Genomic DNA, 144179 nt, shown 5'->3' with positions numbered 1-144179 from the left:
CTATCTTAGCGCCTTCTCATCCTATGAAACCACCAGACCTTATTCAGGTCACAAATGACAGAGCAATGTAGAAATAATAGGATACTGGAGGCAAATTGTGTTTTTCCACATCATGCCTATAAATAAGTTACCCGAGACAACTTTTCAGAAGCCAATTTCAGTATAATGGTTTAAACCAAAATCCGATGAAAGGAAGTAATTTTTTCACGTAATGCAGTCATGATTAAGAATGATTGCTTTCTCTTTACATTGATAACCCCTAATCCTTAATCCTCCTTATGAGATTTGCTTTAATATCTAAAAATAGTGGACATTTCTGAAAATGGAAATGGAACTTGCAATGGAGCTAGGAATTGCAGAGAATGTCCATGTGGGTATTTTTCATATGATATCTGGTGTGTCTCATGACATAACTTTGCATCATATCCTAGGGGAACATGACACATATCTGACAATATAGATGGAATAATTCATATATTAGTCCAAACTGGCACCATGAGCAGGCTGTCTGCCTTGGTGACTCTGAGTTTCATGTAAGTGCACTGTGGGGGCTGGAAAGAAACAGGCTAGTTCATCATTTAAACTTGTTTCCTACACTGAGAAACTGAGAATGCAAAAGAGAAGGAGCTGATCCAGACTCAATGATTGCAATCTCTCCCAGCATCTCTCTTGCAGTCTCAGATTTCATGTAAACTTGTTAGAGCAAGTTGGGCAACTCGGGACTCTGTAATCACTTGTTTATAACAGAGATTCATATTTTTAACCCCTGTAACTCCAGTTGTAGCATGAAATCATCACTTAGCCAAAACCTTTCAGTTAATCCCAAACCTCTCTTCAATATTTATATTCATTTCTGTAATGAATATCTACTAAGCACGTATTATGTGGCAGGCGTCATTCTGGATGCTGGGATACTGGTGAAAATGATGGCTGAAGTCCTAGTATCTCATTTATTTACTTGTTGATTTTTGGCTGTGCTGGGCCTTCTTTGCCGTGTATGGGCCTTCTCTGGTTGTGTTGAGCAGGGGCTACTTTTTAGTTGTAGTACAGGGGCTGCTCATTGCCGTGGCTTCTCTCGTTGTGGAGTACAGGCTCTAGAGTGCATGGGCTTCAGTAGTCACTGTGTCTCCTATTGCTGAGAGAGAGAGAGATGAGAACAGAGATGAGCGTTAGATTCGTCTCTTAAAGGTTCTGAGTGACCTTGACAAGAGTGAGGCCCTTGCCCAGGATGACAAAGAGGACGAGACTCAGTCTTTGTCTTTGAAGAAATGACAACGTAGCCATGGAGACAAGGCAACACTTCATTCTGTGGCTACACTTACCTTCTCAAAGAACCTGCGTTATTGTGGAAACCCAGAGTTGCTCTAGAAATAATATTCTCTCTAGATTTAAGGGCCCCCCGAGGTCCAGTAGTCTGAATTGTCACCTTATGCCTTCTTGACAGGGAGCCACATGTCAACATTTGCACAAACTTTTCCAGACACAAGTCCGTTTATAAGAGAGTCCCGTCCGTAGTTGCATGGCTTTGAATATGGTGATTTATTGTGCCAGGATTTTAAATGTGATTTATGTTTCAGGTGTGCAATGTTATAATTTGCCACCTGCATACATTACTGAGTGATCACTTTGTAGTTACAAGTCTGGTACCATCCATCACTGTGCAGGTGAGCCCCTTCGCCTGTCTCCCCTGTGTAAGGATGTGTTAATGTATGTCTGCACATGGTCTGTACTTACTATTCCTCCCTTTTCTTCTCCTGCTATTTGTGTGTGTGTGTGTGTGTGTGTGTGTGTGTGTGTGTGTAGGGGGAGTGGGGAGTGGGACGAGCATCTCCTGAGTTGCTAGCTTGGCTCTGGCACCTGCTAACTGTCCAATTCTAGGTGAGTTGTTTTTCCTTTTTGCTATCAGTCTCTTGATTAGTGAAGTGGGGGTAACACCGCATATTTCACGGGGCTATTGTGGGGTAGAGTGAGATGACCCATGTAGAACACTCACCAGGTGCCTGGTCAAAGGCAGATGTCAGCAGGTGTGTATCACTCTCCCTTCCTTTAGCTCCATGGTGAGACAGCCTTTGGCTGCGCTGGGGGCTTCCTCTACAAAACCTTCCTTGACTCTCCCCACCCCTCCCTACAACACTCAGTCAAGTTTTCTTCCTTTTTAAATTTGTGTGTATCTTTATCTTATCATTTATCACATAGTATTATGATGGGTTCCTTCATTTCTACCCAACTAGGTTGTAAGTCCCCCAGGTTCAGTAAGTGTTTTTATTTTTAGGGCGGTAACAGAGTGTAGTGATTAGGGATGTGGCTTGAAGCCATATTACTTGGGTCTGAATTTCAGCTCCATCCTTGTCGGCTAAATAGTCTCAGGTAATTTCTTTAATCTCTCTGGACCTTGCTTCCTCCTTTGAGAGGATGTACATCCTAGGACTGACATGCTTGGGTGAGGATTAAATGAAATGGTTCTGATGAAGTTCTTGAGACAGTACCTGGCACATTGTCAGTGCTCTGCGAATGTTTGCCTATTATGAGGACAGTTTGTGAAGCCCTTGCAATGCCTGGTCTGGGGACAGTTGACCTAAGGCTCTGGTGTGTGGAATGACTGAACAAAAGGGACCAGTTAGAGAAACTAGGCCACTATTTAGACAGGTAAGCAGATCACAGAAAACAATTTTAGACGATCCTTTAAAATATAAAATTTCAGAAGTTACACATAAAAACATTTTTATTTTTCAAATTCTTTACATTTTTGAAAAATGTAGAATTATATCAAGTAAGGAGGAAAAGTCCTCATTCATAGTCTTTCTCCTCCCCTGTTCCTCACCTTCTCAAGATTTTCTAAATTTACAGTTTATTCTTTATGGTTCAGGTGTGTGTCCTCAGGTTCTTCGGCTGAAAAACAAAATCTACTACCCATTCACCAAAAATGTCAGAGATGAATTAAGCAATTAGAATTAGAAATTAATTCTAAATTAGAAAGTTATTAGGAACCACTCATTTTAAAAATAATTGCTTTATGCCTGAATCCAACCTTTGTCTCTTCTTCAAGATGATAATGTGTGCAGAGTAAAGAGACTGCCCTTGAAGGAGTGTTTGGAGACAATGAGAAGAACGATTTTGTTAAAAAATTATCTCCTACAACTCTGTCCAATTCTATTTTCTTATTAGAGCTGAATTAGGGGCTGCCCCGGTGGCTCATTGGTAAAGAATCTGCCTGCAATGCAGGAGATGCAGGAAACGCAGGTTCGATCCCTGAGTTGGGAAGATCCCTTGGAAGAGGAAATGGCGACGCACTCCAGTATTCTTGCCGGGAAAAATCTCAGGGACAGAGGAGCCTGGCAGGCTGCAGTCCATAGGATGGCAAAGAGTCGGACATGACTGAGCATGTACGTACATTCTTGGAATTAAGGGAGTATTGCCAGAAAGCCCCTGTAAAGTTGCAGGTGAGCAGAGTTTCTCAACAAAGCAGCTTATGGGGAGGGAGGGCCCTGAGGAACCCAGGGAGCTCCATCCGTGTCAGAGTTTGGCCTCTGGCTTGTTCTGCTTGAGGAATCGGAGATGTAGCTCTGACTTAGAGGCTTGAATGCTCTTGCTTGCTGCTCGATTTTGTCATGCTCTGGTTCTTTAGTGAATATTCCTCTCTTCAGACTCCTTTCATATTTTGAAAAAAACAGTAGGAGGAGCTCTTTGGATGGGCTAAGGCTGTAGCCATCCTTTAGATAATAGATTTTTATTTCTAAGGTGCTATGCACGGACCTAGAGGCATTTTACTGTGGTCGGTTTTTTATCTTTTTTTTTAAATAGAAAGGGACACATGAATTTTTATCAAATCATTGATCTAAAAACAAAGCCCATGGTAACAGAATGCTATTCTATATTTTCTAGTAATGCTTTATTGCTAACATTTTCTTATTATCCTAAAAAGTACTTACTTCTCTTTTGATTTTATGATAACATAAAATCATTGGTTGGAACAGTATTATGGCTGTTTCACAGTTGATGATTTATTTTGGGACTGGAGTCACATCTTTTAGAAAAACATGAGTTTATATTCATAGATGTTGTTGATTTCTTAACTAAATCTTTTAATTTTTTAAAATAATATTTTAATTCTTTCATTTCCCTGAATGTTGGAATCATTGATAAGCCAATGCTTAGTGCTTAGATGTCATTGTATTTAGGACAAAAAATTTCATATTAATAATTCAGGGATCCCCATCTAGTTGGTCCTAATAAATTGTAAAGTCTCATTGATTGAAGTCTGGGTGGATGCTGTGTTATGATTCCTTCTCTCTCTGTGACCAGTATTTTATTTTTAATTTTTGGAAGTTGAAAGATTTCTTACAGATCCCAGAAACCAGGAACAGGGAAAGGGAGGCAGTGAGCCAGGGCAAGGGCAGCCCTCTGACCCAGTTCACATGTGAACAGGATGCATGCATGCATGCTAAGTGGCTTCAGTTGTGTCTGACTCTTTGTGACTCCATGGACTGTAGTCTGCTAGGCTCCTCTGTCCATGGGAATCTCCAGGCAAGAATACTAGAGAGGGCAGCCGTGCCCTTCTCCAGGGGATCTTCTGCACCGCGGGATTGACCCCGTGTCTCTTACATTGGCAGGCAGGTTCTTTACCACTAGTGCCACCTGGGAAGCCCGTGAACAGGGCAGTGAGAAACTACGATGTATAAGGCGGTTGGGGTGCAGGTCACTAACCTTATGTGGGTTTAACTCCAAGTGGTCATTTTAAAAGGTGCCTCAGGAAAAGCAAGTGGGAATTTAGCGCAGGAGTTCTAAACTCAGGTCCTTATCTAAATGTCCAGACTCTGGGTCATTAATACTGTAAAATGCCTAAGCAGCAACTCAAAATAGTTGTTTTCTCATTTAGCTCAGAAATTGAGGGCATGACATTTGGGTGAAGTTCAGTTCAGTTCAGTCACTCAGTCGTGTCTGACTCTTTGCGACCCTATGAGTCGCAGCACGCCAGGACTCCCTGTCCATCACCAACTCCCAGAGTTTACTCCAACTCATGTCCATTTAGTCAGTGATGCCATCCAGCCATCTCATCCTCTGTCCTCCCCTTCTCCTCCTGCCCCCAATCCCTCCCAGTATCAGAGTCTTTTCCAATGAGTCAACTCTTCACATGAGGTGGCCAAAGTATTGGAGTTTCAGCTTTAGCATCAGTCCTTCCAATGAACACCCAGGACTGATTTCCTTTAGAATGGACTGGTTGGATCTCCTTGCAGTCCAAGGGACTCTCAAGAGTCTTCTCCAACACCACAGTTCAAAGCATCAATTCTTCAGTGCTCAGCTTTCTTTATAGTCCAACTCTCACATCCATACATGATAACTGGGAAAACCATAGCTTTGATTAGACGGACCTTTGTTGGCAAAGTAATGTCTCTGCTTTTCAATATGCTGTCTAGGTTGGTCAAACTTTTCTTCCAAGGAGCAAGCATCTTTTAATTTCATGTCTATAGTCACCATCTGCAGTGACTTTGGAGCCCCCCAAAATAAAGTCTTTCACTGTTTCCATTGTTTACCCATCTATGTGCAATGTCCAATAAGTAGTAAGAATGTTGGGACTGGAATCTTTGCAAGATATTTGAGCTAGAATCATAGATTGAAAGTCACTGGCATATGGGTGGCACTGGCAAGAATGAGGTCCTTCAGATCACAGAGTATGAGAGAAGTAAGGAAGAAGAGCTTGATGGTGCCATAGGGCACACTAACATTTCAAAGGTAGAAAGAAGATAAGCCCATAGAGGAGAAAGTAAAGGAAGATGAGTTGATACAAAGAGCCCCAGGAGACAGTGATACCTTTAGCTAGGAAGGGGAGAGATTCAGGGTCTAGCGGAGTGGTATGAAACAGTATGGACTTCAGAGTCAGACAGCCCTCATTTCCAGTCCATGTTCTAATCATTGCTAATTGTGTGATCTTGAAACCAAGCAGGACCCTGTGGGGCTCTTGGGCATGAAAGCCTTTTTGTCTCCCATTTCTTGTAGGTAAGACTCCAGCCTCTATGACATATTCCCGAGTTCCAAAGGGCAGATTCAAACAATTACTAATCAAGGGAGAAACAGCCAAGAAACCATCTGAGGCAGGATTAAAGGAACTGGAGAAGCTCATCAAGATTAGGAGACCAAACTCCTCAGTCTCTCAGGAGATTGAGATTAGGGACTGAGGGCCCTGCAGAACCCTAATCCTTATCAGCAACCCCATCCTTGTTATAAAATCCTCATCAAATCCTCCTAGGTTAGAACACAATTTTGTGAGGCAATGAGCCTCCTGTGTCCCCCTTTGCCTGGCAAAGCAATAAAGCTATTCTTTTCTACTTCACCCAAAACTGTCTCTGAGATTCAACTGGGCACCAGTGCTGAGCTTTTGGCAATCTCAGTCAATTTATTTGGCCTTCCTATGTCTCACTTTATTTTCTCAAAGTGAGGAACATTTACCAGTCTGTTTCCTCCTTTTGAAAATGGAGACTACACTAGTACCTACCTCAACACTGTTTTGAAGATTAAATGATGTATAAAAGTGCTTGGCACAGACACATTTCTCAAGTGTGGTAGCTATCATATTAATATATATTAGAAGTATTTTCTCAGGAGTGTCTGGAGATTCAGATCAATCAGAAGGATGACATTGAAAAAGTTTGGAAAACATCTCCTGGACTGCAATTCAAGGAAGTCTTTGGGAACCTTGATGAGTTTCCATAGTGTGGTGCAGGCAGAAGCCAGAATGGGAAAAAAAAAAAAAAAAAAAAAGCTATAACGAGTGGGGAAGGGGACTGGAGAGGGAAAAATGGATTGTGAAGAGGTAGGTGATGATGGGCATACAGGAGTTCACTGTACTTTTCCTCTAGTTTTCTGGATATTTGAAGAGCTCATAATAAAGATTTTTAAAAAGACCATTTACAGTAAAAAGTATTTTACTTTTCCTCCAAAATATACGCTTGATAGAAATAGCAGAAATAGTAGAGGACTCAGCCTTTGCCTGAGGGAGAGAAGCTGTCTGTAGCCTAAGTAGAATGATTTCCAGAGGTAGGATGTTACCAAAGGGAGACTCAATTGTTTGTACCTATCAATCAAACTCAAGGTATGTATGTACCAATCTTCACACCAGCATGGGCTTTGGAGTTAGATTGCTCTGTTCAAATCCTGGCTCCACCAGTTGGCAAACCGTGAGATCTTGGTGACATACTTTACCACTCCATGCCTTGGTTTTAGAGATTTATAAAATAATGGTAAGAGCTCATACCTCACGTGGTTGTTATGAGCTAATGCATAGAAGGTGCTTAGAATAGTGTCAGAAACATAATAAGTGCTCAAATATGTTTTATTTCTTTCTATATGTAATTCTATCTTTAGCTGTGTAAGCTAACACTTTTCCACTTAAAAAAATCTTATATGAATTTTTTCCCTAAGGGAATTCAGAAGTGATGCAATCTTTCTCACCATTGCCCCTCTCAGGACAGTGGCAAGTATCACAGTGACGTTTCTCATGACACATACGCTTACGCCCACCACCACATACACACACATCACAAAAACACGTTTCCTCCACCCCAACCATTACTGAAGCTGTCAACCTTCAAAAGTTTCTATTCCACCTTCAAAACTGTCAGATAGCTTTGTGGTAGATGCCCAGGGATAGGTCCATTCAAGTGGGAAACAGATCTTTTTGGCCTAATCCAAGTCCCTTTTGGGGGGTAGGCATTCACACAAACCCTCGAAACCTGGCTGGATGGAGTCAAGTGTGGAAAGGAAGAAATTCTTTCTAATGAGTAATTCCATGGAGCACCTATGCTCGTGGTTTGTGACTATTCACATCCCAACCATCCCTCTGCCCCCAACTATGGAGGGAGGATTAAGCTGAAATTGAGTATCTTTTATTTTCATCGAAGAAATGTGCATATTGAGTTATACTATTTCCCATGATGGTCATCCTGTTTCTCTGGTGTGGCATGCTCACTTGCTGTCTTCACCTTACAAATCCTATCTATCCTTTAAACTCAAGGCTTAAGTGTGAGGAAATAAGTCAAGGAAACTTATTTCCCATTGATGTAGGAATCACACAAAGAAGTTCCCCTGAGACAGACGTCCCTTCATTGATAAAGTTCTCAAGTGTGGTAGCTATCGTATTAACAGCTAGGGAGGATTGAGCTGAAATTGAGCAACTTTTATTTTAACACCCTGCTAGTCAGGATAGGCCACGCTGTGCTGCAGTGACACATTAGCTCCCAATTCTCAGGGCCCAGCCCAGAAAGCCTTCTCTCTTGCTCAAGGAGCACATCCAGCATGAGTAGCCAGTGGTGGGGCACAGGTTGTAGGGGAGGGTGGTGGAGCTCTGCCTCGTACAGTGGTTCAGGGACCAGTCTGACAAGCTCGGCTTGGCCCCGCAGCACAGGAGAGAGAGCAGAGAGTGGCTGAAGGATTGCTGTCTTGTCACTCACTGCTTAAGCCTTCAAGTGACACAAGTCACTTCTTACATTTTATTGGCCAGGACTACTCGCACAGCCCCATCTAACTGCAAGAGGACTGGGAGGTATGATCTTCTGAATGTCCAGGAAGAACAACAAATTTGTATGTGGGTGAGAAAGGGCAGAGTCTATCAAAGCACATGCACATTCAGGCTGCTGGGTTTGCTGCTCAAAAGTGGAGAAGTGACGTGAAGGATTGTGGGTTTTGTTCTCAGAAACAACAGAGACACCATTGAGTCTTTTGGGGGGCTGGCAAAGTATACCCAGACATATCTGGCCTTTGGCTAACCTAGTCTTACAATCCATGGAAGCCTGAACCCTCAAATAGATGGCTGAGAATGGGCTGTGCTACCACACAGGTTTATTAGGGCTTGCAGCAGAGGAAGGCCAGGATCACCCAGTCCTCAGTCATGGGCCACAGGAAGAGTTCCAAGCTCCAAAACCAGGGTACAGAGGCATCACTTTTTTGGTTAGTAGTTTGTCCTTTACCATAACATTTGGCTTCCATTGGCAAACAGTGACTCTGAGCAATAATAAATCAATTGGAGTCAGCTGCCCAGTAGGTTAGATGATGAAATTTAAATGTAGGCAAATGCTAATTTATTCATTTATGCTTGTCTAACTGCTAAGACATGGAAATATACCCTTTCTTGAAAACAGAAAATAGCAACCAAAGTGCCCTTGGCAAAGAAGTAGCTCCTCCCTTCCCTAAGAAGTAACTTCCAAATAGGACTTGAATTGGCTTTGAATATTTACATTAAAAGTTTTTTTTTTTAAAAAAACCCAGAAGTTAAAAATATTATTAAAAGATGAACCAGGCATGAAGGAAGTCTGATTAGGGTAGGTGGTGTTAGTAAAAAGCATCTGGATAATTTCATTACCTAATTGAGCCAAGAATTCTAGTGGTGTAGAATCTTTAGAGGCAGTGTCCTTTCTGAGCAGAATTCTCTGTTCTTTAATGACATGAATACTTTCTTTTTTGCTATTAAAAAATGTTAGTGAGGAGCACATGCCCTGCCCAGTAGGAAACTTACCTGGAGTGATGTGTGGGCCCCCTCCAGTGTGTCAATAAATGATAACACATCCATCTGAGTTTTTTTCTTCTAAATTACCTAGAGCCTGGGACCCTAGGGGTCTCAAGAGAGTGTTAAGGGGGTCTATAGACCATTTACTGCTGAAATGACTAGGAATGTAATTTCTTTCTTTCTTCACTTTTAAACATGTGAATTTGAAGCAGTCTATTCTAGATGAGACTCTGAAGCTGATCCCATGCAAAAAATGAGCTGTAACCCCAGCTGACTGCATTTTATGTTTTCACCAGAGCTTTTCTTTTCCATGTAGCTGGCAGAAAGAATACATTTAACTGAGGCTTATTATTTGTGAATTATCCATGTCAGTATTCTTACAGACCTAAAAATAAAACCTCAGCAACTACTTGAGCTGCAGACATCTGAGCTGGAGGGGTTGACCTTGGGCCTAATTAGACGGAAACCTTGGCCAGTGGAGAGAGATCAAAGTTATGATCTGATGGGCAGGAATGGCCCCAATGGTGAGGAAAGTTTGAACTGGGGATGGATTTCACAGGTGACCAGTTCATTCATAGATTATTCCTAGTTCTAACTACTTTTGCTCCCTTTGTAACTGACGTCTAGAGTAAATTCTCTGAAAGCAAAGACTGTAGTAGTTCATGATACATCTGCTTATGTTCCATTCCAAGGCGAGTCACAGGGCTGTTTCCAAGGTACATTCCACAGTGGAGATGGTGGGGGAGGGAGAGAGGGGTTCTGAGCAACGGTCTAAACCAGCATAGAAAGCCGCAGGTGGGGTGCACAGAAACTGCCCCTCCACCCACTCTGCAGCTCATAATGTGAGTAGGGGCAAGTCCTGGGGTATTGGGGAGGGGTGGAGAAAGTTTTAGGGGTCCCGTGTGGACCAGCTGTTCTGTTGAGCTGGAACTCTACACTGGATATTGTAGACATGAACAGCACTTGGGGAACCAAACATTTTTAGTCTAAATAATAACTATTAATATGCCAAGTCTATATTTATATCAGTGAGTGTCATTTATTGAGCTCCTACTATTGTGCCCTGTGCTAAGTGAGTTTCATGCTCATTTTAGAGGTCAATCATCTTCTGTGGAGGGCCACACAGTGAACATTTCAGGCTCTGCAGGCCGTGAGGCCTCAGCTGCAAATATTTGGCTCTACTGTTGTGTGGACACAGCAGAGACAATACAAAATGAACAAGTAGTTCTGTGCTCCAATATCAGCTCATGTGTTGAACTCTGAAATTTAAATTTTCTACAATTTTTGCATCATGAAATACTGTTATTCTTTTGATAAAAACATTTAAAAATGCAAAAATTGAGCTGGGAGGGAGGCTCAACAAGGAGGGGATATATGTATACATATAGTTGATTCACTGTTGTACAGCAGAAACTAACAACATTGTAAAGTAATTGTACTCCAATTTAAAACAAATGTAAAAACCATTCTTATGTTGTGGGCTGTTAAAAAAAAAAAAAAGATGGTGGGCCAGATTGGACTCAGGGTCCTTACTGTGCTCATCAACCCCTGCTTTATCTCATTAAATCATCACAGTAAACCTCATGAGGTGGAGAAGGAAATGGCAACCCACTCCAGTATTCTTGTCTGGAAAATCCCCAAGGACAGAGGGGCCTGGAGGGCTATAGTCCATGGGGTCACAAAGTTGGATACGACTGAGTGACTAAGCACAAACCTCATGGGTAGTTATATTATCCCTGTTATAGATGAATATTTCAGAAGTTTAGTCCTCCAGTCTCTGGCAATCAGATACTCTCATACCAAGAAGTTAGTGGGATTTTTTTTGCTTTTGACTAACAACATGTTTGTAATGTGTTACAGAATAATACAAATTTCCAGTGTTTTCTGAGGATATTTTAAATGTCACCTAAACCACAGAAAGAAAATCCATTTATCTTTTTGGCCACACCATGTGGCATGTGGGATCTTAGTTCCCCCACCAGGGATTGAGCTGGCACCCCCTGCATTAGAAGCACAGACTCCTATCCACTGGACTGCCAGGAAAGTCCCAAGAAAATATGTTCATCTTATTTTTCATGTTGTGTTGTGTTGTGAAAGTTGCGTATTTGTGTCGGACTCTTTGCAACCCCATGGACTGTAACCTGCCAGGCTTCTCTGTCTGTGGAATTCTCTAGGCAAGAATAATGAGGTGGGTTGCTATTTCCTTCTCCAGGGGATCTTCCTGATCCAGGGATTGAACTCATGTCTCCTGCATATCTTGCATTGCAGGAAGATTCTTTACCGTCTGAGCTACCAGGGAAGCCCACTGAAGATGCTTAAATTATTTGACTATGGCAGATAGCAAATCACTTATTTTAGACTTCTCCTCCATTTAATTGTGTTTTGTTTAATGTTAAAATATACTGATTTCTCCTGAATACATTCCGAGGAGGAAGGAGGGTGGTTGTGAGGAAGGGCCAGTGATGTGCAGACAGATATGAATGCATGTGCATGCACACACACCATACACACACACACACTTTCTCCAGAGAATGAATTCCCTTCCTGAATTTGGTAAAGCCTGGAAAGCATACAAAAGGAGGTTTTCTGTCTTTCACATACTCAATATGGCACATTACTAACGCCTCAGTGAGTTTAAACAAAACAACTGGACTCATAAGAATTCATACGTATTTCTAGCATATTACATTTTATACTGTAATAAAATTCCTTTATAATATGGATTTTTTGGTTAAATGGGTTTAGTTAGACTATAAGCCAAATAATGTTCTCTGAAACACAGTCTCTGTATACAATAGAGATCTGACCCACCTCAGATATTAGTTTTAGCAGCTAGAATACTTCTATATTAAAAAATTTGAAACTTTATACTTAAATAATAGGCAATTAAAAAAATTTCAGAATGCATCCATTGCATATGACCATGGCATTTAGATCTTAAGGACTACAGATAAAGACTGAATAGCTACAATTTGCATATTTAAAAACAATGTAACTTGCCCAGCATGGCTGTGTCTAATTGCGTATCACAACATCAGTGGGTAATCGTGCTTTCTATGAGAAAAATTTGTTCCAAGGTCAAAATGTCATCTTGCTGTCAAATAATCCCACCGATTACTATAAACAGAGCTGGAGAAATTGTGCTGTGACTGAGAAGATGTGATACGAATCCTGTTCATTACAGAGACATGACTTCCATTGTAATTATGTACCTATCATAGTAGTTTCCTTCTGCCATCTCCTGCTCACCTGCTGCCACACACACAACCCATTAACATTCGGTCAATACGGGACCATCCATACAGTTACCCTCTGAGCAAAGTGAGGTCGTTACTTCAGTAAGATGGATTCTGTAATGACACAGCAACTTGCATCATGGATTAATATTTCCCTTTTCTTCGTTTATGGCTGAATAGTAATTAGCCTAACACCTGGGTTCCATTATATTCTCGTAGGTCAGATCTTGTGTTGAGAATTCAACTGGCTTAGAGGAAACTTCAGAAACCTTTTGCCAAGGAAGAGCTACATTCCTCTATGGCTATGTCTACTCTAAAAATGTAGAAAAAATATTTGGCATCGTGTCTGGTGATGAATATGAAAGTGGTGATGTGAAATGAACCAAAGGAACATATGGTCTGGAAAGTCCATTGTGGTCTTTGAAAATTGGGATTAGATTAAACTAGATGAAAGTTCTAACAGCTTTATTGCAATGAGAAACTTGAGTCTGAGTTCATCGTGGTGTTTCTACCCAAAGAGTACAGATCTCCAGTTGGGTTTTCATTTTCACAGTCCTTTAGAGCAGCATCTCATTCCATTTGTTAAACTGATGTCAACAGCTGCATTCTAAATAGAGAAGTGGTTAGTTTTCCTAAAAGAATAGTTTTCCTAAAAGAAGCTATTTGACTTTTTAAGTTGAGAATAGAATTACAGCAAGACAGTTAAGAAGACAGTGAATTTCACTTAAAAAATATATCTCATTATAAAGAATAACAAAATTCAGAGAGGCAGCAAGACAGCTAATGTTTCTGAGAATCTAATCTATTAACCTTTGGTGTCTCTGCCCATTAGTGTTTTTCCCCTCAACAACTCTGGAATATTGTTTAGAAATTCTGCAGTAATTAGTGGACCATTTTACAAAGCTTTATTTTATGCTTTGTGACTGTCTTTGGAATGAAACTTTGAATTAACTTGGCATGCTTACAGTGTTCACCACGGGCGGTTGAATAAAATTCCTAAAGATATGAGAGCAGCAAAAATCATAGATCCAGGCCATATTTCAAAGTAGGTGCTTTCTCTGGGGCAATTACTCTAGAAGATGGTCCTGATAGTTTTTTTTAAAACTCTGCAAGGTGGGTGTTATTGTACCAGTTAGAGATGAGGAAATGGAAGCTTCTAGAGATTAAATGTTCTGCGTAAAGCCACACACCCAGAAAATAATGGAGTCAGAATTTAAAATTGGGTCAGCCCCAAAGAGAACCAAAGCTCTTTCCATTATGATATATCTTACCAGGCTATTCATTCATAAAACATCCAAGCAGAAGAGGACAACAACAACTGCATGCTTATCTCAGAAAGAAGAAATAAAGGCAAATACTAAGAGGCAAGAATTTAAAGTGAATAAAATCAATTGAATGTATGATTATATACCACAGCGTGCATCAGACTTATATAGGGCATTATTTAACAGGGGTAACTTTTAGTGCTCTAAATAGATATTTAGGTAGGTATCTTCTAAGTGCCAAGTTTTCAGAAAAGATAGACTGTACTTTATTTTTCAGAACCTGGAGTTTCACACTTACATGGTTTCACATTTTTTTGGTTGAGGGGGTTCATTGCATTAGAAAGTTGCAACCCTTTGAAAAGTATAGTAGTGCAGTTCATCAACAGGTTATGCTGCGAATATTGCAGCCACATAAGAAGAGAGGGCGTGTCAGTTATCAGTTTATTGCTTTTCAGCTTCAAATCCATCCATTATTGCCTGCTCTATGAAAATGGAGTTTGTTGTTTAGTTGCTCAGTCATGTCCAACTCTTTGCGATTCAATGGACTGCAGCACGCCAGGCTCCCGTGTCGTTCACTATCTCCTGGAGTTTGCTTAAACTCATGTCCATGGTGTTAATGATGCCATCCAACCATTTCGTTCTCCATGGCCCCCTTCTCCTCCTGTCCTCAATCGTTCCTGGAATCAGGGTCTTTTCCAGTGAGTCAGTTCTTCATATCAGGTGGCCAAAGTATTGGAGCTTCAGCTTCAGCATCAGTCCTTCCAATGAATATTCGGGACTGATTTCCTTAAGATTGACTGGTCTGATCTCCTTGCAGTGCAAGGGACTCTCAAGAGTCTTCTCTAGCACCACAGTTCAAAAGCATCAATTCTTTGGCGTTCAGCCTTCTTTATGGTCCAACTCTCACATCTATACACGACTACTGGAAAAACCATGGAAATATTTGAAATATTTCATGGAAATACTTGAAATATTTGAAATATTTCATGGAAATACTTGAAATATTTCTCCCGTGCCAGCTGGCATGATGTTAATCTTGTCAGTAGAGGCACTAGAGGGATACTGGATGGGGAGAGGGGAGAAGGTTTGTCTACTATAGTTTCCTTCCTCACCTCTTTGCTCCCTTTCTTCCTTCTTTCTGTTTTGGTCCTGGTCCAGAGTGTTCTCTCAGCAGGGGTCTGCTCTTGTTGTGACTTCTGTCTTATAGGTTGGCAGCACAGGATGGAGCTTTCTTCAGTACTCAGTTTCTGCAGGTGGTTCAGCAGGTAAAGAATCTGCCTGCAACACAGGAGATGCAGGTTCAATCCCTAGGTTGGGAAGATCCCCTGAAGGAGGAAATGGCAACCCACTTCAGTATTCTTGCCTGGGAAATCCCATGGACAGAGGAGCCTGGTGGGCTACAGTCCATGGGGTCACAAAGGCTCAGACACGATAGAAGCGACTGAGTATGCACGCATGCAGTTTCTGCAGTGTGTGGCTGCTCCAGCATAGGCTCCGTTAGTGAATGGTTCCTCCAGTGCTTGGCTCCACAATGAGTGCATGACAACCAACAGCATCCAGCAGCTTTCTCTGGGAGCTCCCTATGCAGCTTTGCACCTCGCTGTGAATGGCTTCCTCTGGCACTTTGGAGGGTGGATTGCTAGCAAGTTCCAACAATAACAGCCCCTCAGAAACTCCTCTCAATCCATTGAGCGATGACTGTACTCTTTCTGACAAGATACACAGTTCAGCCCTAGGAGGAGGGGAGCTCTGCCTTGGAACCTATATTTTAGCCCTAAGCATGGTCACTGCTCCTTATACCTGCAATTCCTATATGCTTTTGAGTTTCCTTCACTCCTTACTGGTTATGCCTCATTACTCTAATTTTCTCTTACAGCTCTAATTTTCTCTTACAGTTAAACTTTCCTTGTTAAAATTACTGTGTGATTTCTGTCTCCCAGTTGGACACTGACAGATACAGTTGAGTAGCAGTGCTCGAGGAGTGAGACAGTGCCTGGATACTGCAGAGATTTTTAGTTCTGTAGGATGTGTATAGAGAGGCTTTGAGAACTAGGGGAGAAAGAATGTTTTGTTATTGGATGTATTTTGAAATGGAAAAATGATTTGAGGGAAGATGAATTCTTAGGTGGGAACATTGATTCTCTGCAGTGTGATTTTCCCATCTCACTTAGAGAAAAAGCCAGTCTTCACAGTGGCCTAGAAGGCCTGTCATGGCCCCATCACACTCTTAGTCTGACCTCACCTCCAACCCCTCTCCTAGGGCTCACTCCAGGGGCTCCAGCTGCACTGGTTTCTTTGTGGTCCTTGAACGCCCCCAGTGTACCCCTGCCTCAGTGTCTTATACCTGCTGCTCCTTCCTGGGGTACTTTCCTCAGATACCTGCTCACTTAATTCATCACTCCCTGCCAGTCTTTTCTCCATTGTCACCTCAGTGAAGCCTTTCTTTTTAAAAATGTATATTTATGGTTGTGCTGAATCTTGCTGGACGCAGGCTTTCTCTAGTTGTAGAAGCGGGGGCTGCTCTCCAGTTGCGGTATGCAGGCTTTTCATTTTGGTGGCTTGTCTTGTTGCACAGACCCTAGGTTTACAGAGTTAGTAGCTGCAGCCTGTGGGCACATTAGTTCCAGCCCACTGGGCTTAGTCGCTGTGCGGCATGTGGGATCTCCCTGGACCAGGGATCAAACTCATGTCCGCTTCATTGGCAGGTGGATTCTTATCTACTGTACCACCAGGGAAGTCCACGCCTTTCCTTAAAGGAAAAAAAAAAATTCTTTTGGCTACACTCTGAGGCACATGAAACCTTAGTTTACTGATCAGGGATAGAACCTGTGCCCCTGCATAGGAAGGTGGGATCTTAACCACTGGACTATCAGGGAAGTCCCAGTGGGGCCTTTCCTGTTCACTCTCTTTAAACTTGAAACTTGACCTGACGCTCCCTAACCTCTATCAATCTTTCCTTATTTATTCCTCACGTGTCAACTTCTAAGATGCTACAAAATTTACTTATTTATTTTGTTTATTGTTTCTCTCTTTCTCACAACAGTGAGGCTAGGATTACATTTTTTTCAGTCCTGTATCCTCAATACCTAGAATTGTGCCTAAATATTTGTGGATAAATGAATGGATGAACTCCTTATATAATTAGGTCAAATATAATAGAAACAACACACTTTATCTATAATTTTTACAGATATTTGTATGTGTGTATGTGTGTGTATGTTCAATTATATAAGCAGAATTAAAGAGATGATACACTTGGTATTATAGACAGCCTCTTTTTCTTGAATGAGGAACTATTGTGATTGACTTTATTTTAAGTTATATTTTAAAATGAATGATTTCACAAAACTGCAAGGTGTTGGCAAAAGCAGACATGTAGATCAGTGGGACAGAAGAGCGAGCCCAGAAATAAACTCGTACATCAACAATCAATTAATCTTCGACAAAGGAGGCAAGAATGTACAAGAGAGCCTCTTCCTAGCAAATGGTGTGGGGAAAGCTAGACAGCTGCATGTAAATCGATGAAGTTAGAATACACCCTCCCACCATACACAAAAATGAACTCAAAATGGCTTCCAGACTTAAACATAAGACAGGACACAAGACAGGACATCATCAAAGTCCTACAAGTGATTGTAGGTAAAACATTCTCTGACAAATCATACCAATGTTTCCTTAGGTCAGCCTCCAAGGCAATAGAAATAAAAACAAAAATAAACAAATGGGATCTAATCAAACTTACCAAGCTTTTGCACAGCGAAGGAAACCATAAACACAATGAAAACAATCCACAGAATGGAAGAAAACATTGGCAAAGGATATAACGCACAAGGGCGTAATTTCCAAAATGTGCAAACAATTCAAACAGCTCAACAACAAATAATCCAATTGAAAAATGGGCAGAAAATCTAAATAAACATTTCTCCAAAGAAGACATACAAATGGTTAATAGGCACAAGAAAAGAAGTTTAATGCTGCTAATTATTAGAGAAATGAAAATCAAAACTACAATGAGGTACCACCTCAGACCAGTCAGAATGACCATCATTAAAAACTCTACAAATAAATCCTGGAGTGGGTGTGGAGAAAAGGGAACTCTCCTATGCTGTTGGTTGGAATGTAAGTTGATACAGCTGTTATGAAAAACATTATGGAGGTTCCTCAGAAAACTAAAAATAGAATTACCATATAACCCAGAAATTCCACTCCTGGGCATCAGTTCAGTTCAGTTCAGTCGCTCAGTCGTGTCCAACTCTTTGCAACCCCATGAATCGCAGCACACCAGGCCTCCCTGTCCATCACCAACTTCCGGAGTTCACTCAGACTCACATCCATCGAGTCGGTGATGCCATCCAGACATCTCATCCTCTGTCGTCCCCTCATCCTCCTGCCACCAATTCCTCCCAGCATCAGAGTCTTTTCCAATGAGTCAACTCTTCGCATGAGGTGGCCAAAGAGTTGGAGTTTCAGCTTTAGCATCATTCCTTCCAAAGAAATCCCAGGGCTGATCTCCTTAGAATGGACTGGTTGGATCTCCTTGCAGTCCAAGGGACTCACAAGGGTCTTCTCCAACACCACAGTTCAAAAGCATCAATTCTTTGGCCCTCAGCCTTCTTCACAGTCCAACTCTCACATCCATACACGACCACTGGAAAAACCATAGCCTTGACTAGACAGACCTTTGTTGGCAAAGTAATGTCTCTGCTTTTGAATATGCTATCTAGGTTGGTCATAACTTTCCTTCTAAGGAGTAAGCATTTTAATTTCATGGCTGCAATCACCATCTGTAGTGATTTTGGAGCCCCCCCAAAATAAAGTCTGACACTGTTTCCACTGTTTCCCCATCTATTTCCCATGAAGTGATGGGACAAGATGCCATGATCTTTGTTTTCTGAATGTTGAGCTTTAAGCCAAGTTTTTCACTCTCCTCTTTCACTTTCATCAAGAGACTTTTTAGTTCCTTTTCACTTTCTGCCATAAGGGTGGTGTCATCTGCATATCTGAGGTTATTGATATTTCTCCTGGCAATCTTGATTCCAGCTTGTGCTTCTTCCAGCCCAGCGTTTCTCATGATGTACTCTGCACAGAAGTTAAATAAGCAGGGTGACAATATACAGCCTTGACCTACTCCTTTTCCTATTTAGAACCAGTCTGTTGTTCCAATGTCCACTCCTGGGCATATATCCAGATAAAACTTTAATTGTAAAAAACACATGTGAAAAAAAAAGATAATGCATCCTTATGTTCATAGCAGCACTATTCACAATTACCAAGACATGGAAACAAACTAAATGTCCATCAACAGATGAATGGATAAAGCAGATGTGGTACATGTATGAAATGAAATACTACTCAGCCATAAAAAAGAATGAAACACAGAAAGTCCCCTATATAAGAACAATTCCATTCCAAGAGCATGTTTGTAAGTCCGACAAAGTTAGTCTAGGTACCCAGCTAACACAATTTGCTATATAATACTGCTTCCCTGGGACTTCCGTGGTGGCTCAGATGGTAAAGCGTGTGTCTACAATGCAGGAGACCTGGGTTCAATCCCTGGGTTGCGAAGATTTGCTGGAGAAGGAAATGGCAACCCACTCCAGTACTCTTGCCTAGAAAATCCCATGGACGGAGGAGCCTGGTGTCCATGGGGTCACAAAGAGTTGGACACGACTGAGGGACTTCACTTTGGAGCCAGTGGTAAAGAAACTGCCTGCCAAATGCAGGTTAGACGTAAGACATGCAGGTTCAATCCCTGGGTCTGGAAGATCCCCTGGAGAGGAGAATGCAATCTACTGCAGTATTCTTGCCTGGAGAATCCCATGGACAGAGGAGCCTGTTCATAGCCTGTTCAGAGGCTACAGTTCATACGGTCCACAGAGCAGGACACAACTGAAGTGACTTAGCAAAGCACAGTAGGTTTATAATACCTTTCACACAAATAATATATAAAACACAAACACAAAAAATAAAGAAAACATTTTTAATCTTACAGAACAGTACCTTGAAAAGCACAGTGGTATAGTACGACAGCTGGCATATAGGGGCTGGCCTCGAGTGAACAGGCAAGAAGAGTTACTGACTAGAGGAGGGAGAGGAGGTGGGAGATGGTAGAGCTGAAGGATCATCAGCAACAGGAGATGGAGGGCAAGTTGCAATTTTACTCACACCTGACATTGATGGAACACACGTTCGCATCTTTGAAAGTTCACAACGTGAAGATTTGTATGTAGGGGACTTATTTCAATGTCATCTGCAGCAGCATGGATGCAACTAGAGACTATCATGCTAAGTGAAGTAAGTCAGAAAGAGAAAGACAAATACCATATGATATCACTTATATATGGAATCTAGACTACGACACAGATGAACCTATCTGTGCAACAGAAACAGACTCATGGACACAGAAAACAGACATAGTGGTTGTCAAGGGGGAGAAGGAAGATGGAAGGAATTGAGTGGGAGGTTGGGGTTAGCAGAAGTAAGCTATTATAATGTAGAATGGGTAAACACCAAGGTCCTAAGGTATAGCACAGAGAACTAGGTTCACTCTCCTGTGATAAATCATAATGGAAAGTAATATTAAGAATGTACATATGTGTATAACCGAATCCCTTTGTACAGCAGAAATTAACAAAACATTGAAAATCAACTATGCTTCAATTAAAAAAAAGAAAAACAAATAAATTTCATGATTTCAGTAGATGTTTGTCATTTTTGCCCCCATCTGCTATTTCCCTTCTTAACAGCACCCCAGCTTTGCTTTGATGGACTATTGATTAGTGACATGATGACTCCTGACATAAGCCAGATGGCTGGAGGCATTTACATTCTTGAAAAGAGTGATATAAAGACCCCAAATGGCCAACACTATTACCTCTGCAGCATTTCTCAAAGTGACCGTCATCAGGTCTGGCTAGCTCCTGTTTTCTCTGAGGTTGTGCTAGTTCCTGCCCTTTCTGAGTCTGTTTATTCCACATTTTGTTTCATTTTGTGAGTTACCCTCTCTTCTCCCCATACAGTCTTTTTCTGTTTAAGTTCCCCAGGCAGTTTCTATTTCTTAACTGATAAAATTATTTCTATTTCTTTACAGATCATCTTAACTGATAAAATAATTCATTTTCTCATTAGAGGAGAATCTGTATCTTATTATACACGTTGAAAATAATATACCCAGATCACTTATTCTGTAGAAAATATGCCTTTAAAGATACTGAATACTGAACATAAAATGACAACTTTTGATAGTATATTTCAATCCTGATAGACTAGAGGCATTTAGGCACATGAGATCAAGAAGTAGGAATGATGTAATCTCTGCTCAAGTTATATTAGATTCAACATATTATATTTTGGATGCCTCCTCTAGATTTCTTGTCACCACCAGTAGTTTTAGAACACGTGATTGATAGACTTAGATGCAATTATAGGAGAGTTTAGTTGTAGAGGAACGAGAGTCTGCAGTGAATTTATGCAACAAAACGGCATGTTACAGACTGTCTTGCCACACAGAGAGCATCTTTGCTGTATAATAGCTAGAATAAATTTTAAAGGATAGTGGAGACATGCTCCACATACCTCATCTCCAAAACAACAGCAAACTATTTGCTGGCTTAATGAGAAGTTTAAAAAATCTGCTGGTGGTAAGGTTAAGAAAGTTGGCACATTTTTCAACTCAAATTAACTCAAGACATCATCATAATAAATAATGTGAATCATCGTTGAAATGTCACAAAATCTGGAAAATAAAATCTGATACTTATAAAAAACCGAGTATTAGGAAAAAAAAATGTTCCTTCTTTTTTTTAACTGAGGAATAATTGACAGATAACATTATATTAGTTTCAGGTGTACAATGTAATGATTTGATATTTGTATATATTGCAAAATAATACATTCTTGATAATAGAGGTGTTTTCAGATCAAAGAACTGATAAGTTGATAAAGATGTTCAGCTGATAGTACATATAAAATAAACTTTTGGTGTGTGTGTGTGTGTGTACTCAGTCGCGTCTGACTGTGACTCCATGGACTGTAAACTGCCAGGCTCCTCTGTCCATGGAATTTTCCAGGCAAGAATGCTGGAGTGGGTTGCCGTCTCCTTCTCCAGGGGATCTTCCCGACTCAGGGATTGAACTCACATCTCTTGCATCTCCTGCATTGACTGGCGGTTTCTTCCATAACTTTTAGTGGGTTAGCTCCTATTTTAATAATAATGCTTTTCAAAAAAGCCCAGGACTATACAAAAATGTGTGTGTGTGCTAGCCGTGTGTTGTGAGTTAAGTAATAAATCTAAGAAGCATTTCAAGAGAGGTTGCGTACAGTTGTTACTACAGGTTCGGTGTGATGGCGCCTGTCCTTCCTCCCGGAAGGTCTCAACCAAGATTTCTGCACCTTCGACTTTCACTTGAATCCTGCTTATCAGGGTGTCCTGTCCTACTTCCCCCCATTTTCCAAGAAGCTGATTCCCTGACTACTCCCAGAGGCAGTTTTGGTCTGATACTGCATCCTTACCTTTAGTATTGAATCTCCACTCACCTCTTCCGATCTGAAGTTGTGGTCTTTCCTGGGCTGTGCCTTAGGTGTCCACGGTGGGGAGAGCAAGGGCCCAAGAGGCCAGGGAGGTGGGCCTCTGCGGTAGGCTCTGAGCGGGCACATGAGCTACTTCCAGCAGCTTGACACCCTTCTCAATGCTACTGACAGAAATGTGGCTGGGATTAAGCAGCGGTTAGTGCGCATTAGCGGAGAAGGCAATGGCACCCCACTCCAGTACTCTTGCCTGGAGAATCCCATGGCAGAGGAGCCTGGTGGGCTGCAGTCCATGGGGTTGCTAAGAGTCGGACAGGACTGAGCGACTTCACTTTCACTTTTCACTTTCACGCATTGGAGAAGGAAATGGCAACCCACTCCAGTGTTCTTGCCTGGAGAATCCCAGGGACGGGGGAGCCTGGTGGGCTGCCGTCTATGGGGTCACACAAAGTCGGACACGACTGAAGTGACTCAGCAGCAGCAGCAGCAGTGTGCATTAGAATCAGCTGGAGGGCTTGTTAAACCAGATTGCTGGGATCTACTCCCAGAGTTTCTGATTCAGTAAGTCTCAAGTGGGGCCTGAAATTTGCATTTCTAACAAACTTGCAGGTGATGCTGCTGCTGCTGGTCTGGGGACCACACTTTGAGAACCACTGGTATAACCTACCCGTCCTCAGCTTGTGATCAGCACAAGACTAACCTTGTTTCATTTATATCACTCACTCACATTCCCCTCCTCTTCAATCATATTCTTTCATCCAGAAGCTCTTGTGAATGCGTCTGTAAAACAGAGTTTGACAAAATCCATGCAGTTGTCTATTTTTGTAAAGAACATAGCTGCAGCCATTTATTATGTGTTGTTTTGTTGGCTACTTTCAGGCTGCAAAGACAGAGTTGAGGAGTTGCAACAGACTAAAACACTATCTGGCCCTTTATTGGAAAGATTGCTGACCTAAAAATGTAACATATGTGTCCTAATATCATCAAATATCTAGCAATATTCAGATTTCCTTGTAAAATTTTTTTAAACTATTGGTTCATTCAAATCAGGGTTCAAATCAGGTCTATGTATTTGCATTGATTAAGTCTTTTTATGACTTTTAATCTATCAATTCCCTCGTCTACTCTCAATCTACTCTCTTTCTCTTTTTCTTCCCCCCCCCCTAGATTTCACATGTAAGTGATATCATACAGTATTTGTCTTTATTTAACTTATTTCACTTCACATAATGCCCTCAAGACTTATCCATGTTGTTATAAATGGTGGGGTTTCCTTCTTTTTAATAGCTGAATAATATTCCATTGTATCTGTATGCTGTTTTTCTCCCTTCCCTCAGCTCTACTCAGGTATAATTGACAAAATCACAAGGTATTTAAAGTATAGCAAGTGAGATCTGATATATGTACATGTAATAAAATGATTTCTCCCATTGAGTTTATTAACATATCAATTCACATATTAACTCTTATTTTTTGGTGAGAACATTTACATTCTACTCTTAGAAAATTACAGTTATATTCATTATACAACACAGTGTTATCAGCTGTAGTCACCATGTTATACATTAGATTCCCAGACTTTGTTAATCTTATAACTGAAACTTTCCACCCTTTTGCCAACCTCTCCATATATCCCCCACCCTTCAGCACCTGGCGACCACTTTTCTACTCTCTCTTTCTACAGACCTGTCAGGCTGATCTGCTCTGGGAGGTTTCTTCCTGCAGCCAGGGTTCTGATCTCCATCCAGCCTCTGTTTATAGACTTTCTCCATAATCTAAGTCAGTGATTCTCAAACCTGGCTGTGCAGTCTCAATTCTGACTGTGTATCAGAATCCCTGGTGGAGGCTTTTTTTTTAAACAGTAAAATCTCTGGGGATGGGTCCCAGGCATATAGATTTAAAAATCTCCCCAGGTGATTCTAATGTGCAGCCTGAGCTGCGAATCAATGTTTCAAAAGCCAAAGTTTGCATTTCAGTATTGCTAAGGGGATCTACTCCCTCAAAAGCAGTTCTGCAAAAGGCCTGCTCTTAATCTTTTGAACTTGGGAATTCCTACTGTTTGTGTAGCTCCGAGTTCTGTCTTTTCCTAGTGCTCAGATCTTGGAGGGTTCCTTGCTGACCAAATGGAAGGACTGTTTCATTTCACCATCTTTCACAAGATAAATAATCTCCCTATTGCAGTACAAGCGGAAAATAGGTTTTTCCCACTAGGCAGAAACTTGGCTACCAGAATACACCCCGTGCTATTGGGTGGCTGGTTTTTTTATGTTCAGATGGTTTGTGCTGGGTGTTGTTCCTGGTTATAAGCAGTGGATGGAGTTTTTAGGCCCATCAGGACAGAGGCAGCAAAGTCTGTGCAGACGTCAGCCAGAAGGAGGAAAAGAGGAATGGAAAGGCCAGTTGCTGTTGAGGATTTTAAAGGCTTAAAATATTGCCAACTGAGAAATGAGTTGTGCTGCTGCCCAATTATCCTTCTACCTTCTTTGGTCCACTGGCTCCGTGGGATCCGTGCACAGAGAGAAACAAATGATTCTCGGGCAGAGATTTGGAAATCAACCTTTAGAACTGTTGGCCAAATTCTAACATTAAATATGCGGAGATCCATCCCTCTTCAGTTTCTGGAGGCGTCTCTTTGTGTATTGAGCACCTTGTTTAAATGCTTTTATAAAAAGGTGACATAAACACATTCCAGATTCCCTTCTGTCTCCTAGATCAAACAAATATGTATTGTTTCCCAAACCTTTCCCTTGCCAGGAGGAAAAGAAGAATCCTATCTGAAAAGGAGAAAAAAATATTGACTCTAAGATCCTGCCTAATTTAAACTGTGCTTGTAAACGTCTGTCAAGCAGGTCTCTGGAAAGAACAAACGTTAAAGTGCTTAAAGGCTTCTGTGTTCCTAAAGAGGCATTTGGAGGTAAACCGGTGAGGTATTAATCGAAGCATTGTTGGCTTGGACGGGCAGCATGCAGGACTCATTTTGTGGCATTGCTCAAGTCAGGGCTGAAAGGAGAGAAGAGTTCCCACAGAGCAGAACTGAAACGAAGTCAATGATCACAGCCTAGAGACAGGGTCATTCAGGCATTCCAGGGAAGACTTCTGGTGTGTTCCTTCATGGGGAAAAGACACGCCCCTTGGAAATCCCTCACTTCAGAGAATTTCTTGGTGGAGCCTCGTCGTTTTTAGTCTTCAAAAACACCAGGCTTAGGTGTGTGTGTGTGTGTGTGTGTGTGTGACACATAGGAGAAGGTGGGAGGATATAAAAACTTGAACAAGGAATTGACTTTGTTGTCCTAAGAAGGAGAAAGGACTGAGCATTTGCTTAGCATTGGCTATATTTTTGGTGCTTTATATGTTACTGTATTAATCTTCATAATAATCTCTGTGGTGGATATTAAGCAATCAGTTCAGTTCAGTTCAGTCGCTCAGTCGTGTCCGACTCTGCAACCCCATGAATCGCAGTACGCCAGGCCTCCCTGTCCATCGCCGACTCCTGGAGTTCACTCAGACTCACATCCATCGAGTCAGTGATGCCATCCAGCCATCTCATCCTCCATCGTCCCCTTCTCCTCCTGCCCCCAATCCCTCCGAGCATCAGAGTCTTTTCTAATGAGTCAACTCTTCGCATGAGGTGGCCAAAGTACTGGAGTTTCAGCTTTAGCATCATTCGTTCCAAAGAAACCCCAGGGCTGATCTCCTTCAGAATGGACTGGTTGGATCTCCTCACAGTCCAAGGGACTCTCAAGAGTCTTCTCCAACACCACAGTTCAAAAGCATCAATTCTTCGTCGTTCAGCCTTCTTCACAGTCCAATTCTCACATCCATATGTGACCACAGGAAAAACCATAGCCTTGACTAGACGAAACTTTGTTGGCAAAGAAATGTCTCTGCTTTTGAATATGCTATCTAGGTTGGTCATAACTTTCCTTCCAAAGAGTAAGCGTCTTTTAATTTCATGGCTGCAGTCACCATCTACAGTGATTTTGGAGCCCCAAAAAATAAAGTCTGACACTGTTTCCCCTGTTTCCCCATCTATTTCCCATGAAGTGATGGGACTGGATGCCATGATCTTCGTTTTCTGAATGTTGAGCTTAATCATAAGAAATTTAAAATATTGATTTATTTACTTTGGGCCGCACTGGGTCTTTGTTGTTTTGCGTGGCCTTTCTCTAGTTGCCGTGAGCAGGGGCTACTCTTGGTTGCGATGTGCGGGCTTCTCATTGTGGTAGCTTCTCTTGTGGCAGAGCAGGGGCTCCAGGCACGCGGGCTTCAGTAGTTGCGTCACACAGGCTCAGTGGCTATGGTGTTCTGGCTCTAGAGCATGGGCTTAGTTATTCTGTGGCATGTGGAATCTTCCTGGACCAGAGATCAAACCTGTGTCCCCTGCATTGGCAGGCAGATTCTTTTAAACTGCGCTGCCAGGGAAGTCCCACAAGAAATTTTAATATGAAACTCGAGCTGGAAGTGAATTTGATAGATGGAAAATTTTCTTTTCCTCTTTCTCCATTTCCCCTAAGGACATCAGAGCAGAATGGCTTTACGTAGCTATGTTTAGCCTGGTATTGGTGGAATGCCTGTTTGTTTTATCTTTCTGTTGCTCCAAATAATTTCTTTAGGAAATCCTTCTTATTTCTTAACAAAAACCTCTTCCCCCGTTTCCCTGATAGGAACCAGACTCACTAACATGGAAAATACAGGTAACTGCCTTCTTCAAAGAACAATGGCAAATGTAAATGGTTCTCTTAAACCATGGGCTGTCAAAGAAAATAACTCCCCTGGACAAGACACCCCCAGGAACTTCTTTTCCTTCCCATTTTATTATATGAGTGGTTGAGAAAGGGTGTTTTCTCTGATAAGACTGGGAAAATATCATAACGTTCTGGATTATAAAACCTCTGCGACATGGCCTGACTCCCAAGGCTGGTCTTTATTCTTTCAATAAAACCTAAGGTTCTTCTTGACCAAACATTTTTGTCTGTCTTTAAACCCTCAAGGACTCTGATAGCTGAAGGTGGGTCTAAACCCTAGAGCTGTAAGTATGATTTTGTAGATGCAGAATTTGAGGCTCAGGAAGTATACAGTATTAGTTTGCTAGGGCTGCCATAACAAAGACCACAGACAGGGTGGCTTAAGCAGCAGGAATTAATTCTTACAGAAGACCAAGATCAAGGGGTCTGCAAGTGTGGTTTCTCCTGAGGCCTCTCTCCTTGGCTTTTCGATGGCTCTTTCCTCCGTGTGAATGTGCCCCTGGTGTCTCTCTGTTTATAAGGACACTAGTGATACTGCGTTAGGGCCCACCCTGATGGCCTCTTTGAAGCTTAATTACCCCTGTCAAGGCCCAAGTACAGTCACATTCTAAGGTATGAGGGATTAGGGCCTCAACATGATTTGAGGGGAACACAGTTCAGTCCATAGCAGGCAGGTAGGTAAAGTGGCCACTGGTAAGGGATGGAGCCGAGGCAAGAACCCACATGTGTGTGACCATGGAACCTGCCCTTTTAATACCACCCTGAGGTTGTAGGGTCATTTCAGAAATGAGGCATTGTGGGTCAAAGAAGCCGTATTAATGTAGGCTCCTAAGTCTTTTTACTTCATTCTCCAGCAAGTTTTCAGGATTTGTGAAGTGTTTTAGAGATAATCAAGATGTCTTCCTGTACTTCGTTACTTTGCTGGTCTGATTCTGATGAAGACTGTATCTAAACCCACCTGACCCATATAATCACTGCCCCCCACATTCTCCACTCGCAAATATTATGTGAATTCAGTAAGTACAAATCTAATAAAACTCAGCTGACCTTAGACATTTCACTTGTTATACTTGATTACAAATAACTTGTTCCATCAAACCAGTATTAGTTCTCAACAGCTGGGTAACACTTTACCTCAAAACCCAAGTCTTAAAACAATGATGAACATTTATTATATTTCTCAGTCTCAGTGAGTTAGGAGTTTGGGGTGTGTTGACTTTGCGGGGCCAAACTGTGTCCTTCAGAATTCCCTTTCTAGTATGTTTCCAGATAGGGTGGGCACGTAGAGATGCTGTCTTGTGAGAGCTGGAGGATAGAGAAGAAGCATAAGCATTTTGTAGCATGCATACACCTCCTCCCAGTTATTTAATAGAATGAATCTGGATGCTGCTGGGGAGGGATTTTGCAATGTAATTAAAGCCTTTAATCGGTTGTCTTTAAGTTAGGGAGATTATTTTGGGTGGGCCTGACTTATGCAGTTGGAAGGGAGATTATCCTTTCCTTTGTGGGCATGAGTCAAACAGTTGGAAGGCCTTTTAAAAGAGGCTTGGGTGAAAGAGGGCTGGGAGGAAAAAGAGAGAGTGTGCCCACATGAATACGAGAGAGACCCTTCCGTCTGTAGGTGACATCCCTGCCTGCATCCATGGAGCTCCACCTTGCTTGCTTTGCTCACTTGCTATTTGCTTTTGATCTTCTCTTTCTGCCTGTAAACAAACAGCTTTGGTCTGTGTGCCTGGGATTTCGGTCTGCTTGTGACTGTTTCTTCCTGATTGGCTGCCTTCCCGATGGACTTCAGACTTGCTAAGCCAGCCCCCACGATTTCATAAGCCAATGCCTTGTTTTAAGTCCATATATTGCCTACTGATTCTGCTTCTCTGATTGAACCCTGACTTATATATAGAATGGTTTCAGTTCAGTTCAGTTCAGTCACTCAGTTGAGTCCGACTCTTTGCGACCCCATGAATCGCAGCACGCCAGACCTCCCTGTCCATCACCAACTCCCTGAGTTCACTGAGACTCATGTCCATCGAGTCAGTGATGCCATCCAGGCATCTCACCCTCTGTTGTCCCCTTCTCCTCCTGCCCCCAATCCCTCCCAGCCTCAGAGTCTTAGCTGGGCTGTTCTGGCTTGGGGTTTCTTCTGAGGCTGTAGTCAGAATGTTGGTCAGTGCTACAGTCATCCAAGGCTTGACTGAGACTGGAAGATCTTTTTCCAAGATGGCTCATTCATACAGTTGGCAAACTGGTATAGGCTGTTGGCTGGATGCCTCGGTTCCATGCTGTAGAGACCTCTCCATAAAGCCATTTGAGTATCCTCAGGACACTTAGAGTAAGTGACCCAAAGAGCAACGCATAAGCAGATATGTCTTTTATTATCTAGCATTAGAAGTCACACAGCATCACACTGGTTCTGTTGGTCACCCAGACCAACCCTGAAACAATGTGGAAGCGGAATGGGCAAGGGTGTGAGTACCAGGAAGCAAGGGGCAGTAGTAGTCATCATGCAGGCTGGCAACCACAAAGTTCTCAATTCCCTTTTTTGGTGTTATGTAGGCATGGGTATAATAATACAATGGGTAAAAAGCTTTAATAAAAATTTAAATCTTTAGCTACAATTTAATACATTTTAAATAATTACTTAATTTAAAGATAATTTAAATAAAAGTATAAATATGTATTTTAAATAAAAAAGTAAAGGATTAGTAAAGTGAAACTCATATACTTATTGGCCAGATTCAACAAGTATAGAGGTGGTCAATTTTGCCTCATCTATTTCCTTTACCACAACTTTTTTTTTTTTTTTGGCTAAAGCATTTTAGAGCAAATTACTGAAATCGGGTCATTTCACCTGTACTTTCATTTGCATTTCTAGTAAGTTTATTTTATTTTTAAAATATAACCTCTGAGCTATGATCACACTCAGTAGAATTAGCAATTCCTTAACATCATCGGATGTCCAGTCCGTATCCAAGTTGTCCTCATGTCTTCTTGCTGTTGGTTTGTTTGAAACAAGGGCTAAGCAAGGATAAAACAGTGCATTTGATTGTATGTTCACAAGGTTTCTTTTAACAAATACATTTCCTCCTCCTTGTTTCTCCACAGCATTTCCACTTTTTCACTGCTTCCTAGCACTGGTGAGTTTCAACCCATTACAGTTACCATTTTTCTGATTTCCTTTAAGCCAGTGGGGATGCATTTAAGGGCTTCTATTTACCTGTGATGCACATTCATTCATTGTTGAAACTTCTATCAAAAAGGTCTTCCTGGAATGAGTAATTTATCCAAGAAGCCCTTTTCCTTTTAGTGGGAAATGGTAAACAAACTGCTTTTATGGGTGCTCATCACTACTGCAATATTTTGGAAGGTTATTTTATAACCTACTCAATAAGGCAGCAAATAAAAATAGCTGGATGTTCCATTTCTAATTTAATATGATCTGACATATTGTAATACATGTTAAAGAAACAGAGACCACTGAACTGAAATTTCAGACAGGAGGTCTCGAAGGTGGAGTGGATTACTACCAGGTGACATTGTAGATAGAGTTCTTAGAAGTCAAACTCAAGTGAAGGCCCACTCGAGGCAAAACTGAAGCTGACATCATTCTTTTTGTTTTTTTAAATATTTATTTATTTGGCTGTGTCAGGTCTTCTTCACTGAGGCATGCAGGATCTTCGTTTATTGCACGAGGGCTCAGTAGTTGCAGCTTGGAGCTCAGATCCTGCGGCATGTGGGATCTTAGTTTCCCCATCAGGAATCGAACCTGCATCCCCTCTTTGGAAGGTGGATTCTTAACCATTGGACCGCTAGGGAAATCCTGGCCTTATTCTTCTGACACCTCCCAGCCTCCTTATCTGTGTCCTTTCACCTTTTCCTGTGTCTTCATTTCCTCTGACTCAGTGTTTTCATGTACTGATTTTTTTTCTCTCACTTAGGAAAACCCCTCGACCATCCTCTAATGGAAGCAGTATATAGTAGGGGAAAAGTGCAAGAGTGTTGCAGCAAGGAACTGAGTTTCAATCCTGGCTCTCCTTTTTGCATTTTACAAAAAGGGCACCCAGACAGAGACTGCTGAACCCCAAATAGCACATAATTAATGAGAACTTTCAGGCCTTCTGAAGGAAGACATTTCTAGCTTAAGAGTACCTTCCAGATGTCTCCCAAATTCTACCTTTTAATTATTTAATTCTGTTTGATAAGAACTCTTCATCAAGTTTTGCACCAGGAAAAAACCCCTTCCATAGGTATTAAAAAAATCTTAAAAATTTTTCCCAGTGTAGAAAGGCTTTTTGCAGAAAGACTCAGAAGATGGAAAACCGTACATCCCATGATTCCAGGGGTTAAAGTGAAAAGGACTTTTTTTTTGGCACTAGAGTAAATATGTCAAGTACAGTTATATTTGCATATGTTGTATTTTAAAATCATGCTTAAAATTGCGTCCTGTATTCTGAATCTGGCAAGTGGAAGTCAGGGAGGTCACCTGTACAGCTGGTGCAAGTAATGGAATTCCCCCAGGCACTTTTAGAAACTCCAAACTAATATGACAGACAGAACACTCCATCTGTTGGTTGCCCATTGAGATGAGCACCAGATCTACAGACACTTTAATATGGGCGGTGTGTCTTGAGAATAACCATTTATATTAAGTATCTTTCATTTTTACTTCCTTCTCATCTAAGTGTTTTAGAAGTAGTCACAAATATGAACTCCATAGGCATACATGTGCTGGCGAGTGAATATAATATTTCAATCTTAATTATACTACATAAAGGAAAAGTGGGAACATATTTTGACACATGTTGCTTTATAAATCATGCCTACTGAAAAGTGTTTAATAAAAGCTTGGTGGCAGTTAATTCATGATATTCAAAATAAGTGTGAGCAGCTCCATGAAGAATGTTTGAGATAAGAAAATGTAATAAACTATTTCTGAAACATGCTGTCCTTTTAAATACTTCGGATCACTGAAGGAAAAACTTAGGTAGTTAAACAGAATTTTAAAAGTGGACTATAAATTATAACATAACTGAATATAGGTGATAGGATAAGTAAGGTTATTGCAACTTCCACTAATAACACTTAGCATCAATATTTTTAACAGATTTCAGTGTCCCTCACCTGGAGCAGCACTTAGCCTGCAGCAGTTCCCAACAGAGATCTGTCCTTTGTGAGGTGGGTCACAGGCAATTTGTGATTAATAGTAGTTCCTATCAAAGTTCTGGTAAAAGTTTTGAAATGAATCACTCACTTGGAATTAGAGCAAACTCAAAGTGATCTGTACAACGAGGTCATACAGGGACGTGGGACTCACTATTTCTTCCCGTGATGATGTGAGCTGGAGGAGGGTGAATGTAAACCCTGTGTAGCATATTCCATGTGTGCCAAAGCCCTCACTTTTGTTCTCCTGTGAAGGTCATCCGTAGTGGGTGTGGCAGTGGGTGTAATAAGGCTGGGAACTGCCAGATGCTTGTTGAGCAAAGGTTGATCAGGGCGCTGGAGACCCTTTGTGGGCTGGACTCATACAATCACCCTTGCTTCTTGCTTAGCTTTTAATGGTTCTCCAAGATAGATGAAGCTTAATATTTTGAGAGGCCCTATTGTTTGTCAACTAAACCTCTTTCTACAACACTTGTATGAAGTGTACTCTCAAAGGAGAGTGCTTGGCTGCCCAGAAATGTATATTTTCTTGGACTATTGAGTAAGGATCCAGGAGAAGCAAAGTGTGACATCAACGAAAGTAAAAAATAAAGTCATAAAAAGTAATAATGGGCTCTTTCTTGAGCTCTTTCTAAAATACACAATGTCATACATCCATTAAATGCTTTGTGTATACGTTTATCCTTACAAGACTCCTCTGAGGTATTATTAAGAGGTTTTATTATCTACCTTTTACAGATGGGATAACTGAGCCTGAGGGAGGTTAAGACCCTTTCTCAGGGTCCCAGCTGGTAAGTGACAGAGCCAGGTTTAAACCCAAGTCTTCATGACACCAATGGCCATAGTCTGGCTACTCTGTTCTATTATTGCCAAGTAGGGGCAAGGGTCCCAGTTTTAGAGATGCAATAAAAGTGGTAATTCTATACTAACATTGATTTACACTTTTAAAGCTTATTACACATTACAAAACTTTTTACACATACTGTCTTTGTTGTTGTTCAGTTGCTAAATTGTGTCTGACTCTTTGTGACCCCATGGACTGCAGCACGCCTGATTTCCCTGTCCTTCACTATCCTGGAGCTTGCTCAAACTCATGTCCATTGAGTCAATGATGCTATCCAACCATCTCGTCCTCTGGCATCCCCTTCTCCTGCCCTCAATCTGTCTTCAGTTCAGTTCAGTCGCTCAGTCGTGTCCGACTCTTTGCAACCCCATGGACTATAGCACACCAGGCCTCCCTGTCCATCGCCAACTCCCAGAGTTTACTCAAACTCATGTCCATTGAGTCGGTGATGCCATCCAACTGTCTCATCCTCTGTCATCCCCTTCTCTTCCTGCCTTCAATCTTTCCCAGCATCAGGGTCTTTCCCAATGAGTCAGTTCTTTGCATCAGGTGGCAAAGTATTGGAGTTTCAGCTTCAGCATCAGTCCTTCCAATGTATATTCAGGACTGATTACCTTTAGGATGGACTGGTTGGATCTCCTTGCAGTCCAAGGGACTCTCAAGAGTCTTCTCCAACACCATAGCTCAAAAGCATCAATTCTTTGGTGGTCAGCTTTCTTTACATTCCAACTCTAACATTCATACATGATTACTGGAAAAACCATAGCTTTGACTAGATGGACCTTTGTTGGCAAAGTAATGTCTCTGCTTTTTAATATGCTGTCTAGGTTGGTAATAACTTTTATTCCAAGGAGCAAGTGTCTTTTAATTTAATGGCTGCAGTCCACCATCTGCAGTGACTTTGGAGCCCCCAAAAATAAAGTCAGCCCCTGTTTCCCCATCTATTTGCCATGAAGTGATGGGACCAGATGCCATGATCTTAGTTTTCTGAATGTTGAGTTTCAAGCCAACTTTTTCACTCTCCTCTTTCACTTTCATCAAGAGACTTTTTAGTTCCTCTTCACTTTCTGCCATAAGGGTGGTGTCATCTGCATATCTGAGGTTATTGATATTTCTCCCAGCAATCTTGATTCCAGCTTGTGCTTCTTCCAGCCCAGCGTTTCTCATGATGTACTCTGCATATAAATTAAATAAGCAGGGTGACAATATACAGCCTTCACGAACTCCTTTTCCTATTTGGAACTAGTCTGTTGTTCCATGTCCAGTTCTAACTGTTGCTTCCTGACCTGCATACAGGTTTCTCAAGAGGCAGATCAGGTGGCCTGGTATTCCCATCTCTTTCAGAATTTTCCAGTTTGTTGTGGTCCACACAGTCAAAGGGTTTGGCATAGTCAATAAAGCAGAAGTAGATATTTTTTCTGGAACTCTTGCTTTTTTGATGATCCAGAGGATGTTGGCAATTTGATCTCTGGTTCCTCTGCCTTTTCTAAATCCAGCTTGAACATCTGGAAATTCATGATCTAATAGTTCATGGTTATTAAACCATGTCAGTCTTACTGACTATGAAAGCAACTGAAGAATACCTGCCTATATTTAAGATCTGTGTATGAGTGTATGTGTGTGTTTTGAGAATGAGAAAGTGCATTCTATTCCTTGTTACTGAGAATCTGAAAACAACATGAGAAATTTTTAAAGTTTCAAAGATCCTCATTTAGATTGACCTGAAGATAGTTCCCTTGGACTGCAGGGAGATCCAACCAGTCCATTCTGAAGGAGATCAGCCCTGGGATTTCTTTGGAAGGAATGATGCTAAAGCTGAAACTCCAGTACTTTGGCTACCTCATGCGAAGAGTTGACTCATTGGAAAAGACTCTGATGCTGGGAGGGATTGGGGGCAAGAGGAGAAGGGGATGACAGAGGATGAGATGGCTGGATGGCATCACTGATTTGATGGACGTGAGTCTGGGTGAACTCCAGGAGTTGGTGATGGACAGGGAGGCCTGGCGTGCTGCGATTCATGGGGTCGCAAAGAGTCGGACACGACTGAGTGACTGATCTGATCTGATCTGAAGATAGTTAGATATTTCCTCATAAAATAAGAAATAGAGCCCAACCCTGACTCTTTAGACATGACCCGATTCTTAGCTTCTTTTCAGTTCTTGATTGATTGAGCATTCCTGGAGGACCAAGCTTGTGCTCCAGTTGGTTCTAAGTCTAGCATCTGTGAACCTTAACCCTCAGGTGATGTTGCCCCTGACCTGTGGGCAAATGGCATCAGTGGGCTCTGCTCTAAGAACCTGGGCTGGGAGGAGAAGCAGAGGAAGCATGGGGGAATGACAACTGGGAACTTTTCAAAGTATTACTTTAGGGATCATCCATTCAGTATTCCAAAAATATTAATTAGGCCCTTGTGTAGCTATTAACCATTTTGGGGAACAAGAGATAAGTTCCATGAGCTTGACCTTCAAAGATCGAGTTGTAGAGGCTCCTTGTGTTAAATACTTACATGTGAAATAACTTGAAATGCTGGACCACAAGTTCAGCTTTCCTTTCTTTGTGACTACTCACTCATGCATCCCCCAAGTCCATGCCCATGACACTTGTCAGATTGAGCCAAAATGACTGTACTCTGAGAAGAGCTGGCTCAACTTCCTGCCTGGAGGGGAAAATATAAAGCCATCTGGGAGAGGAGGAAAGAATTCCAGAGGGCAGAGTTCATGGAAAGTTACATGAGGCACCTGGTCCCTTCCCCTTTCTCCCTTTTGTAGGGGTTCTTGACCTGTTCTCTCTGCAATCCCCGCCAGCCTAAGTGTTCCCAAGAGTGGCACATGGGGTCTGAAGGGTGATTCTAGAACCTGAAGCTCATGCCTACTTCTTGGCTGGAGCTCCCATGAAGACTAGGGGCTTGCAGATGTGCCTCGCCTGAGTATGAAAAGGATGGAAGGGGTGCTGGGTCCCCACCACCATGTAACGTGGCAAGGATGCTTGAGTTTTTCTATGGGCCCAGAGCCCACCTATGCAAGTGAGTGGAGTAGTGGCTGGCTCATTTGCAATCTTGCCTTTTAGGTGTAGAGTCAGAGGGTGGAGAAGGAAATGGCAATCCACTCCAGTATTCTTGCCTGGAAAATCCCAGGGACAGAGGAACCTGGGGGGCTGTAGTCTATGGGGTCACAAAAGAATCAGACACGACTTAGTGACTAAACCACCACCACCAGAGCCAGAGGGTAGGAAGAGAAGGAAGCTAGAAAAGAGACTTGGATGATATTAACCGAGACAGTAATTCCTGAAGTGGATTAGAAGAAACTGCTGGACTGTGCAAAGTTTGGTGGATTGGACTACATTTAGTTTTCTTACTGTCAAGTGGGAGTGGAAGTTTGTCAAAGAAAAATGTGTGAAGACATAAAAATGGACAGAGTACCATGTTTTCACACAGATGATTTGTCATTGTCCAGTTCATAGCATTTACACTAGATTTGTTAAATCTACAGCGATGCAGTTATTGAAAGCCAGGCTTGGTTGAAAAGAACATCCTTTCTAAATTCTAGAAACTTCCCTTTAAATATCACAGGCCCCAGATTTGGAGGGTTGCCCTTAGTGCTCGGAAGGAGCAGAGAGTGGGAGAGGACAAGTGCAAAGGACTTAGCCCAAGGGCCTTTGTCTACCTTCTGCCATGATGGTTGAGAGTCTCTAGGGAAGTAATGATAGCGGGGCTTCCCTGGTGGTCCAGTGGCTAAGACTCTGCACTCCCATGCAGGGGCCAGAGGTTTGATCCCTGGTCAGGGAGCTAGATCCCACATGCTGTAACTAAAAAGACCCCGCATACTGCGTCTAAACATCCCGTGTCCCACAACTAAGACTCAATGTAGCCAAATAAATAAGTAAATAAATAAACATTAATAAAAGTAATCAGAGGTCTTTAGAGAAATCCTGGGCGGCAATCCCATCACTGGGAACTAGGCCCTAGAGGGTCTTGAGATCAATGCTAGGAAATAAATGGAGTTATTTCTTCGTTTGATGTTTGAGTCTTAGTGTGGTTGATGTTTTGGTTCACAGGCTTGCAGTGGCCCCCCTGAAGGGAGGATTAAGCAGTCTCGCCCTGTTAAGCTCTGGCACCACCATGTGATTCACTTTGACAAATGAAATGTGTGCAGAAATGTTAAGAAATATGACTAGTCATGCCTTAAAATTTGTTATTATTATTATTTAATTTTATTTATTTGTTTTTATTTTTAGCTGTGCTGGGTCTTTGTTGCTGTGGGCAGGTTTTCTCTAGTTGAGGTGAGCGCAGTTCCTCTCTAGTTGCAGCGCACGGGCTTCTCGCTGCAGTGGCTTCTCTGGTTGCTGCTCACAGGCCATAGAGTGCACGGGCTCAGTGGTTGTGGTGCATGGGCTTAGTTGCCCCGAGGCATGTGGGATCTTCCCGGACTGGGGATAGAACCATGTACCCTGCATTGGCAGGCTGATTCTTAACCACAGGACCATGAGGGAAGTTTCTTAAAATTTTTTTTAAAATTAAAAAATAACCTCTACCTCTTATCCCTGTGGAAGCATGTGTTGAGATGGAGCTCATGTCAAGTGACCAAGATGGGCAGAACTCCCTTGTCAATTTATGGTGAGTGACAAGGAGACTTCCTTCTTAGAAGTTATTGCAACTTTTGGCTTGTCATGGCACTATAAACTACCCTTTTCTGACCAGTATATAGTGTGAAATTTTATCCCCATGATATAGTCTATATAACTCCATTAGCAATAATTATCCTTAATTTAAGCTGAAGAGTGTAGTTGGATTAAATTTCCAGTCTAAGGAGGAACTAAGCATGTAACCAGGGTTTCCACAAGGCTTATTTAATGCCTTTTTAATGGCAGTAAATACTTTCTACTCCTATTACAGTTGTTGATAATACATTTTAACTCTTTCACTAGGATGATTCCTTGAGGAGAGGAAGCAAGTCTGGGTCACTTCTGAATGAAAGTTCATTCTTGGCAAAAATCATGTGAGGTCTTTGCAAAAATCATAGTAGAAATGATTGATAGAATCTTGGTTCATCTGAAACCACTGAAAACAGAAGCACAGCAGATGTTTTGGAGGTAACGGTTTCCTAAAATACAAACAAATTCTTCTTGTTACATTACAGAGATAACTATTAAGTAGAAAAGAACCTTCCTCAAGCATGCTGAATGGAAGTTTTTGCAATTATAAGCTCTTTAGATAAAGGGAAAAATAAAAAAATATCATTCAGTTCAGTTCAGTCATTTAGTCGTGTCCGACTCTTTGCAACCCCATGAACTGCAGCACACCAGACTTCCCTGTCCATCACCAACTCCCAGAGTCCACCCAAACCCATGTCCATTGAGTCGGTGATGCCATCCAACCATCTCATCTTCTGTCATCCCCTTCTCCTCCTGCCCGCAATCTTTCCCAGCATCAGGGTCTTTTCAAATGAGTCAGCTCTTCGCATCAGGTGGCCAAAGTATTGGAGTTTCAACTTCAACATCAGTCCTTCCAACGAACACCCAGGACTGATCTCCTTTAGGATGGACTGGTTGGATCTCCTTGCAGTCCAAGGGACTCTCAAGAGTCTTCTCCAACACCAAAGTTCAAAAGCATCAATTCTTCTGTGCTCAGCTGTCTTTATAGTCCAATTCTTACATCCATATATGACTACTGGAAAAATCATAGCCTTGACTATATTGACAAAGTAATGACCTCTGTTGACAAAGTAATGTCTCTGCTTTTTAATATGCTGTCTAGGTTGGTCATAACTTTCCTTCCAAGGAGTAAGCGTCTTTTAATTTCATGGCTGCAGTCACCATCTGCAGTGATTTTGGAGCCCAGAAAAATAAAGTCTGACACTGTTTCCACTGTTTCTCCATCTATTTGCCATGAAGTGATGGGACTGGGTGCCATGATCTTAATTTTCTGAATGCTGAGCTTTAAGCCAACTTTTTCACTCTCCTCTTTCACTTTCATCAAGAGGCTCTTTAGTTCTTCTTCACTTTCTGCCATAAGGGTGGTGTCATCTGTGTATCTGAGGTTATTGATATTTTTCCTTGCAATCTTGATTCCAGCTTGTGCTTCTTCCAGCCCAGTGTTTCTCATGATGTACTCTGCATATAAATTAAATAAGCAGGGTGACAATATACAACCTTGACGTACTCCTTTCCCTATTTGGAGCAAGTCTGTTGTTCTATGTCCATTTCTAACTGTTTCTTCCTGACCTGAATACAGATTTCTCAAGAGGCAGGTCAGGTGGTCTGGTACTCCCATCTCTCTAAGAATTTTCTATAGTTTATTATGATCCACACAATCAAAGGCTTTGGTATAGTCAATAAATCAGAAATAGATGTTTTTCTGGAACTCTCTTGCTTTTTCAGTGATCCAGAGGATGTTGGCAATTTGATCTCTGGTTCCTCTGCCTTTTCTAAAACTAGCTTGAACATCTGGAAGTTCATGGTTCATGTATTGCTGAAGCCTGGCTTGGAGAATTTTGAGCACTACTTTACTAGCATGTGAGATGAGTGCAATTGTGAGTAGTTTGAACATTCTTTGGCATTGCCTTTCTTTGGGATTGTAATGAAAACTGACCTTTTCCATTCCTGTGGCTACTGCTGCATTTTCCAAATTTGCTGACATATTGAGTGCAGCACTTTCACAGCATCATCTTTTAGGATTTGAAATAGCTCAACTGGAATTCCATCACCTCCACTAGCTTTGTTCATAGTGATGCTTCCTAAGACCCACTTGACTTCACATTCCATGATGTCTGGCTCTAGGTGAGTGTGAGTGATCACACCATCATGATTATCTGGGTCATGAAGATCTTTTTTGTATAGTTCTTCTGTGTATTCTTGCCATCTCTGCTTAATATCTTCTGCTTCTGTTAGGTCCATATAATTTCTGTCCTTTATTGAGCCCATCTTTGCATGAAATGTTCCCTTGGTATCTCTAATTTTCTTGAAGAGATCTCTAGTCTTTCCCATTCTATTGTTTTCCTCTATTTCTTTGCATTGATTGCTGAGGAAGGCTTTCTTAGCTCTCCTTGCTATTCTTTGGAACTCTGCATTCAAATGGGTATATCTTTCCTTTTCTCCTTTGTTTTTCGCTCCTCTCCTTTTCACAGCTATTTATAAGGCCTCCTCGGACAGCCATTTTGGTTTTTTGCATTTCTTTTTCTTGGAGTTGGTCTTGATTCATGTCTCTTGTACAATGTCACGAACCTCCATCCATAGTTCATCAGGCACTCTATCTATCAGATCTCGTCCCTCAAATCTATTTCTCATTTCCACTGTATAGTCATAAGGGATTTGATTTAGGTCATACTTGAATGGTCTAGTGGTTTTCCCTACTTTTTTCAATTTAAGTCTGAATTTGGCAATAAGGGGTTTGTGATCTGAGCCATTAACTAACATTAATATTTACCTTAGGCCAAATATTGTTCGAAGCCTTACATCCTCAGAAAACCCCTACAAGCTAGGTGTTTTTATGTTTCTCAATTTCCAGATAAAGACAATTAAAAGCAGAGAGGTTAAGTAACTGGCTAAAGGTCACAAAGTAAAGTGGTGGATTTGAGATTCAAATCTAGTCTGATTCCAGAAATCTTGCTCTAGGCCCTGTCTTGGACTACATAGCACAGAGCAGAAATGTTTGTTATGTTTCTGACCATAACAAACTTTGACAACAAAAGCTAAATAGAGGCATAGTTGTGCTTTTCTTAATGTTTCTACATTTCTGTTAATTACCTTTTTAGTCATATAAATGGTCTACAGCAAAAGAGCCAACTCTAATTAAAGTGTGAATTAGCTGGTCATTCTGGCATGTGTCAAAAGATAGAAGTTACACAGTAGATTTGCTTAAAGTCAGTTCTCCTTCAGGATGTCATTTGAATACTATTACAGTAGAGACTATTAAAAAAAGTCTGGGACAACCAAACAAGAAAATCATCTTTTTTTTGTTGTTTGTTAATTCTTTTTATTTTTTTATTTTTTAACTTTACAATATTGTATTGGTTTTGCCATATATCAACATGAATCCGCCACAGGTATACACGTGTTCCCCATCCTGAACCCTCCTCCCTCCTCCCTCCCCGTACCATCCCTCTGGGTCGTCCCAGTGCCCCAGCCCCAAGCATCCAGTATCGTGCATCGAACCTGGACTGGCAACTCGTTTCATATATGATATTACACATGTTTCAATGCCATTCTCCCAAATCATCCCACCCTCTCCCTCTCCCACAGAGTCCAAAAGACTGTTCTATACATCAGTGTCTCTTTTGCTGTCTCGTACACAGGGTTATTGTTACCATCTTTCTAAATTCCATATATATACGTTAGTATACTGTACTGGTGTTTTTCTTTCTGGCTTACTTCACTCTGTATGAACCTGGGTCTCCTGGTGGTTCAGAGGTTAAAGCATCTGCCTGGAATTCAGGAGACCCGGGTTCAATCCCTGGGTCGGGAAGATCCCCTGGAGAAGGAAATGGCAACCTACTCCAGTACTCTTGCCTGGAAAATCCCATGGGTGGAGGAGCCTGGTAGGCTGCAGTCCATGGGGTCGCAAAGAGTCGGACACGACTGAGCGACTTCACTTTCACTCTGTATAATAGGCTCCAGTTTCATCCACCTCATTAGAACTGATTCAAAGGTATTCTTTTTAATGACTGAGTAATACTTCATTGTGTATATGTACCACAGCTTTCTTATCCATTCATCTGCTGATGGACATCTAGGTTGCTTCCATGTCCTGGCTATTATAAACAGTGCTGTGATGAACATTGGGGTACACGTGTCTCTTTCAATTCTGGTTTCCTCAGTGTGTATGCCCAGCGTTGGGATTGCTGGATCATAAGGCAGTTCTATTTCCAGTTTTTTAAGGAATCTCCACACTGTTCTCCATAGTGGCTGTACTAGTTTGCATAGTTTTGGAAGTTTTGGCCACAGCAATCAGAGCAGAAAAAGAAATAAAAGGAGTCCAAATTGGAAAAGAAGAAGTAAAACTCTCACTGTTTGCAGATGACTTGATCCTCTACATAGAAAACCCTAAAGACTCCACCAGAAAATTACTAGAACTAATCAATGAATATAGTAAAGTTGCAGGATATAAAATCAACACACAGAAATCCCTTGCATTCCTATACACTAATAATGAGAAAATAGAAAGAGAAATTAAGGAAACAATTCCATTCACCATTGCAACGAAAAGAATAAAATACTTCGGAATATATCTACCTAAAGAAACTAAAGACCTGTGTATGCTGCTGCTAAGTTGCTTCAGTCGTGTCTGACTCTGTGCGACCCCATAGACGGCAGCCTACCAGGCTACCCTGTCCCTGGGATTCTCCAGGCAAGAACACTGGAGTGGGTTGCCACTTCCTTCTCCAATGCATGAAAGTGAAAAGGGGAAGTGAAGTTGCTCAGTCGTGTCCGACTCTTCGCGACCCCATGGACTGCAGCCTACCAGGCTCCTCCACCCATGGGATTTTCCAGGCAAGAGTACTGGATGGGGTGCCATTGAGAAAACTATAAAACACTGGTGAAAGAAATCAAAGAGGACACTAATAGATGGAGAAATATACCATGTTCATGGATTGGAAGAATCAATAAAGAAAATCATCTTTAAGGAAAATCTTAAAACTATTATTTCCATGGACATTGGGGTACATATGTCTCTTTTGCTTATGGTTTTTTTCAGGGTATATGCCCAGTAGTGAGGTTGCTGGGTCATATGGTAGATGTGTTCCTAGTTTTCTAAGGAATCTCTATACTGTTCTCCGTAATTGCTATATCAGTTTACATTCCCATCAACAGTGTAGGAGGGTTCCCTTTTATCCACATCCTCACCAACATTTATTGTTTGTAGATTTTTTGATGATGGCTATTCTGACTAGTGTAAGGGGATACCTCATTGTAGCTTTTTCTCTTATAATTAGTGATGCTGAGCTTCTTTTCCTGTGTTTATTGACCATCTGCATGTCTTTTTTGGAGAAATGTCTGTTTAGGTCCTCTGCCCATTTTTTGATTGAGCTGTTTGTTTTCCTAATATTGAGTGGTATGAGCTGCTTATATATTCTGGAGATTAATCCTTTGTCAGTTGTTTAATTTGCAATTATTGTCTTCCATTTTGAGCCAGAACATGGAAGCAACCTAGATGTCCATCGACGGATGAATGAATAGAGAAGATGTGGCATATTTATATGATGGAATATTACTCAGAAATAAAAAAGAATGAATTTGAGTCAGTTGTAGTGAGGTGGATGAACCTAGAGCCTGTTATACAGAGTGAAGTAAGTTAGAGAAAAACAAATATAGTATATTAATGCATATATCGGAGAAGGCAATGGCACCCCACTCCAGTACTCTTGCCTGGAAAATCCCATGGGTGGAGGAGCCTGGTAGGCTGCAGTCCATGGGGTCACTGAGAGTTGGACACAACTGAGTGACTTCACTTTCACTTTTCACTTTCATGCATTGGAGAAGGAAATGGCAACCCACTCCAGTGTTCTTGCCTGGAGAATCCCAGGGACGGGGGAGCCTGGTGGGCTGCCGTCTATGGGGTCGCACAGAGTTGGACACGACTGAAATGACTTGGCAGTAGCAGCAGTAGCAATGCACATACATGGAATCTAGAAAAATGATATTGATGAACCTATTTGCAGGGAAGGAATGGAGACACAGATGTAGAGAAGAGACTTTTGGACATGGTGAGGGAAGGAGCTAGGGGTCAAATGGAGAAAGTAGCGTCAACAGAAATACACTATGAGGTGTAAGGTGGTTAGCCAGTGAGAAACTGTTGTGCAGCACAGGGAGCCCAGTCTGGTGCTCTGTGATGACCTGGAGGGATGGAATGGAGGCAGGGGAGGGAGCCTAGGGAGGGAGATGTATGGAATTATGGTTTATTTGTGTTGTTGTATGGCAGAAACAAACACAGCATTGTAAAAATTAAGAAAAAAAATATTTAAATAGAAAAGACCATAATTTTATACATTTTTAAAATGAATGACATGACCACTAAGCTTTGCCAGGCCATGGTCAGTCATGGATGCTAAGTGGTTAAACCCTGCACTGCATTTGTCATATTATGTGAATTATGGGATGCGAAGTGACAGAATTTATGCAACCTTATGAAACATTCCAGAGCAGTGTAGCATTTAAGTGAAGATATTTTAATGGCCCAATTTGTTCAGACTGCTTAAGGATAAAAAGTGATTTCACAGGATTTGTTACTATTAATCACTGCAACCCTAGTATTTAGTAGATGGTGGGCAGGTGTTTTTAGGATTATACTAATAACAAAGGAAAACAACAGATAGGTTTTAACTAGTCTAATTATAATTAGACACAATTAATGTAGCATTTAAATTTAGAATAAAAGGGCAAGGTTAACATATTATAAAATAATTAATGTGTTAAATGTAGACACAATAATCTTCATTTTGTAATTAAGCATTCTGCTTACCGTAAGTCATTAGTAACAGATTCAAACTAAGCTCTGGAGAAAATGAAAAGCGTCATTGCTGAATTCCTGGTGTCTAGAAGGAGACAGAATGAATCATATTTTAAGAGACCTCTGAAAAAAGTCCGTTTTAAAAAATGCCAAGACTTGGGTTTGTTATTCTCCTGGGGCACACACTTTGAAATGATATTTTCACATAAGATGGAATCAAATTTGAATCCTGTCATAGCCACAAAATGCAGAAAGTCCAGATCTCACATGGAGTAACATTTAAATATTAAATGTTTGTGTCCGAGGCAGAGATGACAAGAATAAAAATCATCCCATTTCAAGTGAAATCTCTGTCCACTTTGTTTTTTAAACTGGGTTAAATTAGCATTTCTGTTCAGGTTGGCCTGAATGAATACAAAGTAAATATGATAAGCAGCAAAGAGTTTGAAATTATAGGGTTCACACAGTCAAACTGTTTCTCCATTTCATGGAAGGCTCTTCTTTTCATGGAAGCATAGGATTGTTATTTATAGGCTGTGGGACCAAACTGACTGATGGGCCCATCAGTCAAACTGGGTGCTTAGTGCAGGGAGAAAGACCAAAGAGATAATTAACTGAATTTTTTACTTTCTCATAAATTGTTGGCATCAGATAAGTAGTCTTAGGGTCTTCACTGTTCAGCCCTTTCCTCCATTTTAGGACCTATATCTTACACATGTCAGATTATCTTACACGTGTCACTGGGGGTCCTGAAGAGCTCCTGCTTCAGGGAGCTACCCTTTCCTTATACATTTAAATAAGAGAAGCCAGAGTCTCCGCATCCCATATGTTAGAGTATTTGAGGAACATACAACAAAGAGTCCATTTTTCCTTACTTAAGTTCTAAATTAGTGGAGGAAAAAAACCCAAATGATTGTGTATCATGTGTATATTCAAGTGACTGTAGAAATAGGCCAAAATATCCCTTAGCAAAAAAGAAGTCTTTGTAAATAAGTCCAGATTGCTGTGTAGGGCACTCTGCCATGTGATCTAGTGGATCCAATGGTATCTGACATGTCTCTGTAGACCAAAAAGTGATCTACAGTGAAAGTGAAAGAGGAGAGTGAAAATGTTGGCTCAACATTCAAAAAACTAAGATCATGGCATCCAGTCCAATCATTTCATGGCAAATAGATGAGGAAACAATGGAAACAGTGAGAGATTTTATTTTGGGGGCTCCAAAATCACTGCAAATGGTGAGTGCAGCCATGAAATTAAAAGACGCTTGCTCCTTGGAAGGAAAGCTATGACCCACCTAGAGAGCATATTAAAAAGCAGAGGCATTACTTTGCTGACCAAGGTCTGCATAGTCAAAGCTATAGTTTTTCCAGTAGTCATGTATGGATGTGAGAGTTGGACTATAAAGAAAGCTGAGCGCAGAAGAACTGATGCTTTGAACTGTGGTGTTGGAGAAGATGAGTCCCTTGGACTGCAAGGAGATCCAACCAGTCAATCCTAAAGGAAATCAGTCCTGAATATACATTGGAAGGACTGATGCTGAAGCTCCAATACTTTGGCCACCTGATGTGAAGAACTGACTCATGGGAAAAGACCCTGATGCTGGGAAGGATTAAAGGCAGGAGTAGAAGGGGACAACAGAGGGCAAGATGGTTGGATGGCATAGCTCTGGGAGTTGGTGATAGATAGGGAAGCCTGGTGTGCTGCAGTCCAAGGGGTTGCAAAGAGTCAGACATGACTGAGCGACTGAACTGAACTATAGATCAAGATGTATGTGGCACCTTGGCAGCCTCTACAGGTGAACTACAGCATATATTGCCTTCAGAATTTTGGAGCAAAACTCTGCTATCTTTTGTAGATGACTATTTTTCTTTGGAGAAACAGCTTATGTCTTATAACTAGGTCTTACTAGCGACTCAACACTTAACTATGGGCCATCAAATGAGCCTGAGCTGCCTGTTATAAACTGAGTGTTGGCTGTCCCCCCAAATCATAAAGCTGGGCCTGCAGCACAGCTTGAGAAGTTCTGAAAGGACAGGTGAGTTGAATGAACAGGTGGCACAGATGCCCATGGCCCCCACTCTTGCTATCTTGCTTCCGTTTTCTCAACTCACATGAATAGCCTCATAGGGAGTTCCCCATGACTAATGTTGACTGAGGAAGAATAAAATTCAGGCCTAGTTTATAGATCTGTATGATATGTGGCCCAAACCAAAGCGGATAGCTCAGTAAGTACTACTAGCCCCCTCTGAGGTGGCTCTGAAGTACAGTAGTGAAGGAAAGTCTTATTGTTGGACAGTAATTCAAGGAGTACATCTAATTATTTTCCTGGAAGAAGAGATGCCTTGAGATATGGCTCTTTGCTGATCCATGCATGCATGCATGCTAAGTTGCTTCATTTGGGTCTGATTCTCTGCGACCCTACGGATCTCTGTTCATGAGATTCTCCAGACAAGAGTACTTGAGTGGGTTGCCATCCCCTCCTCCAGGAGATCTTCCTGACCCAGGGATCGAACTCGCATTTTTTATGTCTCCTGCATTGCTAGTGGTTCTTTACCACTAGTGTCACCTGGGAAATCCATGCTGATTCATAGACCATGGCTAATGGTTTGATAAGATAGTCAGTGTTATGAGCTGGAATGTGTTTGCCTAAGAAGCAACACAACTGGAAAATTGATGACAAGGAGAGGTGTGGATAGATCTTTCTGAATGGTCATAGGGCATGAAGATGTGACCATTCATGAAAGAGCAACCTCAGTAGAGGAGAATCTTAACAATCAGATGGAAAAGATGCCCTGCTCTGTGGACGTCAATCAGGTTCTTTCACAAGTCAATCCATCCTTGCCCAATGGGCTCATGAACAAAGTGGCCATGGCGTCAGAGATGGAGGTTATGTATGAACTCAACGACATGGACTTCTGCTCACTAAGGCTGATCTGTTTACAGTCACTGCTGAGTGCCCAACCAGCCGATAGCAGAGACCAACTCTGAGCCCCACTACATGGCACCAGTCCCCAGGATGATGAGACCTAGTGATGGGTTGATTATTGTACATTGGACCACATCCATCTTGGAAGAGGCAGTACTTGGTTCTTACTGGAAGTGACACTCTTGATATGAATTTGTTTTCCTTGCTGTCAATGCTTTTGCCAAAACCACCATCTGTGGAGTTACAGAGTATGATTCATGTCAAGGTATTCCCACAGCATTCCTCCTGACCAAGGAACTCATTTACTAGTAATTGAAGTGCAGCCGTGGACTCATGCTAATGAAATTCACTGATCTTACTGTGTCCCTCGTTGACCAGAGGTCACTGGTCTGTTAGAATGCCAGACTAGCCATTTGCTGATTTATTTTCCATGCCAGCTGGATAGCAACACCTTGTAGGTTAAGCAACAGCTGGAGAACAGCTGGAGAACACCAACCCTCCAGGGTGTGGTGTATGCTTTAAATCAGTGACCCGTGTATGATGCTATTCCTTGTATTACTAGGATCCATGGGTCCAGGAAAACACTGTGAAAGTTGGGAGTGATTCCTTTCACCATTGCCCATCATTGTTGTTGTCACTCACTAAGTCATGTCTAACTCTTTGAGACCCCACCAACCGTAGCACACCCAGCCTCCCTGTCCTTCATCATCTCCTGGAGTTTGCTCAAACTGTCCTTTGAGTCGCTGATGCCATCCAACCATCTTATCCTCTGTTGCCCCTTTTGCTTCCTGCCCTCAATCTTTTCTAGCATCAGGGTCTTTAGCCACCAGTCACCCTTGGATTTCAGGTATGCTGTCCCTCATCTATTGGCACATCTTGGTAGTACAAGGCAGCAGCCAAACCCATAGCTCCTCCAGCTCCTGCTGGATCACCTCCTTCAGTTTCTTGGAATCCTGGGCCAGGTGTATGTGTGGTTCCGTATGTGTGGTGAAGAGCACCAGCTCCTTCTGTAGACCACCTATGTCACTGAGGTCAGAGGTAACAAGGCATGAGGGCTCCAGTTTGTCCTTGCTCTCCCCTTTTCACGCCCAGCTCTTCCTCCCAACCGATGGTTCCGAGGCTCTACAGAGACTTCAGGCCCACAACAATCAAGGAGACCAACAGCCTTCCGCAGAATTCCTCAGCAGCTCCCACTACTGTATAAGAGGCGATCCCCGTAGTAAATCCCACATGGTGGTTCTGCTTGTCTGACAAAATCCAAGTGACACAGCATCCCTCTGACAATTTCCAGGGGAGAACTTGGTCTTCTTAGTCATGTATTGGTCTATTTCCTGCTTCTCAGAATTTTCAAATTCACTGTTGTCTCGACTCCTGTGTCTGTCCTCTTGTTTATGTCCTGAGTCAATCAAAATGCAGAGCATGGGGACTTCTCCTTCATCTACCTCAGACACTGCTCACAAAAACAGGGAATTTCATAAAAATTTTATGGTTAAAAATGAGGATTGCATTGAAACAAAATACCTATAGCAGATGACTTAAAAACTGCTTATTTTTCCTTCTTGTTTTGAAAAGTCCAGCTCCCTGGCCCTCTGCCAACTGCCAGTTTCCTCTCCTCCTTCTCTCCTCTCTTTGCCTCTCTAATCTGCAATTCCCTCCTTGCTTCTGGCAACTCAACATTCCTTTCACTAAAATGTGTGGAACAATTCAGCTCTCTCATTGTCTTGTCCTTGATCACCCTATTGTGTGCTTTCCCTTTCATAACCAAAGAGCCCATCAGAGAAAAGCCGATTTCTCCTGAAGAGGAAGTTTACTGCCAGTCTGTGCCGCCTGTGCCCCCACCTCCGTATGGTGAACTCTCTTACATTAGCTCTCAGTGGAAAGGGACACCATACTCTCTGTCATCCTATCACAGGTTTACTCTACATCAATCCTATAAACCAAAACCTTAAAAGAAAGATTGGCAAAATGATTGCTTTAGATGTAGGTCCTGCGAAGGAAGAGCTTTGAGAACGTTTTGAATTGCAGGCAGTTTGTAGCAGCTGTGGGTTGCAACCATTTTTACCCTGGTGGGTTGTTTAGGAGGTCATTATGTTTAAATTTCAAGCTACCCTTCTAGAAGCTTTCACTTAGAAAGTTAATATTTCACTTTTTTAAGAGTAGAAAGGAAACCCCAGGCTGTGTTTTGGCATGTGAAATTCTGTGCAAATTGTAGCATGTCTTTCTCCCCTTTGGAGATATATGTATTTACCAATTTAAAAAATACAATTTAAGAAAGCAACAGAAGTATAGCAAGGTGGGTATTTAAATATAAAGAAGGAGGTGAAAAATACAGAAAATTGAGGAAAGTGGGAGAGTTATTATTATTTTTTTTATTTTTTAACTTTACAATATTGTATTGGTTTTGCCATATATCAACATGAATCCGCCACAGGTATACACGTGTTCCCCATCCTGAACCCTCCTCCCTCCTCCCTCCCCGTACCATCCCTCTGGGTCATCCCAGTGCACCAGCCCCAAGCATCCAGTAACGTGCATTGAACCTGGACTGGTGACTCATTTCATATATGATATTATACATGTTTCAATGCCATTCTCCCAAATCATCCCACCCTCTCCCTCTCCCACAGAGTCCAAAAGACTGTTCTATACATCAGTGTCTCTTTTGCTGTCTCGTATACACGGTTATTGTTACCATCTTTCTAAATTCCATATACATGCATTAGTTACTGAGCCTATTATACAGAGTGAAGTAAGCCAGAAAGAGAGTTATTTTTTAAATTTATCCAAACTTGAATATAAGCACCTTATTTTAGCAAAAGCATGACTTGTTGTAGCTATGATGAGTTTATCATTATATTATGAATTTTTATATGGCCTCACAACTTTCCAGGATATTTAAAAAAAGACTCTCCAAACTGAGAGACTGATAATGTTTCAGTGCCTCTTTACTATTTTTGTGCTACAAGTTAAGTTATAATAAAGTTACATTAAGGTTTTGAAATTTTATTTTGTTAAATTAAAATATAAAGTGAAAGGGAAACTTAACCTCTTTTTGATTGGAGAGATTTTAATCACATTGAAGAGCAGAAAGAGGAGTTTTGAGGGAGAGAAAGCCTAGGGGAAATGCCTTCAGTAGTTGCTGTGCAGAAGGACAGACAGAAGACCCTGTGGGCTCAGTATCCATAGTGCTCCTGGCTTGGTACCCAGAGTGTTGCATGTTCTGTACCCATGGTACCCTGGCATCAAGTTGACTTCATGTCTCTTTAGTGGTATGACCAGAGCCCCAGGACTCAGAGTGTGAAGAAATCCTACCAGATTCTCCCTTAGGAGTCCGTTCATCACAGTTGCTCTAAAGCAATGGTTTCTTAACCTTACCTGGTTCATGGAGGTCTAGAGATTCTAAAGACCCTTTCCAGAGTAAAATGCACAGATGTATATGCACAAAAAATTTGCAAACAACATCAGAAGATTTGTAGGCCCCATGAAAGCTATCCGAGAGCTAAGGCAAAATCTCTAATCGAAATCATTATCTACTGGATAATTGTATGGGCCTTCCTATTTTTGAACATAGAATAAACTTTTCCAAAACTTTCTGGCTTAGTCCTGAGTGGCACTCAGCTTTTCTGGAACTTAGAGAAGAAAAATGTAGATTCATATACCCTACAGCTGTTTACTCAGGCTGAATGAATTGTAAGTGAGGCCAGCCACAGAAAAGCCACATTTATCTCTTCTTTGCTGCTGAATTCTAGGTGCATAAATGGTACTTGGGCTTCCCTGATAGCTCAGTTGGTAAAGAATCCACCTGCAATGCAGGAGACTCCTGTTCGATTCCTGGGTCAGAAAGATCCGCTGGAGAAGGGAAAGGCTACCCATTCCAGTATTCTGGCCTGGAGAATTCCGTGGACTATACAATCCATGGTGTTGCAAAGAGTCGGACATGACTGAGCAACTTTCAGTTCACTTCAAATGGTTCAGTTTAGTTCAGTTGCTCAGTTGTGTCTGACTCTTTGCAACGCCATGGACTGCAGCACACTAGGCCTCCCTGTCCATCACCAACTCAAATTCAAACTCACACTCATGGCCATCAAGTTGGTGATGCCATCCGGCCATCTCATCCTCTGTTGCCCTCTTTCCTCCTGTCCTCAATGCTTCTCAGCATCACAATCTTTACCAATGTGTGGGCTCTTCACATCAGGTGGCCAAAGCATTGGAGTTTCAGCTTCAGCATCAGTCCTTCCAATGAATATTCAGGACTGATTTCCTTTAGGATTGACTGATTGGATCTCCTTGCAGTCCAAGGGACTCTCAAGAGTCTTCTCCAACACCACAGTTCAAAAGCATCAATTCTTTGGTGCTCAGCTTTCTTCACAGTCCAACTCTCACATCCATAAATGACCACTGGAAAAACCATAGCTTTGACTAGATTGACCTTTGTTGGCAAAGTAATGTCTCTGCTTTTTAATGTGCTGTCTAGGTTGGTCATAGCTTTTCTTCCAAAGAGCAAATGGTACTTCGAATGGTATTTCCAAGGTGCAAATGGTACCCAATAAATAATTGTTGAAAGCTTTTGCTTTAGATTATAAGTTTACAGTGAGCTTCCCTGGTGGCTCAGATGGTAAAGAGTTCACCTGCAATGCAGGAGACCCAGGTTCAATCCCTGGGTTGGGAAGATCCCCCGGAGAAGGGAATCGCTACCCACTCCAGTATTCTTGTCTGGAGAATCCCATGGACAGAGGAGCCTGGCAGGCTACAATCCAAGGGGTTGCAGAGTCAGACACAACTGAGCAACTAAGCATGTACACACACATGTAAAGTGGGTGAGAGAACACAGCGGGCTGTCGTGTGCTCATGGAGTAAGAGGAGTGCGCTTGGAACTTGAATGATGGGTGAGATGTGTAATTGGGTGTGTGGACCCTCAGAGAACCTGGGCTAACCCATCAATAAGGGACTCCCATCTCCTCTACTTAGTCATAGTGGAAGGAAACCCAGATTATATAAGAAATTTGAACTGTGGGAAGGCTGCTGGAGGACCAGGGAAATTAGGGAGTCCTTGATATAGTGATGATCCAAGTGGTGAGGAAGAAAGTCTAGTCACTGGACAGGAGAAGCATGAATGCTCCCTAACTGAGCTAAGTGTCCCCAGTTTGGAGTAAATTGGAAAGACAGGGTTATCTAATTTCAATCCTTTATCCTACTTCAGTAAAAGCGGACAAGGTCAGTGTTGGGGTTTCTGAGGGAGCAAGCAATTTGCAACCCTTTCCATCTAAATTCTGAAACAATTGAGAAATAGACACAGGAGTCTGATTGGAGTAACCAAATAACTTCATTATTCTTAGAGCTCGGTTAGTGAAAGTGGCTTGAAATGTATACCCAAATGGACTAATAAAACTTGTCACCTCCCCTCCCCCACAGTCTCCAAGATCATGGGGCTCGCTTGGGGAAAGTCAGAGCAGACTACTGAGGTTCAACTCCCAGCTTTGCCACTTAGTAGTTCATTTGCTGTGGAATCCTGGGCAAAGCATTTGCTTTTCCTCTCTAGCTTTTCATCTATAAAATGGGGATGATAATTATAGTAGTCCCCAACATACGAACAAATAAGAGCACATTCCTAAGTCCAATTTGCTTGTAAGTCCAACAAAGTTTAGCCTGGGTACACAACTAACACAATTAGCTTTATAGTACTGTACTGTAATAAGTTTATGATACTTTTCATGAAATAATACATAAAAACCAAACAAATATAAAAATAAACAACAACAACAAAAAACCCCCATGTATAATGGGGTTCAGAGTACAGCACAGTACTCTGAAAAGTACAGTAGTATAGTACACCAGCTGTTTCACCCAGGGACTGGTATCAAGAAAACAGGCAAGTATAGTCACTAACTGGAGGAGGTGGAGGAGGTGGGAGACGGTCGTGTTGAAGGATCTAGATATTTAAGGCTCTTGATAACAAGCTGGTCTGGGGAGGAGTCATTCTGTTTAGCTTCTTCTATCCCCTAGCCCAAAACCTTGAGAAGGTACCCATACACTGTTACTAATTTTTACATTTTAAAGCTGTTAAGTAGGAAAAGCAATGGCATTTTAGAGAAGGTAAGCAGTTGCACAAATATCCTCTCTGTCCGAGACTCCAAATGACCTGCTTTCCTTCACACAGCCCGTGACTCAGTGGCAGGAAAGGTGACAAGACTAGACCCGGGGCCAGTTCCCCAGGGGAACAGAGCTGGGGGCCAGTTCCCCAGGGGAACAGAGCTGGGGGCCAGGCCCGGGGGGCTCGATTCAGGCTTCAGGGATGCGAGGAGAGGCACCAACACTTTCTCTTCCCAGTCTTGGGAACATCCAGACATTTCTCTGAGCACACTTCTCCAGTCTGCTTTCAGCCGACTTTCACGTTCTCAAGTTTAACCTTGTCAGGCTTGATGATCAACAAGGTTGCAATGAGTATTCATAGAAATTGGTACAGAAGTTAATGTCCAGATCTGCATGAAACGCAGGCAGCAATGAAGACAGTGACACTCACCAACCTTGACAGAAGGGACAAAAGCCCAAACTCTACAAGGAAATGTTTGTAGCCCTCGTCAGCCCGGTGCTGTGTATTGCAGACAATACATGCACTTTAAAATCTCAGGATCTAAGCATTATGGAAATGACAATGACAACTTGAGGAGAGCTGTTGTCATTGTGAGAAGATTCTTAGAAACATGCACTGCTTTTCAGCATCCTTAAGAATCCCTTTGTCCTTGGTTTCAGGTACTTTCTTCTGTAAATTTATAAGACATATATCAAATTCTAACAGAATCTTTGTAGTTTCTGGATATTTATGGTCAATTATTAATAAGTAGAAAAATGAAAGGAGGAAGAGAAAGAAGACAAATTTTACAGATTGGTTTTGCTTTTTCTATAGTTTCCAAAAAATTGTAGTAATATGGCACACACTCATATAACGTAGAGGATAATCTCTGTTTAAGGCATGGTGAAGAATAGATGAATTCGTGGTATACAAAGGGAAAGAAACCCCCCTTAATGAATGTGCTTACTAGAAAAAAATGTGCTCACTAGAAAATTTCCAATTTTCTGGTTTTAGTTGGCTTTGGGTGCTCGGTTTTTACGTCATACAGGGGGAGGGTATCTGCTCTTTTGCGCTTCACTGGTATGGGCTGGATTATCAATGTGTCCCAGATGCATTGTGTTATCAATGCATCCAATCCACAGCTGGAGGAATCCTTCTTAGGATTCTAATTAGAATCGAGCATTCACAGGAAAGATAGCTTCTAACTCCTTTACCTTATCCTTTTTTCTGGAAATGGTGGGGAGGGTATTATAAAAATTGTAGAAAATACATTCAGAAAAGAAAATAGGTCAAAATGCATTTTTATTCACATGATGAAAAGACTCTTAGATGATTATTACAGTCAATAATAACTATTATTGTTCATATGTCTGCTTTTTCATTGAGTGATGGCAACTATGGGTAGACATTATTGTTATCTCCATTTTATAGACAAACTGAAGCTTGGAGAGAGTTAAGTGGGTGGCTCATGTCTGTACAAATAGTGAATAATGAAGAGAAGATGTAAACCTTGATCTTCTCTTCTTTAAATCTTGATGAAATGATTTGCTTTCTTTGTTCTCCAGTTCCCTTGGTTTAAGCCAGGGTGTATAGTTGAAGTATTCATGCTTAAATATTATTTTATTTCATCATTATTGTGCTTTTGCAAAAGATGAAGGGGCTTTAGTCTTATAGGTCAAATGTTGCGTATGTTTCCAGCTAAAAAGTAAAAAGCCAGGAAGTGTGAAAATAAGACCTGAGCTTTGGCCATTAGGATGTGACAATTATAGACCAGTCTAGTAGAAATTCCATGGGCAAAGAAGAAAGCAAGTATAAAGTAGGAAGGCATTTGATTACAAGTAATAGAAGAATAGAAATATCTGACCGCATGCCTTAACCAAGCAGGGGTTTTATTTATTTTTTCTTATAATAAGTCCAGAGGTGGGCAGTCCATGGCTGGGGAAGCACCCACACAATGCATCAGAGTCCTAGCTCCTTCTTCATCCTTAGTGTTTATCTTCAGGTGTGTTGCCTAATGATTGTGAGTTCACTTTTCTATCTCTGGCTCCAACTACACATTCTATACTGGAAGAAGTGCCCAGCCTGTTTGCCTCTATCTTTGGTGTTTGGAAAGGGATGCTCTCTCCAAAGACTTCCTTCTGCACCTAGAGTTAAGATCTGGGTCTCAGGACTTCCCTGGTGGTCCAGTGATTGAGATCTGCTGTGGGTGCAGGGAAATGGGTTTGATCCTTAGTCCAGGAAGATTCCACATGCCCTGGGGGCAACTGAAGCCTGTGTGCCACAATTACTGAAGCCCATATACTCTAGAGGCTGTGCTCTGCAACAAGAGAAGCTACCACAATGGGAAACCCCTGCACCGCAAGTAGAGAGTAGCCCCCGCTCACTGCAACTAGAGAAAGCCTTTGAGCAATAATGAAGACTCAGTGCAGCCAAAAAAAAAAAAGGCAACTGTGTCTCAGGGCCCCCCTAACTGCAGGGGAGTCCAGGAAGGAGAATTTTTCAGCTAGGTTCACTTCCATACTGAACAAAATTATGTACTGAAGAAAAAATAAGGGAAATGGATGTTCAATGAAAAAATATATAAGAAACATACAATTCTTAGATTTTTGCTTTTTGGTTGGAGAGGTCAGGAGTGAGTGTAAATGGACAGTGATGATTGAAAATCACTTAAACCAATTGCTCAATTGGGAGAGGCTACTGACCAGGGCTGCTGCTGCTAAGTCGCTTCAGTCGTGTCCGACTCTGTGCGACCCCATAGGCGGCAGCCCACCAGGCTCCCCCGTCCCTGGGATTCTTCAGGCAAGAACACTGGAGTGGGTTGCCATTTCCTTCTCCAATGCATGAAAGTGAAAAGTGAAAGTGAAGTCGCTCAGCTGTGTCCAATCTTAGCGACCCCATGGACTGCAGCCTACCAGACTCCTCCATCCATGGGATTTTCCAGGCAAAAGTACTGGAGTGGGGTGCCATTGCCTTCTCTGCTGACCAGGGCACTAGGGCATTGAACTTAAGTGTATTCAGATGGATGAGGCACTAATTGGTTCAGCCTGGGGCTTGGCTCACTCGTAACCAGCGCTGCAGAGCAGTGTCTGGAGTGATGGTGAGAAGCTATAAGAACAAGGTGGAATCAAGTCAGGAAATGGCCAGGGAGGATCAGCACCAAGAGAAAAATATCAGCATTTATGGGGCATAATTTTTAAGGCCAAGTTAAACAGTCAAACTGACCTCTCTACCTTCCCAAGAGGCAGTATCCTGCCTGTCTCAAAGTGGTTTGCAAGTTGCTCACTGACAACAGATGAGCATCTTAGGAAACTGGTTAGTTTCTCAGCAGAAAAGCTCCCCATGCTGCTAGTTTTTTGTTTTGTTTTGGTGGTGATATAAATGATTACAAGAGCAATACAGGCCTGGGGCTAGATTTTGAGCAAGAAGACCACAATTACTCAATGCTGCATCTCCTAGGAAGATTGTATTAATATTTTGCTACATTTCATTGCTTGCAGAACCTACCTCTTGGAGCTGTTTGTCCAGCCACTAATTGCCTTCACGTCCCCTCTGTGTTGAAGAACGTGAAGATGACTAGCATTGCTGGCTGGTCACTGGGCAGTACAGCCATGGCCACAGAATGGCAAGGCTGTCTGGGGTCTAGGTCTGTGATTCTGTCCTCCTTACCCCGGTGTTCAGGCCATCAGTCATATAGAAGTATGTTAGAGTCCACTGCTACAGGAGCTGCTTGCCCTCAAGTGGCAGCTGGGGCCATACAGATCCAGACTGCAGGTGGGCTGGCTAGCGTCTAGCCTATGGAGTAATGTGTGGGAATGTTGAGTCTCAGGCTGGGCTGAAAGACGATCAATAGCTCCCATGTGGAAGGAGAAGTCAGGAAGGAGACCTGAGGCCCACAAGTCCAAGGTGAGGAGGAGAGTCCTGTGTTTAGATATGCTAATCAATAGTAAGAGCAGGGAAGAAGATCTAGTTTGCAGAAGCCAAAGTCTAGGAAGACCAGAGCCATTAAGGGCTGAACCAAGGGATGAGTGCTGGGCCCTATTAATAGAAGGCATAGGGCTTCCCTGGTATCTCAGATGGTAAAGAATCTGCCTGCAGTACAGGAGACCTGGGTTTGATCCCTGGGTTGGGAAGATCCCCTGGAGGAGGGCATGGCAACCCACTCCAGTATTCTTGCCTGGAGAATCCCCATGGACAGAGGAGCCTGGCAGGCCACAGTCCATGGGGTCACAGTCATACATAACTAAGCGACTAAGCACAATCCTGAGGTAGAGACAGGCGGTGTGAGAGGTGGTGGTAGTTGGTAGTGGTCTGGGTGTAAAAAGTGCAGGGTCAGTGTTGAAAATGGGGAAGTCTGGTTCTCCCAATACTGAGGCTTGTCTGTTTTACAGCAGTGGTCTGAGTTGGCCACTATGAAAGTGTGGCACCTGTGCGTGGTCAGCAGGGTCTGCACTCTTGGAATCTCTCTGAGTGGATTGTTGGAAGTTCTGCCATTATTAGGAAAGTATTATATTTTTTAATCTCTTTGGTGCCGGATGTGGTTCAATCTCTATATGCCTCCTCCTTTTCCGTTGTTTAAAATGGAGATATTTCTTACTTCATGGTTCCTGGGAGAGATGTTATGAGTCTAAATGAGATTATGTGGTCTTGGAATTCCACTGAGGAAATAGCTATGTAAATTCAATGTATTGTTATTCATGACATGTGTGGTGGAGCTGAAAACTCTAGCTACTACCCAGTCATGCAGACCATAAAATTAGACTTCCTATACTGTGCACAGTAATTCTCTTTCTTACAGTAGAAACCACAAACCAATTTTGCCTTACGGAAATGTGCTCCCATACAAATTTTTTAATACATGTTTTAAAGACTGGCTCAGTTTTACTGTGAAGTTACATCTGAGAAAAGTGATGCCATCTAGGAAATGTGTTTTACATACAGGGCCATACATGTTTTAGATGCTTACCAGGATCTGACTATGAAGATCATTAATCCAAATGACCTCACAGTTTCCATTTTTACATCACTAGTTCAACTAAGAAATAATTTTCAATAATATAATTGCAAATGTATTACATTTCTGATCCTACTTATATCCAGGCTGTAGGCATTACCTGATTTTTTTTGGATTACTCTTTAATTCTTTAACAGTTGCAACGTTTTCTTTGCAAGTGCATTATGGGTAATTTATGTTGTTTTGACTGTTTCTTTGACGTAATTTGCAATTCTGCACCCAGAGTTGTAATATACTACAGTTTAGATAAACGGCACAGAAATACAGAGGTTATCTATGTAAAATGATTCATATTTCATAATAGGGACTTCTGTAAAATGAAAAAAAGTATACATTGCTATTAATCAACTTTTTATATTACTTTTTTTCCCTCAACTGAGATTTGTTGCATTTACTATTGTAACATATTTCCAAAACACATTAGTTAAATGGAGCTGAAAATCATGCATGCATATTTTATGGAAAAAATGTGCAGATATATTTTCAACTTTAAGCTATAAACTATGGCTTTTCTTGGATGATTAAAATATTCTGGCCCATTTAAAATGAGCTACATAATAAAAGTGATGTGCAATAATAATTTTACAATGCTTAATAATACAAAGTGTTTTATCTGAAAAAATGCCTTTTAAAAGGTTTTATGCATAATTCAAGCACTTCTGCTCTGTATAAAAAACAAGTGAGTGATCTGCAAGTGGAATTAGAAATTGAAAAGAAGTGAAAAAACAATTAAAAAACCAGACTTGGAGTTTTCTGCCTCTGTTTGGTAGAATCAGGAAGCAGGGACACATTAAAAGGTTTTATGTTGACAACTAAGGCAAGTTGGGCAGAGTGACACAGTAGAAAACATTAGGTCCAAACTTTCTCTAATACAGGTTTTCTGGCTTAAAAAAGTGGGTACAAAGGGTTATTGAAGTTTATTGAATATGCTTCTTATTGTCAATTCACGTCACTGAAGAGTTTGCCCTTGCATACACAAGAGAGGAGCTTTTAGATCTTCAACCAGACACCTGCCAGTACTACCTTTAACATGCAAACTAGCCAAGGGAGTTTGGCTGCTTCTAGTCACCATCAAAGCACAGAAGCTGGGGAAAGACTGCACACATCCTCCCGACACTGACCCCGAGCACCCCTGATGAAGAGGTGAGAGAACTGTTAGGCGTTTATTAATGAAGCTCGGCCTATTGCTATTTAGAATGGTCCAGAAGATGAAATAATTTGGAAAGAAACTTCCAGTATGAAAAGAGGTGTCGAAAATCAACTTCAATAGGAACAGATTAATTACTAACTCAAAAGAAAACCATGACCCACAATATTTTTTTAAACTTGAAGGCATGGTAAAATAATGGTGGATTAAAAAATTACATATTTAACTAATGACTAGATGGTCAAATACAATAAAATTCTAAAACATCCTAATCGTTTCAGTAAGAAAATTTGATATATAGGTTTTATCTTCCCAACACCATAATTCCGTTTGGGTGAATTTTTACCCTTGATGAAGGTTTTGGTTGTGTTGCTTTGGATTGGGCAGTCTTAAATGTTTTGTTTTGACTCAACTTCTCATGACCTAATTTCTAAAAGGACACAGTTATAAATTTGGGCTTTTCAAAGATTTTTTTCTTTAATAATGTAATTTTAAAAAGGCATAAATAAAGCATGAGTCTGCTGAACATGGTCTAGATACAATCTCATTTGGAGGCAGGGTTTTGTGTGTGTGTGTGTGGCTTACTTCATTAGAGCCACAGAAAATTTGGGCAGAGCTTTGCAAATGCCATCCAGAACTTGTTTACAAGAAAAGTTGGTTGCTCTTGTTTCTATGGCCTTATCCTTGTTCATGCTATTTAAGACTCTTTGCAACCTTGTGGACTGCAGCATGCCAGGCTTCCCTGTCCTTCACTGTCTTCCGGAGTTTGCTCAAACTCATGTCCAGTGAGTCAGTGATGCCATCCAACCATCTCATCCTCTGTCTCTCCCTTCTTTTCCTGCCCTCAATCTTTCCAAGCATCAGCTTCTTTACCAATGAGTTGGTTCTTCACATCAGGTGGCCAAAGTATTGGAGCTTCAGCTTCAGCATCAGTCCTTCCAGTAAACATTCAGGACTGATTTCCTTTAGGATTGACTGGTTTGATCTCCTTGCTGTCCAAGGGACCCTCAAAAGTCTTCTCTAACACCATAATTCAATAGCATTGATTCTTCAGTGCTTAGCCTTCTTTATGGTCCAATTCTCACATCTGTACATGACTACTGGAAAAACCATAGCTTTGACTATACATCACTTTGTCTTTGCTTTTTAATATGCTCTCTTGGATTGTCATAGCTTTTCTTCCAAGGTGTAAGTGTCTTAGTTTTGTTGCTGGAAAAGGAATGACAGACCACTTCAGGATTCTTGCTTTGAGAACCCCATGAAAAAATGGTTTGAAAATGGCTTTATTCTATTTCTGCTTTAAAAGGTCTGATGGCACCCATGTCCTAATACATCAAGTTTAATTTGATGGGTGGTGGCTGGGAAAGCTTTGGGGATAAAACGGGAGAAGAAAGGGATATATAGATACACCTCTCTTTCCCTCCATGCTTTCCATCCTTTTGGATTTGGCCTTCTTGTTGACAACTTTGTATTAAGGGGTCTTCAATCATCACTTCTTTGAGTCCATTTATGACATTCTGTATAGCTCTCAACATAAGACAGAGTAAACAGTGACTCTCAACAAAGCTAGTGAGGTGATGGAATTCCAGTTGAGCTATTTCAAATCCTAAAAGATGATGCTGTGGAAGTGCTGCACTCAATATGCCAGCAAATTTGGAAAACTCAGCAGTGGCCACAGGACTGGAAAAGGTCAGTTTTCATTCCAATCCCAAAGAAAGGCAATGCCAAAGAATGCTCAAACTACCGCACAATTGCACTCATCTCACACGCTAGTAAGGTAATGCTCAAAATTCTCCAAGCCAGGCTTCAGCAATACATGAACCATGAACTTCCAGATGTTCAAGCTGGTTTTAGAAAAAGCAGAGGAACCAGAGATCAAATTGCCAATATCCGCTGGATCATCAAAAAAGTGAGAGAGTTCCAGAAAAACATCTATTTCTGCTTTATTGATTATGCCAAAGCCTTTGACCACGTGGATCACAATAAACTGTGGAAAATTCTGAAAGAGATGGGAATACCAGACCACCTGATCTGCCTCTTGAGAAATCTGTATGCACGTCAGGAAGCAACAGTTAGAAATAGACATAGAAAAACAGACTGGTTCCAAATAGGAAAAGGAGTTCATTAAGGCTGTATATTGTCACCCTGCTTATTTAATTTATATGCAGAGTACATCATGAGAAACGCTGGGCTGGAAGAAGCACAAGCTGGAATCAAGATTGCTGGGAGAAATATCAATAATCTCAGATATGCAGATGACACCACCCTTATGGCAGAAAGTGAAGAAGAACTAAAGAGCCTCTTGATGAAAGTGAAAGAGGAGAGTGAAAAAGTTGGCTTAAAGCTCAACATTCCAAAAACTAAGATCATGGCATCCGGTCTCATCTCTTCATGGCAAATAGATGGGGAAACGGTGGAAACAGTGGCTGATTATTTTTTTGGGCTCCAAAATCACTGCAGATGGTGAATGCAGCCATGAAATTAAAAGACGCTTACTCCTTGGAAGGAAAGTTATGACCAACCTAGACAGCATATTCAAAAGCAGAGACATTACTTTGCCAACAAAGGTCCATCTAGTCAGGGCTATGTTTTTTTCCAGTAGTCATCTATGAATGTGAGAGTTGGACCGTAAAGAAAGCTGAGTGCATAAGAATTGAGGCTTTTGAACTGTGGTGTTGAAGACTCTTGAGAGTCCCTTGGACTGCAAGGAGATCCAACCAGTTCATCCTAAAGGAGATCAGTCCTGGGTGTTCGTTGGAAGGACTGATATTGAAGCTGAAACTCCAATACTTTGGCCACCTGATGCAAAGAGCCGACTCATTTGAAAAGACCCTGATACTTGGAAAGATTTAAGGCAGGAGGAAAAGGGGACAACAGAGGATGAGATGGTTGGATGGTATCACTGACTCAATGGACGCGAGTTTGGGTAAACTCTGGGAGTTGGTGATGGACAGGGAGGCCTGGTGTGCTGTGGTTCATGGGGTCACAAAGAGTCAGACACGACTGAGCAACTGAACTGACCTGAAGTCAATAAATATTTGATGATCGACTTTACCTTAGAGAAACTGCATTGTCCATTTCTGATATACCCTAAATAGACAAGGAGATTTTTTTGTATTGGAGTGTCAACAATAGCAACAACCCTCTCCCCCAGTGCAGAAGGCTGCAAATAAGAAAAGAGCTTTATCTGGAATCACAAGAACTGTAATTCTGGAGACACAGATTTAGGTAAAAATGAAAACATTCTGGGGAAGAGAAAGAGTCAGAGGCTTACAAGGCCAAAAACCGTGTCTGACACAGGGAAGGAAATATTTGTCCTTAAGGGATGGCTACCATGAGTTGTTTCAGGGTAAGGATGCAGTAAATTGGCTGTCACGAGCTGTTTTACAGTCGAGATCTGATACCTATCGTGAGTCTCTGGAACACTGGGTAGATGTCTGGTTGCCAGTGATGAGATGATGCAGCCTAAAGGTCTGATTCCTTTAGGGTACCTGGGTTCCTCGGCTCCAACACACCTCCCACCAGACAAGTGAGCCTGCTTTCTGGCTTTGCACCCCCAGCCTCACCTCTCCTCCAAATGGACCCCAGCTGCTCCTGCAGCTGTGAAACCACAGATACACCTCCTGCAAGAAGAGCTGCTGCTCCTGATGGCCCCTGGATGTGCCAACTGTGCCCAGGGTGCGTCTGGCAAGGGGCAGCCGACAAGGGCTGCTGCAGTGCCTGATGTCAGGGAGAGCCTGTCCCAGGTGTTAACAGAGCAACCAGGACAAGCCTGCATTTTATTATTTTTTCATACAACCTGACCTGATTCCCTGTTCTTTTTTTCTATGAGATATGTGATTTGAAATATAAGTTGTTGATTAACAAAAAGGTTAGATACCATCCAGTCGAGATGTGTACATGCACATTTTCTCAGTGGTCTCTCAGCTCTATTTTAGAGAGCTCTCTTAGCAGTACTAATTCCGTTTTGACTTTTACAGGAGTAATATTTAAAAACTGTCCAAAACAGCTTGAATAGTCAAAATATATTTTAATGTAGGTTGTCTTGGTCCACCCTTTGATAAATTAATACCGAGAGACAGTTTCGTTGAGGACCACTTGATTCCCTCTACCCTGTATGTACAACACTCGCTTTTGAAATGACAAGACTTTCTGGAATGCTTAGCTAAGCATTTAAATCAACTCTGAAAAATCACTTGTTTCATATTGCCTTCTTGCCATCTGTTGTCACTTATTTTGGTTTTATTTATTGATTTTTTTACCCGGAGCAACTTCTTAGGAGAGCATTACATGGCTAGAAATAAATAATTGTTTGTCGATTGATTATGATTAGAGAGTGTGTGTTCTGACGGTGGAAGTTAAATAAGCCAGCATCGCAGCTCTGAAGAGGCTGGATGAGGGGTTGGTTTGATAGAGGAAGACCCCAATCCACAGCTGAGAGGGCCAAGTGAGATGCCTGGAGGGCTTTGCCTACTCTTGATTCCTAATCTACATAAATTACTTTGGAACTGACTGTAAATGAGTTAAATGGTTGGCTGGTGACAAAAAGATGAAGAAAATAATGAATGCATACTAGGCGACACAAAAGATTTAGAGGGATTTGTATCAGCTTTGTAACCAGGCTGTCACGTGGGAAATAAAATTTATTGTTGCTAAACATTGAACATTACTCCTGAGGACTAAAGTAATGAACACAAGTAAAAATAAATAGCATTGAACTAACTAGAGCAGCAAGACTTTCAAAAGAGCACTCTGGAGAGGAATGAAGGGTTTCTCTCTAACACTGTCTAGGTAACATAAAAGCAAGTTCACCTATGCAATATCACCTAGGCTAATCACAACTGACCAGATGACAGGTCAAAGTGTTTAGTTCTATCCAATTCATTTAGTTATATCCAATCCATTGACACTTGCCTCCTAAATTCCAAAGAAAGCATCAATATTTGTTAAAATATACACATCAAGGTTTTATATCCCCAAGCTTTTGAAAGCATAGCAAAAAATTAGAATACAGTTTGGGTATTATTAGAAAGGTTTCAATTCAGCATCTGTGTAGAGTGGTGAGTAAACCTATTATACCTTGAACTATTGCCTGGAAAACATGAATGACAATGAAAAGTATTAGCTTAGGGATAGTCCCTACCTCCCCCAAGGAAAGAGTCAGAAATTCTTATCACTTGAGACATTCAAAATGGGCATAAAATGTACCAAACAAATTATGTTCTCCCTGGTGTAATTCTTAGTAAACATAATGAAAGAAATTTATTTTATTTTCTCAATGTGTTTCTCCTCTCTCAGTTTACCATTAAGTACGTCATAAATCAGTTTTGAGCCTCACAGTAAGTGTGTTTTGCAGTGCCTCCCCAAAGGCCCATATAATCATAAATATATTGTTTAGGACAATGTCAGGATTGTCACTTACCCAGGGATTGAGTCTCAAACTGTACCTCTCCTTAGGAATAAGATTAGTTTGTTTGTTTGCTTTTTTAAAAAACGCGTTGGCCTCTCTCCATCAAGGTACCCTTTGCAGGGTCGTGTGGAGTTCCTGGGCACAAAGCCTTCCTGTGTCCCTTGTTTTTTTGATTTTTGGAAAATCAGCCTCCAGGACCTTCCCTGAATTCCAATGGGCATATTCAAGCAGTTGCTAATTAGGGAAAGGAGGGAGACCAGGGAGAAACAGTCAAGAGAAACAATAGTGCAACTCTAGGGCATGGTCCTGGTTCCCTATTAAAAAGTGTGTTTAGTTGCTAAGTCGTGTCCTATTCTTTGCAACCCTTTGCACTGTGGCCCGTCTGCCAGGATCCTCTGTCCATGGGATTTTCCAGGCAAGAATACTGGGGTGGGTTGCCATTTCCTTTTCCAGGGGATCTTCCCAACCCAGGGATCAAACTCACATCTGCTGTGTCTCTTGCATTGCAGGCAGATTCTTTACCCACTGAGCCATCAGGGAAGCCCTTCCCTATCAATGGATACACACAACAATATCTTTGAGCTGTTTTGCAGCTGAACTACAGTATCTCTGAAACCCACTACAGGTGGGAGAAGTTTACGGATTAAGGATGGTACTCTGCCCACAAGCATTTAAGACCCCAGACCAGTTGGAACCTGAAGGTTGGTGATGCTGGCTCCTACTTACCTCACCACCAATCCATCAGAAGTACGTCCACAAGCTGATCACACCCTCTTTGCACCATTGCTATAAAACTTCTTACTATCCTCTCCAAGTTGGGACACAGATTCTTCCAAGGTAGGAGTCTGCTGTGTCTCCCTTTACCGACTTTTGACCAGCCAATTAGCACCTCTAAGACCCTTGAGAGTCCCTTGGACTGCAAGGAGATCCAACCAGTCCATTCTGAAGGAAATCAGCCTGGGATTCTTTGGAAGGAATGATGCTAAAGCTGAAACTCCAGTACTTTGGCCACCTCATGTGAAGAGTTGACTCATTGGAAAAGACTCTGATGCTGGGAGGGATTGGGGGCAGGAGGAGAAGGGGACAACAGAGGATGAGATGGCTGGATGGCATCACTGCCTCGATGGACGTGAGTCTGAGTGAACTCTGGGAGTTGGTGATGGACAGGGAGGCCTGGCGTGCTGTGATTCATGGGGTCGCAAAGAGTCGGACACGACTGAGCGACTGAACTGAACTGAAGCCTTAGGTTCTTCTTCTTTTTTTTAAATGTCTTCCTGCATTTAGCATTCTCTTTTGGAACTTAAAAAAATCTAACCATCAGGCATTATAGAATCCAAGAGATTAAAAAAAAGAAAAGGAATGTACTGAGCAGTGCTGCCCCCTGGAGGTCTCAACTAGAGGAAAGAGTGGAAACCTTTTTCTTAAAGGGCCAGAGAGTAAGTGTTTTAGACTTGGCAGGCTAAGAGGAAAAACTGGGAGTAATATGTAGATATTTATGTAAAAAATGTAAAAACCATTCTTGAGGGTGATACAAACACAGGTGCTGGGCTAGATTTGTCCCTGTTCACCCCTGGTCTAGAGAAATAACATAAACAGCCCAAAGTGCAAGCTGTAATGAGGGATGTATGAGGAAAACTATTCATCTGAACTACTTTCTTCCTTGAACCGACCACAGGTTTTAATTAAAACAGCCTTTCCTGCTTGTGTGAGAGCCCCGTGCCTCCCTGGGGAACAGGGAGGCTCTCGCTGGGCTGTCTTTTCATCCTGCTCTCTCATCTTTCTTTTTGCTTTCTTCCACCTCAAACTACCTTTTCCTCCAAGAGCTCATTTATTGGGGACAAGATGAGGGGGCCTGGAGGGTGGGAGAAAGCGAAGGGAGAGGCCAACAAGAATTTTAATTTCCCATGCGCCAACATAATTACAGAACAGATACAAATCCCTCCAAAGCTTTTGTGCTGCTTTATATGCATGCATTATTTTCCTCATCTTTTTGTCACCAGCCAACCATTTAACTAGTTTACAGTCAGTTCCAAGGAAATTTATGTAGATTAGAAATCACCGACCAAAACTGAAGCCCCAAAGACATCTTACCTGTTACCACCTCGATAGATAATGTGCTTTAAAAAATTCACTCTCTCTTTTGGAAACCTAGTGTCAGCGGCGCTATCTGTCTTGTCTCAAAGGCCTGTGAATTGGCCCAGATATGAAGCGTGGGTGATCAGAAAGCCTCATCTCAGATTGTTCTGGAGTTTTTTTGCCAACAAGAGCCCATCACTTTGGGAATTCACTCAGAAAAGTAGAATAAAAGTATTAATAGCATAAAAAAAAATGCATTTAACTCAGTTGCATTTTCCTTTGCTATGATTAATTTCATTTCCCCTGGGAAATGTTACCCTTTGACGTTGTGGATGAATTAGAATTTTTCTCTCAGAATTATTAAAACATACCATTCCTAGCAAGCCAAGTGTTCCCTATGGCGATCTTTGATTTGTCTCACAGTTAAATGCAGTTAATATTGAACAAACAATTTGTTGTCATTATTAGTGTTTATTGTTAAGGCGACTTGAACACCAATGATATTTTCTTTTTGGAGAAGGCTCTTTTTTTTCTAACACATTCTGACCAGTGTTTTTTCTATGTATCAAAAACAATATGCTTATCAATTTGAAGCCCAGCTGTGTCAAGGCAAAAATGAGAAGTGATACGACTGGGCTGGTAATCTGCGGCTTGAGGCCAAATGATGACTATTATGAGGTATAGTATACACAGGTACGGTGAGCTCATTTCTCAAACTGGAGGGGTGCCACTGCGAGGAAGCCATTTTATGACTAGGTGAGCGATCATATTAAGAGACAGGCTTAATAATGGTTGACCCACTATCAAAGCCATAGACACAGCAAATGTGTGTGTGTAACATAGAGGGCAGATGTCTCCCACTTAACCTTGTACCTGGCCGGTTCCCCAGGGGCACAGGTGTGGGTCACAGAAGGCAGAGAAGCTTTCAACTGCTCTGCCTGTGTGGGAGGCAGTGTGGTGGTATCAGAATCTGGCAGCCATTGTGGGTTACCTCTCCACCCCCAATAGCCATTTCTCTCCTTTATGGTAAACACAATTTTTTTTTTTTGGGGGGAGGGGGCCGGCAGCACCAAGTTAGGGACTAAAATCATGATGGGTTTTAGTCATGAATGGCAATATCATTCCTTTTTTTTTTTTTTAAACAGTTTCTCACCTGAGCTGTGGGGCATGTAGCAGCTTAGTTCCAGGACCAGGGTTTGAACCTGTGCCCCTGGCATTGGAAGCCCAGAGTTCTAACCACTGGACTGCCAAGGAAGTTCCTTGGCAATCTCATTCCTTTCAACAGGGTTTTCCTTTTCCAGTGCTCTCTGGAGTCAGGGTGGCTATGTATGTAAGGCCAATGTTATGGTGGGAGATATCTGCAGTTGGGCTTCTGGGAAAAACGTCTCCTATTTTTTTACCCGACTGTTGTTGTATGGGGATATACTGCTTGGGCTGGTGGCCATTATCTTGTGATAACTCAGAATGAGAAGCTGACAGAGGAGAACGACAAAGTCAAGATAGAAAGAAATAAGATGTTTGATGGTGTTGGGGAGCTGTGCACCCAATCTGGAGTTCAGCATATTTGGACTTCTTGTCACATGAGGTAAGAAAATGCTTTTATTGCTTAAGTCACCATGAACTGGGTTTTCTCTTTCAGTTGCTTGGAGCCAAATGACTTTGAAACGGAGAGACATTCTCACTTATATTGTTGTTGTTGTTTAGTTACTAAGTCGTATCCAACTCTTTGCGACCTCATGGACCTTAGCCTGTCAGGCTCTTCTGACCATGGGATTTCCAGGTGAGAATACTGGAGTGGGTTGCCCTTTCCTTCTCCGGGGAGACTCGTTACCACTGAGCCACCTGCAAAACCCCTCTCACTTATTTTTCCTCACAGACCTTGGAGGCGTTTCAGTACTTTATGGGCTCTAGCTGGAGAGGTAGCAGCATACAGAAAGGGTGGTGGTGTCAGGTCAGAGCATATGCGGTACCCAGATTAGGCAGAAGTACCAGTGGAGGCAGAGGTACTCAGTGGCTGTGGCAGCCAGTCTGGTGATCCCAACAGAAGCGGCACATGTTGCTGACTGAGGTCATGAGGAGGGAAGCCCAGTAGATGTAGTGGTACCTAGTTGACAATGGGATGCCTCATGTTCAAGGAATAGAGCAGAAAATAGAAAAAAGCTATGGTACACAGCAGCTGACTGGATAGTGGATTTGACTTGTCTATGAGTAGCACATACACGTCATCTCTGGTATCTTACAAAGGATAACTTGCTGCAACATATATACCCAAAATGCATAATGGCTCAGATGCAATAAGAATTTATATTTTGTTCACATGCAGGCCAGTGGAGAGTGGATGGTTCTCCATGCGTTGATTCAGGGGCCCAGGAGACTTCCACCTGGAGATTCTGCAGTTCTCTTGGATCTAGTTGTCATCTGCATCGAGCTGGTAGAGGAGGGAAAAAAGAGAGTCTGGAGCAGAGATGCCTGCCTTCTTAAAAGCCCAGGTCCAGAAGTAGCACACTTCACGGTGAGAATGGGTTATGAGTTTCTACCTAGGTGCAAAAGGAGTGGGAACTGGGTTTTCCAGGCTGGGCAGATGCTTTCCAGTTACAACTTTGTATTATGAAATGGGAGACCATTCTGATGGGTAGTCTCTTCCACCCTGATTAGACGTACTTGTTCAGGGGTGGAACTGGGGTAGGGTAGCTGATACTTTGCAGAACCTTGGCGTTTCCTAAGTGGCTGGTGGGGTAAGCCAGTGACACACAGGTGACAAGACCAGTGATTTATCCATTTATCTTCTAAGTGAAGAAGTGGCTTTTCTCCCCTCCCCCTTCCTTGAAATTATCTGCTTGCCTATATAAAATTACTGATTAATTAAAAAATCCTTTCTTTTGCTAATTATTTTGATATGGTATGACCATAGTACTGAATTTCATTTCTGATTTAACTTAAACCATATATCAACAGTCTAAACTGTTAATACTTGCACCTACTAAGTCCTTTTATTTAAGAACAAAGCCCTTAAAAGCACTAAAAGCATGCAGGTTTTTTTTTTTTCTCTTTAAGGGATTTTGATGACTGCATGGCTTTTGACTACTAAGAAATGGACTTTCATTTCAAAATGAGTGTCAGACTTATTTTTCAAGTGCCTTGTCATAAATGCATTGCTATCCATGTAATAAAGTAATTTTCCCTTGTGTGACAAATATAGCACTAAAGAAGAATGAGCCTTGTCTGATAAAATGGCTTTTATTAATCCCCTAATGTTTTTATTTTGTTGTAGAATTATGATTAGTTTCAAGAGAGTAGCAAACGGGTTATGATCAGAGTTGGATATTATTACTATCCAGATATCTTTGGTTAATGCCTGCTGTTTATTTCAAAAACAAAATGCTCCCATTAAAAAAAACCAACGATAATGGCCTGACTTTATTATCAAGAAATTATACCTGTTATGTAAACCTTGCTAATTATAAGTGCTTGAATTCATTTGGGTGATATAACAGATGAAAAAGGCCATTTATTAGGAGGAGTACTTGGCTTTTGTACCAGCATAATAAAACTGAAATAATAAAAAACAATCTAAGGAAAGAAGAAATGTTAATGAGGAGCGGAATTTGCCCAGGAATGAATTATACAGGGAGACAACATAGTGTGTGGGATTCACATGGAGCGCTTTGTCTTGGAAATGAGGGATTCCCCTCAGCCTCTCTGAGCGTTGTCCTCAGTTCCCTTTCTTCTCCTTTCCTTACTTTTTGTGGAGGACCCGATGCATGCACTGGCTCCAGCTTCTACTGACTCCTAACTCCTCATAAATTCAGCTCTGTTCATGGTCCAGTGTGCCTTGTGACCATCCCCACCTGGATGTCCTGTCCAAACAGAATTGATCTCTTGTCCTCTTCTTTTATTAACTTTCGATTGGGGGTACAGTTGCATTACAATGCTGTGCTAGTTTCTGCTGCACAATGAAGCGAACCAGCTACATGTATACATGTCGTCCCTTCCTTTTGGACCCCCCCGGCCCCCATTCCACCCCTCTAGGTCACCAGACAGCACCGAGCTGAGCTCCCGGTGCTATATATCAGGTTCCCACTAGCTATCTGTTTTGTGCACGACACTGCACATACCTCAATCCCAGTCTCACAATTCATCCCACCCTCTTCCTCTGTTCCGTGTCCACATGTGTTGTCCTCCTCTTGAATCATCTGTCCCCACCTGTATATCATAGTGTCACCCTTGACTCCTCCCTCCCTCATACCACATATCCAATAAATCACATCCTCTTGTTTCCAGCCAGACATCTCTCTCTCAAACCTAGCTTCTACGCTCACTGTCACTGCCCTAGCCCAGGCCATCACCATTCTCGTTTTAATGATTATGAACTATATGTGTGTGCCAGGTGCACGCTCAGTTGCTAAGTTGCTTCTGACTCTTTGTGACCCCCGTGGACTGTAGCCCATCAGGCTCCTCGGTCCATTAGATTCTGCAGGCAAGAATACTGGAGTGGAGAAGACATACAGATGGCACAAACACATGCAAAGATGCTCAACATTGCTTATTATTAGAGAAATGCAAATCCAAACTACAATGAGATATCACCTCACACTGGTCAGAATGGCCATCATCAAAAAGTTTACAAACAATAAATGCTGGAGAGGGCGTGGAGAAAAGGGAATGCTCTTGCATTGTTGGTGGGAATGTAAACTGGAAGATGGTATGGAGATTCCCTAAAAAGCTAGGAATAAAACCACCATATGACCCAGCAATCCCACTCCTAGACACATACCCTAAGGAAACCAAAATCGAAAGAGACACACGCATCTCATTATTCATTGCAACACTATTTACAATAGCTAGAACATGGAAGCAATCTAGATGTCCACGGACAGATGAATGGATAAAGAAGTTGTGGTACATATACACAATGGAATATTACTCAGCCATAAAAAGGAACACATTTGAGTCAGTTTTAATGAGGTGGATGAACCTAGAACCCATTATGCAGAGTGAAGTAAGTCAGAAAGTGAAAAATAAACATTGTATTCTAACAATATATCCGGAATCCAGAAAAATGGTACTGAAAAATTTATTTACAGGGCAGCAATGGAGAAACAGACATAGGAAATAGACTTATGGACATGGGGAGAGGGGAGGAGAGGGTGGGATGTATGGAAAGAGTAACATGGAAACTTACATTACCATATGTAAAATAGATAACCAGCAGGAATTTGCTGTATGTCTCAGGAAACTCAAACAGGGGCTCTGTATCAACCTAGAGGGGTGGGGTGGAGAGGGAGACAGGAGGGAGTTTCAAAAGGGAGGGGATAAATGTATACCTATGGCTGATTCATGCTGAGGTTTGACAGAAAACAACAAAATTCTGTAAAGCAATTATCCTTCAATTAAAAAAAAAAAAGAATACTGGAGTGGGTTGCCATTTCCTCCTCCAGGGGATCTTCCCGACCCAGGGATTGAACCCATGTCTCCTGCATATCCTGCATCGCAGGCAGATTCTTTCCCACTGAGCCACCTTGGAAGTCCTATATATTGAACCATATTTAGGATGTAATCATTAAAGCAATTTGATTTCTATCTTCTGTAGACCTTTTATTTTTAAATTGTTCCTTCAACTTTTTATTTTGAAATATTTCAAATCTACAGAGAAATGGAAATCCTAGAACAATGAATAGATGTATAAGCTTTGTCTTCCAGATTCATCAAGTGTTAATACTTTACTGCATCCCTCTCTCTGAGCTTATTCCCCGTGTCTGCACAGAACTGAGCCCTGCTTGGGCTCCCGAGGGATATGTGGCTTGGGATTGGCATGGCCATCTGTTGCTGTTGGTCTGACTCTGAGAGTAAGTAAAATGTATTTTAGGCAGCAGGGAGGGAGACAGCAGAAGAGAAGGGATCACTTTGATGAAGGATGTTGCGAGCCTTGGCGAACCAGCTGCTCCTGCTTGGAAATCTGGGTGTCAGCACTGGGCATGAGGCCATTCTCCCAGGGTGGCCCTCAGAGTATGAGGACATGGGCAGCTGTGGCAGGGTCAGGATACCTCCCTCAAGTGGCTCTTTGACAGTGGACATTTGGAGCAGGGGGATGTGAACAGACTTCTGTCTGAGCATAACAACACGCGGAGAGTCTCAGAATGGGAGAGGCTTTGAAGTGGCAGCTGCATAGCCTAATAGCACTAGGCTAGGAAACAGCAATATGTGGGTGTTGTTACTGTGACCTCATGGGCTGGTGTGGTTTGCAGACATCCGGGTTGCTCAGGGACAGAAATAAAGATGTTTAAAGAAAGCTGCACAGGGAACATTTCATTTTCCCTGCAGTTCTCCATACCCCTAATTGTGGAGAAACAATTTCTCAAGTGCCTACCTTTCCAGTCTTTCCTGTTGATTGTATCCATGGGATATGGACACATGTGACAATCTGCCTCTTTGGCCAGTTGATTCTCAAAGCCATTGAGGACTATTAGCTTTGATTTTATTTTGACAGAAGTAGAGTATTTTTAAAAATATTTATTTACTTCTTTGGCTGTCGTGGGGTCTCACTTGTGGCATGCAGGATCTTCAGTCTCCATTGTGGCATGTGGTAGCATGTGAGATCTTCAGTTGCTCATGTGGGATCAAGTTCCTTGACTAGAGGTTGAACCCAGGCCCCCTGCACTGGGAGAGTGGAGTCTTAGCCACTGGACCACCACGGGGAGTCCCAGGACCTTTGCAGTTTAAAGACCTTATGTCCTCAATTTTTTCCAACTTCACAGTACAAAGTAAGCTCTTGAGCCTCTGTTACAGGTTTCATTTGTAGGTGGTGCTGTGCAGTGGCTCTTGCGCTAGCTCTTTCATTATATAAGCTTCTCTTAAGGTTTTTCCTTTGGGCAAACTCATTGATGAGCACTGTAATACTGGCCTGATTTAAATTTCAACCACAGAAAAAGGGAGATAGAAATTTAAAGCTATTTTCTACTCAGTCAATTAGGCACAGTTCTGAGGCTTGTATGATAGTGACAAGTCTTATGATAGATGACATGAGATTATAATGTTAATGACTTAAAAAATAACAAATCTCTATTATGGTTTATAGTTTGCTTTCCCTGAAGTTATATCTATTAGTCCCTGACTGATGTGATTTGTGTGAAATAGTGCACATGAAAATAAAGATTAGAGTTATTTGCTTTTCCTTATCCTTATTATGCAGTGATACATATAGGTATTATTTGGTTATGATTTAAAAATCATGTTTTTATAATTCCTATTTAAAAATTCTTCTGTAACAGTAAGATTGATAGCTCATTGTTTTTTAAAAATTTGCATTTTAGGATTGTGTATGACAATATCCATCATTAAGTCCTATTGATTTCACTCTGTCTCTTGAACCTGTCCACTACTGTCCATCTTTACTGCCACATTTTCTTGCCTGCGTTACTTCTAAGTCCTCTATTTATTTGAGGGAAAAGCACAGTCATCTATAAGAGTGCCCTCAGTTTCAAGCGCCAGCTGCAAATTCAGAGGTCCCATGGCCATTTCTCACCATGCTTTGGTGTTTTTATCAAGGTGTCATACATAGGTATGGTTGATTTAATCACTGGCATGCGGCTAAATCTCCAGTCTCCCTTCCCTACCTAGAGATTGGGCTAATAGCATGTGTTTTAAAGCTCAGCCCTCTAATCACACAGTTGGTTCTTTCTGGTATGGCCAGCCCCTATTCTCAGTCACCTTAGAGGTCCACGGGAATCACTTTGTTAGCATAAACAATGATGTGTGGTCTGATGGGCCCACCATGAATACCAAAGACACTCCTATCATCAGGAAATTCTGAAGATTTAGGAGGCCATCTCCTAGAAATTGGGGACAAAAGCCAGCAAAAGTCTTTTAGTATTTACTACCTACTTTGGCCTCCTTCTACTCTATTAAGTGTTTATCTGGTACCCTGGAAGGTGGCTCTAAGGGGAATGGAGAAAACAGACCACTAGGAACTGCAATCTTGAGAGCCCCAAGAAGTTTGGTGCTCTTGACTGAACTTAGCACAAAGAGTATTCCTTGAAGAAGCTGCCTATGCAGAAACCTGGATCCACAAAAATCTTACTGTAGCAGTGGGCTAGCAACAGCTGGCAAAATATATAGAATCCTTTTTTCAGTAAGACTACTGTATTACAATGAGAAACAATGGAAACAGTGACTTGATTAGACCCAGTTCCCATTCTGCTAGGATGAGGGTGGCAGACTGAACCCCAATTCTCTTGGATGCTATAGGCCCTTGCAGTTCCTGAGCAATTTGGCTGGAATGAAGGAAAATCTGAAGATTATGAATTTCTTACTAATTTCTTACTAAGGTGGGAAACTTGAGCAATTAGTTAGACAAGTAGAAGAGCTGTAACTGAATTTATACCTAAGTCTATGGAATAAGCCACATTAATTCTTTTTTTAAAAAAATGATTTGTATTTATTTAGTTTTATTTTTGGCCACACAGGGTCTTCACTGCTGCGCACTGGATTCTCATCGCAGTGGCTTTTCTTGCTGCGGAGCATGGGGTCTAGGCTTGTCAGCCTCGGTAGCTGTAGCACATGGGCTCAGTAGCTCTGACACACGGGCGTAGCTGCTCCATGGCATGTGGCATCCTCCCGGAACTGAGATCAAACTGTGTCCCCTGAATTGGCAGGCAGACTCTCAACCACTGGACCACCAGGGAAGTCTCTACATTAACTTTTATTTAAGATTTTTTTCATAGTTTTCTACTCGAAACTATGGATTTATCTTGAGTCTTAGGCCAGTGCTATCCTGTTTTAATAAATTTGGTTTTACAATAAATTGTGATGCCTGCTTGGGATTGAATAGTCCTAGACATCTTTGCTGTAGTTCCCTGAGAAATTTTTGTCAAAGGGCTTGTTCTGACTTGGAGTTGACCTGAGAATGCATGAACCTTGGTTTACTCTCCCTTGAGATTCCATATAAATTTTAGGATGGATTTTTCTATTTCTTAAAAATATATCTTTAGGATTTTGATAGGGACTGCATTGAGTCTGTGGATTGCTTTGGGTAATACTGACATTTTTGTTAAAATTAAGTTTTCCAACATTAAGTTTTCCAATCCATGAAGTTATCACATCCAAAGGATATTTTCATTTATTCATGTCTTCTGTAATTCCTTTCAGCAATATTATGTAGTTTTCATCGTACAAATCTTTTACCTACTTGTTCAATTCCTAAGTATTTTATTTTTTGATAATATTTTAAATAAAATTATTTTTATAATTCCCTTTTTAGATTGGTCACTGTTAGTGTACAGAAATGGCAACCAATTTTTGTGTGTTAACTTTATATCCAGCTATTTGCTGAGTTTATTAGTTCTTTCTAAATTTACTTTATTATTTTTAATTTTTTTATTTTTTGGCTGGACCATGCAACATGTGTGGGATCTTAGTTCTTTGATCAGGGATTGAACCTGCAGCCCTGCAGTGGAAGTGTGGAGTCTTAACCACTGGCTGCCAAGGAAGTCCCTGTTTATTAGTTCTAACAGCTCTTGCCTCACCCCCAATTTCCTTCTTTATTAAAGTCCTTTTTCAGATGAGGAAACAGAGTCCCAGAGTTAAGTGACTGGTCACCAAAGTCACATGTTCTCTGCTGACTCACCGTCTCTGTTGAACTCAAGGGATGTTCAGTTCAGTCCTCTATACTCTGCGTTGGCAAGGACCTAATGGCAAAGAATTCGCCTGCAACGCAGGAGACCTGAGTTCAATCCCTGGGTCAGGAAGAGTCCCTGAAGGAGGGCATGGCAACCCACTCCAGTATTCTTGCCTGGGAAATCCCACAGACAGAGGAACCTGGTGGGCTACAGTCCATGGGGTTGCAAGGAGTCAGACGGAACTGAATGACTAAAACACACTTTCACTACTGAATGCTCTCTGTTGATGTGAGTGTGAGTGTGCTGTGTGCAATCCATATAAATAGAAAAATCTAGGAATATTCCATTAATGATAGAGACTTGTGTAAAATGGCAATTAGATCTTGACATAAAATGCTTGGACAGTTGTCTTTGTTTTTTCTTCATCTTTTCTTATCCCTTTAAATCTTCTGGTTGCATTGTGATGTGAATCTTTACAATTCTATCAATTCTGCCTGTTCATAAGGTAGCATTTCTGTTTTAAAAGGGAGGGAGCAGGTTTCAGTGAGAGCATCTATAGCAGCAGTGGAGGTCCTGGACCTATTAGCTAGTGCTCTCCTGGTGGCAAATGAAAGAAACTGAACTTGAACTAGGGAAAGTAGACAAGGGCAGGGCCAGAGTGGGCATTGGGGAAAACTGGCACCAGGGACTTGGGCATGTAAGGGCTCTCCTGCTCTTCATTGCTTGTCTTGGCTTCTTTGAGCATCACCTTTGAGCATCTGCTCAGACTGGCTTCTCATGTGCCTGGGGTTGCAGTTGCTGTAGTTCCAACCTGGCATATTTACATTTCCAAGATGAGAGGAAAGACTCTTTCCACCTCTCAGGTTTGAAAAAAATCCAGAGTAAAATTCTGATAGGCTTGACTTGGGTCACATGTCTATTCCTGGGCCAATCCCAGTGATAGGGTTGAGACTTTATGATTGGCCCATCTTGGGGCAGGCGCTCTCCTCTTGGGACGTGTTGGAAACACCCACTAGAACCACACGGTTTGAAAAAGTATTAACCTGCAGATACTGTTCTTGGCATCATTTTAGTACATTTTTTCTTTGAAGCTCTCTTCCCTCTGACTCCTTATATTTATAAAAATGACATCACAGAGAGAGCCTCTGTTAGGTCCTAATCTCCCTTTAGCGCATGGTTGCTTCTGAACATTCTTAACAAAAGTGAGTTGCCAATGCCTCTTCTGATAAGAAGAGAGGGTGTGCTCAGGGCAGGAGCCCCAGGAGGATAGGGCAGGTTGCAGGCTGTCTGTCCCCAGGGAGCAGGACCCATTGAATGTGTTGACTGGCAGGACACGGAAAATGGACTTTTGGGGTATAGTAGAAATCCTGTGATCCTGGGGCGCCGGGAGGGTTCTGTATTTCTGGCTGTTAGTAGATAAGAAAAAAGCTTCTGTGTGCTGAAAACTAGAGCACAGATACAGAGAGATTAGCGCTTTACTGAGTGGGAGAGAGGGGAGGGAGAGGAAGAGAGAGAGAGAAAGAGGAGAAACGGTGCCTATTTTGAACCCTTGTGCCCACAGCCTTCCACTTTATTATGGTGTGTCTCCCAACTCAGGAGTTTGCCTGGGGGCTTCCCCAGCCAGTTTTCAACTCCACAAGGCAGGAAGAAAATGCTTATTAATCTTTTGGTCTCATTTTTAATTGGCTCAGAAATTTAATCAGAAAATTCCAGATACATGCAATTGTAAAAAAAAAAAAAAAAAAAATCTATTAATTAGCTACCCACAGGCTTGCCTCCTCAAGTTAGGTTTAAATCCTGAGGAGAAAATGACATGGAGCTCTGTTCTGTACCTGCAGGTATAGAAACCACCACCCAAGATGAAAGCATCAGTGCACATCCTGCTTTGGAAGGATTCGGATTTTAGAAAAGAAGAGAGGCGGTGAGAGCTCATTACTGCATCGCTGAAGTGGTGAGAATTATAAAGAGCTCCCTTTTCTCTTTCATTTTCTGTGTGCGTTGAGTGCATTCTTCTGGGGGGACAGCAGTGCTCACAAACATTCACTCTGCTAATGACACTTGACATTGCTTGTCACCTGAGAAACAAGGGTGCCTAATTCAGGAAATGGGCACAAATGTGGTAACAGCCCACAGTAGAGACTCTCGCAGGGGCGAAACACTCAAAATGTACTCAGGCTCCGCTGAGCTCAGAAACACATTTCAAATACGCAGGTAAGCCAATTTGCCTGACATCCCTCACTTTTCTTCTTGCTCATGGCCTTTGGTTTATGTACCCTAAAGATAATTCAATCAAGTGTGACCTCTTGCCTCAGGGGTGGTCAGTCCATTGCCAAGGAGCCCGCCTATTATATCATTTCTCTATCTCTCTATGTATCTCTCTCTCCTCATCCAAGGATCTTGCTAAAAGGCAGATGCTGGTTAAGTAGGGCTGGGGTGGGGCCTGAGATTCTGTATTCTGACAAGTTCAGGTGATGCAATGATGTATGTCCCAGGGCCACACTTAGCAATTGAAGGGACTAAGTCACAGAGACAGACAGAAGAGCCCAGACATTTTTACTGTGGTGTTGGTGTAAAGGTCAGGGAACTTGTGCTGCAGAGGGTCCCCAACAAGCTCTGATTTTGTCCTCTGAGGTTTGTTTTTATTTTTGTCCTGATTTTCCAATTTTCCTATTTTTTGTCCTTGGATTCCCCAAGAGATATACCTTTTGAATAGAGCTGCTTTTCTTATGCTAATTTGAGGGAGATTCTGTTCCTTCTTCTCAACCAGATGGGTCGAAAACTAGCATTTAGAGAAGAGCTCGATGTGGGTCCAAGTCACTGAGCATCGCTTCACCTTGGCCATGGCCTGACACCTTCTCCTGCTGCCCCATCCTTGTCAGAAACACCGAGTCTGTGCCTTTGGGGGGCAAGGCCTTCTTCTGGCCATGTTAACTTGTCCATTCTTTTAGTGCCAACTCCTTTAGCTAAAAGATGCAATTTCAAAACAGAAATATTTTTCTAATGCCACAAACTGAAGAAGGCAGAAACTTTAGCTGTCCGATATAAAAACAACCAGAAAATACGATAAATGAATCAGTGGTTAGAATGTTTAAGAGTAGATTTATTTGCAACGTGAATGGCATATTGGTTGTGATCATCCTGTGGCCCACAATGACTTCCTGTTATACAGATGCACACCAAGTAGGAACTAACTTGTGTTCTATTTAACATACTCACAAAGTGGGGGAGAAGTCTAGGAATAAGTGAGTGTTAATATGTGACTGCTTAGGTTGTTTTATTGCTTGACCTTTATGGCATTCACACTCAGTTTGGCTCAGGAAGTGAAAATGAAATGGGCAAATATATTCAGAGACATAGAGAACAATGAAGAGAATAGTTTCTACTCAGCACTTGGCTTGTGGAAGTGAAAGAAATTCAATTCCTTCAGGGTAATATGCAGTCACTCAAGACATACTTAATGAGCACCATTTTTGTGCAAGTCACCATGGTAGGTGAAGTAAGGGCTCAAAGTGAGAAAAATGCTGTTCCTTCCCTAGAAGCTCTTACAATAAAAACAAACAAACAAAAAAAACCCAATTAAGAAACAGTCTCTTCTCCCTCCGTGTTCTATTAACTGAGAGCTACATTGGGCCTCCTTTCCTTAAGCCAATGGAATGCATCTCTAATGGTGAAAGCATCAGGCCAACGAGAGAAACGTTTTTAGAAGACGTTTCCAGTGCTTCTCAGATCTGAGGATGCAGGTGACAATCCACTCTGAAGTGTAACCCTGTGTTCATCCTTCCACAGTCAGAGCACAGTCAGAGCCATTTTTTTGCTCAGATAATCACGGCTAAATCTTTTGGCTAACTGACACCTTCCATACTCCATCAACCCTTACAGTTTCCCTGAGAAATTTATGTCTTGGTCTCTGCAAGGGGCCACCTGGAGAAGTTATTTCAGGAGCCAAATGACAAAAATGGTGAGTTGGCTGAGCCTTGCTACCTACCAGCCAATCTCCCCACTCAGGGTATAGATTGTAATTGAGGATGCCAGGCCACGGGAGGTATGAGCTGAATCGTATCCCCCTCCCATTCACATATGGAAGTCCCAGGCCTTGTGTGACTGCATTGGATACAGGGCCTGTAAGGAGGTGATTGTTTAAATGAGGGCACAAGGGTGGGACCTTGATCTGATAGAACTGGTGCCATTATAAGAAGAGGAAGAGACATCAGAGGTGTCTCTTCACCACTGGAGGACATGGCAAGAAGGCAGCCATCCGCCACCCGAGGAGAGCGCTCTCCCCAGAGCCCAGCCCTGCTGGCACCCTTGTCTTTGTCTTTCAGCCTCCAGAATTGTGAGAAAGTATCGGTCTGTCATTTAAGCCACCCAGCCTGTGATATTTTGTGATGACAGCCTGAGCAGACTAATACAACGGGTGATTCAGTGAATGGGAGGCAGGATGAGATGAGCCGGGAGACAACTTAGGTTACTGTGAGAGAGGATGGTGCTGAGGGCTGGTGATCGGGAAGTTTCCCAGTGGAGATGAACTGTATTCTTTTCTTCAAAGAGTTCAAGACCCACAGCTGTGAACCATGTCTTCACTTCTTATAGATGGGTAGCAAGAAAAACTGCCATTGACAAGATGTGTATTTAATTTTAGGGCTTCTCAGGTGATGCTGGTAGTAAAGAACCTGCCTGCCCATGCAGGAGGCATAAAGAGAAACGGGTTCGATCCTTGGGTTGGGAAGATTCCTGGAGGAGGGCATGGCAACCCACTCCATATTCTTGCCTGGAGAATCCCATGGACAGAGGAGCCTGGAGGGCTACAGTCCATAGGGTCGCAAAGTGTTGGGTAAGACTGAAGAGACTTAGCATACATGCATGCACATTTAATTTTGGGTGTATTGGCAACAATATTATTTTACTCTGAACTTCAAAGAAGATGTATCTCTAATGACACAGATAGAGAAGAAGTGATGTAAAAACAGACCTTTGGCCACAGAACTTAAGGAAGTTAGAGTTTGAATCCTACATATTTCTTAATTTTCGACGGCCCCAATAAACTGCATGTTAAAACTACATCCTCCCAATCCACTTATCTGATCTTTAGGGTTTCCATTTCTCAGGAGTTGTTAGGAGGAAAAACAGCTTTATCTCAGTTACTAGGAGATGCACAACCACCAATAATTAGAAAGGAATAAAATCGATGACTTAATGAATGTGCAGTTTACGCTCAAAGGTAACCTTTATTCTTTCCAATTAGGATGTTGTTTCTCTGTAGACTTGGTAGGTGCGGCTGTATTATAAATAGACGTGATATTTTGTAGGGTTCTTCTAACTGAAATGTGCATGAGGTCAAATTATAATCAAGGTAATATATATAAGTAATGAGCTGAGCCCACATTCCCAGCCATTTATCCATTTAACGGTAATAAATGAGCAAAGATGAAAAGAATGCTTCCGGACAAACACAGCAAAATAGTTACTTGTGTGGTTGAGCACAGCAGCTTATCTCTTTGTAATGAATGCTTGCCAGTGATAATCAACCTCATTTGTTAATTGTATTCATGATATTAATGAGCTCATTACCATAATAGTCACATCCTGTTCTCCTGTGGTCTGAGTCAGGGGATTCACAAGTTTTGCACACCTTGTTGCTATAGATATACTTATGCATCCAAATTATGTACAAATTCAAATGCCATTTGTGTTGACTTTATACAAGGATACCCCTAAATCATTCCTTGCCTGGTTTTAAGAGAGCTCTCTGAGAATTTGGTAGAGATCTTTTCTTCTCAGAAGAATGAGGTTCATCTTTACGATAAAACTTCAAATTTGGTTTATGTTAGTTGGTAAAGATGATCTTTTCCTCTCTTGAATTCTGTTCTCCAGGAAGGCTTAGCCATGAGCCTGCAATCTGGGAGGAGGAGAATAAAGCGATGATGGCAAGTCCTAGCAAGTGAGGAAAGGGAGGTAAATAAAAATTCACCTCTTCTGGCTTTAGGGATTGTGGAAAGAAAAAAAAGGAGGCAGGTGGGAGATGGGTGTGTTGGGTCATTACCTACCAGGATGGAGGGTGATGGTTCATTTTAGTCTTGGGACTCTGGAACGTGACTGGATTATCTCCTTCTCCCAGGCATTTCCTGTATCAAGTTATGTGGTATGGAGGAGACTGAGAAGGGTCCATGTGCCTCCCCCGACCTGATGGAGAAGGAGGCCAAATCGAATGAGAGTCATAGGCCCTGCCTTGGCATCTGGCACGACAAGAGGAAGGCGAGCCCCCTTTGGCCACATAGACCGGCAGCCAGAGGAAGGATGTGGCAGAGCTCATGTGAGTCAACCAGGGAGAACCACCAGGCCATCATGGAACTGCTCAGCTAGGGTCTTCTGCAGGAGACACTAGAACCATCCAGTGGCTGTCTGCTTCCTGAAGGTTATCAGTTCAGGAACAAGTCCAGGCTGGGCATTTTGAAGCAGGGGACACTGTCTGGAACCAAGGATTCCTCCTCTTCCTTGAACATCATTTTGGTGAAGAGAAGAAGCAAGGACATCTGAACATCTGAATATTTATCCTGTGCATGCTAAGTTGCTTCAGTCATGTACTGACTTTTTGTGATCCCATGGACCATAGCCTGCCAGACTCCTGTGTCCATGGGATTCTCCAGGCAAGACTATTGGAGTGGGTTGCGATGCCCTTCTACAGGGGATCTTCCCAACCCAGGGATCAAACCCGTGTCTCTTATGTCTCCTGTATTGGCAAGCATGTTCTTTACCACTAGTGCCACCTGGAAAGTGCAGAATATTTATCCTAAAGACATCAAATTATCTAAGGACTTTGTTTAGATTTGAGCATTGGACTGAGATTATAGGCTTGAACTAAAATGTCTCGTTCCCTCTTTCTGCTTAGAAGGGAGATGGGAACTTGTAAGAGAGCTTAATTAAATACAGCAATAATGAAACTTCATTTTCTCAGGATTTATGAAGTTGATATAAGTCTACTTGGAGCCCTTCTACAGATGAAAATACTATGAGGAGACAACCTGTTTTTGTCCTGCTCCCTCTCCGGGTCTTTTCCAGTTACTTAAAACGACTGCTCTGTATAACTACAGAAAAGCTAGCAGCTTTGGAAATGGTTGTAACTGTCCTGTTACCATGAACTAAGCAGTTCAATGCCTACAAAAGAATGAAATAATGCCATCTGCAGCAACATGAATGAACCTGTGTACTGTGCTTAGTCTCTCAGTCGTGTCTGACTCTTTGTGACCCCGTGGACTGTAGCCTGGCAGTCTGCTCTGTCCCTGGGGATTCTCTAGGCAAGAATACTGGAGTGGGTTGCCATGCCCTCCTCCAGGGGATCTTCCCAACCCAGGCATCGAACCCAGGTCTCTTGCATTGCAGGAGGATTCTTTACTGTCTGAACCACCAGGAAAGCCGAAGAATACTGGAGTGGGTAGCCTATCCCTTCTCTAGGAGAACTTCCTGACCCAGGAATTGAACCGGTGTCTCCTGCATTGCAGGCAGATTCTTTACCAGCTGGGCTACCAGGGAAGCCCCATGGATGAACCTAGAGATTATCATACTAAGTGAAGTAAGTTAGACAGAGAAAGGCAGATACCATATGATATCACTCATAAGTGGAATCTAAAAGTGAACTTATTTACAAAAGCAGACTCACAGGCATAGTAAACAAACTTACGCTTACCAAATGGGAAAGGAGGTAGGGAAGGATAAATTACGAATTTGGAATTAGCGGATACAAACAACTACATATAAAACAGATAAAACAACAAGGTCCTACTGTGTAGCACAGTGAACTATATACAATATCCTGTAGTAAACCATACTGGAGAAGAAAAAGAATATGAAGGTACAACTGAATCACTTTGCTGTATACCAGAAATTAACACAACATTGTAAATCAACTATACTTCAATAAAAACGGGACAAAAGAGCATGGGCTCTGAAATTAGATGCCAGTTCAGGTTCCTGCTCTTCTGTGGGATCTAGAATAATTTAATCAACCTCTCTGTGTCCTCTGATAATTAACGGAGACAATACATACAAAGCACTTGGCGCATTGCCTGGCACATAGTAAGTGCTTAAACATACAGAGCTGGTTAGTGGTAGGGCCAGAATTGGAGCCCAGGCAATCTGCTCCTGGATATATGGTCTGTTCCTTACAGGATGCTGCCTCTCTATTACTATTGTGATATTATTATTCTTCCCATGGGAACTCAAACTGGTTGGGGTCTACTTTCTCCTTACTCCCCTCAATTGCAGTAGTTCTATTTTATTTTATTTATTTATTTTTAAAATTTTATTTTATTTTTAAACTTTACAATATTGTATTAGTTTTGCCAAATATCGAAATGAATCCGCCACAGGTATACCTGTGTTCCCCATCCTGAACCCTCCTCCCTCCTCCCTCCCCATACCCTCCCTCTGGGTCTATTTTAGCCTGCTTTTGGATTTCCCAAAATATTGAATTTGAATAAAACTTCTGTGGCTAAAAATATTTGAAAAATGCCAGTATAAAATATTATTCTCTTAGATGACATAGTTGCATTTTAAATTTTTACCAACTTTCCTAACTTTAGTTACTTCTACTGCAACCTACAAAATGTAAGGCTCAGTGAGGGAGATTAAGACTAATCAAGGCTAAACTTCCATGGTTGAAATGTAAGGGCATTGATGGACAAGCCCTTAACTTTGCAGGCACATAGCACCTTTTCTATCCTTTGCTGTTGGTGTTTAGTCACTAAGTCATGTCCGACTCTTTTGCGACCCCATGGGCTATAGTCCAGGGCTTACCAGGTGGCTCAGTGGGTAAAGAATCCCCCTGCAGTACAGGAGACTCAGGTTTGATCCCTGGGTCGGGAAGATCCCCTGGACGAGGGTATGGCAACCCATTCCAGTTGGACAGAGGAGCCTGGTGGGCTAGTCTATAGCATTGCAAAGAGTTGGATATGACTGAAGTGCCTGAGCATGCATGCATGGATTATAGTTCACCAGTCTCGAACATGGGATTTCCTAGGCAAGAATACTGGAGGGGGTTGCCATTTCCTTCCCTATGGAATCTTCTTTACTCAGGGACTGAACCCGAGTCTCCTGCACTGGCAGGAGAATTCTTTATCATTGAGCCACCAGGGAAGCCCTTTCAATCCTTACCCCAATTAATAAATAAAAGAAATTTCTTATTTCTTATTTATTCATGTAACATGTTCTTTGTAGGAAAACCAGAAACAGAACATTTGCAAAAATCTATCACTATCATTTTGGCATTTATCTTTCCAGGTTTTTTAACTTAAAAAAGTGAAATCATACTATATATGCTGTTTTGAGACTCACTTTTTCATTTAATGTCTCATAACTATCCTCCAAAATCAATAAACACAGGTCTTCATAATCATTTTAATGTCTTCATGGATTTCAGTTACATAGGTATTCCATTCTTGATTTAATATATGGCATTTTGTGACATTTAGATGGTTTCATTTTTATGCTATTAATTAGGACAATTTAATGATTTACTTTGGCTGTTACTTTTCCATCTCCTTTACTGGCCTTTCCATCTCTAACCAGCCTCTAAATGTTGGTGACCCCCAAGGCTTTGTCTTGCTCTTCTTTCTTTTTTTCTACATCCTTCCCTTGGGAAGAAAGTGGGATAAGTTTTAGCATAAACTATAATTATTTGGGGACCAGTAAGACACAGGGAATGGAGGTTAAGAAAGAAAATCTGTTTTCAGCCATAACAGTAATAAACAGAAGTAGAAAGCCAGTATATTTTAGCAAGAATAAATAATTTAAAATTTGGAATTTAAAATATGGACTATAATACTTAAAAGTATCCAAATCACTGAAAGTTTGTGAGGAATCCATTGTACCTGGAAATTGGACCAGGCTCCCTCTTCATTTAAAAGTAGAGAAAGCACTAAATAGGCTAAAAAAATTTCCCTTCTACCCTGGCCCTCTGCCTTCTGTTAGTCTTATGTGAAGCTTTTAAGGCATGGTCGGCTGCACAAAGCAACATCTGTCTGACAGACTTCCTTTTGTCCTGGAGCCTGTTACCCTGTTCTCTCTCACTGAGCTTGTTTATCTGAAAGTATGAACAAATTCCAGAGGAAATACAGATGCATTTATTTAACCAGAGGCTTGCTTCTTTTGAATTGCCTGTTCAGATGAAGGAAATGGTCTGGGGCTGGACAGGATGAATGACGATGTCCATTTGGGAGACATGTTGAATGACGGATAAGGTAACAGCTGCAATGAGCATTTGGCAGAATGAGAAATGTTCTAGATTTAACTCCTTCGTGCACATGGCCAATTATCATCAGCACTTTGGCACAGTGAGGTCAGAAAGTTATTTTTAGCCAAAATACTCACGAAGGTCAGAAAATGAACTTTTGGTAGTTGCGTTTTTAAGGGCTAGCACAGATGTTTGGTTTTTCCTTTTGAAGGTCACTTTCCGAATTCATGGATTTCTAATTGTGTATATGGCCCAGGATGGGCTTCCCCCATGGCTCAGTGGTAAAGAATCTGCTTACAATGCAGGAGATGCTGGTTCAGTCCTTGGATCAGGGAGGTCCCCTGGAGGAGGGCATGGCAACCCACTCCAGTATTCTTGCCTGGAAAATCCCATGGACAGAGGAGGCTTGTGGACTATAGTCCATAAGGTCGCAAAGAGTGGGACACGACTGAAGACGCAGAGCATGCACACAGATATGGCCCAGGATATGGATTTCAGTGAAAATCTAAAAAGTACCGTTTTAGAAAGACATTTATTGATTTTTTTTCAGTAACTCCAAAGGCTCCTTTCTTCTCCCAGCATTTATTAGGTTGAACATATATAATTGCCAATATTTGACCATTTTGACCTTAGAAAGGCTATTTTTGTAGTTCAATTGAATATATACTAGATTTCAATTCAATTCAACACCTTAACAACTATTTATTAAGTTTTTGCTAAGGCACTATACCATGTGCTGAGGTTACCATGGTGAACAGAATAGTAATGTGTTTTGTCCTCGCAAAGCTTACATTTTAGACGGGGTGGCTGACAATTACACAGCAGGTTTAATAGGTGAACAAGTTTCAAATTTAGAGCAAGTGAACCTGATCCGTTCTAGAGAGGTCAAAAAAGTCCTCCCACGGGAATGAAAGTTAAGGGAAGGGTGAGTAAGAGGTAGGCGAGTGGGATGGGGATGAAGAGATTTAAGGTAAAGGGGATAATAGGTTGTGGAGGGAAGAGCAGGATACAGGGTGTGTGTATGAGCTGACCAGAACTGAGGGACATTCACTGTGGCTGGAGCAGAGAGTGGAGGGAAGCTGTGTGGAGAGATGATGCTGGAGGGATGGACAACCATGGTGAAGAGAAAAATCTGGTAACTCAGTAAAAGATTAACCTCTTCAATAAGAAATTGCTGGGTAGGGAATGACAGGATCATAATGGTGCTGTGTAAAAAAGACCACACAAAAAGGACTATTTCCGGTGGAAAACAGACTGAAATCTGGGAAATCACTGAGGAGGTTGTTCCTGGAATCCAGGAGGTAATGGTGGCAGCTTGGACTGGGGTGGTGAGCATGGGGACCAAGTGTGGAAGCTGGAAGACCCTGAGAGCTGTTTGGGAGGCAGACAGGCAGGTCTTGGTTATTGAGGGATGATCGAGAGATGGGCGGGAGGATTGCCCCTCTGTATGAATGTAGGGCCACTTTTGGGACAAAGGATTTTCACTGGCCTCACTTTCACTGGAAGACCCAGTGGGCTGCAGTATCTCAGTTTGCCAGCAGATGCTGCTCTCTAACATCTTCTGAATCCTAACTTAAAGTTGCCAAGATTTCAGGCCATGTCATAGCTATTAGTTTTTTTAGCTTTATCAATTCAAAAATGTGAGTGTGGAGTTTATTTAGCATTGAGGAATACCAGCAGAGCCTTTTTGTTTTTTAACTTAAAACTTGATGATTCAAGTTTCAGCTAATAGTTCAGTCCTGTGGGCATGGCAAGACTTCACTGGATTTTAACTCCATGCTGTTCTGCTTAGGCATAATCTGGACTTATTTCAGTAACGACAGGCAAGGGGTGGAGCTGGTCCATTATCAGCCTTTTGAGATATGTGTGGTATGTGGATGTGGGATCTTAGTTTCTCAACCAGGGATCAAACCTGAGGCCCCCCTGTAGTGGAAGTGCAGAGCCTTAACCACTGGACCACCAGGGAAGTCCCTTCAGGTATATCTTTTTATCCTCATCTTACAGATGAAGAACTAGGAAAGGGAGATTACTTAACACGCCCACGGTCACACAGCTGCCAAATCAGAGAACTGAGACTTTGTTCTGAAGCATACTTTCCCCCCTTTATTGTGTCATCTCTGCTATACCTTACACTCACTGCATGTCATCATGAAAGACACATGATTAGAAGAAAGCTTTTTGATATCCAAAGCGATTTACAGTTAACTATCTTCTAACACATTCATTTAATTAGGTATGGTAGCCATCTTCGGAGAAGGCAATGGCACCCCACTCCAGTACTTTTGCCTGGAAAATCCCATGGATGGAGGAGCCTGTGGGCTGCAGTCCATGGGGTCACTAAGAGTCAGACACGACTGAGCCACTTCACTTTCACTTTTCACTTTCATGCATTGGAGGAGGAAATGGCAACCCACTCCAGTGTTCTTGCCTGGAGAATCCCGGGGACGGGGGAGCCTGGTGGGCTGCCATCTATGGGGTCGCACAGAGTCGGACACGACTGAAGCGACTTAGCAGCAGCAGCAGCCATCTTATTCGGTAAGATTAGTAGATTTATGTTGATAATAATCTTGATAGATGAGTTAGTAAAAGGATACTGTTTCAACTTAAGATTTTTGGAAGAGGTTATTTGTATGCTTTAATTGATAAAAAAGACAACTATACGTATAGGACCCTTTTAGGGGCCTTGTTACCCAGAGCAGATGGAACCTCATCCAATGCAGCTTTCAGAAAGTGATAATTTGGCCACCAGCAATAAAGGAGCAGTGCCTATATTTGTCATATAGTGGATATAGGCATCTATATTGCCATAGGGCCACCGAATGGAAGCCTGGAGGAGGAGTCTGCCTTGTTGCCATGGGGGCAAAGGTGATTATTTGAAAGTACTTGCAAGGAAAAACCACCCATACTTATTTGGATGCTATCATGCTTTAGCAAGGAAAGAAAAAGGTGCTGGAGTCATTTGGGCCTCTTGATCAAAGAGACTGGGATATGGCTACCATTTTCAACTCCTTACGTAGATTGATAACTATAATAAAGTTCACAAATCAGGATAAGATGATATACTATATCGAGTAAGACAAAAGAGACTTTAAGATAAAGAGTACTTATTATTAGAGATGGAGTGTTGCCACACAATGATAAACGTTCAGTTTGCCATGGAGATATGAAAATTCTCAGCTGATATACACTAACAACATACTTTAAAATATATAAAGCAAAATTGACAGAAAGGCAAAGAGACAAGAGGTCGAGCTGCCAGGCATATCTGGTAACTGAGTTGGAGATTTTAACCTCTCTTTCCCAGTAATTAATAAATTAAGCAGATAAAAAAATCAAAATTGCAGATTTTAGCAATGTAATTGACAATCTTGGTCTAAAGGACATAGGTAGAATATTGTAGCCACAATTTTGTAAAATTTAAAAAACACAAATCTAAAGTTTATGGATTAAAGAAGAAATTATAATAAAAACAATGCTAAACAATAACATAAAGCAAACAATTTGTAAGATGAAGCCAAAACAGTACTGTGAAAAAAAATATAGTCATGAATGCACACATGCTGTAAAAATATAGCAGATAGCATGTAGATATCTGCTATAAAAATACAGTAGATAGAAAACAAAGATATCATAGAAAGTATCAAAAGAGACAAAATTGTATTTTTGAAGGATTAGTAAAATGACAAACCTCTGAGAAGAATATTGAAAAAAGAGAGAAGGCACAAAAAAAATATTTGGAAGAAAAAAAGAGACTATCACCACAGATGATGTAGAGATTAAAAAGAAAATTCAAGACTATGATGAAAAACATTTTGTCTATAAATGTTTTAGTTGAAATGAACACATTTTTTGAAAAACACAAATTCTCAAAAGAGTCTTTCTTTCTATAAAAAAAATAGAAAACCGAAATGGTCTTATAATGATTTAAGAAATCAAATCAGTAGTTCAACATTGTCCCTGAAAGAAAACACTAGGCCAGATGGCTTCACTGGCAAGTTCTACTGAACATTCAAGTAAAATATTATTAATCACATTTAGACTATTTGAGAAATAGAAAAAGAAGGAATATTCTCAACTCATTTAGTACACTTGCATATCTTAATATCTCTAAGTAAGGCCACCTTCCGGCCCATGAGGGGCCCGTATGGTCAGTGATTGAGAGGTGGTGCTGCAGAACCACTGTTTTGCTCACTGAGGAGGCATCCTGGGGTTTAGTGCTTGGGTTGTCAAAAGTCTTAGTAGCTGAAGCTGTCATCTATAGGACGAATGTCAACAGGAACTAGAAATCAGGAAGTCCTGTCTTCCCTTCTTTTGCCTTCCAATCTCTCATTGGCAGAATCTAACAAAAAGCTGGTGTCTGGGAAATGTAGTATGTATTTATAGGTTCCCAGCCTTGGCATCACAGAGCAGGCTATGAAGGGGTGGATTTGGTGAAGAACTGACACAATATTTAATGATGAATGGTTAAAAACGTTCTGTTTAAAAGGCAAGAATTATGCTATTACATTTCTGTTCAACTTTGTACTAGATATCTTATCCAAATAACAAGCCAAGAAAAAGAAAATACAGAACTTGAAAGGGCTTAGGGAAATTGTAATTATTTTCAAATGATATGATTGTTTAGCCTCTAAGAACCTATAGAAAATTATTAGAGTTAATAAGAGAATTTTATAAGATTGCTGGTTACAAAACTTTTATACAAAAATCATATGTGTTTCTATACATCAACAGCAAATAGTTAAAAAAACAGAGTTTTAATGTCTAACATTTATATTAGCTAACAAAATAAAATGTTCCTAGATATGAACCTCACCAAAGACATGTGGGACTGTTATGGGGAAAATAATAAGAATTTACTGGAAGACATTTAAAAACGAGGAGTCATATTATTTTCAAGAATAGAAGGAATAACATTAAAAAGCAATTTATCCCCAAATCGATCAATTAGGTTCAATAAAATTCCAGTAAAAAACTTAAAAGGAGTTCATGGTGACCTTGAAAAACTTACTCTTAAATTTAAGTTGAGAAGCAAAGAATTAAAAATGGCTAATATATTGCTGAAGAATAATGAGATGGGAAACAGATTCTACTATAAATCTTGTGCAATGTGTAGTATTTCGATAATGTGGAATTGGTGCATGGAGAGATAAACAGGCTAATGAAACAGAAAAGAGAGTCCAGAAATAGACCCATTTGTACATGGAAGGATATATGACATATTTCAGATCTGCAGTGAGAAATGGAGCATTCAATAGAAAGTGTTAGGAAATTGGCTGTCTCTATTGAAAAAAAATGGATTACAACTTGCATAATAGACAGAAACCAATTCTAGAAGGATTAAGGACTTAAAATGTTAAAGGTAAACATTTAAAATTTTAGGTACAGAGAAGCTGCAGCTTAAATTTCATGCAGGAGCTGATGAAAGGAAAATCATACTGGAGGGAGGTTCCCTTTAAGCAGGGCAGGGGGGAATGTGGGGGTGTGTGGGGTGGGTGGCAGAGACTGATATTTGGGTTTATATGCAAATGCATGCTGCTGCTGCTGCTGCTAAGTCGCTTCTGTCGTGTCCAACTCTGTGTGACCCCATAGATGGAAGCCCACCAGGCTCCCCTGTCCCTGGGATTCTCCAGGCAAGAATTCTGGAGTGGATTGCCATTTCCTCCTCCAATGCATGAAAGTGAAATGTGAAAGTGAAGTGGCTCAGTTGTGTCCGACTCTTAGCGACCCCATGGACTGCAGCCTACCAGGCCCCTCCATCCATGGGATTTTCCAGGCAGGAGTACTGGAGTGGGGGCAAATGCATGAATTCCATATAAATCTATATACCTCTGTCTCTGAGATTTAAAAAACCAACCATAAGAGCCACCTCCTTTTCTCTCTCTGGCTGCCATCCCAAGGGATCTCCCATCCTTTATTACAGCTGAGCAGCCCCATTAAAAGGAAGGATTAGGGACATCACCCCAATTCAGTTTCCCCTTGGGAAGTCTTGGTGTGTTCATAAAATCTCAGCTATTTCCTGAGAACTAGGTTTAGTAAACTTTCATCTCTACTCTCAAATTCCCAAAGGACATCAAGTATCACACAGAGAAATATTTGTGAAAGACGTAGTTGTCAACAAAGTCTTGCTGAAAAATTCCTGAACAAAACATACTTAACATATTGAGACTTCTAAAATTAAAATTTAGTTAGCACTGCCCTAAGGAATGATGCTGAAGCTGAAACTCCAGTACTTTGGCCACCTCATGCGAAGAGTTGACTCATTGGAAAAGACTGATGCTGGGAGGGATTGGGGGCAGGAGGAGAAGGGGACGACAGAGGATGAGATGGCTGGATGGCATCACTGACTCGATGGACGTGAGTCTGAGTGAACTCCGGGAGTTGGTGATGAACAGGGAGGCCTGGCGTGCTGGGATTCATGGGGTCACAAAGAGTTGGACATGACTGAGCGACTGATCTGATCTGATCCGAAAACACTCACTATTTTTTTTTTTTTTTCTGAGAACTGTAGGAGACTTAGGTGGAAGTGATAATTTGTCCAGATAATAAACACTTAAGAACAGGAGTGGTAATCGAAGTTTCTTCTCAACCACATCTCAGACTAATGGAGCAGAGTGTTTTCTATTTGGGTATTCTTCACTCCTGCACACCTGGAACCACCCAGGCTGATGAAAGAAACCTATCTGGTATTTAGCTTTGCCAAGTGTTTAATATTTCAATTGGAGAGTTGTGGAAACTCACTGGAAGAGGAAGACAAATTTAAATCAGTGTCTGATTCTCAACCTTCCTGCTTTCTTTTCCTCATGGTGACCAGGTGCTCCCTGCAGGCCAGGGCTTTAGGTCGTTATTGTGTCTGCTGCTGCTGCTGCTAAGTCGTGTCTGACTCTGTGCGACCCCATAGATGGCAGCCCATCAGGCTCTGCTGTCCCTGGGATACTCCCGGCATGAACACTGGAGTGGGTTGCCATTTCCTTCTCCAATGCATGAAAGTGAAAAATGAAAGTGAAGTCGCTCAGTCATATCCGACTCTTAGCGACCCCATGGACTGCAGCCTACCAGGTTCCTCCGTCCATGGGAGTTTCCAGGCAAGAGTACTGGAGTGGGTCGCCAGTGCCTTCTCCATTATTGCATCTAGTTACCACAATTCAGGGACTGCACCCTCCATACAAAAACACTTAAACACTCAGGAAGATGCCATTAATAAACTTCAATAAAAGTTTTATACATATAAAATGTGGACTTTTTTTAAAGTTAATATTAAAAAATTATAAGATATTCAATGAGTGTTAAAATGCCTAATCAGTTCTTAAATCCAATAGGATTTTTAGTCTTAACAGTTTGTTCAAAGCAGAATCTAAATAAGGCTCATGCATTGAGGCTGGTTGATGTGTCTTTAAGGCTCTTATCCCCAGATTTTCCCCACCTCTGTCTCTGTTGTCTCTCTTTGCAACTTACTTGTTGAAGAAACAAGATCATTTGTTCTGTAGATTTTCCCGTTATCTGGATCTTGCTGATTGTACCCCCTTGTGATATCTCTCAGTCTATTCTTCTGCTCTTTATTTTCCTACAAATTGGTCATTGGATGGAGATTGGATTACATTCATGGCTGCTTTGGTAAGACTCATTCATGGATGAGTAAACAATCTGGTAAAGAATTCATCTGCAATACAGGAGACCCTGGTTTGATTCCTGGGTTGGGAAGATCCGCTAGAAATGGATAGGCTACCCACTCCAGTATTCTTGGGCTTCCCTGGTGGCTCAGATCTTAAAGAATCTGCCTGCAATGCAGGAGACCTGGGTTCCATCCCTGGGTTGGGAAGATCCCTTGGAGAAGGGAACAGCTACCCACTCCAGTATTCTGGCCTGGAGAATTCCACGGACAGTATATCCATGAGGTCACAGAGAGTTGGACACGACTGAGTGACTTTCACTCATTATTCATGGATGGACTTATGCTTCTACTAGGAGATGTATGATACCCAATTATCTTTCTTTTGTGATGTTAACAACCATTGGGGATCCCTGATTAGATTCATTAATTCATTAGGTGGACCCTGGCTTTTATTTTGAAATAATTATAAACTCATCCTATCCTATATAGTTGCTCAGTCGTGTCTGACTGTTTGTGACCCTAGGGTCTGTCCGTAGAATTCTCCAGGCAAAAACACTGGAATGGGCTGCCATTCCCTTCTCCAGTGGATCTTCCCGACCTAGGGATTAAACCCGGTCTCCTGCATTGCAGGCAGATTCTTTACCACCTGAGCCACCAGGGAAGCCCCCTATAAACTCATAGGAAGTTGCAAAAATTGTAAAGAGAGTCACATGTACCCTTCATCCAACTTCCCTTAGCTATTGAAGTAAACATATAACCCTAGTTCAATATCAAAACTGGGAAATTGATACCAGCACAATAATAATACATTTAAAAACTCATCTGATAACATTTTCCCTTTAAAAGTCTAGTGAAAGAATCAAAATGAAAACTGTTCATGATTTGGTTAATTATATGTGTTTCACAGTTTTATTTCAGCTTGAAATATGGGTTTTTCTCTGAAAGTTAATTTATGAACCTAGGTTAAAAATACATCAAAGCTAGCTTTATTTTGGGTTGAAGACAGTTTGGCACTGTCTGATCCTATTCCAGGAGACTTATTTGTAATTCAGTGGTATAAATTTGGATTTGAGGTATCCAGCAAAAAAATGCCAAAGGCCCACTTTCCTTTCGTTAGACACAAAAGAAATAGCTTTTCAGAGGCGAGGTCATCTTCCTTTCCCTTGAAATTCAGGGAAGGCACTTATATAGTGACTTCATGGAAAAATAGCACAGGCACAGAGGAATGACAGAAACATTTTCTTTAGTGTTTTCTAATTTACAAAGGGCATTAGTTAGATAAAGCTACACCTTAATTAGGTGTTGCAGCTTAAGAGTCAGTGGAGAACATATCTTGCTTGAAATCTGGATCCCTTCTTTTATGGCAAAAGAAAACTTGGCAGTTTCAACGTGTTCACAGTGCTGCTTACAAGAGTTTAAACATCACTATTTGTTGGGACATTTCTGAGAACTCTTTCTTCTCTAATTTGGAAATTTAGAAGTATTCTTTAGATTTTTAACTTGCAAAAATTGGGAGAAATTTTAAAGATCATGTGGGCTACCTAGTCATGTTATAGATGAGGCCTGGAGGGGTTAAGTAATTCTCTCACACAATCAGCCATTGGCTGTGCCAGCGAGGCTATGCCTCTGACAAGCCAGGATGTGGGGCAGGTAAAAAGCAGGTGTAGAGGTACAGAGGGCAAGGAGAGGGTGCTTCCCTCTCCTTGGGGTCCTGCAAGGGCACTCTAAGTTCCAGGAGGACTGGGCCATCCTCTCTTGGCTCACTCTTGTGTCTCTAGGGTTCACTATAGCATTTGACCTAGCAAAAGTACACGTGGCTCTCAGACTCAGAATACATGTCAAGGATAGGATTTGCATGTAGGGATTGATGGGAGACAAGACTGAAAAGCCTGGCAGAAAAAGATCATCACACACTTTGTTCACCATGTTAAAAAGTTTGAACTTTGTGTTGGTGGATGATAGCACTGAAGAATTGTAATATAACATAATCCAATGACCATTTTAGAAAGGTCATTGGCAGCAATAGAAAGATGAACAGCTAAAGGCTGATGAGACTGGAGCTGAGACACCACAGAGAGCTACTGTGGAAGGAAGGGGGCTATGCTAAGGATCTGAACTAAGGCAGTGACCGGGAGCACCAAGATTACAGAGTTGCGTTTGAAAGATGCTCAGTAGGTAGACTTAATCAGACAGGGACTCACTGTAGAGGAGTAAAGACTAACTTCACTGTTTCTGGTGAACGTAAAGTAGCTGATGGTGTTTGATCTGCTAAGATAGGAAGGCAGGTTTGCTGGGCAAAGATGAGGAGATTGACTCTGGTGATGAGGGATGTAGGTCTGGAGTTCAGTAGAGAAGTGCCAGCCTCTCAAGGAAGAGAGAGTATAGTGGAAATCCACGAATTTAACTTAACGCTTTTTTTTTAAAGTATTTTGTCTACACATTATGGATTTCAGTGTGTTTCTGGCCTTAACAAGCAACTCACTCAGTTTGCAGTTCCTTTGCAGGATTGATTAAAATAAAAGTGCTTCCCAGCAAAAGAGACCATAATCAAAAAGAAAAGACAATCTGCAGAATGGGAGAAAATATTTGCAAACCGTGTAACCAACAAGGGCTTAATTTCTAAAATATACAAACAGTTCATACAACTCAACAACAACAAAACAAATGAATGACTCAATAGATAAATGAGCAGAAGAACTAAGTAAACATTTCTCCAAAGAAGGCATACAGATGGCCAACAGGCACATGAAAAGATTCTCAACATTGCTAGTTATTGGAGAAATACAAATTGAAACTACAGTGAGATACCACCTCACACTGGTCAGAATGGCTATCACTTCAGTTCAGTTTAGTTCAGTCGCTCAGTCGTGTCTGACTCTTTGTGACCCCCATGAATCCCAGCACGCCAGGCCTCCCTGTCCATCACCAACTCCCGGAGTTCACTCAGACTCACGTCCATCGAGTCAGTGATGCCATCCAGCCATCTCATCCTCTGTCGTCCCCTTCTCCTCCTGCCCCCAATCCCTCCCAGCATCAGAGTCTTTTCCAATGAGTCAACTCTTTGCATGAGGTGTCCAAAGTACTGGAGTTTCAGCTTCAGCATCATTCCCTCCAAAGAAATCCCAGGGCTGATCTCCTTCAGAATGGACTGGTTGGATCTCCTTGCAGTCCAAGGGACTCTCAAGAGTCATCTCCAACACCACAGTTCAAAAGCATCAATTCTTCGGTGCTTAGCCTTCTTAACAGTCCAGCTCTCACATCCATACATGAAGTCTAAATAACAAATGCTGGAGAGGGTGTGAAGAAAAGAGAATTCTCCTGTACTGTTGGTGGGAATGTAAATTGGTGCAGCCACTATGGAAAACAGTATGGAGGTTCCTCAAAAAACTAAAAATAGGGTTGTCATGTGATCCAGCAATCCCACTCCTGGGTATATATCCAGACAAAACTGTAATTCCAAAAGATACGTACACCCCTATGTTCATAGCAGGACTATTCACAATAGCCAAGTCATGGAAGCAACCTAAATGTTCATTGATTGATAGAGAAAATGTGGTATATATATACAATGGAATGCTACTCAGCCATAAAAAAGAATGAAATCATGTTATTTCCAGCAACATGGATGGAACTAGAGATCATTAAACTAAGTGAAGTAAGTCAGAAAAAACACATATCATATAATATCACTTATATGTGGAATGTAAAATATGACACAAATAAACTTACCTATGAAGTCGAAAGAGACTTACAGACATAGAGATCAGACTTGTGGTTGCCAAGGGGGAGGGGATTGGGGGTGATGGAGTGGGAGTTTGGGGTCAGTAGATACGAACTATTGTATATAAAATGGCTAAACAACAAGGTCTTACTGTATAGCAAGAAAAGTAAAGTGAAAGTGTTAGTCGCTCAGTCATGTCCAACTCTTTGTGACTCCATGAACTGTAGTCCACAAGGCTCCTCTGTCCATGGAATTCTCCAGGCAAGAATACTTGAGTGGGTTGCCATTCCCGTCTCTAGATCTTTCTTACCAGAGATCAAACCCAGATCTCCCAAATTGCAGGCAGATTCTTTACCATCTGAGCCACCAGGGAAGCCCATTCAATAGCCCATATAGTATAGGGAACTACATCCAATATCTGGTGATAAACCATAATGAAAAAGAATGTAAAAAAAAAAAAAGAGCATATATATGTATAACTGAATCACTTTGTTGTATAGCAGACAGTAACACAACATTGTCAATCAACTATACTTCAAAAAAAAAAAAACAACCTGCATCTACAATATCTCTCTCTCCTGACACTTTGCCCACACAGGTTTGGAGGAGAGGCTGAGGGCCCAGAGAGGAGAATAAAAGGCAGGACCACTAGGAGTTAACACCTCCAGCCACATACACCACTGGATAAGACCACAGTGTGGGTGGAGGGGTGGTGAATAATCCATCACCTGTCTCCCTCTGGTTCTCATCTCCTTCTTTCCCTGATCTCCTTTATTCTCTCCAAGTCTGTCCTCCAACCTCACATGTTAACCTTGAGAGGAGTTCCAGGAAAACACAATTTTCTCTGTCTCATTACATTTCTATCTTTTTAAAGTTGGTTACCCATTTGATTAAATTCACCCACTTTTACTTCTGTGTTTCTTACCATATTACAAGCTTTTTGTGGGGAGGAAGCATGACTAACTCATCGTTTTGGAATTCAGATCCCAGTTTCATTCCTAGTTCAGCTCTTAATAAATGGAATTGAAGCGACACTATTTTACAGTTTCAAGTGTTTATATATATAGTAAAATAAAGAAGTTTCCATAAGAATTATAAAATAAAAGAAACAAGATCCCTACTCTCTTATTTATTTAATACAGAAAACTTTCTTACATTATAAAGAGTGCTCAGAATATAGAAATACTTTCTATAAAAGCTATGTTTTGAACTATATATATATTTTTAGTATAACTATTCTTTTTTTTTCCTTTCCTCAGTGATCTTTGGATTTGGTAACATCATTGGTCATATACTCATGGTTTTAAAAGTAAAGGATGATTTCATCCGAGGCAGATTGAATTTACATGAAAGTGCTTATGTGTGCTGGCAATGTGAGTATAAGAGAATGCACTTACAATGAACATTTCACACAATAAATAAGCTAGTCTCTGAGTTGCCCGGTTAGGAAGGCTGGGGTATGTGGAGATTAATGCTGGGTAGTCTAACATTCTTAATGAAGCTTGTTAACAAGCGAGATAGGACTTTACAAAGGATTTCAATTTTAAAGACATGACAAGTTCAGTTCAGTCGCTCAGCTGTGTCCAACTCTTTGCAACCCCATGGACTGCAGCATGACAGGCTTCCTTGTCCATCACCAACTCCTGGAGCTTACTCAAATTCATGTCCATCGAGTCAGTGATGCCATTCAACCGTCTCATCCTCTGTCGGCCCCTTCTCCTCCTGCCTTCAATCTTTCCCAGCATCAGGGTCTTTTCCAATGAGTCAGTTCTTTGCATCAGGTGGCCAAAGTACTGGTTTCAGCTTTGGCATCAGTCCTTCCAATGAATATTCAGGACTGAACCATTCCAACCATTCCTTTAGGATGGACTGGTTGGATCTCCTTGCAGTCCAAGGGACTCTCAAGAATCTTCTCCAACACCACAGTTCAAAAGCATCAATTCTTTGGTGCTCAGCCTTCTTTATAGTCCAACTCTCACATCCATACATGACTACTGGAAAAACCATGGCTTTGACTAGACAGACCTTTGTTGGCAAAGTAATGTCTCTGCTTTTTGATATGCTGTCTAGGTTGGTCATAGCTTTCCTTCCAAGGAACAAGCATCTTTTAATTTCATGGCTGCAGTCATCATCTGTAGTGATTTTGGAGCCCCCCAAAATAAAGTCTGTCACTGTTTCCATTGTTTCCCCATCTATTTGCCTAAAGTGATGGGATCAGATGCCATGATCTTTGTTTTCTGAATGTTGAGCCTTAAGCCAACTTTTTCATCCTCCATTTTCACTTTCATCAAGAAGCTCTTTAATTCTTCTTCACTTTCTGCCATAAGGGTGGTGTCATCTGCATATCTGAGGTTATTAATATTTCTCCCAGCAATCTTGATTACAGCTTGTGCTTCATCCAGCCTGGCATTTCACATGATGTACTCTGCATATAAGTTAAATAAGCAGGGTGACAAATTCCCAATTTGGAACCAGTCTGTTGTTCCATGTCCAGTTCTCACTGTTGCTTCTTGACCTTCACACAGATTTCTCAGGAGGCAGGTCAGGTGGTCTAGTGTTCCCATGTCTTTAAGAATTTTCCAGTTTAGTGATCCACACAACACAGTCAAAGGCTTTGGCATAGTCAATAAAGCAGAAGTAGATGTTTTTCTGGAACTCTCTTGCTTTTCAACAACTCTATTGCTTTTCAACAATCCAGTGGATGTTGGCAAGTTGATCTCTGGTTCCTCTGGCTTTTCTAAATCCAGCTTGAACATCTGGAAGTTCACGGTTCACATACTGTTGAAGCCTGGCTTGGAGAATTTTGAGCATTACTTTGCTAGCGTGTGAGATGAGTGCAAATGTGCGGTAGTTTGAGCATTCTTTGGCATTGCCTTTCTTTGGGATTGGAATGAAAACTGACCTTTTCCAGTCCTGTGGCCACTGCTGAGTTTTCCAAATTTGTTGGCATATTGAGTGTAGCACTTTCACAGCATCATCTTTCAGGATTTGAAATAGCTCAACTGGAATTCCATCACCTCTACTAACTTAGTTTGTAGTGATGCTTTCTAACGCCCACTTGACTTCACAGTGCACAAACAAAACATCTCTCTGAGTGATTTTGTTTCCTTTCTAGAAGCCAGAAATTGATTGGATTATAGAGAAAAAAAATTTTTTTTCCTCCCTTTGAGTGAGAAAAAATTTACAGATCGTCTAGCTCATATTCTCTTTCAATGTTCAGTTTTCTCACTTATGCAGCTTTTAGTTTTTAATGAAAAGTAAAATTTTAAAAAAGCAATCCATAAATTATTGTATGTTCTTAAGAATTTAAGCAATACAGAAGTAAGGACATAGAGCAACAGGAAAAAGTACTTTTATTTTTAATATAACTTAATTTTTTAAAAATTTACTTTTAAAATTGAATATAATTGCTTATATGGAATTTAAATTGGAATATAATTGCTTATCCAGTGGTCCTGTATGGATGTGAGAGTTGGACTATAAAGAAAGCTGAGCACCGAAGAATTGATGCTTTTCAACTGTGGTGTTGGAGAAGACTCTTGAGAGTCCCTTGGACTGCAAGGAGATCCAACCAGTCCATCCTAAAGGAAATCAGTCCCGACTATTCATTGGAAGGACTGATGCCAAAGCTGAAACTCCAGTACTTTGGCCACCGGATATGAAGAACTGACTCATTTGCAAAGACCCTGATGCTGGGAAAGATTGAAGGCAGGAGGAGAAGGGGCAGACAGAGGATGAGATGGTTGAATGGCATCACCAACTCAATGGACATGAGTTTGAGTAGGCTCTGGGAGTTGGTGATGGACAGGGAGGCCTGTCATCCTGCAGTCTACGGGGTCACAAAGAGTCAAACATGACTGAGCAATTGAACTGACTGACTGTTAATTGCTTCATTATGTTGTGTTGGTTTCTGCTGTACAACGATGTGAGACAGCTATGAGTGAGTGAAGTTGCTCAGTCATGTCCAACTCTTTGCGACCCTGTGGACTGTAGCCCTCCAGGCTCCTCTGTCCATGGGATTTTCCAGGCAAGAATACTGGAGTGGGTTGCCATTTCCTTCTCCAGGGGATCTTCCCAACCCAGGGATCGAACCTAGGTCTCCTGTATTGCAGGCAGATGCTTTATCCTCTGAGCCACCAGAGACAGCTATAAGTATATGTATATTCTCAGATAGTAAAAAATTTGCCTGCAATGCAGGAGACATGGGTTCGATCTCTAGGTCAGGAAGATCCCTTGAAGAAGAGAATGGCAATCCATTCCAATATTCTTGCCTGGAGAATTCGATGGATAGACCCTGGGGTTGGAGAGAGTTGGACAGGACTGAGTGACTAACATCTACCATTCCCTCTTAAGCCCCCCTCCCATTCCACCCTGACCCCAACCCTCTTGGTCATCACAGAGCACCCAGCTGAGCTCCCTTTGTTATACAGAAGCTTCCCAGGAACCATCTATTTTACCATGGTAGTGTATATATGTCAATGCTACTGATAGCTTACAGTGAATGGTGTCTGATTTGTGATCTCCAAAGAAGATTTAGCTTCGGGACCAGGGACCAGGCTTGATCACTCAAGAGCTTTTGTGTAGCAGAGTTTTATTAAAGTAAGAAAAGGAACAGAGAAAGCTTCTGACATAGACATCAGAAGGGGGATGGACAGTGCCCCCCTCGCTAGACTTTAGCAAGGGAATTATATACTTTTAAAATTGGTTATTACAATAAATCAAAAGAATGTCTCAAGGTTGTAAATATTTTACCAGACCCACTCCCATAAGGTACATTTTAAGATAACAGGATTAGTCAGAAGGGTTTCAGGAAGGAGAAACTGTCCTCAAGCAGGATACATTGTTGTTATATAATCCCTAGTAGAGTTTGAACTGAGTTGTTTGTTGTGTAATCATCAGTTCGGGGCTTAAAGAAAAAAATGTTTTATGTGACTAAGACTAAAGAATGTAGAGGAAAAAGATGTTTGTCCTTTCCTCCTCCCTGAGAATTCCAGAGCCCTATCTCCTCAAGAACCCCAGGCCCCCCTCTCCTGGGGATCTGAGCTCCCTGGACTTCTTACCGACCTACCTAGGAATTGACTCTCACTACTTTCTCAATTTGCCCCACTCTCTCCTTCCCATGCTGTGTCTACAAGTCCATTCTCTCTGTCTGCATCTCTGTTCCTGCCCTGCAAATAGGTTGGTTCTTCTAGATTCCATATATATGTTAATACACGATATTTGTTTTTCAGAAGGTTCTCAGGAAGGTTCTTTAAAATGTGTCCTTTTCCTAAACCACCTCTTCCTCAGCAGTGATTGCTATGAGAGTTTGATGTGTATTTTTTAGACCCTTTCCTGTGTATTTACATACATATGTATGCACTGTAACTTGAATTTCTTATTTTTTAACATGAGTGAAAATATTACATGTATTGTTTTGCAATTGCCTATTCTTTTTGAATGACCTTAATTTTTTTTCATGTCACTACATATAAATCTACCTTATTCTATCTGAGCTCTGCTCAGTGTTACAAAACGTGTGTGGAAGAAACCACAGTTATACATACTTTGCCAGTAAGCCCTTGATTTTGTCCAGGTAAAGGATGGCATCATCAACTCGATGGACATGGTGTGAGCAAGCTCTGGGAGTTGGTGATGGACAGGGAGGCCTGGCATGCCGCAGTCCGTGGGGTCGCAAAGAGTCAGGCATGACTGAGCGACTGAACTGAACTGACTGAAAGGGCAAATATCTCTTGTTCTCAGAGAAGATAGGCCTTTTCTCCAGCCAGTCGGTCCCCTTTGCAAGTATGTACTTTCTACCCTTTGTAATAGCTAAAGAGACCGTGTGACACAATCTGGAGTATGAAATGTGAGGGGAAGTTGGCAGAGAGGTGTCCAGGGAATCTCTATTCCTTGAAAAAAAGGCAAAAGCATCACGAGGAGGTTTATCTCTGCCCTGGCCATTCTCACATCCTCCACTTCCTGCTTTGAAGTCAGTTGCAATTTATGGAGCTTGAAACTATCTTGAGGCCCCAAGGCCACAGGCATAAGGCTGCAAAGTCACCATGCCAAGCTTATTATTTCATTTTTCTGTCTAACAAGCCACGTTGAAATCACAGTGGATTACAAGTGTAAACTTTTGTTTCCACACTCAGAGGTATGCGAGCGATCTCTGGCTCTGCTGGGCTCATTTCAGACTGGCTGGGTGTGGCTCCAAGTTGGGTGTTAGGTTCAGGTCTGTTTATGTATTTCCTCATTTTCCTTGCATCAGTAGCTCTCTAATGTAGTTCTTTTTATGAAGCAACACAGGAGTGCAAGAAGGTGAGTAGAAACACAAGATGCTTATGATCTTGGCTTAGAATTGGCATATACACAGTTACTTCCACTCACATTCAACTGGCTAATCAAGGTTGCAAGGCCAAGTCTAACATCAGCCTGTTATAGCACACTGCAAGGTTACACTGCAGACAAAGAGAGTGAAGAGCTGAGAACATAATCAGTCAGTACTCAAAGATGGAGGAGTTGAGGGATGAAAAGATGCTGGGTCCTTGATGACAAAGTGGAGCAGCTGAGCAAACAGTGGTATGAGTTTTATGCAGAGCTTGTTATATGATTAAAAAAAAAAACAGAAAAAAGAGTCCCTATTTATTTAAGGCACAATTTCTGCTGGTAGTTGAAGACACTTCAAAATGATAAAATAAATAAACTATTTGTTACTGATGGACATTTAAGTCATTTCCAATTTTCCATTATTACAATGCTACAATGAACATTTTATATACAACATGACCTAAATGTATGTGTATTTCTATCAGATGGGTTCTTAGATACAGAATTGCTGAGCAGAAGAGTATTTACATTTAAAATTTGATAGATAACATCAGATTGTCCTCCACAAGATTTTGTCAGTTCATTTTTCACACCATTACTAATCCTGCTGTTATCACATTAAAAAATGCTTTCAGTTTGATGGGTGAAATATAGTTCTGTTTCATTTGCACTGATTAGTGAAATTAAATGTCTTTTCATGTATTTATTGGCCATTTGTATTTCTTATTGTGTGATTTGCACAATACCCTTTGCTCATTTTTCTATTGTGTTTTCATTTTCTCTTAGTAATTGGTAGAAGATTATTCTATTTTGTGCTTCTCATTTTGTCTGTTTTTACACATATGATAGATATTTTCTGTCACTTATTTGTCTTATCATCTTTAAAAATTTTTTAATTAAATATTGCAGATACAAAGCAGTATACATGAAACGTGTTTAATCTCCAAAGAATGACAATAGAATAAATTGCCAGGAATTCATGACCCAGTTTGAAAACTTGTACTTCCTCATTACTCATGAAGTCTTGCATGTGTCCCTTGGGTTCCACCCTCTTTTCTCCACATTCAGAACAATCACAACCCTGAATTTTGAGTTTATCATTCTCTTATTTTTCCATGTGGTTTTGCTACATAAATCTGTGTCTGCAAATAAGATAGTACTTAGCTTACATGTTTCTGACATATAAATATAATCATATTGTAAGTTTTCTTTGACAACTGTTTACACTCAACATGTTTCTAAGGTTCATCCACTTTTTTTTTGCATGTAGCTGTAGCTCATGTCAGCAAAGAATTCCATTACATGAAATATCATAATTTATCCATTCCTCTAGAAAACAGTGGTGCTCTGAACATTGTTAGTTGGTGCCCACGTGCAAGAGCTTCTCAAGTTTATCCAGGAGTGAAGTTGATAGGCCCTGCATTGTGTGAACCTTAAGATAAACTATATAAATGTCAAAGTGATTTTTACCAATTTACCCTCCCTACCAGCAGATATCACTGCTTCTGTTATCCCACATCTTTGCCAACACTTGACAACATTATCTTTAAATTTTTGCAAATCTTGCAGGAGTAAAGTCATAACTTATGGCTCTAAGCCAGAACTTATTGCATTTTCCTAATTACTAAAAAACAACAGATTGGTTCCAAATTGGGAAAGGAGTACGTCAAGGCTGTATATTGTCACCCTGCTTATTTAACTTACATGCAGAGTACATCATGAGAAACGCTGGGCTGGATGAAGCACAAACTGGAATCAAGATTGCCGGGAGAAATATCAATAAGCTCAGATATGCAGATGACACCACCTTTATGGCAGAAAGCAAATAAGAACTAAAGAGCCTCTTGAGGAAAGTGAAAGAGGAGAATGAAAAAGTTGGCTTAAAACTCAACATTCAGAAACCTAAGATCATGGCATCCGGTTCCATCACTTCATGGCAAATAGATGGGGAATCAATGGAAACAGTGAGAGACAGCCGACAGAGGATGAGATGGTTGGATGGCGTCACTGACCTGATGGACATGAGTTTGAGTATGCTCTGGGAGTTGGTGATGGACAGGGAGGCCTGTTGTGCTGCAGTCCATGGGGTCTCCAAGAGTTGGACACGACTGAGTGACTGAACTGAACTGAATTGAATTTCTTTTCCTGTGCTTGTTGAATGTTTTTTATCTTCCTCTTCCACAAAACTTCTGTTCATCCTTCCTCATTTTTCTATAAGATTGCTTGTGTTTTCCTTATTTATTTGTATTCGTTCCATATATAGTCTAGATCTGAACATTTTGTCATTTTTTCAGGTCCTTACTCTGTGCCTTGCCTTTTCACTCTCTTAATGGTATCTTTTGGTGAACAGAATTTCTTAATTTTAACCTACTTAAACTTACCCATTGTTATTGGTAGGAGTGTGTGTGTGTGTGTGTGTGTGTGTGTGTGTGTGTGTTTGTGTATACACATATGTGTACTTTACTAAAGAAATCCTTCCCTTCCCTAATATCATAAAGATAATCTTTGAGATTTTCACCCAAACATTTTACGGTTTTGCCTTTTACATTTAACTTTTTAATCCATATAGAATTGAGTTTTGTGGGTATGGTGAGATTTCTCACCCCTTTTTTAATATGGATAACTAGTTGGGGCAGCATAATCATGGCATCTGGTCTCATCACTTCATGGCAAATAGATGGGGAAACAGAGGAAACAGTGGCTGACTTTATTTCTCTGGGCTCCAAAATCACTGCAGATGGTGATTGCAGCCATGAAATTAGAAGACGCTTAACTCCTTGGAAGGAAAGTTATGACGAACATAGATAGCATATTAAAAAGCAGAGACATTACTTTGCCAACAAAGGTCTATCTAGTCAAGGCTACGGTTTTTCCAGTAGTCATGTACGGATGTGAGAGTTGGACTATAAAGAAAGCTGAGCACTGAAGAATTGGTGCTTTTGAACTGTGGTGTTGGAGAAGACTCTTGAGAGTCCCTTGGACTGCAAGGAAATCCAACCAGTCCATCCTAAAGGAGATGAGTCCTGGATGTTCAATGGAAGGACTGATGTTGAAGCTGAAATTCCAATACTTTGGCCACCTGATGCGAAGAACTGACTCATCAGAAAAGACCCTGATGCTGGGAAAGATTGAGGGCAGGAGGAGAAGGGGACGACAGAGGATGAAATGCTTGGATGGCATCACCGACTCGATGGACATGGGTTTGGGTGAACTCTGGGAGTTGGTGATGGACAGGGAGGCCTGGCGTGCTGCGGTTCATGGGGTCGCAAAGAGTCGGACACGACTGAGCGACTGAACTGAACTGAATCCATTGGAAATCCAGCTTTCTCCCACTGCCCTGTGATTCCACATCTCTGCTATTAATATAAATCACATTCCAAACACATGGGGCTGTTTCTGGTTTTCTATCCTGTCCTAGTGGTGTATTTGTCTTTTCCAATGCAAATACCACAATATATTCATTAACATACTTCAAGTATCACTTAAAAAACAACTTCTCCCACCTAATTCTTCCTCAGGCATACCTTAGGCTTTATGGGATGTTTTCTATTCCATATTCTTTTAGAATTAGCTTGTCAAGACTCAGAAGACTCCCTACAGTTTTGACTGTCTTGAATCCATAAATTAAGTTGAAGAGAATTGACATCTTTTTAATAATGATTCTCTTTATACATTAACATGGCCTCAATTTATTTAGATATTTTTAATGTCTATTAATAAAAGTTTATAATTTTTTCTTATAAAGATCTTTGGTATGTTTATTTTTATATTCTTCACATTTTTAAAATGCCATAAATTATATCTTTAAAAAAAACTATGCATTTGAACTCTTTTCTGTTGGTTTAGAAGGACAATTGATTTTATATTCAGATCTCATGTTAAGTTCTACTGTTTATTAAAAAAAATCTGGAATTTTTTTCAGAGGTTTCTGTATAGATAATATATCATACACAAGTAGTTTCTTCCTTTCTAGTACTTAAATTCATTTCTTTCATTTTCTTGCCTTACTTCACTGACTTAGATCTCCCATTGCATCTCACTTTATCTTCTTTGCTTTTTAATGATTGTTTCATTATTTTCAACTTCTTTGTCTCTCTGTTCCATATTCTTGCTGACTTCTTCAGGATTATAGTCTATTTCATAAATGCTCTTTCAGTGGGTCTAGCCACACAGTAAACTTGTTTACTGAGTTTTAAATTTTAATTATGAGATTTTTAATTTCTAAGGATTCTATTAAAAATTTTTCTAAAGTCTTTCTCTGAATGCAGAACGTTTCTTTATTACAGCAAGATATAAAACAAATAAACATTAAGTGTTCATAACCACAGTAGCCATTATTATGACTGATGGTATTATTCAGCTTGCTCAAATTTGGGGGAATAGCTATATGCCACTCTTGAAATTCACTGACCATGTGGTGATGTTGAAGGGCACACTGAGGCCCTGTCTCCCGACCTCTGGTACAGCCAGCAGGTCAGCTCACGGTTCCCACATAGAAAGGCAAAGGGTATGGCACAGAGGCAGGGTCAAGAGGCGGGTTACGAGAGGAAGATCTTTTGGATTCCAAGCAGACAGGATGATTCTTCTGTTTTCAGGGCTGGTTTTGATTGTGTCAATCACCTTCAAAGTTGATTATTCCTTGATCTGAATAATCTGAATCCACATCTTTGTATGTGAAAGTGAAGTCGCTCAGTCGTGTCTGACTCTTTGAGACCCCATGGACTGTAGCCTACCAGGCTCCTCCGTCTATGGGATTTTCCAGGCAAGAATACTGGAGTGGGTTGCTATTTCCTTCTCCAGGAGATCTTCCCAACCCAGGGATTGAACCCGAGTCTCCTGCATTGTAGGCAAATGCTTTACCGCCTGAGCCACCAGGGAAGTCCTTTGTATATGGAGCCCCCAAAGCCTCCACTGAAATCTGTAAACTGGCCTTCACCCCCTTCTTTTCTGGTGAAGAGTTCCAGGCTGTCCAAGAAATCTCAGGACCCATGGGAATCCTAGATTTTCACCCTGCTTGGAAGGCATCTCCTTAATGTTTGTGGATCCCTTGATTGATAAACCACAACGCCTTGCAAACACCCTTTCAGAAAACACGTTTGAGTGTCAGCAGGGGAAATTCACCTCTCAGTCTGTAGCACACTTGTGTTAGGAATACTGACAATGAGCCGGTGAGGGTGTGGTCATTCTTTGGCAGTCACAACGAAGGACATGATAAATCTATCAGTTCAATTCAGTTCATTTCAGTCACTCAGTCGTGTCCGAATCTTTGTGACCCCATTGACCGCAGCACACCAGGCCTCCCTGTCCATCACTGACTCTCAGAGTTCACCCAAACTCACGTCCATTGAGTCAGTGATGCCATCCAACCATCTCATCCTCTGTCAGCCCCTTCTCCTCCTGCCTTCAATCTTTCCCAGCATTAGGGTCTTTTCCGATGAGTCAGTTCTTTGCATCAGGTGGCCAAAGTACTGGAGTTTCAGCTTCAGCATCAGTCCTTCCAATGAATATTCAGGACTGATCTCCTTTAGGATGGACTGGTTTGATCTCCTTGCAGTCCAAGGGACTCTCAAGAGTCTTCTCTAACACCATAGTTCAAAAGCATCAATTCTTTGGTGCTCAGCTTTTTTTATAGTCCAATTCTCACATCCATACATGACTACTGGAAAAACTAAAGCTTTGATTAGACGGACATTTGTTGGCAAAGTAATGTGTCTTCTTTTTAATATGCTATCTAGGTTGGTGATAACTTTTCTTCCAAGGAGCAAATGTCTTTTAATTTCATGGCTGCAGTCACCATATGCAGTGATTTTTGGAGCCCCTCAAAATAAAGTCTCTCACTGTTTCCATTGTTTTCCCATCTATTTACCAAAGCAAAACCAACACTCAGTTGTGGATGTGACTGGTGACGGAAGTGAAGTCCGATGCTATAAACGGCAATATTGCATAGGAACCTCTGAAATGTTAGGTACATGAATCAAGGCAAATTGGAAGTGGTCAAACAGGAGATGGCAAGAATGAACATCGACATTTTAGGAATCAGTGAAATAAAATGGACTGGAATGGGTGAATTTAATTCAGATGACCTTTATATCTACTACTGTAGGCAAAAATCCCTTAGAAGAAATGGAGTGTCCATCATAGTGAACAAAAGAGTTCAAAATGCAGTACTTAGATGCAATCTCAAAAATTACAGAATGATCTCTGTTCGTTTCCAAAGCAAACCATTCAATATCACAGTAATCTAAGTCTATATCCCAACCAGTAATGCTGAAGAAGCTGAAGTTGAATGTTTCTATGAAGACCTACAAGACCTTCTAGAACTAACACCCAAAAAAGATGTCCTTTTCATTATAGGGGACTGGAATGCAAAAGCAGGAAGTCAAAAATACGTGGAGTAACAGGCAAATTTGGCCTTGGAGTACAAAATGAAGCACGGCAAAGGCTAGTAGAGTTCTGCCAAGAGAACACACTGGTCATAGCAAACACCCTCTTCCAACAACACAAGAGAAGACTCTACACACGGACATCATCAGATGGTCAACACTGAAATCAGATTGATTATGTTCTTTGCAGCCAAAGATGGAGAAGCTCTATACAGTCAGCAAAAACACGGCCGGGAGCTGACTGTGGCTCAGATCATGAACTCCTTATTGCCAAATTCAGACTTAAATTGAAGAAAGTAGGGAAAACTACTAGATCATCCAGGTATCCAATCAGGTATCTATCCCTGATACTTAAGCTCCCTGTAGGGCAGCAGCCACTGCAGACTGGGGGCCTGGGGGATGGCTGACTGCGGGCAAGGTGGCCCTGCCCCTTCCTGTCCCTCTTTTCCTGCCATAGCTCCAGAGATTCCACTTCTTCCTGTGAGTACTGAAGTCTTTTTCTTCTTAGTCATAGTTTCAACCCTCCCTTTTAAATTTTTAAACAAAAGTAAACATACTTGTAGGTTTCTTCCTATATTTGAAGTTTACAAGTTAGTTTATGTCGTCTGCTGTTTCTGCTGCCTTTCACAGTGAGTTAAATGCTTCCCTGGTTTGGGATTTGTGACTCTGACTTCCTATTTTTATCCGTGAGAATTTTTCATGCCTACATTGAAGGTGGGTTCTTTTAGGGTTTTCATTAGTTTCTGCTAGATGTCCAGGGCATTACCAATGTGAGATCACTTTATTCTGAAGTATCTGTTTAAGTTTTCTCACTCCAAGGTATTATTTGTTTGGGCTACAAGCTTTAGAAAGAATCAGCTTGTGTTAAGAATTCTCAAGGGAGATTCACGCCCTCCACACCTACCCCCAAACTAGTGACAGCATTTAGGGCAGGCAGGCAATTTTATTTGCTGCCTCCTTGAACTGGGGCTGGCTGATTTCTACTTCACTCTGATATTGTGAGTGTGGCCTTTTGTGATTCAGGGGGAAATCTCTTATAGAGCCTCCCACTTTAGACTGACCCTTATGATCTTTAAGGTCAGAAAATGAAGTTTAAGGACTCTGGGGTTTGGCAAATGCCGACAGAGTAAATGTCAATTTTGGGGCTCTGCTTCTCTGTGTTTCCTGTTTCTCTTGATTTTTGGGTTTTGAGGACTCTTTGTTTTCTTGACAAGCCCATACTTGCATTAAAAAAAAAAGATGTTTTCAATATTCCATCCAGAGTTTTTAATTGCTATGGAACAGCATTCTTGGCAGAGGCAAGCTGGGGTGCTTCTCTTTACTTAGGTTAGCCTTAGGAGACAAGAATTCCTTCCTTCTGGCCCTGGCCCTGAGTTGTTTTCCTTGACAACTTGACAAATCTCAGTGTAACATCTGCATCTCCTTTGTGAACATGCATATGATCTCCTCTGATAATGAACTTGTTTCAATGACTTTTAAGTATTTTTAAAATTTTGCCATATGCCTCAGTGAAATTGACCTTACTTGGAACTACAGCAAAATGTGTAAATGGTTTCTCTTTGGGCTACTTTAAATATACTGTCTTAAATGGAAATTTCCCAGTGAAACTTGTTTATGAACAGAAATCAGTGTTGAGAAATGATGGCATATGAAATAAAATCTGGAGGAAATGTCTTGCTTATTTCTACTATGAAGAGCAGTACCCTTGATTATAATATAGATTTACCTCTATCTACTTATCTTTTTGCATAGGATGAATATACTCATCATTGTAGAAAGAGATATTCCCCACTTGTTTCAATCCTTGACCTAACCGTTCTGGCAACTGTCTGCCTTCCTGGTTGGACTGGACAGGGACTGAGAAGAATAAGAGAGTTTGAAGGGCTTTCAAATGTCTTGAAAGATCTTAGGAATAATGATGTCATGTGGGAGGACTGAACTCAGTTCTCAGTTCCAGTGCTGGGGAATGATGATGACACGTGGTTACCCTAGACCTGAATGTGATGAACAGGGATGCAGCAGCTTTGATCTATCTCAGTAGACATTTCAGAAAGTTTCTTTTCTTTTTTTTCAGATTTAAAAGCCAAAATGATACAAATTGGGGAAATTTTCTCCCTCAAGAACAGATCAAGCCTATTGTAAATGGTGGATTATATCCAAGCAATTTGTTTAATATTGTCATTATTTATACAACAGTTGTGACTTGCAAGATCTTCCATCTTCATTGCTGCATGTGGGATCTTTTAGTTGCAGAAAGCAGGATCTAGTTTCCTGACCAGGGATTGAGCTCAGTCCCCTGGCATCGGGAGCTTGGAGTCTTTAGCCATTAGACCAGCAGAGAAGTGCTGGCTCCTATTAATTCTCAATGTAGATTACTGATATTGCTTCAGGTTGTGTATGTGAATGCATATATAAAAACTCTGCTACCTAGGAACCTTCAAGCTGCAAACTTTCAAAGGTGGGAAATGTGCATCTGGTTTCAGCATGGAACCAGAACCTATGCCATCAATGTCAGGCATGAGTGAAATTGAAGCTTGCCTTCCATCTCCTACTGCTGATGATCCTTTGGCTCTACCATCTCCCACCTCCTCTCCCTCCTCTAGTCAGTAACTCTTCTTGTCTGTTCACTTGATGCCAACTCCTGTACTACTGTTGTACTCTATTATTATGCTTTTCAAGGTATTGTACTGAAAGATTAAGCCTATTTTATTTTTTTGTGTTTTTTTTAATGTATTATTTGTGTGAAAAGTATTATGAACCTATTACAGTACAGTACTATGTACCCAGTTGTGTCAGTTGGGTACCTAGGCTTCCTTTGTTGGACTTGTCAGTCAACTGAACAAATGGAACGTGGTATCAGAATGGAATGCATTAGTATGGAGGGGACTTTCTGTATTAGATATGTATGTGTGTGTGTAGCTTTGGGATGGTATCCATTCCACCCTCCTATATTTCTCTCTTAATCTCTATTACAACCAGCAAGACAGATCACCCAGAACCAGTTTCCGTTAGTCTTTGTCTGATTCATTCATTTCATTCGAAAAATATTTGAGTGTCTCCCTTGAGCCCAGTGCTGTGCCATTCAGATTTACTTAGGTCAATAAGTATTGTACAATCTATATTTGCTAGATACTGCTGGATGAATAACATACCCTCCTTGGACTCAAGAAAATCAGTTTTGTTAGATAGAAAAGTTTAAATTTTGGGAAAAATCATTTGGCAGTTTTGTATTGACACAAAAATATAGGTTCTCTAACTTGCTGCTTGTGAAAACCTCATCGTGTGTAACTAGGAATTCTCTTTAATCCAAATGAACTAGGAAACTGTTACTTGTTCGCATTCTCTTTATTTTACCTCTTTCTGAGACACTGTAAGGTATAATGTCTCCTTTCCTTTTAGTATTTAGCAAATAAGATGTATGATTATATAATTTCCAGTATACATAAATGACCCATGCCAAAAACAAAGGAATTTTATCTTGTGTCTTACAGTGGGGAATGTTACAGGTGGTGATATTTTCCAAGATCCTATAAGGATTTGACAGGAAACAAAGGAACAATGCCCAGGTATTGATTGGACACCAAACAAAGCTAGTGGAGGTGGTATTCCATCTGAGTTATTTAAAATCCTAAAAGATGATGGTGTTAAAGTGCTGCACTCAATATGCCAGCAAATTTGGAAAACTCAGCAATGGCCACAGGACTGGAAAGGGTCAGTTTTCATTCTAATCCCAAAGAAAGGCAATGCCAAAAAATATTTAAACTATATAATTGCATTCATTTAACACGCTAGCAAGGCAGTGCTCAGGATTCTTCAAGCTAGGCTTCAGCAGTATGTGAACTGAGAACTTGTAGATGTACAAGCTGGATTTAGAAAAGGCAGAGGAACCAGAGGCCAAATTGCCAACATCCTCTGGATCATAGAAAAAGCAAGGAAATTCCATAAAATCATCTATTTCTGGTTCATTGACTATGCTAAAGCCTTTGACTCTGTGGATCGCAACAAACTGTGGAAATTTCTTTTCTTTTTTTTTGAAAATTCTTAAAGAGATGGGACTACCACCTTACCTGCCTCCTGAGAAATCTGTATGCAGGTCAAGTGCAATAGTCAGAACCAGACATGGAACAATGGACTAGTTCCAAATTGGGAAAGGAGTACATCAAGGCTGTATATTGTCACCTTGCTTATTTAACTTATATGCGGAGTACATCATGTGAAATGCCAGGTTGGATGACTCACAAACTAGAATCAAGATTGCCAGGAGAAATATCAACAACCTCAGATATGCAGATGACACCACTCTAATGGCAGAAAGCAAAGAGGAACTAAAGAGTCTCTTGATGAGGGTGAAAGAGGAGAGTGAAAAAGCTGGCTTAAAACTCAACATTCAAAAAATGAAGATCATGACATCCAGTCCCATCATTTCATGGCGAGCAGAAGGGAAAAAGGTGGAAACAGTGGCAGATTTTATTTTTTTGGCTCCAGTGCTGGAGCTCCAATACGCTGGCCACCTGAAGTGAGGAGCCGACTCACTGGAAAAGACCCTGATGCTGGGAAAGATTGAGGGCAGGAGGAGAAGGGGGTAACAGGATGAAATGGTTGGATGGCATCACTTACTCAATAGACATGAGTTTGAGCAAACTCTGGGAGATAGCGAAGAACAGGGAAGCCTGGCATGCTGCAGTCTGTGGGGTCGCAGAGAGTCAGACATGACTTAGTGACTAAACAACAGCAATGGGCTGGATAACTTGGATTTGCTTTCAACATAGAAAATTACCATCAATAAAAAATAAGTGGGGAAAAGTAAACTATAAAAAGTTTGTTTTTCTTTTTTTAGGACTGCAGTGTTCTTATTTTCAAAGATGCTTAGAAATGTGAATGAGGCAACATGATACTGCTTGCAAGAGATTTTAAGTTAACCTGCTGGAATGATTGAGATAGAACTATGAGTAGTTTATCACTTGTTTGTGTAAAAAACAGGCTGCTTTCAGATAATAATAGTAGTAGTAATAATAAGTTGTACCACCGAGTGTTTAGTGTGTGCCAGGAATTTTTCTAAGTATGTTGTTAGCTCTAATCTTCATGACAATCTACTATGAAGTGTGTATTCTTATAATCTACATTTTGCAGATAAGAAAATGGAGGCACAGTAAGGTTCAGTAATTTGTCCAGATCACAACAGTGGTGAGACAAGATTCAAACCCAGAGGATTGACTCTGAAGTCCATGGTTCTAGGCTTTACTATCCCCAGTTTGACTTTTTTTTTTTTTTTTTTGGCTGCACTGGGGCTTGGTTGCGACATGCAGCATCTTTGATCTTTGTTGCAGCACTCATTCTCTTAGTTGTGGCATGTGGGATCTAGTTTCCTGACTAGGGATCAGATCTGGGTTCCCAATGTTGGGAGCTCAGAGTCTTAGCCCCTGGACACCACGCAAGTCCTAGTTTGCCTTTTAATGACAACAGCATGAACATTTGCACTGTCCATCTCGTTCTCCATAGTATTTTTAATCTATTAATTAACTTAGAAAATCTTATTTTTTTCTAAAAGATTTTGAAAGTGCAACCTAAGACATTGCTCAATATATTAAAAGTTAAGATGAGTGGAGTCCAAATTTACAGATTGCAAGATGGGATATTTTTATTGGTGGTGGTTTACATTTTGAAATAGTTATACTGTATGCTGTTCTCAGTGGCTCAGTCGTGTCTGACTCTTTGTGACAGCCTGTAGCCCTCCAGGCTTCTCTGTTCATGGGATTTCCCAGGCAGGAATACTGGGGTGGATTGCCATTTCCTCCTCCAGGGGATCTTCCCAACCCAGGGATCGAACCCTTGTCTCTTGTGCCTCCTGCATTGGCAGGCAGATTCTTTACCACTGAGCCACCTGGGAAGCCCAGTTATACTGTATGCATATATCTAAAAAAGTATTATTAAAAAAGTAGAGAGAGAGAGAAAACCTCACATGCACATAAAACTCCACAGTAATGAAATGGACAATTCACAAGGATGCCTACTCTTCTAAGGGAATGGACTATTTTCTTGTAGTCTTTGAATGTTCACACTGATATTTAAAGCAGTGTATCCTCATTAACCCCTTCCATTGAATGGTGGTCTACAATTATGCTTCTGTTGTGCTTCTGTCCTCCCTTGGGAAGCAAAAGATGACAGATTCAGCATAAAGCTGGACGTCACTGTATAAGTAAGTAGCCTGACTGCTGTGCACATCAGGATAACTTTCATGATACACAGAGGTAACACAATGGAAATCACAGTTTAGAAATCCAATTTATCTTGCTGTGAATAGAATTGCCTTCAATCCTGATGACAATTAGTTTTGTTCCATAACACTGTGATAGGAATGTGACATTGAAAAACTACTTGCTATCTATGAAAGCTTTCGTCTACCATGAGTTCATGCCACAGAGGGAAAAATGTTAATTCTACTTAAGTGAGAAAACATAAAAGGGTTTTTCACAAAGAGCGGCCACAAGGTCAGAGTATGACTGCTGAGGTAATGAAGAGAAGGCATCCCTGAAACTTTTAGTTGCTTATACATTCTATTAAAGTTGCAAAATTCTGCTGATTCTTTTTTCTCAAAACCACTGGGGTTGCAGCTCAGTCACATTATGGATTAAGAGGGGAGTGATGCCAGCCTTTAATGTTTCCTGGTACTGCACAGAGCCTGCCGCGGATGCTCTTGGCTGGCCTTGGCTTTCCTCTTTGGTTCCAGCATCCTTTTCCTTTTCATCCGACTTTGCTGGTAAGTCTGTTCAGTACTTACGATACTGTTTTGAAAAACCCCAAATTGCACCTTTACATTTACTGTGAGAATAAAAAGCCCCCTGGTACAGCATACTCTGGGGAAAAAAAAAAGCCTGAAATATGGTTAAGATTTTCCCACCCATTTGTTGGAAAGCACACATCAAAAGAAAATCTGTAGTTTGGTAAGATTGGAATCAGACATCTTGCAGCTCAACGGTGTGTGTGTTTATTGATCACTGCAGGAGTGAAGAGAGACCTGGAGCAAGGCAGACTTGAGTGGGAATCCAAGCGCCACCATTTACCAGCCTATTTGGGCAAATATTTCTGAATGAGAATTTCTTCATTGGTAAATGGGGAATAATAGCTATCTCCTGTGGTTACTGTGGAGTTAAACGTTTTGTACCTAAAAGTGAAAGTGAAAGTCATCCAGTCATGTCTGACTCTTTGTGACCCCATGGACAATACAGTCCATGGAATTCTCTAGGCCAGAATACTAGAGTGGGTAGCCTTTCCGTTCTCCAGGGGATCTTCCAAATCCAGGGACTGAACCCAGGTCTCCTGTATTGCAGGTGGATTCTTCAGCAGCTGAGTCACAAGGGAAGCCCAAGAATACTGAAGCCTATCCTTTCTCCAGTGGATCTTCCTTACCCAGGAATCCAACCGGAGTCTCCTGCATTGTACCTAGGGCGCTAGTATATCCTAAGTGTTAATTGCTGGCTATTATGAGGCTATGTGACTTAGTTCCCACCTTAAGAAGATTGCTCCGGAAGGAGAGAGAAAGCATATACGTAAATGCTTTAAAGCAGAGGGATAAAGGCTGTGAAGGAGCCTCAAAATGTTTTGATACTGGTGTTGTGGAGATAGCCTAGTGGCTGGGATAGGCACCAACCTCTTAACTTGTTGCCCTAAACTCTCTTGCTCTTTCCAGTCTACTCTTCATAAAACAGTCAATGTTTCCTTTCTTAAATGCAAATAGGATCACACTTGAAATCCTCCCATGGTTTCACATTCACTTTGGGAGAAAGTATTCAGTATATGAACTCCTGCTTAATTCTCCAACTTCATTTCCTTCCTTTTACCTTTCTCATTTCCAAACATATATTTCATGTGCTTGTTTTTTTGTTCAGTTGCTTAGTTGTGTCCGACTCTTTGTGACCCCATGAATTTGTAGCACGCTAGGCTTCTCTGTCCTTCACCATTTCCTGGAACTTGCTCAAACTCATGTCCATTGAGTCAGTGATGCCATCCAACCATCTCATTCTCTGTCATCCCCTTCTCCTCCTGCCTTCAATCTTTCCCAGCATCAGGGTCTTTTCTGATGCATCAGGTGGCCAAAGTATCGGAGCTTCAGTTTCAGCATCAGTCCTTCCAGTGAATATTCAGGATTGATTTCCTTTAGAATTGACTGGTTAGATCTCTTTTAGGTCCAAGGGACTCTCAAGAGTTTTCTCCAACACCACAGTTCAAAAGCATCAATTCTTTGGCAATCGCCTTCTTTTTGGTCCAAATCTCACATCCATACATAACTAGTGGAAAAACTATAGCTTTGACTAATGGACCTTGTCAGCAAGGTAATGTCTCTGCTTTTTAATATGCTGTCTAGGTTGATCATAGCTTTTCTTCCAAGTAGCAAGTGTCTTTTAATTTCATGGCTGCAGTCATCATCTGTAGTGATTTTGGAGGCCCCAAAAATAAAGTCTGTCACTGTTTCCATTGTTTCCCCATCTATTTGCCATGAAGCGGTGAGACTGGATGCCATGATCTTAGTTTTCTGAATGTTGAGCTTTAGGCCAGCTTTTCACTCTCCTCTTTAACTTTCATCAAGAGGCTCTTTAGTTCTTCTTCACTTTCTGCCCTAAGGGTGGTGTAATCTGCATATCTGAGGTTATTGATATTTCTCCCAGCAATCTTGATTCCAGCTTGTGCTTCATCCAGCCCAACGTTTCTCATGATGTACTCTGCATATAAGTTAAATAAGTAGCGTGACAATATACAACCTTGACATACTCCTTTTCCTATTTGGAACCAGTCTGTTGTTCCATGTCCAGTTTAACAGTTGCTTCTTGACCTGCATACAGATTTCTCAGGAGGCATGAAAGGGCGTCTGGTAGTTGCATCTCTTTCAGAATTTTCCACATTTTGTTGTGACCCACACAGTCAAAGGCTTTGGCATAGTCAATAAAGAAGAAATAGATGTTTTTCTGGAAGTCTCTTGCTTTTTCCATGATCCAATGGATGTTGGCAATTTGATCTCTGGTTCCTCTGCCTTTTCTAAATCCAGCTTGAACATTTGGAAGCTCATGGTTCACATATTGCTGAAGCCTGGCTTGGAGAATTTTGAGCATTACCCTACTAGCATGTGAGATGAGTGCAATTGTGCAGTACTTTGGCATTGCCTTTCTTAGGGATTGGAAAGAAAACTGACTTTTCCAGTCCTATGACCACTGCTGAGTTTTCCAAATTTGCTGGCATATTGAGTGCAGCACTTTCACAGCATCATCTTTTAAGATTTGAAATAGCTCAACTGGAATTCCATCACCTCCACTAGCTTTGTTTGTAGTGATGCTTCAAGGCCCACTTGACTTCACATTCCAGGATGTCTGGCTCTAGGTCAATGATCACACCATCATGATTATCTGGGTCATAAAACTCTTGTTTGTATAGTTCTTCTGTGTATTCTTGCCATCTCTTCTTAACATCTTCTGCTACTGTTAGTTCCATACCATTTCTGTCCTTTATTGAGCCCGTCTGCATGAAATGTTCCTTTGGTATCTCTAATTTTCTTGAAGAGATCACTAGTCTTTCCCTTTCTGTTGTTTTCCTCTTTCTTTGCACTGATCACTGAGGAAGGCTTTCTAATTTCTCCTTGCTGTTCTTTGGAACTCTGCATTCAGATGGGTATATCTTTCCTTTTCTCCTTTGCTTTTTGCTTCTCTTCTTTTCTCAGCTATTTATAAGGCCTCCCCAGACAACCATTTTGCCTTTTTGCATTTCTTTTTCTTGGGGATGGTCTCGATTCCTGTTTCCTGTACAATGTGATGAACCTCCATCCATAGTTCTTCAGGCACTCTGTCAGATCTAGTCCCTTAAATTTATTTCTCACTTCCACTGTATAATCATAAGGGATTTGATTTAGGTCATACATGAATGGTCTAGTGGTTTTCCCTACTTTCTTCAATTTCAGTCTGAATTTGGCAATAAGGAGTTCATGATCTGAGCCACAGTCAGCTCTTGGTCTTGTTTTTGCTAACTGTATAGAGCTTCTCCATCTTTGGCTGCAAAAAATATAATCAACCTGATTTTGGTGTTGACCATCTGGTGATGTCCATGTGTAGAGTCTTCTCTTGTGTTGTTGGAATAAGGTGTTTGCTATGACGGGTGCATTCTCTTGGCAAAACTTTATTAGCCTTTGCCCTGCTTCATTCTGTACTCCAAGGCCAAATTGCCTATTACTCCAGGTATTTCTTGACTTCCTACTTTTCCATTCCAGTTCCCTATAATGAAAAGGACATCTTTTTTGGGGTGTTAATTCTAGAAGGTCTTGTAGGTCTTCATAGAACCATTCAACTTCAGCTTCTTCATCATTACTGGTTGGGGCATAGTCTTGGATTACTGTGATATTGAATGGTTTACCTTGGAAATGAACAGAGATAATTTTGTCCTTTTTAAGACTGCATCCAAGTACTACATTTCAGACTCTTTTGTGTACTATGATGGCTACTCCATTTTTTCTAACCGATTTTTGTCCACAATAATAGATATAATTGTCATCTGAGTTAAATTCACCCATTCCAGCCTATTTTAGTTTGCTGATTCCTAAAATGTCGATGTTCACTCTTGCCATCTCCTGTTTGATCACTTCCAGTTTGCCTTGATTCATGGACCTAACATTCCAGGTTCCTATGCAATATTGTTCTTTACAGCATCGGAGCTTGCTTCTATCACCAGTCACATCCACAACTGATTGTTGTTCTTACTTTGGATCCATCTCTTTATTCTTTCTGGAGTAATTTCTCCACTGATCTCCAGTCACATATTGGGCACCTACTGACCTGAGAAGTTCATCTTTCAGTGTCCTATCTTTTTGCCTTTTCATACTGTTCATGGGGTCCTCAAGGCAAGAATACTGAAGTGGTTTGCCATTCCCTTTTCCAGTGGACCACATTTTGTCAGAACTCTCCAACATGACCCATACATCTTGGGTGGCCCTACACAGCATGGCTCATAGTTTCATTGAGTTAGACAAGGCTGTGGTCCATGTGATTAGTTCTTAGGATATATTTCATTAAAAAAGTGACCAAATACTGTGTTTGAAAGCCTTTTTAATTATTTATTTTCTTTGTGTGGTAAATTATCTTTTGTAATGACTTATACACCACTACTAATGAGTCTTCATTATTCTTGAATTCTAATAGACTTAGTTCCTGGCGGGAGGGGCACTGGAGATTAGAGTTACATTCTAAATCAGTTAGAGCAACAAAAAAGCAGAGAAAAATCTGTTATGTAAATATGTAGTCACACAACAGATTCAATCTTACTGAGCCTTGTTAGGGAGTGGAGAACAGCAGATGTAGAATTTTCCTGCAAACATGAATTATTTGACTTGCTGGTTAATATCAGACTCTGCAGCTTTCTTTTTTTTATTAGAAATTTATTTATTTTAATTGGAGGCTAATTACTTTACAATATTGTGTTGGTTTTGCCATACATCAACATGAACCTGCCACGGGTGTACACATGTTCCCCATCCTGAACCCCCCTCCCACCTCCCTCCCCATACCATCCCTCTGGGTCATCCCAGTGCACCAGCCCCGAGCATCCTGTATCATGCATTGAACCTGGACTGGCGATTCATTTCACATATATTAAACATGTTTCAATGCCATTCTCCCAAATCATCCCACCCTCGCCCTCTCCCACAGAGTCCAAAAGTGCAGCTTTCTTAATAACATAGCAAACTATGGATAATACCAGGTTTCCTTTCACCTACTTGGTTTCCAGTTTATGTTGGTGTAAGCATGTACTGGGTAAAAGGTTGGGAACGCAGTCAGGTTAGAAGCAAAGTAGGCAGTTGTCAGTTCACTAGTGTTGAAAGTGGGGATGAAGAAGATGCTTGCTGATCTTGCTGCTTCAGTGACGTACCCTTTGAGTACAGCTGGAGTAGGAAGAGTGAGAGAGAAGACAGGCTAATTTTAGGGAAAAAGAGATGGAAAGAAAGGAAGGAGGGGTAGGAAGATAAAACTTACAATAGCTCTTCCCCACTGTACAAGGCACTGGCTAGACAAGTCAAGGAAATGGCAGTATGCTTGCCTGGAGAATCCCATGGACAGAGGAGTCTGGCAGGCTCTAGAGTTCATAGGGCTGCAGACAGTCGGACACAACTGAGCAACTAAAACACTTTCAGAACTCAAATCACTTTAACACTATCTCTTTAAAATGTGCTGGAGGGTATGAGTTGCCAATGCCATATTAGCAAAGGGTTTTAGTGTCTTCTTGGGTCTGGTATAACATAGTGATCTTTTGAATTAAACATTTTCTTAGACTAGATGTATACTTTGGGTTGAGGCTGAGATCAAGTCTCTCATTCAGTGTTTTTGAAGAGAAATAATTAAGAACATCAGTATTATAATCACTTACATTTTATTTTCCCAAGCCCCTAGCCTAGGGACTGGCACACAATAAGTGCTCACTAAATGTTTGTTAAATGAGTGAGTTGCACAATTACTTTTCAGATCCTTTCAAGCCCAAGATTGAAGGGGGAACTAAAACTACACTTATGAAAATTTTATCCAGGCAAACAATTAAAAAAAGAGGTATATCGATTGGAAATGCGAAAAAGGTTGAAATAAGTGTATGCTCTCTAGCAAAGTGAATGGAAATATCACAAAAATCTGTGGATAATATTGATCTGGCCAAAAAGTTCATTTGGGTTCTCCGTAATATCTGTTGAGAAAACTCAAATGAACTTTTTGCTCACTCCAATATATAAGCTTTCAGTGCCTTGGAAATCATCCAAACCCTTGTTTTGTCGCTAAGGCATCTGAGGATCAGACATGACAGTGATGTGTGCAGGCTGCACCACTGCTTGGGGCAGAAGCAGCTGATCCTGGTTTTCTGATGCCTCCACTCAGGCACATGTTGTTGTTTTTCAGTCGTGTTGGGGGAGTGTGTAATATCCTTGGTTCTGTCTTGTTGCAACAAAAATCTGAAGCGACTGATGGACCAGCGTTACAGCTCTCAAATGGACCAGTGTTACAACTCCGTGTTACAGGTCAGTTTTCTTTAGAAAGTAAAGGAAAATACATCCTCAAGGCATGAGGGCATGCTGACCCAAAAGACCAAAGAGAAGAGAGGCCCCCCAGCTCAACTTTGGCTCCTCTTTTTATATGTTTTTTCTCCTCCCCTCTGGGCCTGCCTTATGTAAATTGGGCTAGCCAGGAGGGATGTTTGTTTTACCTGAGGTCCTCACTCTGGTCCTTGAACCTTCCTTTGTTCTATTTTCACAGGCTTTTCCTTTCTTTGTCTTTTAGCTACCGCCATTTTGAACTCCTTTTTTCTATTCTAACTACCTAACTGTTGCTCAGTCGTGTCTACTCTTTGCGACCCCATGGACTGTAGCCCACCAGGTTCCTCTATCTATGGGATTTCCCAGGCAAGAGTACTGGGGTGGGTTGCCATTTCCATTCTCCAGGGGATCTTCCCAACCCAGGGATCGAACCCACATCTCCTTCCTGGCGGGCGGATTCCTTACAACTGAGTCACCTGGGAAGCCCATTCAGGCACCTACTCCACCCTAATGTCCAGCCAAGGACAAAGGGGAGAAACTGACTTCCACATTCACTGAATTCCATGTACTTAGTTTGAGAACTCTGAGAGAAATCAGACTGTTTCCTGAGATGAGAATTGAGTGCGTAAGTTATGCATTTCATAAAATAAATGAGAAAATTCAGCAGGTCAAAATAAGCCCGTTTCAGTGAAGAACCAGATACAGAATAGTCTCTCAATAGACCAGATAGACCCTGCAATATTAGAGACGTTTTTGCAACAATGACATAAAACTATTGGGATGTCTGGGAGAGTGTCTTCCATCCCACCAAGAGATTGAGTAGAATGACTGGTTCTATTTTCAATTACCTTCATTTTCATTATCTGTGTTTGGGATGGACAAACACAATCTTAATTATTTCTGTTCTGGGTAAGGTTGGAGGACAAAACTAATGATGTCATCAGAGGAAGCACACAGAGAGTGTTTACCATCCTGGAGATCAGTCAACTGGAAATTTTGCTAGCACATCACTCCTAGGGCGATGAGCTCAGTGGGAGCTGAGAGTAGCAATGAGTTGTGCCAGCTACCCACTGAGGGTGACAGTTTAAAAACAGTGGACTGAAAAATGTCATAAATTTGAAAAACAATGAACTGCCTGGTGTCAGGGTTTAGAGATTGATGGGACTTTTGCCTGGAAAGCCAGAAAGAAGGAGTGTAGAAATTCACACCATTTTACATTCAAAATGTCCCTTGCAAATGATTCATTAACAGCCATATAGATATATATGTATGTATATGTATGTACACACACATACACACACACACACATACATTATTTATATTGTTTTCTCTCTGTGTTTAAAATGCTCAGGAGCTGAAATTTGTTTGAACTGTTCAGTCAAGTGAAATGGTTCCTTTTGCAATATGCAGTTAGTTTTGGTAGCTCAAGCTGCCTTTAACTTTCTTTTCACTTTCTTCCTTTGTCATTAAAGGTGAAGGGCAAGCAGGAGAGAGAGGGTTTGATTTACTCTGGTGCTCCCCCAGCGGTGCTGCTGTGTGCAGCCTGAAAGGCCCTGCATTGCACAACATAGATGATGGTGTGAATGGTCCTCTCACCCTTCAGAGTGGTGCAGTGGGGCTGCCAGTCTAATGCAGTTGGGAGTCGGGGGGATTTGGAACAATTTAGCCATTGTTGCTTAATGACTTCAAACCTTGTGGTTTCAAACAAAAACTATTATATTTCAAGAATTTGGTGGTTCCACTGATCTCAATGATGTGATGAGCTGGTGGGTAGGCCAGTGGCTTGTGGGCCTAGGATGAACTTGATAGGGACACGTCATCTGTCCTTCCTGTGTTTGTTACATTCCTCCACTAGGTTAGCTCAGGCTTGTTCTCATGTTCATGATAGTTAATATACAAGCATCTTTTTAAGCTTCTGCTCAGTCCAATTGACTGCTTTCTCTCATTCTCCAAAGCAAATCAAATGGCCATGCCCAGAATCAAAGTGAGAAGACAACCAGCCAAGGGTGTGGATACAGGGAAGCGAGAAACATTGGGACTCAGTGCAATCAGGTCTAACAGTGAGTTAGCAAACAAAAAGTTCAGGAAAGACTATCATAGATGTCAACAGTCATTACTGTTCAAGGCAGTCATGTTTTACTTTGAAGTTTGTATTTTTTCATTTATTCATCCATCCAAAATTCATTAGGGGATGATCATGTTTAGACACTGTTCTGGAGGCTGGGACAAACTCTGTATTTAAAATGATTACCTTACAAGACAGGATTTTATTTGCCCCTGCCACCTTCTGTTTCTTTTCTCATCTTAGAGATGTGTTTTCTAAATTGAAATAAAGAGATAGAGATTTTGTTAATATAGTAGTAAGTTTGCTCTGGGCTTCCCAGGTGGCTCAGTGGTAAAGAATCCACCTGCCAATGCAGGAGCTGCAGGAGACATGAGTTCCACCCTGGGGTCGAGAAGATCCCCTGGAAGAGGAAATGGCAACCCACTCCAGGATTCTTTCCTGGAGAATCCCATGGACAGAGGAACCTGGTGGGCTTTAGTCCATGGGGTCAAAAAGAGTCAGACAAGTTTTTTCAAGTCAGACAAGATATTGTCAATGTTAATTGAGAAAGATTTGAAGGTCCTGGAGTCTCTTTACACAGGAATATTGCCTCTCTCAGGTGGAGCTGGGACTTGGAAGTAGAGGAAGGGGATAGAAAAGGACCAGTGAGTTGAGGTGAAGCAGGGAGAGATGGAAGAGGGAAGAAATCCAGAAGGAGAATGTGAAACTTCAGGTGGTTTATCTGAGGTGGACTAAATTAACTGAAAGATGACTTTATGAGAAAGCAAAGAAGTTTTTGGCATATTCCTCTGGTTTCCATGTGTGTGCATAATTGGCAAATGCTTTTTTGTAATATGTTGTCTTACTACAATCTCCCAGACCTTGTAGGGATAACTAGGGCATTTCATTATGTGGGAATATTGGAGAGTTCATCATTTAGCTTGCTGGGTTCTTCCCCTCACGTTCCCTGACACCTACTCAGACTTCCTTTCATCCTTATCACATACCAGTCACCATCAACTTTCTTTGGTTTTAGGAGTCTCTCCCTTAACCAGGATCTTGATATGTTAGTTATTTTAATTTTGCCTTCTGTAGAATTCTAGCATTCTCATCTTCTTGATCTTTATTTTTCAACACCATTCCCAAATCCTAGCTTCCAGCAGATTATGTCGACTCTGATTTCATTTATTTGTGGGATATTTAGGGAGCTTCAGAAATTACTAGGCAAATAACAATTGAGTGCTTACTAAGCACTCAGTGTTACTAATGACTTTTGCTTGTGTACACTCAACCTTACAACAATGATATGATTATTCTTATTCTAGATGAGGGAATGGAAGCACAGAGTGTCAGACAACTTGTTTGAAATAACAGAATTGGCAGAGCTGAATTTGAATCCAAGTGGTCAGGCGCATTTACACTCAATAAATAAGGCCATTCCTGACTGCAAGGAATGATAATGCCTTCATTTTCTGTTCCTTTCTTCTGTTACCACAACCTCTCATTGCTTCAAACATTTTCTGCCTTCATTTATTTTTAAGAAAAGCTCCACTTACATGATGTTTTGGGTTTCTCTGATAGCTCAGTTGGTAAAGAATCTGCCTGCAATGTAGAAAACATTGGTTTGATTCCTAGATCGGGAAGATGGAGAAGGGATAGGCTGCCCAATCCAGTATTCTTGGGTTTCCCTTGTGGCTCAGCTGGTAAATAATCCACCTGAAATGTGGGAGACCTGGGTTCAATCCCTGGGTTGGGAAGATCCCCTGGAGAAGGGAAAGTCTACCCACCCCAGTATTCTGGCCTAGAGAATTCCATGGGTCCCTGGGGTCCCAAAGATTCAGACATGACTGAGTGACTTTCACTTTCACATGATGTTTTAATTCCTGTCTTTGCCATCTCCTTTCCTGCTGTGCTCACCTCCTTTGAGACCTCACTCTTTTCATTATCTTTTTTTTTTTTTTAATTTTTTATTGCTTTATTTCTCATGTGTTCCCCATCCTAAACCCTCCTCCCTCCTCCCTCCCCATACCATCCCTCTGGGTCGTCCCAGTGCACCAGCCCCAAGCATCCAGCATCGTGCATTGAACCTGGACTGGCATCTCGTTTCATACATGACATTTCACATGTTTCAATGCCATTCTCCCAAATCTTCCCACCCTCTCCCTCTCCCACAGAGTCCATAAGCCTGTTCTATACATCAGTGTCTCTTTTGCTGTCTCGTATACAGGGTTATCGTTACCATCTTTCTAAATTCCATATATATGCGTTAGTATACTGTATTGGTGTTTTTCCTTCTGGCTTACTTCACTCTGTATAATAGGCTCCAGTTTCATTATCTTGGCATTTACTTCTATCACTTCATCTCTGCTAGTTCCTTCCCCTCAGCCAGCAAATATACTTAGCATTAAAAAACAAACCATCCTCTAACTTGTTACTTTCTTGAATGACAAAATTAAAAAAAATTTGGATGTTTCATAATCCACTTGATGGAATCTGCTCTCCTGGGGTTTCTGAAAATCACATCAAAGCCGACCATCTTCCCCCAGTCATACACCTTGTTCTCTTCTCTGAAGATACTTTCCTATTTCTCTGATTCTGTTTTCATGTTTCCATGGCTCCTTTTTATTCCTTCTCTTCTCACCTATCTGTGGGCATTTCCCAGTGTTCTGTGCTGTGAGCTTTTAAGCTCATCTTTTTACTCTCTCCCTCAGAGATAGTGTGGTCATATAATTTGTTGCCCAAATTGGGACGCTGTTGCCTGGCACAGATGCTTAACTGGATGTGATGTCAGGGCAGTAGGAACAAACCAGGACTGCAGCCCTTCCCGTCTCTCTCAGTTCCACATTTTCAACCCCTTACTAGTAGTTTCTGTGTCTGTTCAGGGCTTCAGATTCCACATATCCTAAATCACACTCTTCATATTTTTATCTTTCCTTTTCTAACCAACTATTCCTGATTTCTTTACCTTTGCCATCTTGCAGCGACTGAGACTTGAAAGCTTGGGTCATTTCTGAGTGCTCTCCATACACACTGCCAATGACATCAATGTCTAGGTTTACTGATTTGGCTTTTATAATGTTCTATTTTATTCCTTCCTTTCCATTTTTCAATGCTGCTATTTTGGTTCAGGCCTTTATCGCTTCAAGCCAGTACTATTTTGATAGCCTAATCCCAAATGAACTTTTTAAACTGTGCTTTCTCCTGTTATACTGGAACTCTATGCATATCTAATCCAGGTCCTTTACTGTCTCCTGTCTTGTACAGAATACTTTGGCTTTCAGTAGTTTGGTTATGATGTGTGTGGGTGAGAGTATCTTTGAGTTTATCCCATTTGAAGTTTGTAGAGTTTCTTGGATGTGATTAATGTTTATTTTTTCCTTTACAATTGGTTGTTATTTTTTACAAATATTCTTATCTTACCTTTTCTCTCCATATTTCGTTATCCATGCATTTGTCAATAGACATTTAGGTTGTTTCCATGTCTGGGCTATTGTGAAGAGTGCTGCTATGAAGACAGAGATGCATGTATCTTTTTGAATTAGAGTTTTGTCTGGATATATGCCCAAGAGTGGGATTGCTGGATCATAGGATAATTCTATTCTCAATTTTCTGAGGAACCTCCATTCTGTTTTCCACAGTGACTGCATCAACTTGCATTCCCACCAACTGTGTAGGAGGGGTCCCTTTTCTCCATACCCTCTCTAGCATTTATTATTTATTGAATTTTAAATGATGGTCATTCTGATTCGTGTGAGGTGGTACCTTGTTATAGTTCTGATTTGCGTTTCTCTGATAATTAGCAATGTTGAACATTTTTCATGTGCCAATTGGCTGTCTGGAGAAGGAAATGGCAACCCACTCCAGTGTTCTTGCCTGGAGAATCCCAGGGACGGGGGAGCCTGGTGGGCTGCCGTCTATGGGGTCGCACAGAGTCGGACACGACCGAAGCGACTTAGCAGCATTGGCTCTCTGTATTTCTCCATTAAGAGAAATATCTATTTAGGTCTTCTGCCCATTTTTCAAGTGGCTTGCTTATTGTTTTGAGTTATATGAGCTGTTTGTATATTTTGAAAATTAAGCCCTTATTGGTTATATAGTTTGCAAATACTTTCTCCCATTCTGTAGGTTGTCTTTTCATTTTGTTTATGGTTTCTTTTGCTGTGCAAAAGCTTGTAAGTTTGATTAGGTCCCGTTTATATATTTTTGTTTTTATTTCTATTGCCCTGAGAGATTGACCTAAGAAAACACTGGTATGATTTACATCAGAGAGTGTTTTTCGTATGTTCTTTTCTAGGAATTTTATGATATCATGTCTTTTGTTTAAATATTTAAGTCATTTTGACTTAATTTTTGTGTATGGTAAGAGGATGTGTTTTAACTTTACTGCTTTACATGAGATTGTCCAACTTTCCCAACACCACTTGCTGAAGAGACTTTTTTTCTCATTATATATTTTTGTGTCTTTTGTTGAAAGTTGATAGACTGTAGGTGTGTGGGTTTATTTCTGGTTTCTCTACTCTCTTCCATTGATCTCTGTGTCTATTTTTGTGCCAATGTGATGTTTTGATTACTGTAGCTTTGTAGTATTGTCAGACTGGATAACTTCAATTGTTGTATTGTCAGGGTCATGGATTCTTTCCTCTGTATCCTCAAATATGCTAAGTGTTCTACTGAATTTTTCATTTCAGTTATTGTACTTTTCAACTCAATAATTTTTGTTCTTTTTAACAATTGCTGTCCTTTTATTGATATTCTCTCTTTGGTGAGACATTGTTCTTCTACTCTTCTTTAGTTCTGTAGACATAAGTTTCTTTAGTTCTTTTAACATCTTTATCTAAGTTAAAGTCTTTGTCTAGTGATTTTGATACAAAGCTAATTTAGGAACAGTTGATATTTATTGCCCCTCACATCCTATATGGGCCTTATTCACCTGTTTCTTTGCATGTCTCATAATTTTTTGTTAAAATTGGAACATTTAAAAAAATGTAATACAGGAATTCTGGAAGTCAGATTCCACTCCCTACTCATCCTGGATTGGTTATTGCTGTTTGTTTTGGTTGTTGCTGCTGCTGTGGTTTTGTTGCTGTTGTTGTTTCTTTGTTTGTTTTCTGGTTTAGTGACTTTCCTGAACTAATTCTGTAAAGTCTGTATTCTTTGTTGTGTGTGGTCACTGCAGTCTCTGCTCAGTTATCTTAGTGGTCAGTTAATGATAAGACAGAGATTTCCTTATATACTTTGCACTAATAAATCTTGAAGCCTCAGCAAGGGGGTGTGTGTGTGTATGTGTGTGTGTGTTTGAGTGTGTCAGGAAATGTTTTTAATGCTGTGGCAGACAGTTTACAACACTATTTTAGTCTTTATTTCCTGCTTGTCCAGAGCTTCATGGTCAGCCAGAGGTGAGAATTATACCCAGTCCTGCAAAAGACCTTCTAAATACCCAAAAATAGGCCACAACCCTTCACAGTTCCCTCTGGACATCCCATTCTCCAGCTTTTCCTCTTAAGTTTTTGGTTAGCATCTCATTTGTCCCAGCTGTTATTGCTGCCTCAGCAAGTTATTATTAAGCAATTGCTGCTGATTATTTTTGAACAATGACTCAAGGGGAAAAGTCTGTTTTTGATGAATGAGCTCTGAATCAGGAGGAATAAAGATGAACCCTGAAAGTGGGGGTTTTTAGGGATGTGCCAGGTAGGTCAAATAGTGGAATGGGGCTTTTGAACAGCCCCAAATTCATTCTTCCCTTTCTAATGGTTTCTAGGTTGCTGGTATTCATGACTATTGTGATTGCAAGGCTGCTGGTTTTCAAGATCATTGCAGAGCTAGGGAGAGATGAATAGGAATAGGGCTAAACAAAACTCCCTGTTTTTTATGGAGAGTCAACTACTGTTTTGAGTAAACACACCTTGGATTGTCAAAAACTTTGGCTAATTTCTAGAGTTCTGAAAAAGATAATTTTGACAATTTTTGCTAGTATTCTCATTGCTTTTTTATGGGCAAAGTGGATTTTTAGAGTTCCTTACTCTGTCAGTCAGGTTTCCCAGGTAGCTCAGTGGTAAAGAATCCACCTGCCAATACAGGAGATGTGGGTTTGATCCCTGGGTCAGGAAGATCCTTGCAGCCCACTCCAGTATTGTTGGCTGGGAAATCTCATGAACAGAGGAACCTGGTGGGCTACAGTCCATGAGGTTGGGAGAGGGAGAGGGTGGGATGATTTGGGAGAACGGCATTGAAATACGTATAATATCATATATGGAATGAGTTGTCAGTCCAGGTTCGATGCATGATACTGGATGCTTGGGGCTGGTGCACTGGGACGACCCAGAGGGATGGTATGGGGAGGGAGGAGGGAGGAGGGTTCAGGATGGGGAACACATGTATACCTGTGGCAGATTCATTTTGATATTTGGCAAAACCAATACAATATTGTAAAGTTTAAAAATAAAATAAAATTAAAAAAATAAAAATAAAAAATATAGATGATATTAAAAAAAAAAGAGTCAGATATGATTGAGCACACATGCATGCACTCTGTTATTCAGAAATCAGAATCCTTGCATAAAATGCTTTGAGTTTCAGTTTCCATGTAATGAAATTCTTTTAATCAATTTCTGAATTTCTAAACATTTCCCTGGCCATAGCAGCTGAAAGAGATGAAAAAAAAAATTTTTTTTTTTCTACCGTATATTGCTTGTATCACATATGCCATTACCCTGAAACTTTGGGGTTTATACAAATAACTTCCAGAGATCTGGGGTCAGGAGAGTTGGAGAAAGACTAAAGGATCTACATTTTAAGCAAGTCCTAGGGAATTGGGGTGCTCACTAGCTCATAGACCAAATTTTAAGGAACACTGATCTAAATGACATTCTTAGTACTTAACATATATCAACATATATATTTTTTATTTTATTTTGTTTTTTTTGCATGTCTGTATCTTCTCTACTAAAATACTCTTTGTATATAGGAACAATGTCCTGCACACTCTGAATCCTCAAAGGATTCAATTTATAGGCAATCTTCTAGAAGTTTGCTGAATGAATCAATAAATAAGAGCATTGTTTTCATGGGCAATAAGTTCTTAATTCCACACTAGGACTGACCAAGTAAAACTTCTGGAATTTGTAAACTCATTGGTAAATTGAAAATTGCCAGCAATTGCTTTCTTAATTAAGAAAGCAGTTGATTTTGTAGAGATTTGAATTTAGAAAAATGACTCCAATTGTTTTCACAAATGATTTTTTTATTTTGGACATTGTCATACGCATATAGAGAAATTCAATTTGGGTCTTTTTGTATTACCGTGTCTCTGCTGCTGCTGCCATGTCTCTAGTTCACATTTTAAACACATGAAACACAGTTGTAATAACTGTTTTAATGTCCTATCTGTAATGCTAACATCTGTGTCAATTCTAATTTGCTTTTTGTCCTCATTTTTGGTTGTGTTTTTCTGGTTCTTTGCATATCTGGTAATTTTCTGTTTGAATAGAAGACATTGAATTTTACATTGTTATACACTGGATATTTTTGTATAACTATTAATATTCTTGAGCCTTGTTCATGGGAACAATGAACTTACTTGAAAACTTTTGTTCTTTTGGGGTCTTGCTTTTAAGGTTATTTTGAGGAGCAGGGCAGCATTTAGTCTTGGGTTAATTATTCCCTCTGGCTACAGTCCATGGGGTCGCAAAAGAGTCAGACATGACTTGGCAACTAAACAATTATTCCCTATTATCAGTGCAAGTCACTTCTGTGCAAGTCATTCTACTCAGTGCCCCAGGAGTCATGAGGTTTCCAATCTGGATGGTGGGAACAGCTGGGCATGGCTCCCTTTAATCTTCTCAGGTGGTTTCTTCAGCTATCTGGAGTTATGTCTCATACGTCTTCTCTCTGCTACTCTGTCTTATGAATTCTAGCTGTCTTGGTCTTCCTGTACTCCTAGTGCTCTCTCTTTGTCTCAGGTTGCCTACTGGGCTCTGTCATGATTCCCTCTCTCTGTGCTGTGTCATGGAGCTTTTTCAAGGCAGTAAGCTAGATCAATTGTATGGTTCACCTCATTTGTTTTCTGTGTTTCAGGAATCATTGTTCTTTGTTGCCTATGTCCTATGCCTTGAAACCTATTATTTCATATACTTGTCCACTTTTTGATTTAGTTGGGAAGGTAAATCTGGTCCTTGCTATCTGGTCTTGGCCAGCAGTGGGAGTCTCTGGGAGTGTTTTAAACACCAACTTACTAGTACTGTGACCAAGCCTGAAGAGCAAGTTACATGTGGTTCCTAAATAGACCTTTTCTTCTCTCAAAAAATATTCCATTAATTTGTTACTTTTACCATTTGACACCCATGGTTATTACTGATAGCTGTCTTCATCAACTCAATTTACTCTTTAGCAGGGTGCCAATAGAGTGGATTCTACCTTTAATTGGAAAGATATCATTGCACTCAATTTGAGAAGAAGATAATTGCCTTCTTTGAACTGAACATCAGTGTTTCAGTTGTATGTAGGTTGTGGGAGTAAAAATCTATTCAGTGTACTGGCCTGACTTTAAAGAGTTCACCTGTTCTTAGAGAGTGGGCAGTTATCCACTGGTTTAACCAAACTCCACGTTTGTCTGACTTTGTCTTTCTTGTATATTTCCCTGTGTTTCTGAGATGATAGATATTCTGTGAAAAAAAAGTGGCTTTGTTGCCAGGTGTTTGTGCATCTTGGTGTAAATCAGGTATATTTACCTCAGAGCTTCTCAGAGCCTTGCTATAATGGTATACATTTGGTTCTCCAGGCAGGTATACAGTATGAGGCCTTTTCCAAGCTCTCTTGGGGTTGGTGTTCCACAGACTACATGTTAAAAAATGTTGTGTTAGAGGTACAAGAAACTGTAGAGTTTAGATTGCTTTTTAGAACATACCACCAGAAGTCTTTCAAGTCAAGATCCAGGAAATTTCCTTTCTTCTTAATTTCCTTTTCTAATTTCCTTCTCTAATCATTTTGCAAGTCCTTGCCATACAGAAATGCTGAATCAAGCGCTTGATAAGTACTATGGCAGTTAATGAGAAGTAAGATAAGCTATTTGTTTGGTCTGGGCCTCAGTTTATTCATGTGTGAAGCAAGAAGTTTGGATTATGATTATTAATATCTTTTCTAGCTCTTTAATTCTATAATTCTGTACTTTTTTGATTCAGAAAGCATGATCCCTGATCCCAAGCTGCTGACTGTCTAGTGTGGGATACAAGGCTAATGCACATAATGTAACTAGAAAGCACTTCAAAATGGTGCATATCTCTGTGTCAGATTGTTTGGTACAGATTAGAGGGGCTATACAAGATCAGAGAGGGGAAACCAGTGAGGCCAGAACACTTCTGTTTTTTCTCGCTACATTAGGCACTCAACAGAGCCCCTAAAACAATGATTTAGTGGGAATGTATTTGGCTATGGAGATATAAAATGCATTTACTATGTCTAAGGACTTTGTTCCATGTCTACTTAAGCTCACTTAATAACAGTGCAGAGGTTAGCTACAGTGTGAGATTAAAGAAAACATCTCTATTGGTATAAGCATTTAATACCCACTAAAAGAGTCATTAGGTCACTAATGTTTTTTACAGAACCTGAAGACTTGAACTAAAAGATATTCCAGGTCGAAGGCATGAATAGAATCCTAGAATGTTAAAGCTGAAAGAGTCCTGAGGGATCACCCAAGTACAAGGTCAGCAAACTTTTTCTGTATAGGGCCAGGTAGTCAGTGTTTTAGCCTTTGCAGGCTGTTAGATAGATCACTGTTGCAATTATTCAACTACACCTTTGAAGTGCAAACACAGCCATAGACAACATGTAAATGATTGAGCATGGCTGCATTCCAATAAAACTTTATACACAAAAACAAGAAGCTTGTGGGCTCTGGTTGAAGATGAAGACCAGAGTAGTTTGGCATTTGAACAAGATCACAGAAATATGGACTGAATTGTGTTCCCCACCCTCCAATTCATATATGGAAGCCCTAACTGCCAGTGTGATTATATTTGGATAGGGACTACAGAGACATAATTAAGGTTAAATGAGGTCATAGGCTGGGTCCCTGATATTTAGTAAGATTACTGTCCTTGTAAGAGAGACTCCTGATCTCTTTCTCTCTCCACCATGTGAGGACACAGGGAAAAAAACAGATGTGAAATAATAGAAAAGTTACTTGTCTCTGCCCCCGGTTCCTTGCATAGAGCTCCTAAAATGCCTTGGAATCTAGTCAGGTCATAGAAGTATCTGTTGTTCTAATAAGGCCACTTTTGATGGGTTCCTGGGTGAGGGCTGGTCACCAGAAAGACAAAGCCATGACTAGAAGCTTGGAACTTTCAGCCCCATCCCCCATTCTCCATAGAGGGCAGAAGGACTAGAAGTTGAGTTAATAATCAGTCAAGCCTATGTGATGAAACCTCCATAAAAGTCTCCAAAGGCTTCCCTGGTGGCTCAGATGGTAAAGCATTTGCCTGCAGTGAGGGAGACCCGGGTTCGATCCCTGGGTTGGGAAGATCCCTTGGAGAAGGAAATGGCAACCCACTCCAGTACTCTTGCCTGGAAAATTCCATGGACTGAGGAGCCTGGTGGGCCACAGTCCATGGGGTTGCAAAGAGTCGGACACGACTGAGCGACTTCACTCACTCATGTGATGAAACCTCCATAAAAGCCCCCAAAGTACAGGGTTGATAGAGCTTCCACATGCTGGGAGCATGGCACACCCCAACTTCACAGGGAAAGATGCTTCCAGAGTTCACTTATGTATTTCTTCATCTGACGGGTTATTTGTATCCTTTAAAATACCATTTATACTAAATGGGCTGTAGTAAGTAAACTGTTTTTGGAATTCTGTGAGTCACTCTAGCAAATTCTCAAACCTGAAATGGAGGTTGGGAGACATGATTTATAGCCAAGTCAGACAGAGGTGCGGGTAGTAACCCGGGGACCTACTACTTGCAACTGACATCTGAGGAGGGAGGCAGTCTTATAGGACTGAATCTTCATCCTCTGGGGTTAGTGGTAACTCCAATTAGTGTCAGAATTGAGTTGTAGGACACTCAGCTGAGGTTGGAAAACTGGTCAGGGAAAAAGCCCCAAGTATGTGATATCTGAAGTGTTGAGAACGTGAGGATAGAGGTAAAAACAGTGAATTTCCCCTACAGCGGCCATCTGCAGGCCAGGAAGAGAGTTCTTACCAGAGCCTGACCATGCTGGCAACCTGATCTTGAACTTCTAGACTCCAGAACTGTGGGAAAATAAATGTCCGTTGTCTAAACACCTGGTATATAGTATTTTGTTACGGCAGCCTGAGCTGACTAACACACACAGCAAGGTTGGGGCAGAGGTCTTGGTATTGAGATCTTCTGATAGCATTCCAAGCAGCTTTGGATGGAGAAGAAAGACTATATCAGGTTTGAAAATGAAAGTGATAATTTTTTTTTCCATTTCACCTTTATATACTTTGGTCCAGTCTATAAATTAATAGGTTAAAGAATTAGATCTTCATTTTGGAAAGCTAAAGTATTGAGCAGGATGTAAAATCTGTTAGGAGATTGAAGAAAGCCTAGATGAAAGTTGGGGATTCAGACCATATTTCTTAACTTTGCCTCCATCTTTTTTAGAGAATTAATCTCTCCCTTCTTTGGCTGCTTCTGTTATTCATGTGCTTCTCACACCTTCTCTGTTACTATCTGTCTGTTTTCATCTCCAAATCTTCTTGAGGGTAGGGTCACATTTAGTTCCTTTACATCACCATAGCCTCTAGCTTGTGCTATGCATAGAATGTGAATGCAATTGCAATCTTGGGTGTTACAACCCATTCATTCAGTCAACATATATTTGTTGAACATCTCTTAGGTGCTCAGCTCAATATTAGATGATCATGGTGATGGCTAACTAAGAAGACAACGCCCTTATCCTCATGGAGCTCATAGACTTGTAGGAAAGCTTGATTGAATAATGTAATACTTCAATTTAAAATATACTCACAAACTTTGATAAATGATATAAAGGAAAGGTAAATACAGTGAAGCTATACAATAGGGAAACCCCCAAACTGGACAGCTATATGCAAAAGAATCAAACTGTACTACTTTATTACACCAGGTACAAAAATTAACTCAAAACGGGTTAGACTTAAAGGTAAGAGCTGAAACCATAAAACTCTAAGAAGAAAACATAGGCAGTATGCTCTTTGATCTTATCTTAGGAATATTTTCTGGATCTATTTCCTCAGGGAAACAAAATGAGACTACATCTCAGTGAATAGCTTTTGCATAATGAAGAAAACTATCAACAAAATGAAAAAGTAGCTTACTAATGGGAGAAGATATTTGCAAATGATATATCTGATAAAAGTTAATATCTAAAATATGCCAAGAACTCATACAATTCAACATAAAAAACCAAACAACCTGATTGAAAAATGGGCTGAGGTCCTGGATAGACATTTCCCCAACATCCTTACTAATGGCCAAAAGACACATGAAAAGATGCTTAACATCACTAATTATCAGGGAAATGCAAATAAAAATCACAGTGAGACATCACCTCACACTTCTCAGAATCTATCACCCAAAGACAGCAAAAAACAAGTCTTAGTGAGGATGTGGAGAAAAGGGACTGTTTGCATACTGCTGGTGGGAAAGTAAATTGGTACAGCCACTATGGAAAGCAATATGTAGTTTCCTCAAAAAATTAAAAATAGAACTACCATGTGGTAAAGCAGTTCCACTTCAGGCTCTTTTCCAAAGAAAAACACTATTTCAAAAAGATGTGTGCACCCCTAGGTTCATTGCAGCATTGTGTGCAATGGACAAGATGTAGAAGCAACCTAAGTGTCTGCTGATAGACAGATGAATAAAGAAGACATGGTAGGTATACGTAATAGAATATTAACTATAAAGAAGAATGAAATCTTGCTGGCAACATGGATGGACCCAGAAGGTAGTATCCTAAGTGAGACAGATAGTAAGCCAGACAGAGAAGGACAAATATGGTATGATTTCACTAACATGTGGAGTCTAAAAAATAGAGGAACAAGCATAACAAAACAGAAACAGAACCATAGATACAGAGAACAAACAGGTGGTTGCCAGAAGGGGAGAAGGCTAGGTAATTATGTGAGGTAATGAATGCTAGTTAGCTTGATTTGGTGATCATTTCACAATGTACACTTACATGAAACCATCACATTGTACACCTTTGAAATATACAATTTTTGTCAATTATACATCAATAAAGCTGAAAAAAGATTAAATTTTTTTTAACAAAAAAAGGAAAGAAATCTTGACATACACTAGGCGAACATAGGTGAACCTTGAAGACGTTATGCTAACTGAACTAGCCTGTCTACAAAATACTGTAAAAAAAAAAACCCCAAACCTCTACGATTAAATCATCTGAAGCACTTAGAGTAGCTAAATTCATAGAGACACAGAGCAGAATGGTGGTTGCTAGGGACTTTGGGGAGGGGAAAATGAAGTTTGTGTTTAAGGGGTTTAGAGTTTCAGTTTTGCAAGATAAAGATAATTCTGTGGATGTTTGGTGGTGATGGTTGCACAACGTGAATGTAGTTAATGCAACTGAGTCATAGAAATGGTTGGTATGGTAAATTTTATGTTACATGTATTTTATCACAATTAAAAAAAAAAGGTTATACCTAGGACTGAGGAAGAAGGGAGCACCAACAGCCCTAAGATACGGTATGTCCCATGCAATATCTGGGATGTACTTATACTGAAAAATGATTTGTTATTTATCTGTGATCCAGATTTAAATGTCTTGCGTATTTTATTTGCAAACTCTGGCAACCCTACCCATGAAGCCACACTTTGCATTTGAACCAGAACTTGCTTTGAGTGATGGGAGTTAGCAGTAGCATTCTAAGAAATATCAGACACCAGAGAAGTCTATCTTGCCCATTTTCACTTGTGTTACTTCCCTTCATTAGCCAGTTGCTTACACTGAGAATGATGACATAAAAGGAAAGACTAGACAACCTAGAGTTCCTATTCCTTTCAGTCCTTTCTTACTCATCAGTTAACCTAAGTTTGCTAGAATGTGTATGTATCAGGAAGTGAAATAAAAACAATTGAATTAGTTTTGTGCAGTGTTTCCACTGTTTTCATAGGAGCTAAATGAATATACAAGCTGTGAGAAAATCAAATAGGGAAATCCAAAAAAGCTTTCCTAAGGAAGCGATGTTTGTGGTGAGATCTTAAAAATCAGTAGGCATTAACCAAGTAAAGCAAAGATATGGGTTGTAAAAATAAGGGCAGAGACCTCGAGATGATTTGAGGAATGGATTGGGGCCAGAGTGGCTGGAGCACACATATACAAATAAGTCTAGAGTGAGTAACGTGGCCTGACCACACAGAACCTTGTAGGCTGGCTCAGTAGTTGTCCTAAGCATATCGAGAAGCTGTTGCAGAGCTCTTTGAGCATCTTTAAGACCTTTCAGGCTGCAGTGTATTGCAGGAGAACAAAAGTGACTGTGAGACCAGTTCAGAGATACTTGCTGTATAATGATGACTGAGCTGGAGAGAAGCAGGTGGAATTGAAGGTTTTATAAGGACTTGGTGAGGATTAAATAAGAGCTGAGGGTGTGCAAGGTGTTAGGTAATTATACCTGGCTTTTGAAACTAGAGAAGTGAATTTGTTGGTCCTTGGATGCAGGATGCTATGGGAGAGGTGGGTTTCAGAGAAGGACAGGTGGGAGTGGGTTGAGATTGAGCTTGGGGGTACTTGTGGAGGGAGCTGGGAATGTGGAACTTGGCTATATTCTCTCTAACCACAATTAAAGTTTGTGATATCTTTCAAAAGTATTTTAGATTAAAATGAATATGGAAGGACTGATGGGCTTGCCTCTAATTCATGAAGCTACTGCAGGGCTTTGAGCACCTTTAAGACCTTCAGGTACCCTGGAGCTGTGTCCATTAGGAAATCCCAGTGTTGGGGGTGCCTTGAAGTAAAATGGTACAGACCAGAATCATCCTTCCTAAGTTTTATAGATGAGATGATAGCTTCTTCAGACAGTGGTAGTACAGCTTTGGCATTTTCCCATCCATGTTTAAAATAAAATGTGAGCTTCCTTCTTACAAGATCTTGCATGATTTGGCCTCAGTCTACCTCTCTAATGTTGTCTGGCCCTCCTTTCCCTAGATGCTAGCCAGACTAGCTCCCTGCTTGTTCCTCTTGTGAATGAAACTTGCTCTGCCTCAGTCCTTTTGAATTTGGAGTTCTTTTCTTGGTGCATACCTCCCTTGCTCTCTTAATGGCAGCTCCTTCTCTGTATGAGATTTAAGCTTAAATTCCTCCTCCTCAGTGGAGCCTTCCTTGTTCACCCAACCCAAGCTCTTGCCCCTGTAACTTTCTATTTCACTACTGTGCTTGATTTTCCTCACTGATCTCACACTGACTGAAATTGGGCTTAAGTATTTTTCTCATCTATTTCTCCCTATTGAATGAACCCTTGAGAATGGCAGCTGGGTCTGTCTTGTTCAGTGCCTTCAAACCAACACTTATCACAGTGTCTGTTGAGCACAGTGGAGATGCTCAATATGCTTCTGTTTAGGGAATGAGTTCTATTAGATATTGGGAAAACACAGATAAATGTTGAGTAGGAATCTAAACCTTGAGGGCTGCAAATGCCAGATTTTAGAGAAATGTTGGTGCTCTGAAGGATAGGGTGTGGGGGACAAGTTCTATGCAGAGATACTAAGGCCAGATAGTTCTGAGAAGTCCTCTAGAAACATTCTTAGCCCTCCCCAGCCTAAGTGATCTGCTGTGTTAACCCAGATCCCATTCCTATGAAAATGGAGCCTCCAGCACCTTGAACACCATGGCTTGAACGTTACTGTCTGGTAAAGCTGGGTACTGCTGCTGCCAGTATGTAAGTTGCATGTAGAAACAATATCAGCTCCCTCTTCGAGAAAGAAAATGTAAAATCAGAAGCAGGAGTCTCCTTTAAGAAGAAAATCATCTTTAATGAAAGGAAAACTAGTAAACAGTCCACTTGGACCTAAAATTGCTTAGTTTTTGCATGCTATTAAATTAGATTTATGATCTAATAGTGCAAACAAAGGGCCTTGGACAGTTGAACAGTCAATGAAGATGAAAAATTTTGAGAAAAATTAAGATTGATTAATTTCTCTGTTCTTCATCCTGAGGGACAGATGTCTTCATTGGATTTTTCTTCCATGCAATATAAAGAGATAGGCACCGTCTTCTGTCTTGTTATAAGACAAAGCTGCTATGATTGTAAAGCCTATCTTATTTTTTTTGTTTGTGTGTCCTTTTAAAAAAAATAATTTAATTGGAGGCTAATTTCTTTACAATATTGTAGTGATTTTTGCCATACATTGACATGAATCAGCCATGGGTGTACATGTGTTTCCCATTCTGAACCCCCCTCCCACCTCCCTCCCCATCCCATCTCTCTGGGTCATCCCAGTGCACCAGCCCTGAGCATCCTGTCTCATTAATCGAACCTGGACTGGCGATCTGTTTCATATATGATAATATACATGTTTCAATGCTATTCTCTCAGATCATCCCACTTTCGCCTTCTCCCACAGAGTCCAATAGACTGTTCTATACATCTGTGTCTCTTTTACTGTCTCGCATATAGGGTTATCATTACCATCTTTCTAAATTCCATATATACACGTTAGTATTCTGTATTGGTGTTTCTCTTTCTGGCTTACTTCACTTTGTATAATAGGCTCCAGTTTCATCCACCTCATTAGAACTGATTCAAATGTATTCTTTTTAATGACTGAGTAATATTCCATTGTGTATATGTACCAAAGCTTTCTTATCCATTCATGCTGATGAACATCTAGGTTGCTTCCATGTCCTGGCTATTATAAACAATGCTGTGATGAACTTTGGGGTACACATGTCTCTTTCAATTCTGGTTTCCTTGGTGTGTATGCCCAGTAGTGGGATTGCTGGGTCATATGGCAGTTTTATTTCCAGTTTTTTAAGGAATCTCCACACTGTTCTCCACAGTGGCTGTACTAGTTTGCATTCCCACCAACAGTGTAAGAGGGTTCCCTTTTCTCCACACCCTCTCCAGCATTTATTGTTTGTAGATTTTTGGATAGCAGACATTCTCAACAGTGTGAGATGGTACCTCATTGTGGTTTTGATTTTCATTTCTCTGATAATGAGGATGTTGAGCATCTTTTCATGTGTTTGTTAGCCATCTGTATGTCTTCTTTGGAGAAATGTCTGTTTAGTTCTTTGGCCCATTTTTTGATTGGGTCATTTCTTTTTCTAGAATTGAGCTGCAGGAGTTGCTTGTATATTTTTGAGATTAATTCTTTGTCAGTAGCTTCGTTTGCTATTATTTTCTCCCATACTGAAGGCTGTCTTTTCATCTTTCTTATAGTTTCCTTCATTGTGCAAAACTTTTAAGTTTAATTAGGTCCCATTTGTTTATTTTTGCTTTTATTTCCTTTGCTCTGGGAGGTGGGTCATAGAGGATCCTGCTGTGATTTATGTTGGAGAGTGTTTTGCCTATGTTCTCCTCTAGGAGTTTTATAGTTTCTGGTCTTATGTTTAGATCTTTAATCCATTTTGAGTTTATTTTTGTGTACGGTGTTAGAAAATGTTCTAGTTTCATTCTTTTACAAGTGGTTGACCAGTTTTCCCAGCACCACTTGTTAAAGAGATTATCTTTTCTCCATTGTATATTCTTGCCTCCTTTGTCAAAGATAAGGTGTCCATAGGTGCATGGATTTATCTCTGGGCTTGTAAAGCCTATCTTAATCGTTGCAGAAAATCGTAAGACATGGCCAGATTAGGGAATAATTACAGGTTCGAAATTTTACCCACTTAATTCAGATACAACTGAATCTCAAAAGAACTTTT

At 41.0% G+C, this 144179-nt stretch overlaps 1 pseudogene; it reads right to left on the bottom strand.

Moving 5' to 3' along the window:
* Positions 1-48498: 48498 nt before the first annotated feature.
* On the bottom strand, positions 48499-124509 carry LOC139183031 (thymidylate synthase-like; annotated as a pseudogene).
* Positions 124510-144179: the final 19670 nt, after the last annotated feature.

This window comes from Bos indicus, chromosome 5 (assembly GCF_029378745.1).
Source record: "Bos indicus isolate NIAB-ARS_2022 breed Sahiwal x Tharparkar chromosome 5, NIAB-ARS_B.indTharparkar_mat_pri_1.0, whole genome shotgun sequence".
Classification (NCBI taxonomy): Eukaryota; Metazoa; Chordata; class Mammalia; order Artiodactyla; family Bovidae; genus Bos; species Bos indicus.
Note: the sequence above shows the minus strand (reverse complement) of the source record. Positions and strands in the feature narration are given on the sequence as shown.